This window comes from Convolutriloba macropyga, chromosome 11 (genome assembly GCF_964194025.1).
Source record: "Convolutriloba macropyga chromosome 11, txConMacr16.3, whole genome shotgun sequence".
Lineage (NCBI taxonomy): Eukaryota > Metazoa > Xenacoelomorpha > Acoela > Convolutidae > Convolutriloba > Convolutriloba macropyga.
In genome coordinates, this window is record NC_134478.1 from 4,531,953 (window position 1) to 4,676,131 (window position 144,179).

The 144,179-nt window shown below is 37.4% G+C and overlaps 7 protein-coding genes across 12 annotated transcripts in view; 6 read left to right on the forward strand and 1 right to left on the reverse strand.

Moving 5' to 3' along the window:
- LOC142350013 (MFS-type transporter SLC18B1-like) overlaps positions 1-7,935 on the forward strand; it is a 30,416-nt gene extending 22,481 nt beyond the window's left edge. For all 6 annotated transcript variants that reach the window (XR_012760860.1, XM_075401906.1, XM_075401908.1 and 3 more), the window contains one exon: positions 7,687-7,935. Coding sequence is in view for 5 of the 6 variants with exons in the window: in XM_075401906.1 (XP_075258021.1) it covers positions 7,687-7,759 (73 nt within the window). In the remaining variant the exon portion in view is untranslated. The remainder of the gene's footprint in view (positions 1-7,686) is intronic.
- Positions 7,936-12,365: 4,430 nt separating this feature from the next.
- Positions 12,366-19,749, forward strand: LOC142349006 (ubiquitin-like protein 7). Its single transcript, XM_075400404.1, has 4 exons — positions 12,366-12,769; positions 17,896-18,082; positions 18,664-18,938; positions 19,498-19,749. Exons 1-4 carry the CDS (start codon positions 12,376-12,378, stop codon positions 19,656-19,658), a joined length of 1,017 nt encoding a protein of 338 aa, XP_075256519.1. The 5' UTR covers positions 12,366-12,375; the 3' UTR covers positions 19,659-19,749.
- A 12,327-nt stretch (positions 19,750-32,076) lies between these two features.
- On the forward strand, positions 32,077-32,811 carry LOC142349719 (uncharacterized). Its single transcript, XM_075401451.1, has one exon. The coding sequence runs from the start codon at positions 32,077-32,079 to the stop codon at positions 32,809-32,811; it is 735 nt and encodes a 244-aa protein (XP_075257566.1).
- A 2,453-nt stretch (positions 32,812-35,264) lies between these two features.
- LOC142349720 (uncharacterized) lies at positions 35,265-36,189 on the forward strand. Its single transcript, XM_075401452.1, has 2 exons — positions 35,265-35,466; positions 35,858-36,189. The coding sequence occupies exons 1-2, from the start codon at positions 35,265-35,267 to the stop codon at positions 36,187-36,189; spliced, it is 534 nt and encodes a 177-aa protein (XP_075257567.1).
- A 39-nt stretch (positions 36,190-36,228) lies between these two features.
- On the forward strand, positions 36,229-38,816 carry LOC142349721 (uncharacterized). Its single transcript, XM_075401453.1, has 3 exons — positions 36,229-36,536; positions 36,863-37,739; positions 38,112-38,816. Exons 1-3 carry the CDS (start codon positions 36,229-36,231, stop codon positions 38,814-38,816), a joined length of 1,890 nt encoding a protein of 629 aa, XP_075257568.1.
- Positions 38,817-40,149: 1,333 nt separating this feature from the next.
- LOC142349509 (uncharacterized) lies at positions 40,150-41,384 on the reverse strand. The gene has a single exon (XM_075401113.1). It carries the CDS (start codon positions 41,376-41,378, stop codon positions 40,329-40,331), a length of 1,050 nt encoding a protein of 349 aa, XP_075257228.1. The 5' UTR covers positions 41,379-41,384; the 3' UTR covers positions 40,150-40,328.
- Positions 41,385-59,947: 18,563 nt separating this feature from the next.
- Positions 59,948-88,723, forward strand: LOC142349344 (uncharacterized). Its single transcript, XM_075400824.1, has 3 exons — positions 59,948-60,456; positions 65,100-65,236; positions 87,646-88,723. Exons 1-3 carry the CDS (start codon positions 60,137-60,139, stop codon positions 88,341-88,343), a joined length of 1,155 nt encoding a protein of 384 aa, XP_075256939.1. The 5' UTR covers positions 59,948-60,136; the 3' UTR covers positions 88,344-88,723.
- Positions 88,724-144,179: the final 55,456 nt, after the last annotated feature.

A 144,179-nucleotide genomic window follows, 5' to 3' on the forward strand; every position in this document is an offset into this window, starting at 1 on the left:
GGCGTGTTTGTGGTCAGAATTAGGACGAGGAGTTAGCACAAGCAACAATTGATATTTTTCTCGCATGGACTGCCGAACTGCCTGCCTTGGCAAGCATAACCATACCAAAAAGTTAATTGACTGGATATTTTGATCACCTAGAATTGCATGTTCGGTGATATTCACGGGATATTTACTACCGCCGGCTTTTTGCGAGCCCAGTTCACTTCCGCGCATGGTTTCCAAGAGAACAGCTATCCTTCGTCCTGGACAAAGAATGGCAACTATGAAGGTTATGACTACCAAAGCTCGAACTACAAGCTGCCTTACTTGCTGCTCGTTTGAAAAACGTAGTATGTGGAGCCTTATGTGAAATATGTGGAGCTCATTTGGACAGATAACAACATATCTCAACTCGGCAGCGAAGCACCCTATTTGCATTGCAAACCGCGTTGGCGAAGTTCTGGCGTATACTATTGTCATCAATGGAACAACCAAATTGCGACACATAACCCAGCCGATGCGACACATAATTGATAGTTTGTTTATTCAGTTTATTTGAAACAGGAAGTGGAAGGGGTGAAATTTAAGGGAGACAAGAATTCAAAGAGCCACTATTATTGCTGACTTCTGTTTCTGGGCAGCTAGTTTTGTGTGTGAGGGCAATTGTTTTTGTAATCTGTATGGGGATTTTTTGTTTCATTTAGTGAAGTTTTTTTTTCAGCACGCATGCAACACCTAAGTGAAAATTACTTCACTTTTTCAAATGAAGTCAAAAAACTAATTTTTTGTTGTCTTGTAGTTTAATCTCATTAATAACATTTTCATTTTCTTTTGTCATCTCTTGGAATTGTTTCCGGTATTCTAATGGCTATGTTTTTAAGCTGAATTTATTGCTTGAAATTTGACTTTTGTTTTCGAACAATCACTACTGCTTTAGAACGTGACTTCCTTCTGTTTTCGAGCAGTGGACTTTAAAAGCAGCTTAGTTTGTAATGTGTAGTAATTAAGAATGGGGGTAATGTTCAAGGTTAAAAGGTCATTTCGAATTTTTGATCCCAAATATGTACCTCTTGCCTTATCTAAACTACCCCCTCACCTCCCCTCCCCCAAATGTACCCCGCCACACACACACACACAAACATACACACACACACACACATCTACCCCCCCACCCACTAGCCCCCCACCTACCTCCCACATTTCTCACTTAAATTGTTTTTTTGGACAAACTTTACAAATTCAAGTTAGCAAAGACATCACAGCAATTAATTGAAACATCATTTTTTCTTGTAGTTCCTTCGGTTCTTTGTTATTACAAAGGCAACAAAGCTAGCTCAGCTTTTTGCTGGCGATCTGTCGACAGCTGTTATTTTAATTGTTTTTTCATGATCTTTGGCGTAATTTTTAATATTTTATCTCCTTTCATATGGCAATGTGGTATGTCGAGTCGCAAAAGAATAGCATGGCTGTTAATTTTAGTCTTGTTTCTTCTTCAACAAAAATTAATTTTTGCGATAGGTTTTGGAGATTTGTGTGGGTGGTTTTTTTAACTGAATTTTACCTGACGTCAACCACATTTAATACGCATAATTCTCTTGAACATCGCTTTATGTTTGGGAATTCAAATGTTTTTCATAATTTAAGATCAAAAAGGTAATCAAAAACTTTGTTTAAATGTAACACAGATTCTCTTGATTTCAGATTCGTTATCCGGCTCTTTCATGGCGAGAATTTACATTCGTAGCGGGAGTTGCTTTGTTTTCCTGCTGTTCTACAATGTTACTGCAGTTATGTGACAGCTTTATTTTTCAATATCTACTAAGCAAAGTTTAATAGTATATATCACTGTCCAATTTATCAAGTTGAATTTTTCACGCTCGGGTCATAGTTTTCCTTGTTATATATTTCAGTCTTCATTGTAACTGCAGACAGCTGAAACCAATTGCGGCCGTTCAGTGCTAACAAAAGGCTGCCGCTATTCTGTTGTTTGAGGTGCGCCAAATGTTGTTCCGTTAATCAGCTAAATGGTAGCTAGTGTTGTGCCTTCTTTGTTGTTGGGTTATGGACTTTCGCAAGCGGAATAAAAAGCGTTTTTAACTAAGTAAAAGAATTAATTTCTCAAAAATGAGAGAATAACAAAATGATATTTTACAGAAGAATTTAGAGATTTACAGGAGAGATCTGATTATTAGATCAAGATGGTGATTTGAATTTGGGGATGAAAAAGGACTCAAAAATCAGCTGTATATATACCCATTATCAGTGTGAAAAAGTCAAGATACAAAACTAATCTTAGCACCGTGATTTATAGTGGGGGTCGCAAGGGTTACCCAATATGGTTTGCTTCTGCAAATCAGTCGCAATGGGAACCATAAATGGAATGCATTTGCACTTTTCTAAGAATTCATTCACACTTCCGGAGATATCATCATCATTTAATACATGCTGGGAAGATTTTACATCGCTTAATCTAACTCTAATAATAGTTATCTAGATTCACCAATTTGAACCGAACATTGATTCTCAGCACCATTTCTTGACGATTCATTTATATAATTTCTTTGATCAAAATCATATTGCTTGTCTTTCTAATCTGGTAAGTCAAACTTTCTTTCTAATTCTCACTAAGTTTAAGACTATAGTTTGATCGATATTCTAACACCCCCACTCAGACTTGAGCTGATTGCGTAGAGTCTGCTCCCATCAAAACTGCTCTGAATGTTTCCACTTTCGAATAGGGTAAGGACTTTGTGAAGATGTCCGCTGCCATTTTGTCTGTAGGGACGTAATGAATTGAAATAGTCCCATCCTCAGTCTTGTCACGAATGAAGTGGAACTTTGTCTCAATGTGCTTGCTCCTCTTGTGCATGACTGGGTTTTGGCAAAGTCTGATACAACATTGGTTGTCCTCTCCAATTGCTATTGGACGTTTCTGTTGGATGCCAAAATCCTCTAGAAGTTGTTTCAGGTAGAGTGCTTCCTGAACTGCTGCTGCCATGCCCTTATATTCTGCTTCTGATGAAGAAAGAGGAACTGTGGCCTGCTTCTTGACACCCCAGCTGAGTGCTGCGCCACGTCCGTTGAGCTTGAAGTAATAGCCCGTTGTTGATTTTCTGTCGTTCACGTCTCCAGACCAGTCTGCATCACTTTTCCCCACTAAATCATAACTAGCCTCTTTTGTGTAAGTAAGTTTTAAACCTATTGAACCTTGAGGATATCGGAGAAGTCGTTTTCCGCACATCCAGTGTTGATTGGTAGATGCATTCATGTGTCTGGACAGAATGTTGACTGTGAACATGTCTGGCCTCGTCTGTTTGGCCAGATACAGAAGTGATCCAACCAAGCTTCTGTAGATCCTCTGGTCCACTTCTTCGTCTCCGTTCTGTGCTGTCTGAAGTTTCAAATTCAAATCAGCTGGAGTTCTTGAGGGTTTGCATTGATCCATTTGAAACCGCTCAAGCATTGTTTCTATGTAGCGTTCTTGGTCGACTGTGACTTTGCCCTCTTCTCGTCTGATTTTTAGACCCAGAAACCAGTGTAGTCTCCCTCTGTCTTCCATGTGAAAGGTTGCTTCTAGTGCGTTCTTGACATCAGAGACCACTGTCATACTTCTTGATGCTACTATGATGTCGTCAGCCCAGACCAAGATGAATGTGTGATCCTCTGCCTCTGATCTTGCGAACAAGCAGTGATCGTTCCTGCTTCTGGTGAACCCCTGTCTCAGTAGGAAGTTTGCCAGCTCTTTGTACCAGTTGTTAGCAGCCTGTTTCAAACCATAAATTGATTTATTTAGTTGACATACTAATTTCTCCCCATCTGATCCGCGTTTTACAAACTCCTGTGGCTGTTCCAGATACACTTCTTCCTCGATTGGTGAGTGCAGGAAAGCAGTCTTGACATCAAATTGGTGCATCACATGGCCCTGCTTCGCTGATAGCTGAAGTAGAATCCTGAATGTCTCTGGCTTACAGGTAGGCGCAAAAGTCTCAAAGTAGTCCAGTCCTTCCACTTGTTTGAAGCCTTTCGCCACATAGCGCGCTTTGTATTTGTTCACTTGACCACTGGGTCCCAATTTCACTTTGTAGACCCATTTGCCCGGTATGACGTCCCTGTCTGTGGGTGGTCTCACTAGGTTCCAAGTCTCGTTGTCTTGGAGTGCCTTGACCTCGTCCTTCATTGCCCGGTGCCACTGGTCCCAATCGTCACCTTGCTTGGCTTCGTAGACTGTTTTGGGTTCCACATAGTCGCCCTCAGTCACAGCAAGATGGGTCCTGACTTCTACAAAAAATTGCGGAACATTCCTTGCTCGTGTCCCTCGTCTGGGGTCTGCTCTGTCCGCGTGTTCCAGTGCATCTTCATTGAAGCCAACTGTCTCTAACTGTGAGAAGTCTTCTGTGTCACTGTCTTCCAGTGACTCTGAGTCTCTGTAACTCCCTCTTGTTGCAGTAGATCCTTCATCTAGTGCTGTTTCACCAACATCCGAGGCCTCTTGTCTGTGTTGTTTCTTGAGTATTCACGCTCCCTGCGTCATGCCACTCCTCCTTTATTGCAGTAGATGTGTCCTGTCGTTCTCTGTTGTCATCATATTGATGACCATCATCTGGGTGCCAGATTCCCAGTTCCGACCCATCATCTAGTAGGTCAGCCGTTTCTTTGTTGTCAGGGATTGAGCCCACTTCAGACTCCTTGATGATCACATCTCGAACTGCCATCACCTTGCGTGTGTTGGGTATGTACACCAGGTATCCATTTTCTCCTTCAGTGTAACCCACAAACTTTCCTTCCAGTGCCTTGGGTTCAAGTTTGCTGACGTCTCTGTCCCTCTTCCTCATGAAGACTGTGCAACCAAAAATAGATAATTTACTAATTGGAAGCTTAGGTTTTATACCTCTCATCAGCTCTGCTGGGCATTTTTCTTCTCCTCGTCTCACAACCAAGTTTCTGATCCTTGCTGCGTGAAGAATTGCTGCTCCCCACATCATCTTGGGAAGTCCTGAGTCAATGAGCAAACATCTTGCCATCTCCAGCAGTGTCCTGTTGCACCTCTCAGCTAACCCATTCTGTTGTGGCGTCTCTGGTATGGTCTTTTCCTGTAGAATGCCTGCATCTAAGCAGTACGTCTTGAACTGCTCTGAGAGAAACTCCTTCGCATTGTCTTGCCTCAGCTTCTTGGGCGTCCCCACACTGAGAACAAATTTCTTCAGGCTGGCCAGTGCTTCACTCTTTGCCTTAAGCAAGTCCACAAACACAAATTTCGTGTTCTGGTCTGCAAACACTATGCAGAACCGGAACCCTGACAGTGACTCTACTCTGAAAGGTCCCATCACGTCTGTGAACACCCTCTCCAGCTTCTCTTCTGCTTGGGTCTCTGCCACTCCTGGTACTGGAGTCTTTGTGATCTTTGCCAAAGCACACACATTGCATACATCATCGAGTTCCCCCACTGTCTCTGGTGCATTCCTGACCACATCCGCTTGATTCAAATGACCCAATCGTCTCTGCCACTTTCTTGCACTGTCAAGTTTCACGCTGTTGGAACTCATCTTGAATTCTAGAACGCTGCAGCGTAAGTAAAACAAATTATTTTCTTGTGTTAGTTTTACCCGAGTTCCCTTCTGGAGTTTCATGCAGCTGTTTCCTCTCTCGAAAGCGAAGCTATGTCCCCACTCCGTGCATCTTGAGACTGATAGGAGTTTTGAAGAATAGTCCGGCACACACAGAACATTTTTGAGTTCGCATTGGAATTCCCCTTTGTTTGAGGGTATGCTGATCCTCACACAGCCTCTGCCCACCACTCTGGAAGCCTCTCCGTTGGGATTTCTGACCACTGATTGAATGGGCACAAAGTCCAGGAACGCATCGATGTTCGTCACTATGTGATCTGTACATCCACTGTCCACTAGCATGCCTGCTGTCTTCCACTGGGTAAGAGCTGCCCAGCATTCCTCGTCTGGTGTAGCCAATGTTGGACCCATTGCCACTGACTCATCTCTTTGTCTCTTGCATGCCCTGTCTAGGTGACCCTTCTCACCACACTTGCTGCATTGTGCTGTCTCCTTCCTCCTGCAGTCCTTGGCAAAGTGTCCAGGGATCCCACACAAAGCAGTTTCCTTTCTTGGGTCCCTTCTTGAAGTCACGCTTCACTGCCCGTGCCACTGAACCACTTTGTCCCTTGTGTCTCTGCACCGTGCTCTCATGAAAGTTCTGCAGCCTTTTCCTCAACTCTGTGAAGTTCGTTGCCGGGTTGAAGCTTTCCTGTATAACAAAACTTTCATACCTCATTGGCAGAACATTGAGGACCAAGGCGTTGAAGAGGGTCTCTGAGACTGCTTCCCCTGCTTCTTGTAGCCTTGTGAGCAACTCCTGTCCTCTGATGAAGAAGCTGTCCAAATCCTCAGAATCCTCGAGCTGCAGTCGAGCAAGCTGTGCCACTAAAGTCACCACTGTCGGTGTCTCCACACTCTGAAATCTCTCTTGCAAAAGCTTCCAAGCCTTTGCTCCATCTCCAATGCCATCATCTCCCACACAGTCATGTCTCATCAGCATGAGGGTTTTTGCATCTAGAATCAGTGCCAGATGGCACCACACATTGTTCCGTTTCTCCTTGATGTCTGCAACTTCCTTCTCATATGCATCCTTCAGCACCTTGTGGTTCTTCTCATCATTGGTTGCCCCATTGGCCAGTGGCGCAGGCTCATTGGGTTGCTCCTCTGTCCCCAGTAGTGATTTGTAGAGTCCCTTCGTCTGCATCATCGCCACAAATCTTGTGCTCCAGATTGGAAAGTCCTGTGCCTTTCCTGTGTAGGTCAGCAGCTTCACTGTCTGTTGATCCATTGAAGTTTGAGCAGGCAAAACAGTTGTGAAAAGAAAAGGTACTAAGCGAAAAGGATTATGACTGTCAACAACAAATTAGTTTTGTTTTGGAAATTAATTTTATGACTTAGAAAATTGCTGGGCCCATAACCTGTTGGGTTATGGACTTTCGCAAGCCGAATAAAAAGCGTTTTTAACTAAGTAAATTAATTTCTCAAAAATGAGACAATAACAAAATGATATTTTACAGAAGAATTTAGAGATTGACAGGAGAGATCTGATTATTAGATCAAGATGTCGATTTGAATTTGGGGATGAAAAAGGACTCAAAAATCAGCTGTATATATACCCATTATCAGTGTGAAAAAGTCAAGATACAAAACTAATCTTAGCACCGTGATTTATAGTGGGGGTCGCAAGGGTTACCCAATATGGTTTGCTTCTGCAAATCAGTCGCAATGGGAACCATAAATGGAATGCATTTGCACTTTTCTAAGAATTCATTCACACTTCCGGAGATATCATCATCATTTAATTTATGCTGGGAAGATTTTACATCACTTAATCTAACTCTAATAATAGTTATCTAGATTCACCAATTTGAACCGAATATTGATTCTCAGCACCATTTCTTGACGATTCATTTATATAATTTCTTTGATCAAAATCATATTGCTTGTCTTTCTAATCTGGTAAGTCAAACTTTCTTTCTAATTCTCACTAAGTTTAAGACTATAGTTTGATCGATATTCTAACATTTGTCGTTTTCTAAATGAGCATCCTCTAAATCTGAAAACCAGCGGTGGTTTAAAAGTGATCTTAAGACCCCACCCACCCCCCCCCCCCCATCCGGTCATGCTACTGATGACCCCCGGTTATTTATAATTTCAGTCGCAGTGCCTGTGGGCGAGATGGCCGAGAGTCAAGCAGTGTGAATGTGATGCGTTCTGCCAGGCACAGCTAGTCTCTCTGGTATTCGCTGCCTATTAGTCGGACAAACACAGTGTCCGATATGAACCTCACCTTTACCTGTAATCGCTGTGATTGATATGGTTTTCCATTTAAAATTTTTATTTTGGCGATGGAACGCTCTAAATAAGCAAATTGTTAACGCTATGTATAATTTAAAGTTCGTCCAAAGTCTCTTTCGACGAAGAGTTTGTTTCTGCCATCAGTAAATAAAAACTTTGGGCAGACAAGGAGAGCTTTCTTACCAGACTGAAAGGTTGACTGTGATACAGAGCTACGTAATAGAGCGTGCAGAATGGCCGTGCGTATTGATATTGTCTTTTGCTAACCATTTTGATGGAAGAAAGTTATTATACGCCAGATTGGTATCCCAGACACCTTTGAACGCAATGCGCACGTTGGCATCGGAGGATTTTTCGTTTTTTTTCTGGGTTTTTGTATGCAGTTAAATTTATTTATTACTAGCTGCTGTAGTGAATTGTCATTAGCCTTCTCGGTTTTTACAATTCCAAGATTGTGAATTGTTTTTTGACGAGCAGTCAGTTTACAACTTGCAGAGTCGTTTTGATGGAGCAGCTTTTTTATCGATAATTTTGTTTGTTGAGTTTATTTGGAACAGGAAGTGAAAGGTGTGAAAATTAGGCGTTCATGTTAAATTGCTGAATAGTTAAGAGCAGAAAGAACAGATAGCTTATTTGCTCTCAGACGAAATTTCTAGCAATAATATTAGTCCTTCTGGTTCTTGTGCGATTATTTGTACTACGAACGTCCTGGTCTGATCGTTTTTTTTTGTCTGGCCATTTGACTTTTTGTCCTCAAAAACGGGATAGCCAAGTAAAGCCCGGTGTGCATTGAGTTCTCTTATAGCCTTACGGCTTCGGCATATTAGTCGCTAAGTATACAACTCACGAAACTTTTGAAGAGACATAAATTCACCGAAGCTGTTGAAAGCGGGTTTCACACACTTCATCTTAATCCTCCGTCTAATCACCCCTCTTTCTGTGCGCCTCACTACTTATCCCCTTTTTACTCCACCTCATTCGACCCGTAACGGAGAACGCTCACACCACCCCGTGCTCACTCCACCCACTCCCCCCCTTCGATTAAGCTAAAGCTAGCCTCCCTAAGCCGCAGTTTGCAACTGACCAGCATGTTTCTGTAGAGGACGCATTTTTGAGAGAGAGAGAGCCTGAAAAGGTGTAAAATTTTTCGCTAAACGAGGGACAATTTTTGATCAGGTGTGGTTTTTTAAATCAATTTTTCGTGTTTAATTTTGTCCGAAAAAAAAAAATTTCATGGGTACATAAACCAGTATTTGCACTTTTGGACGTATTTTGATCCTCTGAAGCATTTATAAGACCTTAGGATGCCATTGTGTGCTATGTTCTGTCATTTTTTGTTTGAGACGTTTTTTTGTTATTTTTTGCCTTGATTTTATCGAGTTTGCCTTAGTTTTCTTGTTTCGAGTTCTTGCCGAATTTTTAGTGGTTATGGTTACCTATTGCTGGTCTAGGTGCTGGAGGTTTTTAGACATAGGAGACACCTCAGATATTACTGATCAAGTCTATATATTGTACCAGAAAGAAAAACAGTTTATAATCAATTTTCTCCTCTTTTTCTATTCTTCTCTCAATGTTCATGAATTGGCGTAAAAGCTATTAATTGGTTTTTCTAGACTGTTAACTTTGGTGTCTAACTCGGAAACATTGTCTTTTTAGAAATTCCAATAGCGCACAAGTAGTTAAAGGCTGGCTCTGAGTTTTTTCCTTTTTCAGTTTTTATACCAACGCATTATTTTGTTCGAATCGAAAATCTAATGGCTCTGCCCCCTTGTAGAGAAAGCTAAGCCAAAGTTTAATAACAACTGGGTTTTTTGAAATTCCGTTTTAGCGTTGGGGTGTATCCAAACGAAGAAGTTTATCTAAGAAGTTTAACTAAGAAGTCTTGCATTCTGCTCTAATGCATTTCGTCTCATTGCATGCAGAATTCTTTGTGCGTCATTTTGACATTCAAACTTTGTTCTAAGTTTGACATTTTTTATCTTCGTGTCGCAAAATATGATTTTTGTTGACTGTGAATTACATTTCACTCCACTTGAATTGCTCAATTCGTACCCCGTTTCTTTTTACTTAAGTTAAAGTTACTTGAGTTGAGTAACCCATTAATCCAGGTTTGAAATTCTATCGATTTTGTCGTCTTCGGAAATATATGTTAAGATGCTAAGAAATTCCACACACATTACAGGGAAATCCACTGATCAGTCTTAAGGATAGTGATTACATCTGGGTACTTATGAACCATTCTGTTTTAAAGATCTGAAACTGTCTGAATGCTTTGCCGTAGCTATCTCAATCTAGTTTAAAATGGACTCATTTGATATTTTACCTATAGTGTCTTGTACCAAGTAAGTATAAGTAATTTTCGATGTGAGATCGAAAATGTAAGTGTAAGTGAGTTCTTGGAATCTTACTTGAACCTTAATCTACACTTGTCTTACAATAAAGGTGAGTGTGCAGGTGAGCAATATAGGCGTCGCCTTTTGCATAACCACAGGAGACTTTATTTTTGTAAATTCAATTAGCAATGGCGTGAGAGCTTACACTTCACTCTCGAGCAGTCAGAAGCCCCTTCACATGTAGATTGAATTTTAAAATTTCAATTAAGAGCAATCACAGTTCGGTCGCACAAAAAAATGACCAATAAGCACTCGAGAGTCTCGCTCAATAAACTTAGGTTCTCCACAGATGATATTGCATCTCGATTATCTCAGATGGTCAAAGTTTTTTGTAGTTTTTTTTGCATTTTATTGCCTTTGTTGCTTTTTGTCGTCTTCGCGTTTAGTCACTTTAATGACAAGCCACTTAGTGTTTTTATAAAGTAACAGTGAACCCACGGATCTATTCAGGTTTTTTATTTAAGACATCGGTACTGTTTTAAATTTTTTTTTGACCTGATTAATTGCTCTTGAAGTTCATAGCAATTTTTGTAAACGTGTTGGTCTTTTATGCAAATTTTTTGCTTGAACGTTTTTGTGCTTTTCTTCTAGAACATTCTTTGACTTCTCAAGTGACTTTTTCTCGCTTTCGTTTTGCATTTAAGTGATCTCTATTGCTCTCACTCCGTAGTAAAGCTTGTTACTAATATATATAATCGGTTGCAGCATAACAACATTGAGGGCCTGATAGCCGAGTGGGCAGTGCATCTGGTTATGGACCGGGAGGTCAATGGTTCGCATCGCGGCGGGGTAAATTGTTTTTCCACCCGCCTGTCGTTGGAGAGCAATTCTTCCGACTTAAGTCGGTTTATGTTTTGTTGTTTGATTTCTTGTCTCAGTTTCATTGATCATTTTTTTCACCAGCCCTCTGTTTTCGCAACTTTTGATCCATTCAATTTCTGTAGGCTGCAGCTAATAGTTTTTTTATTCGCAGATACCATTTGTTTCCGGTCAGTTGCTGTTAAATTAATTTCGTTTGTTTATTGTTACTGTCCTTTGGAGTAATTAAAAAAGGTTTTTTTTAAACGTAAAGTAGTATAGTATTGTGTTTAAAGATTTAAGTATATACTAACGTCTTTAAATGACGTTGACGTCAAAAACTGGGAGAACAAACTTTTCTCTCTCTCTCTCTCTCTCTCTCTCTCTCTCTTTAGTTCAGGACTTATCCTGCTGTTTTTTCATTTCCTCGTCAAGTTTTTTTTCACGACCTCACCCTCAATTCGAATTTGCGCTTTGTTCTTTCTTTTATGCATTTTTGACTGGATTGCGTGCGTGACATAATTTTTCAGTCTAATGGAATCTTTTTTGTTCATTCTTGCGATTGGTTTTGGTTACCTGTGAATTAACCCTCTCCAATTGCTGTTCCTCAAATTAATTTTTGCTTACTATAAATGACAGAGAAGGTCCCATGAGTGTATGTCGCGCTAATTGAAGGTTATTTGGGGCGACACTTTGTAAGAAAAGCAGCACGCAAATTATTCAATTTCTAGGAAATCGAAATTGCTAAGTTTCTTTTTCGTCCTTCTTATTTCTTGGTTTCATTTGCTTTTGAGGCTGCTGGTCCACGAAGTTATTGTAGCTATTTTTTGGCAATCTGGCAGCTTAGTTATGAATTTGTGTATGGAAATTATCTATCATATCAATGTTTCGTCTTAGTGTATATTTACAATTGTTTGTGCACATTTGATGAAATGCAAAGACGTGAACTGCTAAATTTCGTTCTCAGGAATCTATCGGCAACAATTGATGGTGGCTGGAGCAGTTTTTTTGTTTGAATTCAAATTCAATGTGGAAATTATGTAACATTTATGTTATGAGAAAATTGTTCTCTTTAGATAAAAATGACCAAGAACAAAAATTTTCAATATATTCCTTGTAAATGATCTGATGAAGGTACTTTTGTTTGAAGTTTCGATAGAGGAATTGGATTTTAACTATTTTATACGACTGAGAAAATACAAAATAAATGTAGTATCGTGTAATGTTTGCTCTCCTTATATTTGATTTGGTCACTTTCCCTGCCTTATATATTTTCTTGAGTTAATTTTGCGCTTCTTCGGGAATCGAATTGCCATTTTTCCCGCTTTTGACGAGATAACCGAGTTTCAGATTGTGAAATGCTTCTGAGAGGGCCAAATGAAGAAGAAGTGACCTTCGAGGTCCCCAATTTTGAAACCCTGAAAGTACGAGAACTGATTGAGAAATTACCACAAGACATTAGAGACATGGATCTCCTTTTTGTATCTGAGGGTTGTATATTGAATCCTTCAAAAACTCTAAAAGACTACAACATATCTGAGTCGAGTATTATTAACTATCTGATAAGACCTGAGATGAACGAGGAAGAGATGATTAAAGAAAAAGCCCGATGCAGTCTTCCTTCTAACCCAACTGAGGTTGTGAAATCATTTCGAGTGTTGCTTGACCAATTGGATCTACCATTTGGGGAAAAATTGAAGGAAATTGTTTACAATGAGGAGAGTTTTGCGTCCATTTTGGCAGCTGTACCAGGTATGTATAGGCACAAAAATTTATATTGATTCATTCTTGCTACTAATAAGATTTACATGCTTTCTACATGTATAATATTGGGATGGGATCTACATTTTTTCACGATTTTTTTTCGATAGGGTCCGGATTTTTGCCGACCTGTCTAAGATTTCAGAAAATTATAATACTCTAATTCATGGCGTCGGTAGGAAATAAATTGGACTGTTGGTGATTCGATTTACTTGAGCTGTTTTTGCTGAAAGGTTATTTTTCATTTCCTTCTATTAGTCGAGTGCCAGTAATTGTAATTGTTATCCTCATTGTGTTTAATAGCAGCCGTCAGCCTCTCAACGGCTATTATTTAGGCGCTCTCCTTTTTTTACAAGTCAAAGAATTTGAATTGTATTGGGGGCTGTCCTTTTTTTTAAGATCTGTTCACACATTTTCATGATTTTTGAAGTCAAATTGGAGTAGTGATTTTGGTCACGCCGAAACAGGAAATAGAGCGAAAAAGCGAGTGGTTTTGCGGCTTGAATTTTTTTGCTCTAATTTTAATGTAGTGAGAGAACGGTGTTTGAACAAAAATTCGCTTTCTCGCTAGTAGTTTTTTGTTCACATGCGGCAATTTCACTTTGATTTTCACTTTTTTCGATTTTTTGGATAGGATTTTTTTTCGAAATGGTTTTTCCAATCTATTCATAATTCATTATAGGCCTTAGTTTTTTGTTTGATTTTTGTTTGAACCAAATTTCCTTTTCTCGCTAGTGGTTTTTTTGTTCACATGCGGCATTTTCACATTGATTTTTTTTTTTAAATTTTCTGATCTGATTTTTTCAGAAATGGTTTTCCCAATTTACTCTGTCCGTTTTAGGTCTGGTTTGTTGTATAGTCAATGAAAATTCTTTGAATTCTGCGCCACGACTTGTCCTGATATGTTTTTCAATTCGCTTTACCTTTTGATCACGTTTTTCGTCTTACATAAGTCACGACACGTTTTACTTCTGACTTACCTCACTTATTGTTTCAACTGAATGGTTTTTAAATCCAATCACTCAATGAATTACACAAGATGGTGAATACAGTCAAGGTCAAAAGAGCAACATCAAAAGAGACGGGATAAACCGATAAAGGTCATTAAGTCATTGAGAATTAGGTTATCAAAGTTCATTAGTGTTTGCTAGCTGACATTGGTAATAAGCTTATTAGGTTTCAGTTTAGAAGCTGAATTAAGTATCGTTTTAGAATCCAAATGAAACTGCACGCTAAATTAGAACTCTTTTTGACACTGAAAAAAATACAAAAAAATTCGGTCAATTTTTTGCTGTTCCAATCCCGATGTGCATCAAGCGCGTAAACGGCGGCTATTTTCCGGCAATCTGCCTGCTATGTTTTGTTTTGTAATCACACGCTTTCCTAATTTCCTGCAAATTGTGCAATTTCAATGGTGGAAAGGAAGCGACCCTCAGCTGCTTACGATGACTTCCGAGAGAAAAATGGCTCTGGTCACTCCATCGCGTCCAGGATGCTCTTAGATTACTCTTCCAAACAGCCAAATGGCATGACGTGATGTCCCTCGAAATACACGCAATGTTCTTTTTGAGTGGCTCAATTTCAGTTCACAATTTTGATCGTTTAGCAAGTTTTTGGACGTACTCAGATAAGAGTATTTTCCGATATTTTTATGATAGGTAGGTACCTTGAAATTCGGGTGATGCATGGAGGTAGCGATGCATAAAGATGCAAAGGAAGGTGATTCGGGGTGGAGGCTCTTCATTTTGTAGCTCGTCTACAAAACTGTTTCGTCTGCACTGACTTCTCTGCTTCTCCTGATTGATCCAAGAATAACGAGAATCAAAAGAGTATTTTCCAGAAATTGTTATATTGTGTAGGTAAGTGGACAAAAAGGGGGTTATTTTTTAAACTGAAAGCCTTAAGAAAGATAATTGATTTGTTCTTTTATTTTGCGTAAAATTTTAAAAACCCAATTTTGACGATAATGATGAAACTTTTTCGATCAAAATCTTTTGCTTCATTTTATTGGTATTTTATTTGTAGTAAATACTGTTTTTCCGCATTGTCTGATAATTCTTAATTTATTATCTTTTCCACTCACGTTCTTGCCTGTGTACTTTGTGTTCAAGTCCTTTGCAACTCGTTAAGAAAGTATTTAGTCCTCGTGCATAGTTGATGTGCATATTTTTAAATTGCTGAACTTCCAAGACTTGCTCAATGCACAATAATTGACGGAACGTTTGATTGTCAATTGAAAAACATTTTTAAGATAATTTTTTTATTTCCCAGTTTTTATGTGATGTTTTGGTAGTGACTTTCGTGATCAATGAGTGATTTATCACATTAGAAGTCTTTTTGGTTATGGTTTTTGATATGGAAGTTGTTAATATAAATGTACAAAATTGCTTTTACTAGTTTTTCATTTATCCATTTTCCAGCAAGTTTTGTCCAAATTGGTTTTTTCAGTTTTTGTTCATTTGCAATTATCGATTTTATTTTGCATGTTGAGATGTTTGTTACACAGTAGTCATAAAATAATCTGTCCTTCTTCTAAACACAGTAAATTTACTGATCTCTAAACTCCTTTTTCTTCTTCGCACTCAAAAAATTATTTTGAAGAATAGGAAAAGAAGTCGGAAATGCTGGAAAGCAATTTTGAACAGTTAAAACTTATTTATACATACATAATTGGAAAATTGCTTATTGCTCTTTACCCATTGCTTTTGAGTTTTGAGATGGTTGAAGAAAATTGACTTGTGACTTATTTGGTGTACACCAAATTCTGGTGGCTTCTGATAGCATTCCACTAGTCTTTCCGCAATACTCCAAAAATATGTAAGTTTATACAAATGAAAATAGTGCTATTTATTGCAAGTATTAATTTAGATTTGTCGCTACGGTGATTTCTTGCTCCAATTATTTAATGCTCTCGCAGAGAAGCAATTATTGTAAACGTGTGTGTCTTTTTTATGCAAAATTTTTGCTTCACCGTTTTTTGAATTTTCCAGTGACTTGTACGCCCTTGACTTTTTTGCTTTTGGCGTGGTCTAAAATTATGTTTGCCTTTGTGGGCTAATCTTTGCAGACTTGAAAATTCTAGTGGTCTTTTTTCCCATAAATATTACCCAAGAGTACGGTGACCACATTGTTTTTTCTCCGAGAGAAATTTAAAATATTTTTTTGTTTCAAAAAAAGAGCCGGTTCTCCGACCATGGGTTTTGAAGATATGTAAAAAAAAAGCTCACCGGGAATTTTGAAAAGGTGGCCAGAAGTATCAAGTATTTGGAGTACAAAAGATTATTTATAGCCGCCGTCAGACTGTCAACAGCTACTATTTAGACGCTCTCCTTTTTATTACAATTTAAAGAATTTGAATTGTTTTGGGGCACTGTCTGTTTTTGACTCGAATAGGAGTATCGGAGAGGTGCCTTTTTTTAAATCAAGTTTATTGGAGTGAATTTTGAAGCAGGAAATAAAGGGTGTAAAAAGTTGAAGTCGCTTGCCGAAGAGTTGAGCGAGAATTTTTTTGACGTGCGGCTTTTGAAAGCTGTTGTTTTTCATTTTTTGGTTTGTATTATATTGTTTTTATCTTAGGTTCTTTTTGATATTGGCTTAACTGTTTCTCGTAAAAAATATGAGTTTAATTTTATTTTGGAGATTTTTCAGCTGTTCCGCTTATTTTTAGGCAAATTTTATCGATATTGTGCATATTTTTTGTTTTTCTGCCTTAAGTGGAATTCGAAAAGATGTTTAGTAATAAGCGAGATTTTGGATACCAAGTGAATTTAGTTTGGTTGTTAAAGAACATGTTTACAAATTTCCTTAAAAAATAGAGAAATTTAAAACTTCTTAATTTCTTGCAGTTTTTTTCTATATTTTTAGACCAGTTTCCTAGTCTATTGTTTCTTGCCTGTTGTTCTGCGAGCATTCCAATACTCGTATATACTTTTTCGTTGTCTTTTTTGGGCCTTGTAATTAAAAAATCATTTTGTATTTTTTAGTTCGTTTTTTTATACGAGCTTTTTTTTGTTTTAGTTTTTATAGGGGCTGGATATTTTGCTCCAAATTGATTAGTATTAGTGAGTAAGATGTTACTCACTGTTCATTATGTCAGGTAGGGTGGTCATTTTTCTCCTTCGAGTCGTTTCCGGAATTCTTCGGCTATGTTTTTTTAAGTTATGTTCACACTTTTTCATGTTTTTTGAAGTCAAATTGAAGGATTTTGGTCACGCTGACACTTGAAGTGGACCGAAAACTCAAGTGGTTTTGCGGCGTGAATCTTTTGCGCTAATGTTAATTTAAATTTAGATTAATGAACGAAAATTCGCGGTATTTTAACATTGATTTTACCGTTTTTTCGACTTTTCAATTTGATTTTTTAAATGGTTTTTATGTTCATTAATCGCCTATTTTAGGTCAAGTTTAGTTTAATCAGTCTATGAAAATTCTTTGAATTGTGTCAGGACTTGTCCTGCTGTTTTAATTCGCTCAACCTTATCACGTTTTTTGTTTTACATATGTCGCGAGTTTCACTTTGACTCGTGTCATACCTCACTGACTGTTTCTACTGAATGGGCTTAAAGTTCTTTCATGCATTTAATTACGCAATGTAGTGAATTCAGTCATTGTCAAAAGAGCAAATCAAAAGAAATGGGATAAACCGATTAAGTCATAGTGCAATAGGTTAGCAAAGTTCATCAGAGTGATTGCTAGACGAGTGTGTTAATAGCTTGCACTTCAGAAGCTGAATTAAGTATAGTTTGAGAATGTAATTGAAACTGTACACCGAGTTTACGACACTTTTTGAAACTTAGGGAAAAAGTATGTCAATTTCTATCTCCTTTTTTTCTGTTTCAATCCCGATGTGCCGGCTATGTTATTATATTTGAAAACAGAAAAAGTCTTCTGGCCAATAAGGGCTTGGTGTGCTTACGCAGAATCAAATTTTTCCTTGTTGTGTTGCATATGTGAGTATGACCTGGTTTGCGAGAATGATTTAAACAGTCAATCCTTGGCACGCGATTTGCCCGTTTATTTATTTAGTCTTGATTGAGTAAATTATATGCTGGTTTCCTTTTGAACTATTTTATTTTTATCCCAGGCTTGCATGTAAATGAAAATTTGATATTGTTCAGGTCTGCGTGAAGATGTAGAGAGTATGAAAATGTTGAAGGATCTGGCAATTCTGAAGTATTATGTGAGAAAAGAGAACATAGGAGCCATCAAAGAGAAACACCCCGCCCTTCTCTGTGCAATTAGCCATATCAACATACAACTCACGTCCAGTATAGACACTCTCACTGCTATGCAGTCTCTGTTCAAGTAAGTTGCTTTCACAGACCCACTTTACAGTTCTTTGTTATGTACAAGTTTACACAAATGAGGGGCTAGTAATTTTACTCGGATTTGAAACCGGAAGCCGTTCTGTAATCTTATTTCAAAACGGAGCATTTTAAAACGGATTTGGGATCTAATCTATTCTGTTTTGCCCCCTCCCCCAGTGTTTTTACGCCCTTCTCCCCCCAAGTTTTTTCTACGCCCGCAGTTACAAATTATATGTTGTTATATAGCACGGTACTAGTAAGAAAATAGCACGTGCTCCTGGAGGGCGTGGCGTAAAAATATAAGCTCACTAAGCTGGGGGTGGGGGCAAAACAGAATAGATCCCTGATTTGCCTTATGCGGATTTGCTCTTTGGGTCATTTCAATTATAGTCCTCCCCCCCCCCCCCCCCCCGCCCGGGAAATATGCAGAATTTATCCCAAATGGAAAACTGAAATTTCAGGTGCAATTAAGGGATAAGTTTGTTTGCAGATCAGATTTTGATTTTATCTGTACATCTAAATTACTACCTGACATTGTCTTGTATGTCTAGTATTGCGACTCGGCATAATTTGTTATAGCCAGGGACCCGATGACGATTATGAAGACGATGATGATTTCTACGGCACTGATGATGACTACATGATGGACATAGACTCTGGGGACCAGTTCAGCAACCTTATCTTCCCTCCAGCTCCCAGCGATGCAACTGGTCAAGCGGCTGCAGCTGCCGCCAATAATGGCTCGGGTGGTGGCGGTGCAAACAGCCTTACAGCAGACTTCTTCTCACAGGCTTTAGATAATGTGCTAGCTGGTCGAGGAGGATCTTTTGCGAATCCTTTAGCTTCTACATCGGGTACTTTGCCTCCAACTGAAATAGAGTCTAGTTTGTAATACGGACCTAACTAAATGCCACTATATTGAAAATATGCCTGTGCTGGATTTGAACCAGTATCTCTTAAGCTAAGACTCATGTGCTACCAAATGTGATAGACTCATGTCTAGACTCATATCACCAAATGGTCGTATGTTCTACACCTTGGAGATCATATGACCATTTGACGAAATTTAGTACTATTTGTTATTAAAGTCCTTTGAATTATAAACCAAAATTTATACGTAACTTCTGCCCAGTCATGCAACCTGGATGAAACACGCATTTTGCCAGTTCAAAATCGCTGAAAGGTTTTGGCATTTCAACTGACATCTGCATTCATTTCGGTTTTCATTTCAACCTTTCAACTGCTTTCGGCGTTTCAAAATCCTCTACATGCTCGATTTAAACCTGTACACGCTTATTCCAGCCAAATAAGCTACAAAAACGATTCGTTACCATTTAAAAAGGATTTATGCCTGTTAGATTCGGGGGAGGAGGCAAGGAACAGAATGGTTCCAAAATGTGCTCTCGTTTGTAGCATCTTCAAGCAGTGCTCCAACACCCTTCGTTCCAACCCAAGAACAGGTACAACAGATGTGTGAGATGGGCATTTCGGAGGACAGGGCCACTCTAGCTCTCACTCGAAGTCAAGGCAACCTCGAGCGGGCACTCGATATGCTGTTCAGCGGAGAGATTTGATTGATAACTTTGAATTTGCGCCGAGCTTATATTTTTCTATTCGTCCCTCTTACCCGACTTTTTAACAATTGATTTAATTGTCATAGGAGTGTTTTCACAATGATGCAGTTTTAAATATACTAAAAAGCAGAGGGTTATAAGATAGCACTATTACATTTAAGGGCGGTAGGAGCTAAAATTTTAACGATGCACTGATTGGCTGCTTTCTACAGTGGTCTGGCAGAGGGAATGAAAAGAAGTTTATGCTGTTGATATATTAACCAACGATTTAATTTAGTTTGTCATAGAGATCTTTCTTTTTTTGTATCCTAGGTAATTGACTTGTGAGTAGAAGTACCGGCAGCGGTGGTTATAGAATGAAGAATCGTTTTGCCTATATAAATGAATATTTTTATTAATAGACGCGAAGCTATAGAGGTTATTATTGGGGACATTGTGTTTTCTTACAATTCAAAGAATTTGAATTGTATTGAGGCGCTGTCTTTTTAATTGCTCTTGAACGAATTTTATAGCAATCATTGTAAAGGTGTTGGTCCTTTTTTGCAAATTTTTTGCCTTACCATTTTGCGCTTTTCTTCAACATTCGTTGACTTCTCAAGTGACTTTTTCACGCTTTCGTTCTTCATTTTTAAATGATCTCTATTGCACTCACTCCGAAGTAAAGCTTGTTGCTAAAATAAAATCGATTGCAGCAATGCAAGAAGAATGGCCTGATAGCCGAGTGGGCAGTGCTTCTGGTCCGGGAGTGGGAGGGCAATGGTTCGAATCCCGGCGTGGACGACTGTTTTTGCACGCATAAAGAAAAATTTATATAGGCTACAGCCCCTGAATTAAATGGCCTCGCCTCTATTCAAGAGGAATTCTTCTGACATTAGTCGGTTTCTGCTTAAGATCTGTTCACACCTTTTAATGATTGTTGAATTCGAATTAGAGTAGTGATTTTTGTCACGCCGAAAAAGGAAGTGGAGCGAAAATGCGAGTGGTTTTGCTATGAAAAAGTTTTTCTCTCTAATTTCACGTTTCCTGAGAAAACGGTGTTTGAACAAAAATTCGCTTTCTCGCTAGTGGTTTTGTTCACATGCCGCTTTTTGACATTGATTTTCTGGTTTTTTCATTTTTGATCTGATTTTTGGAAATAATTTTCCCAATTCACTCATAGTCCGTTCTAGGTCTAGTTTTTTTGTTTGAACCGAATTACCATTTCTCGCTAGTGGTTTTTTGTTCACATGTGGCACTTTGACATTGATTTTCTTGTTTTTTATCTGATTTTTTGGAAATGGTTTTCCCAATTCACTCATAGTCCGTTCTAGGTCTAGGTTTGGTTTAGCCAATTAAAATTCTTTGAATTGTACGCCAGGACTTGTCCTTCTATTTGATTTTTAATTGGCTATGTTGAGTTCCTTATAGAGCGCAGGAATGGTGGTCAATCTGTCTATCATATTTCAATTTGTGTTTAGTTGTTTCAATTCATGGAAGGCCGCAAGAGTCTATCGCGGCGATTATCCGGCAATCTGCCGGCTATGTTTTTTAATGGAGCGTCCCTTTATTAATCGGCGTGATATTGTCCCATCTACCTGCTCTATTGTGGAGAGTTGGAAAATGAGGTTTCTCAGCCAGAAGTAATTAATTATCATGACAGTTTGTGGGGGGAAAAGATGAAAATCGAAACGTCTCGTCAACTACATAATTGTCCTGGTACTTTCTAGATTCTAATTAGTCTGCAAGTAACTGCTCGAGTCGTTGGCCAGACTTCTTAAAAGCTGCTTTTCGAACCATATTTAGGATTTGAGATTAATTCATAGACTTCGGTTACTTTTTGTGTGACAAGCTATATCGCGTTGTTGACCTGCAACCTTAAGCCGAATAGATTGAAAAATGACTTCAAGCTCATGCACAGTTATTTGCTTAGTGGTAAAAAATTTTTAAAGGAAAAGAAATGGAAACAGGAATCATCAACTGAGACAAGAGTGAGAAAACGTAGCCAAAAGACTCGTGAAGCTCACGCTGCGCTCCTGGCCAGCATTGTTTATACATGTTATAATCATCTTTTATAGAATTCGTTATAGACAAGTAAGCAAGCAATCAACAGCATGAAAAATGCAAGAAACGGCAAAAACTTCGAATTACAAAAGTTCAAGTTTGAACAAAAATTTAAAAGTTCTTAATATGATCTTGCAATGATTAGTAAGAACTAAATATTATCTTTCTATGGTTGCAAAGATTTGTATATGTAAGTGTTCTTTGAATTATTTTTTATAGTTGGTGCCGCAATTGTATCACCAATGTAAAGCTAAATTGCGCTCGCAAGAAGCAATCTTCTGCAAAGACGAGAGTTAACGCAAATTATTATGTAACAAAGTGAAAATTTCGCTGTTAAGTTAAATTTTGGCTGTTGGGTGATACCAGTACACGATTGTGTTTCCCATAAAGCATAATAATTAAACAACGGATTGTTGTACTTCCGTTTGATCTAATGTGGAACAAAGAAAATTAATTTTTTTCTTTTTCAAGTTAATTAACCTAAATTTTTCTTTTTCAAGTTAATTTCCTTGTTTTTTCTGAGACAAAGCTGCCTGACTACACTTTACAACTTTACAGAGTATAATTAAATTTTGTGTTGGTAAATTTTCTGCATATGACTGCTAGGAAGTGAAAATTTTGTCCAAGCCCAACAAGTGTTTTGAAAATTCTGATGTGCCGGCTATATTTTTGCATGTATTACATGCATGCTATTTTATATTTTTTGGAAGAACTACTTATCCTATGTTTGCATAGATTCCGTAAAATCATATACGACTATTTATTACTGCCAATAAAAGGGAATTTAAATTAAACTCTCAATAGAAAAGTTAAATTTGGATGCTAAGCAGTAAATTTGAAGCTCTTCGGGAAAATCTTCAGAAAGCGTTGACAACACAGCCGCAAACGGGAAAATAGTCAAACATCTTAACTGAGGACATGCATTCAATTCAACTGAACGCAATTCTTTCAACAGGCATGAAGAGGGCTAGTTGCAGCTAACATAACGTCAGCAGACTCAACAAAAATATATGAGTATCCAAAACAGTCCCATGAAAAAAAATAGAAGTAAGTGTCCCACAAAATTGTTCAAGATGCTCAATTAGGAGTCAAAATATTCTTACATTTGATATTTTAAACTGTAAAAACCAACATTATTCAACGATTCAACAGTTAAAATGAAATTTTTAAAATGCTCCTGAAAAGGCACAATTGTACAATAAAGATCTCTACGCAAACATTGTTCAAGCATTACTTTTTCCGCTCGACTTGAAAGGATACTATGAGTAAATTAAATACCTCTTTTTTCTCATTAAATCGGATTTGTTTAGGAACTTTGCAATTAAGAAATAAGAGATTTCAACTGCTCTCATTCTGGAATGAAGCTTGTTGCTAATATAAAAGTGATTGTCAGCGTTTGCGTAACAACGACGTTGCAGGCTATTGGTTAAGATATTCGACTGCTATTGGAGGGCGAGGGTTCAAACCCCTTTCAGGACCGAGTTTTAGCTCCAAAAAATTGAAGGTACACCCCTAAGTCAGATCGCTTCGCGCCGGTTGTTCCAGAGCAATTCATGTGATGTTACCTGGTTTATGTTGACTGCTTTTGCATTCTGCATTAAAACAGTTTTCAACGGTCGATTTAATTGATGTAGGTCAGAGTCAGAACCTCAAACTCCGCTGTTCTCCATTCTCCTAATCTCAGCTGTGTTTTTGTCAGAAGTACTTATTCAAGTTAATAGAGATCTACGTCATAATTTGGCGCTTGAGTAGCGAGGGTCAAATTTGACCCAATGATTTGAACCGCGAATGGGTACAGGTCTTAATTATACCCCTAAGTTTTTAAAGATCGTAGCTTTTAAACAGCCGTTATTAACTTCACAATGCTTTTTTATTCTGGAATGCGTAACTCGTCATTTCGAGTTGACTTTTAACCAAGAAAACTTTTAAGCGAAATTGGAGCCTGCATTCTGTTCCCCACAGAGATTACATGTTTTCCATGCCGGTCTGTATTTTCTGGCTGGGGGCTAGTCGACTTTGGTTTGCATTGAGGTGATTTCTCAAATTCGATTCCGTTTTAAAACTTTTTGCAGTTCTCGAAGTTAATTGAATGTTCTGTCGATTCCTGCATTTGTTTCCTGTGAATTTTAAGGCCTGCCATTGATTTGCATTCTTTGTCGCAAACTTCACATTCTAGTGATGGTGAAGGTGGCTCGGTGTTTTTGTTTTTGACCTCTTTTTGTGGGATTTTTAGCTTGTTTTCTCTGCCAGCAGAATAGGTGGCTCATTCTTTTGGGTTTTTAGGTGTTTCCAAACTTTTCTGTCATGTGCAAATTTGGGGCTTCAATCCAATTTATTCACGCCTCTTTCAGAGATTTCCTTCGTAAAAAAGGTTATTCCATTGGTGACCAGGAGCTTTGGAAGTTTTTCCAGGCTGGTAAACCAACCCAAAATTGCTTTTGTTGTTCTTTGGTTGTCAATTCTCAGCACTTGGCCTATCCTTTCGAGAGTTCGTTTCTTAATTTTCCGTCTTAGTGTGTTTACTCCAAGTATGTTTCTAATGTCTTGCATGTTTACTTTCTTGTTCTCCGTTTGAAACAGTGGGGGCCTTTTTTGTTGCTCCACATATGTTGGTATCTTTTATCTATCCAAGATTGTAGGCTTTTTATCTTGCATTAGTACCTTAGGGGTGTTGCACAATCGAGCAAAATGCCACTTTCCACGCAATTTTTGATAATTTGTGCTTGCTTTATTTTTGGTAGCTGGCTCTTCTTTAAATGACCTTTACATGTTGCCTGTAACATTCCAGCTCTATTTATCCGATTTTACGCCCTGTTTATGTCCTAGCCAACTTCCGAGCATCCTAATCTCACCGGCTTTATATATTCCAAAAGGGCCCTTTTTTCTTTTGCCTTCTTTTCTTGCAAACTTCTATGACATCTTTCACTATTCGTCCTTCCTCGAGTTTTCTGTTTTTACCCACTATAATGCTGTCATCCGGAAAGAGGGATAGGGTTATTTTGATTTCGGCGGCTTCCCTATTTAATTTTTCCTTTTTATTTATCTGTAATCTTGGTCCCCGGTATCCATTTAACTCCCGTCTGGCGTCGCATATACCCTTTCGCTCCTTTTCAGCTATTCTCATTACTACTTGATAGTATATGTTGAATAGGCAAGAAGATGCGGAGCACCCGTCTCGCAATCCTCGCTCCGGGAGCCACGCGTTGCTGCACTTTTCCCATCTTTTCACCTGATACTTGGTAGCTTTGTGTAAATCGACGATAGAGTTAAAAAAGTTACCTTGCAAACCGTTCCTATTCTGCATTTTCCTTAGTAATTAGTTTATTCTTTCTAGGGTATGCTTTCTTAAGTTTTAGCAGTCTGCTTTTGGGTCACTTGGATCTTCCGGGGAACTTTATTCTTCATACGGCATTTCTTAAAGTCTTCTGTCTCCTCATCCATTCCTACCAGGATTTGAGTCGCATCTGCTGTGGAGAGGCTTGTGCAAAAACAGTTTGGTTGTCGTCCAGAAGTCATTTCTGCCCATCTCCTCAGTCTTTTCGACAGTATCTGGCTAGGATGCGGCTTCCCATCGCCAGCAGCATACTCCCCGGTATTTATTTAAGTCATTTCTATCTCTTTTCTAATGTAGAGGAGCAATTAACCAGTTTTCTACACATCATTCTACTTTGGGGTTCTCTTGAAAGATGTTCTTTACAAAAGTGTGGATCACTTTACTGAGCTTTGTACATGAAAGTTTTATGTACTCCATCCGGATGTTTTCATTCTCCGGGTGTCGAGATCTTGATGTCTGAAATACATTCAATTATTTCCTCGTTTGTGAGTGTTTCTCTAAAAACTTCGTTCACTGCTCCGGGGTCATCTCTTTCATCCGTCATTTTGCGTACTGCACGGAAAAGATCGGCGGGGTCCACCTCACATCGATCCTTTGAGACTTTTTTGAAGGTTTCCTTAAACCCATTGCTAGTGATTGTGGTGGTTTACTGTTTGTGCCTCTAGCTGCCTCAGGATCCGGTACATACTACCCAGGTAACCTTTTTTGTTGGCAGACTGGCATTCGTCCAGTTTTTTGTGCCAAAAATCTGTTTCCAAATATTTAAGTCTCTTCATGTTCGCGCGGGCAGTCTTCAAGGCTCCTTTTTTGCGCATACGGATGTTCTCAGGGAGATGTTGGGATAAAAGTTCATATCGGGTTGTTACTGCTTTAGATAAATCACTGTGGAGTTTAGCTATTTCAACCTCTTTGACCATGGATTCGCAATCTGCCTCGTTTACTTTCCACAGATCTCAAATATGGCCTTGCTTAGGATGCCAGATATCTCACTCCAAGAGCTGTCTTCCGTGATGTTTTTACTTGATTCCTTGGTCTTTTTGTTGTATTTGAAGGCCTCTTTTGCTCTTTTGTTTCTCCCTTTTGATGTTTGGGTTAAATCGTACTCTTCTGGCTATCCTCTCCTTTTCCGTTATTCTTCTATGAAAGGTAACTGGCGTGTGGTCCGGCAAGGACATCTCTTCCACTGCCTCCAGCTACTCTATGGCGCTCGCCTTTTCTCATCAAGAAACAATCAAGATCATACCAAGTATTGGGGCTATTATTAAACCAGGTGCTTCGTTTCCTGAGGTTGTAATAAGAATTAACCGATTGCGGATCTTTTACTTCACATCAATACAACAAATCATAACCTGCCTTGTTTGTTGGCGTGCATAGGCCGTATCTACAATTCGTTTTACTTGTCTCTTCTCGCGCAGTGTGGGAGTTGTGGTGGCCTCCAATTATTAGAATCTTGTCATTGAGAGTTCTTGCCACCTCCTCGTGGAGAGCGTAACAAGTAAGATTTTAATCCTTCTTGTCCGTTACTCCAGAGTGGTCGATACGTTGAGATTGATCCCATGTCGTGTGGTTCAATGACAACGGTTCGCTCGTGGAAATTTTTCCATTGCTGTTTTTGGACCCACGCCGCCAGAGCTCTGCCAGTCAGCAAGACACAGCACTTCTTAGAGTGGATAATGACTTTCTGGTTTGCATGCCCGCCTACCTCCTTTTTTCTCTGCGCCTTGCCTTCCTTCTCGGCCTTCGATTCTGTTTCAAATCTTCCGTTGGTCGGCGGAGCCTTCCTCTACGTGTTGACATCCCTTTCGTTTTCTCTTTAGCTCGCTGAGGCTGACAGGCGGGGTTCTTCTGTCTATTACTCCCAGGTGGCAAAACCTCGGGCGGCTCCTCTCCAGGGTGGATCCAGGTAGTTTATTTGTTCCTGGGATCTTTTTCTTCCCCTTCGACTTTGCCTGTCTTCCACTGGAGGCTCCTGCACGGGGTGGACGTAGGTTGTTTCTCCCCTCGTCTCTACCTCCTGTAACTCCCTGCCCGGGTAGAAAGGGCGGCCTCAGTGCAGTTCCTGAGTTCAAAAGCGCATCTTTAGGCTTTAGCTATTTGTTGTATATCTGTTTTCGTCAGGCCGCTGCACTTCTGCTGGATCCATCTTTGACACCAGGAACATTTTATGCTATTGCTGGTTGCCTTGCGGCCACAGATGCCGCACCGATGGGTGCCTGGGTTTCTCTCGACGTCTTCAACCCTTGCCAGCAGCTGACTCAGAGGGACTGGGTGTCCTGGAGTCAGGCTCGGAAAACACGACACAAGTTGATTGTCCCAAGTGAAGGGTTGGCCGTATGGAGTTGCTGCGTTGACTTTTGGGGGTATCGCTCCCTTCGTGTTTCCGAAATGCTTGCGTCCGGTCCCGTTGTCCTGTGTGTTCTTTGCCGCATTGTGTAAGCCCCTGCGTTCCCGCTTGTGTCACTCGGATCGCACGAGCTATCCCGCAAGCTAATCAAGTTAACCACCGATGTCTTCGGCACCATCGTCCTTGAAGCGGAATTCCTTAGTGAATTCCATGCAACTGACCCACGTGAGAAGTGCAAATCTTTTCGATTGTCATTTTGGAACAATCTTACCGGGTGTTCTAAATGTCAATCAGTATAAAGTCCGACTCATTGACCTATGTCAAGGAGCGTCTTCAAGAACCTAGAAACGTTGAACCATAGAACCACCCCACGTTGAACCAGAAAAAAGTATTTGAAGACCAAACGGAGCTGCTCCAAAATTGACGATTTCGTTTGGCTTTTGGACGAGCGGACAGCCTCTAGGATTCTGGCGAGTAAGAAGAGTCTTCAGGAGGTGCACTGCGCCCAAGAAACACTAGGTCTTAATTGAAAACAAGTTTAGGTTCTTTAACAAGACCGGGCGTCAGATTGTCGTATTTGCACCCCAAAGCACTTACAAGATAAGGTTTGGTTTAAGTGACCTCAAGGATGCTAATCATTGGCACTAACTTCAAAAAGTTTTTCGTTATTTTAATGGACCGCCGAAAACTAGTTTAAGGATGAAACACTCAAAACATTAAGCATCCAAAGCATTCACTCTCTCAAAAATTTGTTGATAACCTAAAAAGGGGAAACTTAAAGGGAAATTGAAAAGCGGACCCCCCACTAGGTACCATCATCCCCCAACATGTTATTCAAGTTGATTAACTTGTATGACTAGGTTGATTAACCTAACCAAGGGACCCGGTAGAGGATATCTAGTGGGGTAACTGTATACTCAAGATTCTGCATATTCTTTTGAAGAATTTCAGGGGAAGTCAATCTCTCTCTCTCTCTCTCTCTCTCTCTCTCTCTCTCTCTCTAGTTCTCATCGTGAACTCGGTTCTTGTTAGCTTACTTTGCCCCCTGAAGTACTAAGACTAAGTTCACGCGTTAAAATTGGCCGCACTTTGGCTGTGGGGATAGATACAACCCTAAATACACAACTTTCACGCTGTTTTAACTTGTTTTCTGAGCTTTTAGCCACAAAAGATTTACCGCAATAGATAAAGCCAAAGAATACAACTAAAGAACAGCAACAGTACCAAAGCAAAGAACAGTGAGACAACTGCATATCAGAAACATGCCAGAAAACCTTGAACTTCTTCGAAAGTCGCGTGGAGCTCACAGAGGAGTTGCAACAAAACTCTACTATGAAGCAGACAGCATAATGAACAAACCGATCACACTTCTCAAATGAAGACGTACTGCATCAGATAGTTGAATTATTGAAGAAGAAGCAAGCCTTCCTATCTGAGCAGAACCAAAAGATTCAGTCTCTTTTTGATGATCCCGACAACTTGAACGATGAAATTGTTGAGACAGAGGAGTATGATGACAAGATATGCCAAAAAATCGACTATGTTCATCGGTTTGTTCAACGAAATACAAGACACTCGTCACAAGAGGGCTCATTTGCAGTCGGAAGCACCACGATTTAGCGCAATATGCATGACATCAATCTGCCGAAGCTCGACTTGCCCAGTTTTCCCGGAAATTACTTGGACTGGATCTCGTTTTTTGATCGCTTCAAGGGAGCAGTAATAGATAGCAATCAGTTGACAAACAGTTTGAGATTACAGTACCTGAAGTCAGCAGTGAAAGGAAAAAGTTGTTAACTTCAATCACAGTTACCGACGACAACTTCGATGTTGCAATGGAAAGTTTGCACAACCGATACGACAACAAAAGGTTGATACTGCGGGCCCACATTCATGGAATTGACTGCTACCGACCAGTTTCAAATGAAAACATGCGGGAATTACGAAAACTTATCGACACAATGGAGGAGCATAAACTTTCTCTTCGGAACATGGGACAACCAGTTGAGCATCAGAACCCATTCTTTGTCTACTTGATTGCGGAAAAACTGCCCAACGAAACACGAAAATTCTGGGAGCTTTCTTCAAAAAGGAAAGAACTACAGACCTATCAGGAACTAAAGACTTTCCTGGAGGAACGTGTTTAAGCCCTGGAGTCAGCAGCACAAAGCAACAGTTCATCGAATACCGAAAAACAATCGCTTTCGCAAATTCAAGCACAGAGAACTTTACACTAATGTCACGACAACGAATCAGCAATGCGAATGTTGTGAAGAGGAACACAGAATTTTCAAACTTTGGAAGTTCAAGGGTTTATTTGTCAAGGAGCGAGCCCAGCTGATCAAAATCAAAGGACTTTGTTTCAATTGTCTACGACCAGGACACCGAGCAGAGAATTGCGAATGTTCTTCATGCCGCCAATGTGGACGAAAATATCACACCTTGCTGCATCAAGAAGAAGCACATCAAGTCAACAATCAAGTGAAAAAATCGATTGGAAACAAACGCAAAGCCAAAGCAGGGGAACAGGAAAAGATTACATCTGGAGTCTCAAGCAGTAATGCAGAACAAATAACTATCAATCAAAAGATAACAACAGTCCTCACCCATGAAGACAAGACACAGAAAATTTTTCTCCAGACAGCAATTTTTCCTGTTAATGTCAAAAGAGAAATAGTTTATCTGCGAGCAATTCTGGACTCTGCATCTCGGAATAAACTTGTAACTGAAGCTGCAGTACAAAGACTTCAGCTAAGGAGAAAGAGGAACAATACTCGTGTTTTTTGACTCGTAGGAAATGAAGTCTCCGCTAATCGCGGGTTGGTTGACCTTTGCCTCCAACCAAAAAACATAGCACCAATTATCCTTGACGCGTCAGTTTTGACAAAAATGACAAAATATTTGCCTTCTCGGTACATCAACATAGACAATTGGGAGACAGTAAAGGAAATACAGTTGGCTGATCCCGACTTTAACCAGCCTGTCCAAGTTGACCTTATCATTGGAGCTGGACATAACGAAGACTTGATGGTTGGGAACAACCGACTGAAAGAACCAAATATTCCCGTTACTTATAGACTCTAAGTATTCCGTTGGTTAGTAATCGGACGCAAAAACTTGCAAACTTCCAATTCTTCCAATTTGCAAACCTGCTTTGTGTCATCATTTGAAAACAGTTTACAGCGTTTTTGGGCAATCGAGGAAGTGCCTGTAACTAAACTCCTGACTGACGAAGAAAAAAGATGTGAAGAAAATGTTGCCCTTTTTGTTTATTTCAGCACAAAGGCCATTCATATGGAAACAGTGACAACGTTGACTAAAGAGGACTGTCTGGACGCCATAAAACGTTTTATAGCACGACGTGGACTACCCGAAAATATTTACAGTGAAAACTCAAGGACTTTCATTGGAACTCGGGGAGAAATTGAGTTTAGGAAATTATCGATGGACAGAGAATTCAAGGAACTGGTAGATGTCTTCACTACAGGACAGCAGATAAACTGGTTGACAATTCCTCCACTGACGCCTCATTTCGTAGGTCTCTGGGAAGCCGCAATAAAATTCATGTAGTGACGTTTTTACAGGACTCTAGGGAAAACAAAGATGTCTTTTGGGAATTTCACAACCTTGATCACTCAATAATGCAGAACAAATAACTATCGATCGAAAGATAACAGCAGCCCTCACGCATAAAGACAACACACAGGAAATTTTTCTCCAGACAGAAATTGCTCCTGTTAATGTCCCAGAAGAAATAGTTTATCTTCGAGCAATTCTGGACTCTGCATCTCAGAATAATCTTGTAACTGAAGCTGCAGTACAAAGACGTCAGCTAAAGAGAAAGAGAAAAAATACTCGTGGTTTTGGTATCAGAGGAAATAAACTCTCATCTAATTGCGGATTTGCTGACCTTTGCCTCCAACCAAAAAATAAAGCACCAATTATCATTGACGCGTCAGTTTTAACGAAATGACAAACGATCTGCCTTCTCGGAACATCAACACAGACAACTGGGAGACAGTAAAGGAAATACAGTTGGCTGATCCCGACATTAACAAGCCCGCCCAAAATGATCTAATCATTGGAGCTGGACAATACGAGGACTTGATGGTTGGGAACAACCGACTGAAAGAAGCAAACATCCTCGTTACTTATCGGCTCTCAGTATTCGGTTGGTTAGTAATCGGACGCGAAAAAGTGCAAACTTCGATTTTTTTCCAGTTTGCAAACCTACTTTGTGTCATCATTTGCAGACAGTTTACAGCGTTTTTGGGAAATCGAGGAAGTGCTTGAAACTAAGCATCTGACCGACGAAGAAAGAAGATGTGCAGAACACTTCAAGTCAACCACACGAAGACTCTTTGAATGAAGGTTCATCGTAAAGCTGCCGTTGAGGAAAGAAATTGGAGAAATTTGGACGATACAACGAGTTCATTAAACTAGGACACATGGAAGAAGTACCTGCAAAGGAGATGCTACTGCCCACAGAGAAAAGGTATTATCTCAGCCATCACTGTGTGTTCAAAGACTCGAGTACAACTACGAAGCTGCGTGTAGTCTTTGATGATTCAGCGAAGACTACCAGTGGAATTTCTTCGAACGATAGACTGACGGTGGGACCCAATATCCAGAAAGATCTACTCAGCATCCTGATCATTTTCCTTATGTATCCTGTAGCCCTTTGAACAGACATTTCAAAAATGTACAGACAATTGCAACTGGACGCCGAAAATAAGGACTACCATCAACTACTTTGGAAGGAACCAAACTCAAGAGATATAAAGACATTTAGGATGACACGTATCACGTGCGGAATAGCATCATCACCGTTCCATTCTATTCGTCCATTACAGGTTTTAGCGGACGATGTTACGGACGAAAATGTACAGCTAGGAATCATGACAGACATGTACATCGACGACTTGTTGACAGTAGCAGCCGATCTGGAAAGTGCAATGAATCTGCAGGACTCAATCATAGCAGTTCTTTCAAAGGCAGGGTTTGAGATTCGCAAATGGACTTCAAGTAACCCAGAATTTGTTGAAAGTTTACCTGCAAACTTTCGAGAGACTACCGAGGAGATGACAATTAAAAGCGACGGCTATAGTATACAAATAATTTTAGGGGTCAAGTGGAACCCAAATCCAGATCACTGCAGTTTCATAGCAAAATTGGACGAAAGGACACCATCTACAAAACGCGAAATACTATCGGAAGTCACCCGGCTCTTTGATCCTTTGGGATGGCTTTCACCTACAACAATTCAATTCAAGTCTTGTACAACTGCTTTGAATGGACCATTTTGGATAGGACGAAGCTTTGTCGAAAGGCCTTCGGAAACAGTACAGCCGACTCAGAGTCCAACTAGGGGAATTAGAAGATTTCAAACTTCCCAGAAAGGTAGTTTAAATCCCACCGGCATCATCGGACATTGAACTTCACGTCTTCTATGATGCATCAACTACAGCCTACGCCGCAGTTGTGTATATACGGCAATCTTTCGACGGATCGGTTCACACAAGGATGTTGACAGCAAAGACTAGAGTTTCACCAATAAGAAGCTTGTGCGTTACGCGGTGGAACTTTGTGCAGCACTTCTTGGAGCAAAATTGATGGGAGCGGTATCATCATCTTTGAGCGATCAACGTTTCCCGACATCAAAGGTGTACGCTTAGACAGATTCAACGGTAACACTTGCTTGGCTGCAAGACTTTCCGAGAAAGTGAAAGACATTCGTTGCCAACTGTGTTCAGAACATCATTCCATCCAGCAATTGCTTTTTCGTGCCGACGGAAGAGAATCCTGCTGATTTTGCATCACGAGGGATCTCAGCCGCAAACCTAGCCAAACACAGCCTTTGGTGAAATGAACCCCGCTGGCTAGAAAAAGCGAACATTTTTGGCCGAAGGCGGAATCAGCTGAGGAATATCAGCCCACAATAAACAATGAAGTGCAAAGAGAAACACGGAATCTAACGACAATGGTTGTTACTCAGGAGAACAACTCAATAGTTCAGCTAATTCATCGAATATCCTCGATTGGAAAACTGGTTCGAATTTTTTGCTATGTCAAGAAATTCATTCAGAAGGCTAAACAACAAAGACAGAAGACATTGGCCAGCAGAACAGATCCAACACAATCCGATACCAGAGGCTACTCACAGAAGTGGAACCTATCATCCAAACGATGTCAACAGAAAATGTTGGAAGCTGCAACAGCATCTCAATTTAAATCACTTCGTCAACTCAGCTCTTCAGATATTTATCATGGACGGATTGCCATATACAATCTTATTCAAAAACTTTATTTGCAAGAGTTTGATGCCATCGTTAGTCAATCATCTTCATCAATGACAGAAGGGAATGACACAACAATTCGGACAACGCTTTTTGTCATAAACCCTTTGGTAAAGTTGAGGTAGGTAATGTTGGTGAGGTTGAGGTAGGTAAGTTTGACATTGGTAAGGTTAAGGTAGGTAAGGTTGGTCAAGGTGAGGTAAGTAAGGTTGGTAAGGTTGAGGTTGGTAAGCTTAAGGTAGGTAAGGTAGATCAAAGTGAGGTTGAGTTAGGTAAGGCTGGTAACGTTGAGGTATGCAAGATTTGTAAAGTTCAGGTAGTTAAACTTGGTACAGCTCAATTAGGTAACTTAGATAAACCAACAAGATTCAATGAAATGGAGCCATAGGTAGGTACAAGTGAAGACTAATTAATCAACAGTACAACAAAACGAAGAATAAAGCTCTTGCCAAAAAGAGGACGACTTTTCAAACTTTCTCCCTTCTACGACCAGGACAATAAAGTTGTTCGCGTGGGCGGACGACCAGCGAATTCGCTATACAATATTGACCAGAAGTTTTCTATCCTGATTCTGAAAGATTCGCCAATCACAGTGCTTCTGATTCGGGAAGCTCATACAAGGAACTTACATGGAGGCCCACAGTTGACATTGTTTTATCTTCGACAGACAATTTGGATACCTGGAGGACTGTCAGCTGTTAAAAAAGGTATTTACAACTGCAAGCCCTGCATTCGCCACAACGCCAGGATTCTTCAACCACAATTGGAAGATCTGCCAACAGAACGTGTTGTTTCATCGTTTGCTTTCACCCACACTGTTTTGAACTACTGTGGACATTTCAGCACAAACGACAGCATCGGAAAATTGCAGAAGACGTATGTTGCCCTTTTTGTTTATTTCAGCACAAAGGCCATTCATATAGAAACAGTGACAACGTTGACTAAAGAGGACTGTCTGGACGCCATAAAACGTTTTACAGCAAGACGTGGACTAGCCGAAAATATTTATGGTGACAACTCAAGGACTTTCATTGAAACTCGGGGATAAATTGAGTTTCGCAAATTATCGATGGACAGAGAATTCAAGAAACTGGTAGATGTCCTCACTACAGGACAGCAGATAAACTGGTTGACAATTCTCCACTGACGCCTCACTTCGGACGTCTCTGGGAAGCCGCAATAAATTTCATGAAGAGACATTTTTACTGGACTGTCGGGACAACAAAGACGTCTTTTGGGAATTTCACAACCTTGATCACTCAATAATGCAGAACAAATAACTATCGATCGAAAGATAACAGCAGCCCTCACTCATAAAGACAACACACAGGAAATTTTTCTCCAGACAGAAATTGCTCCTGTTAATGTCCCAGAAGAAATAGTTTATCTTCGAGCAATTCTGGACTCTGCATCTCAGAATAATCTTGTAACTGAAGCTGCAGTACAAAGACGTCAGCTAAAGACAAAGAGAAAAAATACTCGTGGTTTTGGACTCAGAGGAAATAAACTCTCATCTAATTGCGGATTTGCTGACCTTTGCCTCCAACCAAAAAAAAGCACCAATTATCATTGACGCGTCAGTTTTAACGAAAATGACAAACGATCTGCCTTCTCGGAACATCAACACAGACAACTGGAAGACAGTAAAGGAAAAACAGTTGGCTGATCCCGACATTAACAAGCCCGCCCAAAATGATCTAATCATTGGAGCTGGACAATACGAGGACTTGATGGTTGGGAACAACCGACTGAAAGAAGCAAACATCCTCGTTACTTATCGGCTCTCAGTATTCGGTTGGTTAGTAATCGGACGCGAAAAAGTGCAAACTTCCATTTTTTTCCAGTTTGCAAACCTACTTTGTGTCATCATTTGCAGACAGTTTACAGCGTTTTTGGGAAATCGAGGAAGTGCTTGAAACTAAGCATCTGACCGACGAAGAAAGAAGATGTGAAGAACACTTCAAGTCAACCACACGAAGAAGCTCTGAATGAAGGTTCATAGTAAAACTGCCGTTTAAGAAAGAAATTAAAAAAATGGGGGATTCACAGCCTGATCTGTACAGACGATACAACGAGTTCATCAATCAGTTCATTAAACTAGGACACATGGAAGAAGTTCCCGCAAAGGAGATGCTACTGCCCACATAGAAAAGGTATTATCACAGCCATCACTGTGTGTTCGAAGACTCAAGTACAACTACGAAGCTGCGTGTAGTCTTCGATGGTTCAGCGATGAACACCAGTGGAATTTGTTTGAACGATAGACTGATGATGGGACCCAACATCCAGAAAGATCTGTTCAGCATCCTGATCCTTTTCCGTATGTATCCTGTAGCCCTTTCAGCAGACATTTCAAAAATGTACAGACAAGTGCAACTGGACGCCGAAGATAAGGACTATCATCGACTACTTTGGAAGGAACCAAACTCAACATATATAAAGACATTTAGGATGACACGTGTCACGTACGGAATAGCATCGTCACCGTTCCATTCGATTCGTCCATTACAGGCTTAAGCGGACAATGTTACGGACAAAAATGTACAGCTAGGAATCATGACAGACATGTACGTCGACGATTTGTTGACAGGAGCTGCTGATCTGGAAAGTTCAATGAATCTGCAGGACTCAATCATAGCAGTTCTTTCAAAGGCAGGGTTTGAGATTCGCAAATGGACTTCACGTAACCCAGAATTTGTTGAAACATTACGTGCAAACTTTCGAGAGACTACCGAGGAGATGAGAATTAAAACCGACGACTACAGTTTAAAAATTTTAAGCGTCAAGTGGAACCCAAATCCAGACCACCTCAGTTTCATAGCGAAATCGGATGAAAAGACACCATCTACAAAACGCGAAATACTGTCGGAAGTCACCCGGCTCTTTGATCCTTTGGGGTGGCTTTCACCTACAACAATTCAGTTCAAGTCTTTTGTATAACTGCTTTGAATGGAACAACTTGGATAGGACGAAGCTTTGTCGAAGGGCCTTCGGCAACAGTACAGGCGACTCAGAGTTCAACTAAAGGAATTGGAAGATTTCACTTTTCCCAGAAAGGTAGTTTAAATCCCACCAGCATCATCAGACATTGAACTTCACGTCTTCTATGATGCATTAACTACAGCCTACGCCGCAGTTGTGTATATAAGGCAATCTTTCGACGGATCGGTACAAACAAGGATGTTGACAGCAAAGACCAGTGTTGCACCAATAAGGAGCTTATGCGTTCCCCGGTGGAACTTTGTGCAGCACTTCTTGGAGCAAATTTGGTGGAAGCAGTATCATCATCTTTGAGCGATCAACGTTTCCCGACATCAAAGGTGTACGCTTGGACAGATTCAACGGTAACACTTGCTTGGCTGCAAGACTTTCCAAGAAAGGGGAAGACATTCGTTGCCAACCGTGTTGCAAAAATTCAGAACATCATTCCGTCCAGCAATTGGAACTTCGTGCCGATGGAGGAGAATCCTGCTGATTGCGCATCACGAGGGATCTCAGCCGCAAACCTAGCCAAACACAGCCTTTGGTGGAATGGACCCCAAGATTATTGGCCGAAGGCGGAATCAGTTGAGGAACATCAGCCCGCAGTAAACAATGAAGTGCAAAGAGAAACACTGAAGCTAACGACAATGGTTGTTAGTCAGGAGAACAACTCCATAGTTCAGCTAATTCATCGAATATCCTCGTTTGGAAAACTGGTTCGAAGTTTTTGTTATGTCAAAAAATTCATTCCAAGGGCTAAACAACAAAGCCAGAAGACCTTTGCCAGCAAAACAGATCCAACGCAATCCGATACCAAATGCTACTCACAGAAGTGGAACCTATCATCAAAACGATGTCAACAGAAAATGTCGGATGCTGCAACAGCATCTCAATTTCAATCACTTCGTCAACTCAGCTCTTCAGATATTTATCATGGACGGATTGCCATACACAGTTTTATTCAGAAACTTTACTTGCAAGAGTTTGATGCCATTGTTAGTCAATCATCTTCATCAATGACAGAAGGGAAAGGTGACAACAAATCGGACCATGCTTTTTGTCATAAACCCTTTGGTAAAGTTGAGGTAGGTAATGTTGGTGAGTTTGAGGTAGGTAAGTTTGACATTGGTAAGGTTAAGGTAGGTAAGGTTGGTCAAGGTGAGGTAAGTAAGGTTGGTAAGGTTGAGGTTGGTAAGGTTAAGGTAGGTAAGAAAGGTCAAAGTGAGGTTGAGGTAGGTAAGGCTGGTAACGTTGAGGTATGCAAGATTGGCAAGGTTCAGGTAGTTAAACTTGGTACAGCTCAATTAAGTAACTTAGATAAACCAACAAGTTTCAATGAAATGGAGCCATTTGTAGGTACAAGTGAAGACTAATTAATCAACAGTACAACAAAACGAAGAATAAAGCTCTTGCCAAAAAGAGGACGACTTTTCAAACTTTCTCCCTTCTACGACCAGCGCAATAAAGTTGTTCGCGTGGGCGGACGACCAGCGAATTCGCTATACAACATTGACCAGAAGTTTTCTATCCTGATTCTCAAAGATTTGTCAATCACAGTGCGTCTGATTCGGGAAGCTCATACAAGGAACTTACATGGAGGCCCACAGTTGACATTGTTGTATCTTCGACAAACAATTTGGATACCTGGAGGACTGTCAGCTGTTAAAAAAGGTATTTACAACTGCAAGCCCTGCATTCGCCACAACGCCAGGATTCTTCAGCCACAATTGGGAGACCTGCCAACAGAACGTGTTGTTTCATCGTTTGCTTTCACCCACACTGGTTTGGACTACTGTGGACAATTCAGCACAAACGACAGCATTGGAAAATTGCAGATGACGTATGTTGCCCTTTTTGTTTATTTCAGCACAAAGGCCATTCATATGGAAACAGTGACAAAGTTGACTAAAGAAGACTGTCTGGACGCCATAAAACGTTTTATAGCACGACGTGGACTACCCGAAAATATTTACAGTGAAAACTCAAGGACTTTCATTGGAACTCGGGGAGAAATTGAGTTTCGGAAATTATTGATGGACAGAAAATTCAAGGAACTGGTAGATGTCTTCACTACAGGACAGCAAATAAACTGGTTGACAATTCCTCCACTGACGCCTCACTTCGTAGGTCTCTGGGAAGCCGCAATAAAATTCCTGAAGTGACGTTTTTACAGGACTCTAGGGAAAACAAAGATGTCTTTTGGGAATTTCACAAACTTGATCACTCAAATTGAGGCCATCCTCATTTCTCGCCCGCTGACAGCCCCCTCTAGCGATGCCAATGACACTTCAGCACTAACACCCACTCATTTTTTTATTGGACGCCCGCTAACAGCTTTGCCGGAGCCATCTCAAGAAGACAACCGGACACTAAGCAGAAGGTTCAAAAGCATCAACAACATTGTCAGACAATTTTGGAACAATTGGTCCGTGGATTACTTGACAACACTTCCATGTAGACCAAAATGGCACGATAGCAAGCAACAGTATGCCGTCAATGACATTGTTATCATCAAAGAAGACAACACGCCTCCAATGCTATGTCCACTGGCAAGAATTACAAAAATTTTCGACGGAAATGACAAGATAGTACAATTCGACCAAGTTAGAACTCAAACAGACTACTTGACAACGCTTCAACGTCGATCAAAATGGCAGAATAACAAGCAAAAACCAAAGAATCTCAGCTACCCAAATGGAAGACAGCGGATGACTCAATGGATGAGGATTGACAAGTCAGCAGCACAACCCATTTCAATACATCAAGACCGGAAGATAAGAGTTCCCTAGACAATGAGCTATCAATATTCAAGTCAATAACATCATAACAGCAGCGACACTTTCATGACAGCGACCACAATGATGACCACAATGATGATGATGATGATAATGACCACGAGGATGATGATGACGACAACGACAAAGACGACGATGACGACTACGACGATGACGACTATGACGACGAAGACGACAACAAGGCAAACAACAATCAATTTCAGAAAACAATTTCCTCGTCAAAAATTTTCTGTGAGGTGTCTTGTGTCAAAAGGTCTCAAGTGACTTCAATATTACTTTTCAATTGAACTCAATTAAGGAGGCCGATTTATGTTGCGGTAAACAACCTTTTGACCTTCATATTTCGAGAGCTTCAAAACTTCAATTCTAGATGACTTCTTCAACAAATGCAACAAAAAATTACCACGTGATTTGAACTAAGAAATCATAATTTCATCTGATTTTATCACAAACACTTGTTTCCTTTTGAGCTTGAGTTCTTCTTAAGCATAAAGCCTTTAAGTCTTTAAAGCGTTTAAAGCAAGTCTAATTAACAAAAATAAGTCTTGCGACGCAACAGATGCAGATGAGATTTTAGCCGAGTGTCCATCGAAACTCAACCACATCAGATAACCTAGGTTGTAGAAGCATATGAAAACCCAGTGGCACTTAAATAAAAGGCTCTAAAAATCTTAGATGAAAATCTTCTAGAGGTCTTGAAATTTTTTAGAGCAACGTATTAGTTCGTACTGAGATTACATTTGAAAAGAAACCAGAAAATACATACGGCCTTTAACAGTATACTTATTTTTGAAATCTTGCTATGCTGCTTGAGTTTCGTCTGCGGTGTTTCAAATGAGATTGACATAATTTAGAAGTTGAACAGTAAAATTCTTCTAGTTAGCCGCAAGTTGGCTGACCACAAGTCGGATCTTCCGGAAGCTTCTCAGTACCCTGGACATAGCCCGGAAGCTCCTCAGACTTAGAATTTGGGAAGGCATTGTTCGGCAAACGATAACTTCCTGTTTGCTCACTTCGACACAATGGAACTAACAAATCTGCCGCATCTTGCCATGAATCAACATTCATTGATTCGAAGTCCGTTTCTAAGTCCAAATATTTTTCCATGAAGTTTTGCCAGTCTTTGAAGGATGGCCAGTATGTATTGTCGTAGAAAGCGGCGTAGTTCAGAAAGTACCCCCATTTAAACTCGAAAAATGGAATCGAAGGGTTCACAGATTTGGACTGTTTTGAGATCTCAGTTGAGTTGTCTTGACAGACTCTAATATAGCACCGCTCACAGTACTTATCATCGTTCGATTTGCATTTCGGAAACGGATCCGGCGCTTTTTCAACTTTTCTGGAGAAGCTGGACAAAGCTCTCCATGGATCATTGGAAAAAGCCTTGCTATTTTTCCGGAACTCAAACACAATGGGAAGGTCCGACGGGGAAATCGGCTGCGGAAGGTGGTTTGGAAGTCCTTTGGGGTGGTCCAGTATATAAATGAAGCTTTGAGATTCTAAAGTTTGGTAGAAATCGTCCCAAGTTAAATTTCTGTAGTCGCAAATTATGTTCATAGATACCGATATGTCATCGTACCCGCTGTAGTCAAGCGCACTCAACGTGTGATGTTTGTCAACGATAGTTATGAGCGGGTTTCCTCCTACTCCTGGGTTTATTACTCCCAAGAAACCGTTTTGCTCATCTATATATTTCTCCGCGTCGTCTTTCGATTTGAAATGTTCTTCCACTTTCCGTTTGACCCAGGCATAACCCACCGAAGGTTGTCCGGGTCGAACTAGAGGTTGCAAATTTTTCCATTTGTTGCTGCAAAGACCTGTGAAATAATCGGTGTTACGCAAGACATTGTCGCAGTCTATAAGACAGCTGCCGTGATCAAATAAAAAGCAAAACGGCCAATAAAATATCGCCAACTTGAAGGCTAGCATTTTGGATTGATATTTAGTTCAGTTTTGAACTAAATTTGAGAGTAAATATCTATAACTTTCACTTCGTAAGTGGTGCTGTTTTGTAAGACCTCACCCTGGTTTATTGTCTTTCTACATTTCAGTTCAATAACAATTTTGAAGTTCAACAGCAGCAACTTTTCTGCCCGAGTAAAAAGTAGAGAATAAGATACCCAAAAATTATGAGCAAATTGCCTCGAATTAAAGCCTTAAATTATGTCAACGATAGTTATGATAGCTATGTCAACGATAGTTATGTCAACGATAGTTATGAGCGGGTTTCCTTTGAATCCTGCGTTTATTACTTTTAGTTGACAATAACTTTTCATACTGAAGTTATTGTTAGCCAAAAGTGGGTGTGACAACTTTCCTCGAGGTAAAGGGGATCACCTTTTTTGATGTACCGTAATTTGCTCATTTTAACTAAACATAAGCATCGACCAAATAGGTTAGATAATATCTCAATAATATCTCAATTCACACAGGCAAATGTAATTTGATTTCACGATTTGAGTATTAAGATTTCAAAAACTGTCTAATCGGATTCCAAAATTGGCGTAACTAGATTACATAAATTGCGTAAATAGATTCCGACATTTGCTTAATTAAGTATAATTTAGGATGTCCATCTGTGGGGATTTGTGTAGGATACGATTAAAAGTTATTTCCGCCTGTTGCAGCTGCTCGAGAATTTCAGCCGAACCAAAATATCAGTTTGGTTCTCGAGCTGTACGCCGGCCTGGTTCTCAGGTTGCTCAGGTTTTCCCCTCCAAAAATCAAGCGGGAGGAGGGTACCAATTACCGGTCTCAACTTGTAAAATTTTTCAGTTTTGATCATTTTTGAGTTTTGACAAATTCTAAGTTTTTTCGTTTTCAAATGCCTTTTCTTGCTGTTTGACGGCTCTTGTTGCTGATATGAAGTGGCGCCAACACAGCCAGAGCAGTATCCAAATCCCAATCTGCAGATACCACTTAATATCTTCATCAAATTTTAATTAAACTATCGAATTAAAGTACCGGAACTTCAAGAATACGTTATCCCGTTATAATTACGTAATATGCTTTTAATTACACATTATGCTGGGATTACTCGTCTTCGATAAAAACGCATCTTCTCCATTGCGCAGAAACGAATATAACTGTATTAAAGGCTAGTAACTAAATGCACCTTTGATAAACTTAGGCTTGGAAAATGGATGGGGAAAATCGCACAAATATAATTAGTTTCAGAAATTTCTCCCTTTCTTTTAATGAAAAAGGAGATGTGATAGCTAAATATATAATTTACACTATATTCATTTCGGTTACCGGAGAGTTACACTCAGATTTTATCTGCAGTTTTAAACAAGTTAGGCTTGGAAAACAGATTGGGGAATATTTTCCGTTTATTTAATTTCAGGAATTTCCCTTTTTCTTTCAAATAATTGGAGAGGTAATTAGTTTCAAAAACTTCCCCTCTTTTGAAAATAAATGATATCGGTTTTCGGAGATGATCCTTTGTTCAGTTTTTGGTATGAGTTTAATCCTGCTAGGATTGGTAAATAGATGGCATGAAATTTCAGGATTTTTCTCCAGAAAATTTCCCCTTTCTTTCTAAAATAGTATCATTTAATTCCACAGACTTCCATTCATTTTTTTAAAAAAAATCTGATTTTGGAGAGTGTATTTTTATCAATTTTTGATTAAAACTTGAAACATTAGTTGAAATTAGAACAATTAACGCTAATGAAAACATCAAAAATTCAATTTCACAAACCCGCTCCACGTAACGCACCTTTCATATTCAAAGACTTAATTTGGAGAGTTGTATACGAAAATTGAATTATTTCATGATCATTGTGCAAATTTTGATGTGCATGAAGAGAAAAATTTTGAGAAAACAATACATTCACTATAGATGTTCAGTTGTTTAGGGCAAATAGTTTGTGGGTCCAAGTTGGTTTCGTAGCTCCTGTAGGTCACCTTGCAACGCCCTTGCACTTTGAATTCTCGGTATCAGTTTTATCATTTTCTACTTAATGGGATCGGTTACATTTCTATTAATTAAATCAGGTCTTAGGTAGCCAAATTTCCTCCTAATCCTAAAAGCGCTGTTTTTTTCGTTTATCTCAATAACGATTTTAAATTAATTAGGTCGGAAATTGCAATTAAAACTGAAAACGGTTTAAAAATTCCATATAACGGCAAAGTTAGATCCGTCATCGCAATTTAACGAGGACGCATAATAATTCGCGTATGCACATGGTTCTTCTGCAAACATCCACTTTCTAGGTGTTAGTGAATTATGATGGGAGGGGATGATTAATTCCTATAATTTGCTGCGATTTATAAGTATTAAGGCACTTCACTTTCTTTTGCTTAATTTTTTTTGCTACAATATTTTAGAAGTCAACTGATTCCGTCCAGTTTTGATGATGGTTGTGTTTTCTGCTCTAACTGCCAGTCTTTTTTAAAGAAAAGTCATTGTGTCTTTGACTTCGCCTGCCAAAAAAAGTTCAGTTAAAATCAACGTTTTGCGCCATCCATCTGAATCAATCATGGAATAAATTCATTATAACCGTAATCTAAACATACGGGTACAAACATAATTTGGTAGTTTGTAAAAACGGGCCACCCAAATTAAAAACCACAATGCCAATCGAAATTACCTGAAATGGCAAACAAAAGCAAACGGAGTTTGCGAAAATAGCATACTATGGTAGACTAAATTGGACTGTTGCTAAGTAGTGGCCACTTTATTTTGAATATGGATGAATCAAGCTGCTGGTTTGAAGACTAACAAGCCGGTGCGCAAAAGGGTGAACTGTACTGATCAGAAGCTATGAAGGTTATGACAGTAAATTCAAGAAAAGTAAATTTTGAGCTAATGCAGCAAAAATTTATTACAATGAGGGCGTTAGGATGGTTAGGCTCAGCTGACAGTTGAATGGTTTTCGTTTGAACTGAGGCTCTTAAAGATAGTGGAGAGTAAAAGGCTGCTTCTTAAACACCTGTCACAACAGAGTTTTTTTTGCTTTTGAGGAACTTTTATTTCATTTGGTTTAAAGTTTGCTACGTATCGCAGGGGGCAGCACCCGATATGTTTAGTTTAACTTATCAGAAAATCCCGTCAGTGCCCGGAAAATCGTGATCGGCTCTAGCCAGAGGCCACAGGAATGAAATCTTCAAGGATGTATATTATTTCATGCACAGCTATTTTTTTAAATGCTTGGGCCGTTTGAAAAGTACTTGTTGATTTGGTAAATACTCTGTTTGAAGCGATTTCAAAAACGAGTTGCTTTTTGTTGCGAAGAGAGCCCATTTTTTAAGATTCGTCTTTTAACCAGTAAAAACTCAAGACGACAATGATGAACCACCAAGAAGTGAATGATTTGGAGTCAGTGCAAAGGGCCCGGTCATATCATATGGAACACTTGCGAGGGCCCTGGAGTTCATGTTTGCCTCTATTTCATAAAAATTGCTAAGAAATTCGTCATTTAAAATTCTCTAACCAAGGACCAAGTAAAATGTTGGTTTGATAAATTTTTCCAGTCTCTCCCATATTCAACCGAAAGAGGTAGCAGCTAGGTGTCAAGTTTCCAATCTACCTCTACAACCTTGAGGGGTAGCTTAGCTGCTAATAGTTTTTTTTAAATCTACGATTGCATAGAGCGGTTTGAACGAAAAAATGACTTGCCACAGTCTGGTATGAAACTTTTAAATTTTACTCTGCGGCTGACCAGTTTCCTGATGCAGCTGATTGCGGAGTCTGTTGTGAGATTGTTTGATACTACAAAACATGTTTCGCACAAGACTATTGACGAGCAAAAAATATCGGCTAGATAAATTGCCATTGATGTTTACAGACCAAAGAACCTAAAAGATAGAGATTTGTTGTTTCCAAGACAAACTGAATTTTCCTGAGCAGTTTCCAAAGTTAAACCGGCCATCTGGGGATGCTAGGTTTTCAGCATTGTACGACATGGCATGCAATGGCGTATAGTCTGTTTAAGAATTGCTCTGCAACGAAGCATTCAGTAATATTCCATGTGAGTGTTGAAAATCTTCTTGGGCCCACAATGATATTTAATTTGGTCTGTGTCTTGTATAAGCAAACTAACTTAAGCATTGTTTCCGTTAAATATTAAAGGATAATGAAAGGTCATCAAAAGTTTTGCCTTTGACAAGCGACCACGTGCTCTTATGTGATGGTTCTCGTCTACGAAATGTGTTAGTACTTTCAATCAGCTAGAAGTAGGTTACTCAACTCCTTTCTTCAACGCTACGAACTCCATGTTGAAATCTTGTCCTTGAATACCTTCAGTGAGACACATTTAATTTTTAGTTTATTGCGCTAAATTCTTTTCTGCGTAGAGTTTGCTGCATTTGTCGGCAAATGAACGCAGGCGGCTATCACGCTCACCATTTTGTTCCAATTGTTGAATATAGTCGCATCATTAAATCTCAACATAATTGAGTTTACTGAATTAGATGAAAAAAATTCCCATATGGAAAGTAGAAAATTACTAATTCGGGCCACTCGGATCGTTTTGGCTCACAAATGACTGTCCTGATATCATTCTAGATTTTGATATCTTTTGCTCACTACTCTATCTTGAATTTCTGTCATCAGCGGGATTAGCAGAGCATAAAAACTAATTCGATCGGAAGCTGTGGAGACATCTAATTTTTTGACTAGTCGATTTGTCAGAAATATACTGTGCCGCATTTCACGTTTTTTGAGCCAGCACAGGACTGTAGTGCTGTTGGACCACAAAAACATAATCTAAAAAATCTATATCATGGTTTTTGGTTATAAATTGTGCTAGTTGAGCTCAGTTTTCAACGGCTTTTAATTTCCTGTTCGGGATAGTCAACTTTATTATAAGAGCTACGCGAGCAATGCCTATGACATTTTTTTGAACTTGTTGAAGGCCTGATTAAAATTGTATAAAAGGGGCTTGCCCAACGGTGACAGTAGGCTTGTAGGTTTTTGTGGTCGAAATGTAAGAGGAGTTATGAACCCAAGCAATTCAAGCATAGACGTCACCAATACGATTAATGATCTTTGAGTTACCTCGCCTCTAACTTGAATTTTTTCAGTAGCTTACCTTCCTTTACATAGCAACCTGACAGTCTAACGCGGGGTTCCATTGTGAACCGAGCATCTTTTGGTCATGAGGGGAGGGTTGTCTGATTGCAATCTGATTTCAGTTTTGAATACAATTGAAAGTTCACGTCTGTTTGAATTCAAATCAATTTGGTTGAGACCTCTTGTGGATAAAGCATTTCTCAATCCCTGCAGTTTTTTCCGCAATTTTGAGTGAATTTGTTGAAACATGAAGCTCATCCTTATGTTGCGTTCAATATATTTGAGAGCATCAGGAAAGTTTTGTCACGAGCCGTTTTCTCAAAGCCTTTGAGGCAAAACAGGCTGATTCTGTGGCCCCCGATATGTGACTGGCGTACTTGTAGGTATTAATACGACTATCACTGTCCAACAAAAAAGCCCAAATTTTCTCTCCAGGAGCAAATTCAACCTGCATAAACATTTGTTCAACATCAGTGGACAGCTCAGCCATGTTTTCCTTAAATCTCAGAATTATATCGGTGAGGTTCCTCAACAAATGTAGACGTTTCGGAAGATTATTATTTAACGACTGACCTTGGAACAGAGTTGATGTATTAGCTGCACGGTCTAGTTTGTCGGGTTTGCTGTCATTAGTGACGGGACAATGAAGAGGGAATGACATTTCATTGGGTTCCTCTGGGAACTGACCAATTTGTGACATATCCAATCTCTGAATCTTTCTGAAGTGTTTCTTCGTATATATGTTTGAGTTGTGGATGTTTTGAAAATTTTATTGTTAAGCCGATGAATTTGTTTTTCCGCGAAGCTGTTCTCTTTCCAGCTGACGAGCTTAGTTGACGAGTTTAGTTGTACCTTCAAAAAAATCAATGTTTGCTTTGACGTTTTTGGACATTGCTATCTCGGATTAAGGTATGACTAAATTATCAGTTTTCCAATCAGAGACCATCTTGAACATATTGGTGTCCTGTTTAAGATTGCCGTTTAATTGAGTTAACTACACTGTATTGCAGTCACCTCGGACTAAGTAAATTTTTGCGGCGCAATTATCATACCAAGTTCGATTACTACGCCGCATGGGGCTTTGTTGGGTCCTTTAATAAGTTGTTGTGATTGTATCGCTTCGAGTTTGTTGAATACGAGAATGATTGACAAATTAATGTACTCAATTTCTGTTAGGCATATATAGCCGAAATGTTCTAACGAATGACTAACGACAATTACTTTCTTGGAGCCAACAATTGACATATTGAAATGCGGAACGGCTACTTCGTCAATTAGTTAGAATGATTGCTCACCTCGTAATGCTATAATTTGAAGAAGAGCTGGTTTACACTCAGTTTTTTTGTTGTTGATAACCACTGGTCGGCATTATTTCAATTACAATTATTCTGAGCTTCAGATTGAACGGAGCAATGGATTCTGCCGTCTACTAATCAACGAAAACATAATTATCCAAAACTTTATCACAAATCTTCAATTGTACTGGAACAACGTTCAACCCTAGTGTTCCTTGTACGTTTAAGGTTTTTCACATTACATGTTTTGAGCGTTGCTTAATAGAAAAAACTACCTTTCAATCGAGTCATGTGTTTCATATCAAAATATCTGCTAGGCCAAATGTTTTTGGGTGTCCATTTTTCCACTTGGCGGTCTCCAAAACAGTTGAATCATAATTGAAATTTTCTATGAGCACTCTCTGCAAATACTTTATAGATGGACCTAAAAGTTAGTATATTTAAGTTTAACTTTACAACATTAATTGCCTGTGCAAATTGTCACCAAATGTTGTCTGACTTCAACGGCTAAAGTCCTGTTAGAGCTGCTAGTGGACAGTTCAGATGAATTATTTTTCTATCCAATTAAAGCTGACGTTTTTTACACTTGTAAAAAAAACTTTTCCAAAAAAATTGTGTTTGGCATGATTGAATATTTTGCAGGCTAGCATTCAAATCACTGCAGACTTTGCAGTAGTTGGGAAGCCAGTTGGAGAACATCGGTAGAGAAGGTTGTTAGAAATCTCTAACACACATTTGTTGCGCTCAAGACGTATAAGATTAGGCAATTTTGCCTGAGCCAAAAGATTGAAGATCAGGAATGAATCTTAGTTTTTGAAAGGTATCCACCATTGTTGAAGAGGAAGGAGAAAAATTAAATGTAGCTCTGGAGATGGCACAATTTGGGTGAATTTAAAGGGTTCATTTTTCAAGGCATGCATATAAAATTTTCCCAGAATTCCCGAAATAATGTTGCTGAGGACGGTGAATTGCTGAAGTATTCAAATCGCCAATGCAGTCATAGCTGTAAATAATGATTGTAGATAAATAAGTTTTTCTGGAGGTGTCGATGGAGCTCTTTCAATAGTAGATTGAAAAATACTGTTTTATTTTATCCAAATCTTTAACATTGAAGACCTGCATGCAATTTTGAACGGATTCTGGAAAGCGAGGGGAAATTAGAGCATTTTACGCAGAAACAAATGTCATTTGCGTAACAGAAGTGTTGTTAGCAGAATTACTGAAATTTTGATTTTGTTGGTGATAAGTTGTTGTTATCACCGAGGGGGTTGCTATCAATTCAGAGATTTCCGCCTTTGAGGACGGTTGAGAAATTTTGCTGTGATGCAATGCAGGGATCAACGGGTATCTGGAAATTTTATGGGAATGAGGTGATGAGAGTTGTACCATTGGCTGCAGTATAACTAGAACTGACAAAACAAGAGGTCTCAGCGAGTGCTTAGACAATATTTTGGAGAATTTGATCAGTCGATGGAGTTTCGTCAAAGAAAGAGCTGGTGCGATCTCATTGGAATTTAAGTTAATCTACCAAGTATGGTTCAGTAAAAAGTTTGTTTCTTAAAAAAGATTTAATGTGTTTCCTATAAATTGTGTTTTATATAAATTATAAATCTTCTGAGGTTTTAGGTCTATCTTCAAGTGACTGCTTTCTCTGGCCATTGTATCTTGTTCGAATTGTATCTTAGCACCCAACAATTGACTAAGTTTACGCCTCTGCTGCATTTCTTTGATTTCATTTGCTGATTCCTCTAAAGGATTTTTCTGAGGAGTCTAAAGCAGTGATAGGATAATCAGTATAAAAACTGATGGCTTTCCGAGTTCAGAAGATGCCAAACAATTCTGTTCATTTGAACTGATGACTTTTGAGGTGCCTATGGTTTGCTGAGGTAACTTTATCTCATCTTGGGAAATGGTTGAGTTTGAGTTCTCCTTGAGAACGTTATTATTTGTATTTGACCTTGTTTCAATCATTAAAGAAATATCCATTCATTCAAAGAGAACGATCAAAAATGAAAATCCGATAGGTGATTGCGTGAACTATTTACCGAATAAATTTTAATAAAATTTTTACGGAAAGTTTTCAGGCTAATTATGTCACCGTGAAGATTAGCATTCAGTGCGCCAAAAGCCTGAGCGAGAAACGGCAATTACACGTCTACACCTACATCAAAAGTAAGTCGTTGGTTTTGGGGAACGACAAAACGGAAATGCGCCCCTGAGGTGGCCAAAAATCCCAGAACCAAAAAGAAGGCGACGTTTGGTGGAACGAACAAGAAGGGTTGTATAAAGCCCAAGAATAACCGGAAAGAACACGAGGCGTTGGGGTCCCTAGTGTAAACCCCAGGAGAAGCGAGCGACCAACCAGAAAAGGGCATTTAGCTGCGTAAAACGTCACTAGATAAAGAGAAAAAGGCTGGAGTGTGGGGGAACGAATAACCAGAATGGGACCCTTGGGTTGGATAAAACCCCTGAGAAACCAAAAAGAAGACTGGGACTTCGGGGAATGACCAACCAGAACGGTTCTTTGGGTCGGGAGAAACTCTAGAACTGGAGAAGAGGCAGACGATTGTGGGTACGACCAAGCCGGAGGCAGTCTATGGAGTTGGTAAAACCCCAGAACGGGAAAAAATAAAAAAAAGTTGAGTACAAAATAATGCTCTAATCTCGATCTTTGTGTTTCTGTCTTTCTTTGGTATTGTTAACTCACCAAAGTTGAAATTTTAAGCAAGTCTCATGTTAGATCTATAGTTATTCTGAAACATTCAATAAAAATCAATGCGCACGTGGGTTTATCTCATTGGCCAATCTTTTTTTTTTAAAAAAAAACAAAGCTTAGCTTTAAGCGTGGTCTCAAAGCTGCTGGGCTGAGTGCCAAAAAGCTCTTGAATTATAACCTCTTGAAAGGCGTTAACTAAATCCTAAGATTTAGAACGGCTTATCATTAATAATGCAGTTTCTTTTGTTTTCTTTCGCTTGCTTGTGTTGATACTGTTTTTGTGAATTCCCCGTTTTCCGTCCAAATGCGAAGATGATTATGTTTTTTCCTGCAATTGCTGTGCTTTTATTAACGAAAAGTCACAGAAATCTTGACAGTCTGTTTAATTATCTACCATATCATGCAGGGATAGGACCAATTGATTATGATAGCACGTAAATCCTGCTCTGTTTTTTGTTTGAAACTTGAAGTGAGGTTAATACGAATCTGGTTATTTTTGTTCTTTCACAACAATGGCCAAAAACTGAAATGAGTTACACGTTTCACCTTTGGTTGAAGAAATATTCAAAATTATTAACATTGCTCGATCAAAAAAAGAACATTAAATCAATCAAATAAACACCTTTTTTCGTCGATCATCAAAAATGAGATTCTGAATCCGATTTCTTTTTTAAAACTCTAAACACTACAGTCCTTCAAAGAATAATTTTTTTTTGATTTTCCAGCATGATTAATCCCTATGTTATTTAGTGCGCGTCCTTATACATTAAAACTAATGGCAGCGAAACCAGACAACGATGCCAACGACACTAATTTAACAGCAGAGTGCCAGTTTTGGTCAAAAACAAATCGGTCGCTGATTTCTCAACGCTTGTTGCGATAGTCGCAACTGAAATCGAGGAATACAACTGAGAAAAAATATGAGAAGTTGTCCCATACTGGAGTTTAATAAAAATTAGTTTTTAACTGAACGTTCAATTTTTTACGGTCGTGCGAGTCTGCGAGAAAGTGAACAACATTTCAGGCACAAATATAGCAAAAAGAAACAAATCTGGACATAGGATCACTCCAATTTCTTCAAAAAATATGATGAATTTGTCAAAATAATTATACTATGTTGTACGAGTTCCAACTATTTATCTTCAAATCATCAAAATCATTGAATTTGTTGAAAACCAGCGAGCAAAGATAACGAAAAGCTGAAATTATTTTACAAAAGTACTGGCGCCAAAGGTTGAAAATTGTAACCCTACAATGAAAAACATAACCCCAGTTTCAAATCAGAGACGACCTCAAAGTATTCTTTAAGTAATTGAAAATAAAAAACATCTTTTCTCTATTGAAGTAAGTGAAAAAGTGACACAAGTAACAACAACGCAACTAATTTCAAGACAGGTGTCAAATAATCACTAAAGGTTTTTGAAAGAAATGGATTTCTGGTCAGTATTTTCATCAAGATACAGCTTTATAAATCTAATGAGAGCTGTTTTTATTATGAAACAAAGGAAAAGACTACAAACGCTTAAAGTTTGGCTGTTATACTGGTTTTTTTTCTAAAAAAAACTTAGTTTCTACTTCGACGTCATTTGAGGAAAATTTAAAAAACTGAATATTTTCATTTTTTGTGGGATCTGTGATTTTCCAGATAGTAATTGAGTCAAAACTAATGATAGCAGACAGTTCAAAATCAGGAATCGATTAATGTTTTCGAAGGTGAAATTTTCAAAGTCATAAAAAGCGTAAATTATTGACATCAAACGAAAACAGGCAAAAAGAGACACGCACAGCGAAAGCACATTGTGTCCAAGCAATCAAAACCGTAAATTATTGACAGCAAAAACTTATATAACGTTAATTGTGCCCGCTGGTGCCTGTCATTAATTATACTGATCTATAAGAAACTAAAAGAACAACTAATAGACTTAAAACTCACTAACTGTTTGCCAAAACACAGCATCAAAGACAAAAAGAACTGAAAACCTTTAACTGAAAATGCTTTCATAATTCGTTTTTCCGTCTCTAAGTAGTTGAAATGTCCACATTAATAAATTTAGTTATGAGAACTCAAAAAGACCAAAAAATACAGGCAGAACTCAAACGTTCACCAAAATTCCGCAAGACTGACAGCGAAATGAAAAAACAAATGCGCTCTTCGACAAAAATAATTTCCTAGCTTCAAACATATACAACAGATACCAGTAAAACTTCAAAACGCATAAGAGTAAATCTGAAAAAATCGCAAATGTTTTAGGGAAACTTATACATTAAGCCCATGAAAGTTTTTCACAGTGCAAAATTCGACTGAAACAATATTATCTAGGTATCATGAGAACATGTGTAGTATATCAGCATAAAGCATTTGAAGTGCAAAAAGTTAAGAAGGATTAAGTGAAAAGAGCAGTCAAAATGTGGCATGCAAAAACAATATCTAATATCCAAAAAATGTTTTAATTTAAAATCTCTTTTCCCTCTTTAAAAGCTGTTTGCGATATTTTTGCATCAAAGATATTCGTTCTTTTAATCGCATTAGTGTTCTGGTGCTACCAAAATCACGGTTTCAATTTGACGACTCATCGTTACCAAAGAGTAGAAAAAATTGAAAAACAAAAAAGATGCCCCCCAATGTATTCGAAAACTGTTCGACAGTAAAAACCACAATGAGACCAAAAACAGTGTCGCTATTGAAAGAACGTGTCGCTGATGTTAACATAATTGGGCAAAAGTATCAAAAATTGGCCGAAAACTACGAAGGCTACGTAAACTACTAAAAGGTTGTGGTACAGTTGTGCCAGATTCATAGGATTTATACTAAATTATATTAAGTTTGTCCTTGCCTTAGTAAAAGTCATACCTAATCATATTTCCCTTATACTTATTTTACCGCCGACTAATAAGTCTTCAGTTGTACACACTTCCCTCTTTTTTTATTATTCATTCGCTAAACTTATTCTTCTTAATTCAGTTGTTCTTAATCTTCTCAGTTTTGCAGTCAATATAATCCTATTTGGATTTGAGAAGGAATTCCACGTCACTGCATTAGAACTACAATTGTAGAACTAGTGCAGAGTAAAACTAAAAGTGGTAATCCAACAATTTAGTAATATATTGGATTCGCGGCTCGAACCAATTTAGATAACCTACAGTACATTCGTGGCTCGATTACATATATCCACAGTGAGAGGTATCACATGGCGTAGTCAGCGATCAGAGAACGTGCAATCCTTGGAATTGAACCCTTTTGGGAGAAACCAACTCTAGAACCTCCGTTAAGATGGGACCGTTGCAAGATAATGCTGAAACTGGCTATCCAGGCAAAAGAAGGTATTTCGGTCGATACTCTTCGCGAAGATCCTCAAAATAAAGTCACGTTGCCTCCCGAACCCATCTACGAAGATAATGTAGAAAACAGTACAACTCAGAGTGAGAGAGATCGAAAAACAAGGAACGAGCAGCTCAAGAATGCATGGCTGAAAAGATGTCAGAAAATCGAAGTCGCAGTGATATTGTGCGGTGACAAGCCTATGAAGTTTTGCAACAACATAGCTGTTTCTCTGACTTTTCTTAGTCTCGAGATGGAAGGACGTCGAAAATTTGGTTCTCAAGAACCAAATATCCAGATTGATCGGGTATCCACAAAGGATCTTTGGGAGAGTTTAGACCAGGTATTTACAAAGCAACGAAAAACAACTTTCAATCGTTATACCTTCCTAACCAGCAAACAATTAAAATGAGAACCCGTGGAAAAGTTCTATGGTTGTCCGCGAGAACTGTCTTTGAACTGCGATCTGGGAAGTCACGAAGAAACCATCATTAGGGATGTCTTCATAGCCAATACGCAAGACGGTGAGATTCAAAGAGAACTGCTAAAAGAAACGAGAACGGCTAAAAAGGCGTTAGAAGTGGCCATGAATATTGAGACGGGTATACAGAACCAGTTGAAGATATCTGGAACCGCCATTCTTCAGACAACAAATGAAATTACGGCCACATCTATAAACAACATACAAGGCTTCTGAAACAGATTGCGACCTTCAACGAGCCAATTGATGAAACCTACAATTTGTCCAAACTGTGGCTATGGTTGGTCAGCCGCTCATCAACAAAATTGCCCTGCCCATTGGAAGAATTACAAAAACTGTGGAATTACCAATCGCTTTGGGAAAATGGGTAGAAAACCTAAACATCCATTCATGCCGAAACCCAGAGTAAACAATGTTGATGATTTCATTTCCGAGGCAGCAACGGTGGGTACTTCAGCAACGGTTGGAGAGCAGGTTAACAATGTCGATAGATTGGTCCAAAAACATAGTATTTACGATGCAAATTATGACTCAGATTACGATGCTTATGATGACAATTGTATTGCTACAATTTCCATCAATAACAATACTAGAGAAGTCGAGCCAGTGAATTTAAACATTTGCATCGGGAATACCAGTACAAAAGCTTTAGTGGATTCGGGAAGCTTTTATAATTAATAGAAGCCTCGCAACAACAGTAGTGTCGGATTGTAAAGATAGCTTTTGGGTACAGTCACCAGAGATGGATGAACTCAAAACTTTCTCTAACGATCTAATCAAAACTATTGGAGTAATCAAGACTTCACTCAAATGTAATGATTGGATAGCCACGGGCGTCAATGTGACAGTAGTTGATAATGGCCATAGACCTATAATCGGACGAGATCTCCTCACACAACTTGGTCTTTCGCTCACTCAAACAAAACAAGTTGCATTTGTTGATCAAAATCAATGTTTAATCAAGAAACAGATAGCATTTGATTTTCCAGGTCTAATCTCAAGAATCGGTAAATCATTAAAACACTCAGTTAAATCTATGTTTCACAAAAACTTTTTATCTACACATCAAATAGGCCGTAGGGTCCCAATTAACTTACAACCCTTAGATAATGACGAACTTAAAAAACTACTTGCCGAAAAACATATTATAAAATTAAACATTTCTTCAGATAAAAATTTCATTTCACCTATAGTTATCACGGTAAAAAGGGATAAAACAGTTAAACTAGCCCTAGACTTAAAAATTCTGAATAAATCTATCCATGAAATTAAATACCAAATGCCCAATATAGATAACTTAATTGACACAATCCAACAAAATCTGAACACAAACGCGTCACATGAAACAGCATACTTTTCAACACTGGATTTGAAGTACGTGTACAGTCAACTTAATTTAGACCCAGAAACGGCTAGGCATTGCAAGTTCAATATTATAAGTGGTGAGGGTACTGGTACATACCGTTTCATTACAGGACCAAAACAGCATCAATTTTAAATTTAACAGCACCTAAAAATTTAAAATAATTACGATCATTCTTAGGTTCAGTTCACTTCCCAGGCAAATTCATCCCTAACTTGTCTCATTTATGCCACCCAACTCGACCATTGCCAAAAAAAAGAATACAAAACTTATTTGGAATGATGAATTTGAAGCCCATTTCCAATCAATTAAAAATAAAGTCACAAATGCAACAGATCTATAATCCCCACTTGGAAACCTGGATCAAGTGCAATGCATCTGGAGCTGGATTAGGAGCAGCATTAGAACAACGTTCACCGACAGGTTGGCATACGGTTGCATTCGCGTCTCGTTTCCTAAATTCAAATGAGGAACGCTACAGCATCAATGAACTAGAATTATTAGGGGTAGTGTGGTCTGTAGAATACTTTAAATATTATTTATTTGGCAAAACATTCACAATCATCACAGATCATCGAGCACTACTTTCTTTTATGAAAGAACACCGATCTAACAAATCATATAATAGTCGTTTAACCCGTTGGGTAGACCACCTTTTACCCTTTGACTTTAATATTGAACATATACCAGGCACAAAAATGGGGCTGGTAGATTACATTTCTCGCCAACCAAATCAAGAAGCAAAAGTTACAAACAAATACGATGAGGAATTTGCGGTATCAACAATTACCCGCATTCGTGACGCTATGACAGCAATTTATGCAAATACCACTCAGCAAAACTGCCAATTACAGCTCTTTAACAGCGCCAATCCATCTCACTCAACAGACTATTCCAATACGCTTTCTGCCATTATTCTTCATACAACTCAGTTGCTTCTTGATAACTCTGCAAACGCAGCACAAATCCGCTTCAATTCTAACCTGCTAACAAACTCAACTCAAGTCCAAGCTCATTCAAATTTGCAAACAAACATATCGCAAATACACTCAAATTCTAACACAATAATGAGTAGCCCCAAGTCAAACGCTCAAATCCCTCCTGCCCACAGTAGGGTAAATTTTCAGTCAACGCCGAATTCGGCAGTAAATTCAACGCACTCCTCCAACGACGGCCAAAATTCACCGAACCTTGAACTCTCCAAAGAAGAGGTCTCCGAGACCAACCTCACGCAGTTGTTCACTAAAGGATTTCTAGCTGTCTTAACGAGCAAGGATGCAGTGCTCAAAGAAGTACAAGACTGTATCGTTCAAAACGACGCACAACGATGCAAGAAGGTGAACCCCTATCTTTTCTCCTATTGAAGGGACCTACACGTGAGGTCAGCTGCGTCTGCGTAGACGAACGTGTGGCAATACCACACTCAATTTAGGACGTTGTTCTCGAAAGTCTCCACCTCACCCACCCTGACAGCTGGGGTATGATTACCCTTGGGCAGTATGCGTTCTGGCCATACATGCACCGCGAGATCCTCAATTAAGCGGCCCAGTGCAAGCCTTGTACTAATATTGACGCAGACACAGTTCCCGTGGAGGACTAGCTAGATGACAACGGCTGGAGGACTGGTGATCGCAGTGACATACTTACAGAGGAGGCGATGCAAAAAGCGCAAGTGGACGCAGGGCGGAGCTATAATGGGGACAAAAGTAAATCTATATCACGATTTATTATGCACCCCAAATTGAACAACCCGATACCGCGGTCAGAACGATCTTTAGAAGTTAAATTAGCTCGCAAAGTCTCAAAGCGGTCAAAGAGGGACCTCCGAGGACTCTGGGAGACATTGGCCCCAGGTAGCACTGTTGTGAGAACTTCGCCCACAACAACTGTAATCAAGGAACCCGGAGTCCCTGAAGCTCGATTAAGGAATAATGATATTGCCAACTTCAGGACTCGTGCCGAGCGAAACACTGACCTTTGGCAGTACGCCCAACGACGTCCTCTCCCGTACGATAAGACCACTGAGGAAAAGATTGCTTAGCACACCAAAGATCTTCAAAAGAAACATCGGGGGAAATCAAGATCAGACACTGACCTACTCAGTCTGATGCTGCTTCTGGAGTCTCGTCCGCAAACAGCAACATCTCAAAAGCCATGTCCTCGCGCAAGCTTAAAAAGCCTCAAGCAGGGAGGAACAGATCACCTCAGTCTTCCTCTACATTGAACACCTCTAATGCTTCATCAGTTGCTGCGTCATCAGTCACCTCGTCAACCACCTCGCCTTCCACGTCTATAGCGAAACGAACTGGAAAGGCCCCAGATTATTTTGGCTTCAAAAGTTCGGTATTTTCGGTTAGTGACGACTCTTCTCCTGTGCCAAAGTGGCACAAATCCACCACTAATCCCGTCATCAATACGGTAATACAAGAAGAGGCACTCCAACCACCAGCACCTGATACGTCTTTTGAGCTGCCAGTAGTCAGCCCTCCCGCACCTCCCCTAATCGGTACTTTGTCCCCGGAAGAGTATGAGTATGACGATTATGCGAGGGAGATAAGCATGAGCGTCATTGACGCTGAGAATCAAAGTTAGACTTTGTCAAAAGTTATGCCATTAAAACATAATTTCTTGCACTCATTTAATTTGAATTTATATTGTTCATCTCTTGTCATTTATTTACTTTAAAGCTGGAATTGTGCCACAATTGCGCGATCTTTTCTGTTCATTGTTGTTATTTATTTGTAAATTTGTTTGATGTACAGTTCTGAAATTTTAGTTGGTTACCTATTACAACGCATTTAATTTTATGAAAAGGATTGGATTCGCTCCTCAATTGCGCACTAACTTATGGTTCACGCATACTGATCAATGTAAACGCAATGGATTTACATTAAACTTTAATTTCTCTTGCTTAATCGCCTCACCTCCTGTGCATTAAATCTGTTGGATAGTTATTGTTCAAATTTATTTACTATTTAGATTAACCAGTACATATGTTATTTTTATCATAAATTTTACACTTATGCAGTCTAAAATTTGTTGAAGACGAGGATATGTGGTACGGTTGTACCAGATTCATTGGATTTGTACTAAATTATATTAAGTTTGTCCTTGCCTTAGAAAAAACCATACCTAATCATATTTCACTTATACTTATTTTACCGCCGACTAATAAGTCAAGTTTAAAGTTGTTCACACTTCCCTCTTTTTTTATTATTCATTCGCTAAACTTATTCTTCTTAATTCAGTTATTCTTAATCTTCTCAGTTTTGCAGTCAGAATAATCCTATTTGGATTCGAGAAGGAATTCCACGTCACTGAATTAGAACTACAATTGTAGAACTAGTGCAGAGTAAAACTAAAAGTGGTAATCCAACAATTTAGTAATATATTGGATTCGCGGCTCGAACCAATTTAGATAACCTACAGCGCATTCGTGGCTCGATTACATATCTCCACAGTGAGAGGTATCACAAAGGTGAACATTATCACCAAAAAAATGTCCCCCCCCCCCACCCGCACTGAGTGATGTCTGAACAATTATTCGAGGACCAACTTTTACTCGTTCGCTTTATATAAAAAAAAATCGTTTTTCTTTGCCTAATTACTCAAGTTCAACTTAAATAGCTAATTTGCTTTGCTAAAACGTGCTGTCAAGTGGTCTTTTTGCACTTCAACCCGAGTTTTCGAAGAAATTCAGGATATATAGTAAACAATACTTTTCTGTAATATAACATCTGGAAGTTCGGCTCCATGATTCATGTTTACAAATAAAAAAAAACTTCAATTAAAGACTAAAGTGCTGTTGTAAAAAAAGTTTTTCGAATTCGTATTTTTTTGTAAATTATGCATTCTGTGAGACAAAGTTAGAAAACAAATTATAAATTGAGCATTCAAATTTGAAAATTAATAAATACTTATAAATTTCCCGTTATTTGTCCTACTAGGGGATACTTTTCATTACCTTTATACCTAAAATTAATTGGTTGATGGAAACTGGTTTTTTCAAGCAAATAGTTCCACCTATAAAAGGGGTTTCAAGCAACGCAAAGCATTCAATCGCAACAGTGCAAAAACGAAGAAATCTAAGAACTGGACAGGTTATTAGACCTAAAATAAAATTAATTAATTTCTATCTAATCCGATGCCATATTTCTAGAATTCTGACCAATACTAAAACTTGAGATATTAACCTGCTAACGTGACATTTTAGCTCTCGCTTTGTACTGTTAAGTGTCATCTACTGCGTCATTTACGGAGATCAAATCTTGAAATAACATGACCTACTGAAAGTGAACAATAAACTTCAATTTTGAGTTTCCCATTAAAGTTTTCTCTCAATTAAGTTCTTGTTATATTTCAAAGCGTTGCCCATCTTCAAAAGTTTAAAGTACAACTAATCGCACAAATCTGTAATTCAACTTCAGTAACTCGGGCACTTAAATCACGCATTAGCTTAGCATCCAGTTAAGTTGTCAAAATTGGTCATTCCAAAATGACAACAGGTGAACCTTGTGACCAAAATCTGTTCTATGATCTCTCAAATTTGGAGGAGGAACCTTTCCCTTCGCCCTACCTGACTACATGGTTCTGTATGTTCACGTATGTTCACGCACCCTTCCTAATTGTTACCCCGTTTATAGTCGAACCTCTTAAGACAAACGCGAGAAGGATCATTTCGATGATAGTTCTCTCGGATTTTGGATCATCGTTTCTGACGTGCTTGGTCGGGTTGTTCGGATACCCTGACAACGATTCAGTCTGCTTTGCCGTCACTCAAATGCAAATAGTTGCTAGGAACTGGTCGCAGGTTTGGTAAGTCAGACGAACTTAACAACAATTATTTTTTGCCATCGCAGTTTCTCTACGTTTCGTAGAAAAATTCAAATTTGAGTTTCAATAACAATGACCCGATGACGTTAAGACGATGACATTAAGAGTGAGAATTTTTGGGGGGTTTTCAGAACTGTCATCTCCCTCTCACAATCACAAGAATTTGTTTTTTCACCGATAGGCAAATTTCGGTAGTGATTTTGTGGTTATTTGTGCATAGTCTGGACGTGAACGCACACAATTCTGTTGAACGCAAAAAAGCCTGGACATGAACGCGCGAAAGTCTGTTGAACGCACGAAAGTCTGGACATGAACGCACAAAAATTGGTTGAACACACGAAAATCGGGTGAATGCACAATAGTCTTGACATGAACGCACGAAAGTCTCGTGAACGCACGAAAATCTGGACATGAGCGCACAAAAGTCCAGTGAGAGCACGAAAGTCTGAACATGAACGCACGAAAATCTGGTGAACGCAGTAAAGTCTGGACCTGAACGCACGAAAGTCTGTTGAACGCTCGAAAGTCTGGAGATGAACGCCCGAAAGTCTGTTGAACGCACAAAAGTCTGGACATGAACGCACAAAAATCGCTTGAACACACGAAAGTCGGTTGAACGCACGAAAGTCTGTTGAACGCACGAGAGTCGGGTGAACGCACAAAAGTCTTGACACGAAAGTTTGTTCAACGCACGAAAGTCTGGACATGAACGCCCAAAAATCTGGTGAACGCACGAAAGTCTGGACATGAACGCCCGAAAGTCTGGACATGAACGCACAAAAATCGCTTGAACACACGAAAGTTGGTTGAACGCACAAAAGTCTGGACATGAACGCACAAAAATCGCTTGAACACACGAAAGTCAGTTGAACGCACGAAAGTCTGGAGATGAACGCACAAAAATCGGTTGAACATACGAAAAACGGGTGAACGCACAAAAGTCTTGAAATGAACGCACGAAAGTCTCGTGAACGCCCGAAGGTCTGGACATGAACGCACGAAAGTCTGTTGAGCGCACGAAAGTCTGGACATGAACGCCCAAAAAACGGTTGAACACACGAAAGTCGGTTGAACGCACAAAAAAATTGACATGAAAGCACCAAAGTCTGGTGAACGCACGAAAGTCGGGACATGAACGCACGAAAGTATGGTGAACGCAGGAAAGTTTGGACATGAACGCACAAAAATTGGTTGAACACACAAAAGTTGGGTGAATGCACAATAGTCTTGACATGAACGCACGAAAGTCTCGTGAAAGCACAAAAGATTGGACATGAACGCACAAAAATGGGTTGAACACACAAAAGTCGGGTGAATGAAAAATAGTTTTGACATGAACCCACGAAAGTCTCGTGAACGCACAAAAGTCTGGAGATGAACGCACAAAAATTGGTTGAACACACGAAAAACGAGTGAACGCACAAAAGTCTTGAAATGAACGCACGAAAGTTTCGTGAACGCCCGAAACTCTGGACATGAACGCCCGAAAGTCTGTTGAACGCACGAAAGTCTGGACATGAACGCACAAAAATCGGTTGAACACACGAAAGTTGGTTGAACGCGCAAAAATCTTGACATGAACGCACGAAAGTCTGGTGAACGCATGGAATTCGGGACATGAACGCACGAAAGTCTGGACACGATCGCACAAAAATCGGTTGAACACACGAAAACGCACAAAAGTCTTGACATGAACTCACGACAGTATCGTGAACGCACGAAAGTCTGGACATGAACGCCCGAAAGTCTGTTGAACGCACGAAAGTTTGGACATGAACGCACGAAAGTCTGTTGAACGCACGAGAGTCGGGTGAACGCACGAAAGTTTGTTCAACGCCCAAAAGTCTGGACATGAACGCCCGAAAATCTGGTGAGCGCACAAAAGTCTGGAAATGAACGCACAAAAAACGGTTGAACACACGAAAGTCGGTTGAACGCAGAAAAAACTTGACATAAACGCACGAAAGTCTGGTGAACGCACGAAAATCGGGACAAGATTGCACGAAAGTATGGTGAACGCAGGAAAGTTTGAACATGAACGCACAAAAATTGTTTGAACACACAAAAGTCGGGTGAATGCACAAAAGTCTTGAAATGAACGCACGAAAGTCTCGTGAACTCACAAAAGTTTGGACATGAACGCACAAAAATTGGTTGAACACACGAAAAACGGAAGAACGCACAAAAGTCTTGACATGAACGCACGAAAGTTTGTTCAACGCCCGAAAGTCTGGACATGAACGCCCGAAAATCTGGTGAGCGCACAAAAGTCTGAACATGAACGCACAAAAAACGGTTGAACACACAAAAGTCGGTTGAACGCGCAAACAACTTGACATGAACGCACGAAAGTCTTGTGAACGCACGAAAGTCGGGACATGAACGCGCGAAAGTATGGTGAACGCAGGAAATTTCGGACATGAACGCACAAAAATTGGTTGAACACACAAAAGTCGGGTGATTGCACAATAGTCTTGACATGAACGCCCGAAAGTCTCGTGAACTCACAAAAGTTTGGACATGAACGCACAAAAATTGGTTGAACACACGAAAAACGGAAGAACGCACAAAAGTCTTGAAATGAACGCACGAAAGTCTCGTGAACGCCCGAAGCTCTGGTTATGAACGCCCGAAAGTCTCTTGAACGCATGGAAGTCTGGACATGAACGCACAAAAATTGGTTGAACACACGAAATTCGGTTGAGCGCACAAAAGTCTTGACATGAACGCACGAAAGTCTGGACACGAACGCACAAAAATCGGTTGAACACACGAAAATCGGGTGAACGCACAAAAGTCTTGACATGAACCCACGACAGTCTCGTGAACGCACGAAAGTCTGGACATGAACGCCCGAAAGTCTGTTGAACGCACGAAAGTTTGGACATGAACGCACAAAAATTGCTTGATCACACCAAAGTCGGTTGAACGCATAAAAGTCTGGAGATGAACGCACAAAAAACGGTTGAACACACGAAAGTCGGTTGAACGCAGAAAAAACTTGACATGAACGCACGAATGTCTGGTGAACGCACGAAAATTTGGACATGAACGCACGAAAGTCTGTTGAACGCACGAGAGTCGGATGAACGCACAAAAAACTTGACATGAACGCACGAAAGTTTGTTCAACGCCCGAAAGTCTGGACATGAACGCCCGAAAATCTGGTGAGCGCACGAAAGTCTGGACATGAACGCACAAAAAACGGTTGAACACACGAAAGTCGGTTGAACGCACAAACAACTTGACATGAACGCACGGAAAGTCTGGTGAACGCACGAAAGTCGGGACATGAACGCACGAAAGTATGGTGAACGCAGGAAATATTGGACATGAACGCACAAATATTGGTTGAACACACAAAAGTCGGGTGAATGCACAATAGTCTTGACATGAACGCCCGAAAGTCTCGTGAACTCACAAAAGTTTGGACATGAACGCACAAAAATTGGTTGAACACACGAAAAACGAGTGAACGCACAAAAGTCTTTAAATGAACGCACGAAAGTCTCGTGAACGCCCGAAGCTCTGGACATGAACGCCCGAAAGTCTCTTGAACGCATTGAAGTCTGGACATGAACGCACAAAAATTGGTTGAACACACGAAATTCGGTTGAGCGCACAAAAGTCTTGACATGAACGCACGAAAGTCTGGACACGAACGCACAAAAATCGGTTGAACACACGAAAATCGGGTGAACGCACAAAAGTCTTGACATGAACTCACGACAGTCTCGTGAACGCACGAAAGTCTGGACATGAACGCCCGAAAGTCTGTTGAACGCACGAAAGTTTGGACATGAACGCACAAAAATTGCTTGATCACACGAAAGTCGGTTGAACGCACAAAAGTCTGGAGATGAACGCACAAAAATCGGTCGAACATACGAAAGTCCAGTGAACGCACAAAAGTCATGACATAAACGCACAAAAATCTCGTGAACGCCCGAAAGTCTGGACATAGGCACTTTCCATATAGGACGGTCTGGAAATACTTGCTTCCGTCTGGAACCTCAGCCTGGGTTTCGTAAGACCTAGTTAGAAAAAACCACTAATACGGCCGAGGAAACAATTGTGATGCATAACTTTTTTTGGCTATGATTGGCAACACTGTCATGAAAATTTCCATGACAATTAACCCAATGTCAAATAACCATCCAATGTGCCGTGACATCCAATGCCATAAACCCTATTTATTCCCCATGATCTTTTAGTTGAACAATCCGATTAAAAATTAGCACTTTTTTACTAGCATGTTTTTTCATAATTGTGTTGATAATTTAATCCCATTTTTGGTTGTGAAAGTTTCATATCAAGCCGCACGGGTCGCTAAGTCATGGCCAAGTAAACTTGTCTTGCAAGACGTGTAAATATACATTTATTACATTCTAAGTTATCGCACCAAGATATTATTATCCGGATCTTTTCCGTTTGTGCCCCTCCAGTACCTTATTCTCACCCCAGTTATACAGCACGTCACATTACATAGTAAATCATTATGTGAAAATATGGCACGTGCGTCTCGGGGTTGCAAATAGTATGCACCGACTAAGCGGGGGGGGAGGGTCCTATTTTCCTCACAAGTCACTCAGGCAATTTTAACAATAGGTTAAAATGTTTTTAAGGTCACTTCTGCTGATAATCAACGTGTTCTTCACTCTCAACCCTCGACATGGACACTTGGCATCTTCTGATTGGTTCTTCAAAATTGGACACTTGGTCACGTGGCCTTACGGATTTTTACTCTCTTTTCTCACATCAGGTTCACTTTTACTTGAAAAAACTCAATATTTTCCCTTTCATGTCCGAAAAATGACACACACTGCCCAGATTCTGATCACACAATGTCGAATTTTGTGCGCTTCAAACTTGGGTCTTTAGGATCTATTCTGTCCCCCCCCCCCCCCCCCCACTGTTTCTTATGACACCCAGTTACAAATTATATGTTGTTATATAGCACGTTACTATGTAAGAGAATAGCACGTGCGCCTGGGGGCCATAAAAGATTTATGGTCATTAAGGTGGGGGGGGGGGGAGGGGGGGGGGGGGGGTGGGGGGACAGAATAGATCCGGTCTTTAAATAGATCTAGGAAAAAAACTCAACGGACATGAACCACCATATTAACATTGAATTAGGTGGGATTTTTCCTTGGGGGAGATGGGGGGTCCCAAAATCGCCTCATATCAATTATTTTTGTTTTATGATTCTTACCTGTCTTAAAAACTGGTCGTTGATAACTTTTCATGATTGTTTTTAGCGAAGATCGCTTTTGAGCTGAACATGCGTTTTCAACTGAAAAATAAACTGAGCGCATGAGAAAAAAATGCTAGTTCATTGACTTCAAACGCAAGAAAAATTAAACTGAGACCACCAATGAAGCAATAATAGACCTTAAACTACCCTTGAGTTTTCCATTTTCGTGGCGTATAGAAAGTTAACTTATCAAGTTAAGTTAGTTTGAGCGCCTAAAGCACTGTATTTATTTTCAATCTCAAAAAAAAACTTTCATGATTTCTTGTTATTACTTTTTGCAAGAAAAAATCACTGAAAAGTTGGTCAATAACAAATCTTTTCACTGTATCTTTTCACATGATTAAAGTCAAGCTTGGTTCATGACTCAGCTTTTAGAAGCGAACTTTGACCATGGTGCTTAAATGATAAACAACTGAAGAAAAATCGAAAAAAGCGTCCTATGAAGGACAAGAAGATCCGAATTTTTTCATAAAATAGTTTTAAACTTTTCAGTCCATTGCTCTTGTGAAACATTAGCTTTGACTATTATACTGCAATTGCTTCCCGGGTCGAGGTTTTTGGGTAAATTTTTTGTAAGAAATGCGGTGAATGCGGTGAATTTTTGTAAGAAATGCGGTGATTGCGGTGAATGCTGTGACAATAAATATTTCACCGCATTTCCTACAAAAAATCACCGCAAAATTTACTGCATTTCTTACAAAAAATTCACCGCGTTTGCTTTCCAACGTTTCCTCAATCTGCCTTAAATTCACAAGAAATATCAACGAGGTACGTGACAGATGGCGCAGTAGAATAAGCAGTTAAAGGCATGCATGAGGTCAGAAGTTCGAACCAGTGTAGGGTAGATGCTTTTTGTAAGAATACTGAGAACGCGGTGAAAATAAATAATTCACCGCGATTCACCGCGTTCACCGCAAAAAGATGTACGAAATACGCGGTGAAAATTAGTTTCTTTCGCCGCATTTCACAACATTTCTTAAGAAAATTTACCGCCAAACCTCGACCCGGGTTTTTGATTTTCTTTCTGTTCTGTGACATCCACAAATTGTAATATCAGGACACTTCAACGCTTAATGAGTACACGAAATAATGCCAGTTATACTAAACTGCAATGGTAAGGCAGAAACCGGGCTGCTAAATCATTTCTGTGATTGGGCTGGAAAAATATCTTTCAAATAATTTGTTTTCCGTTTATTTCTGACATATCTTCATATAACAATTAGCATGAACAACTGTTGAATAGATGGCAAGGCTGTCTGCATCCGATCGGTAGCAAATAATGTGAATAGTAAAATTAATAGTAAATAGTAAATAAATGAATAGTAAATAGTAGAAAAAAAATCAATGTTACTAGAAATGGTTGTGCGATTGAAAAAAGTTCCATATGGCTCATTAATTCTCAAAGTTTACGGCAGATTCGGGCTCCTTATTTCGTTGATGAAGGGCTTAGCGATGGTGCCGTTATAATAACAATCAAAATAATTTGACGAATTTGAACGAGTTGGTTTGAAACTAATTGTTCTGACCCCTCTTGAGGGGGGGGGGGGGGGGACTATGTAAGAACTATGTTCCTTCCCCCTCTTGAGGGGGGAGGAATGAATAAGATTTTTTTGAATTTCGTTTTCTTGAGCGAGTTATCGTGGTTTAAATTTTCGTGAATATTAGACCGATTTGCGATATTTTTATACACATTTTCCCGAATTTTTACCTTACATAATGTCAAATTTGCTAAAACTTGCTGTTAACATTATTACTGTTGATTCTATTTTTACAGACAAAAAGTATCGCTGAAAATTTTGATTCAATATTTTGGCCCAAAATTTGGCTAAATATTTCACAATTCAGCATTTGTCATCAAAAATTGCCCAATATGAATTACTTTAGTATACTTTGATTAATCGTGCCGAAAGTAAACACATAATAACAACTATCACAATCTTTGTAAACTGAATGAGGAGCTAGTCCACTTCATTGAGAGTATTCTGGAATTAAATTTTTGATGTTTTTTGTTAAATTATTTTTCAACCTACGATTATCAAAAACGCAGCACTTATTTTTGATCTTATAACTAACAATTTATCGAGACCTATAACATTTGAAACAATAGAGTGTTCTCACTGGACGACCAGCAATAGTAAAGCTGGTTTTGGTCCTATATTTGACAGTTGCAATAAAAAACAACAATTCGGACTCCATTAATCGGTCTTTTTTTGAAAAAAAAAGATCTTCTTCATATTATTAAAGAAAAAACAATTCAAATCAAAGCTCAGTGTTGTTAGCTCTAAATGTTTTCATGAGCAGAGGACCTAAAATAATGTATCTGGTTTCATTACTTGCAAGACTTCAATCCTTTTGCAAAAAACAATGGTTTATTGAAATTTGCCACTATTGTTCTCTTAATTTGGTCATCTTGTAGCTTAGTGTCAGCAAAGAATGAAAGCTTCTTCTTCCCCTTCTTTCTACCGAAGTAAAATTTCAATTCTTCTGCGCGTTAAGTTATGGTTTCTAGCTTTGACACTACTAGACTTTAAATTTTTTTCAAAATTTTTTTAGCACTGGACCATTTTTCACTTTTTTGCTCGTTTTGTCACCTTGGCGTTCAAAATTAAACAATAAAAAATCTTTCAAAGCATGGATTATGGTTTTAACGGCTTCCAAACCCCTTTCTCGACGAATTTAACTGAACTTTTACATTTGTAACAAACTGTTGTTTTTACTTTTTCTTTTTAGTCGTCTGGAGTTTCCTGGATTTTGACAGATCTCATTGGTTTTCTATAGAGGAGTAAAAGGAGCCTATATTCTGATTTGAGTAGGTAGCTGAGGGTGTTCATGACTTTGAAAACATTTTAAAAAAAATAAATAATAACATCTTTAAAATTTTGTTTTTTTCGTCTGTTTGTTACCTAGTCTCGTTTATTACAGGTCAGATGTGGTCACATATGACATTATTGTCCTCAATTAAATTTGCAAGTGTACAAAAACTAATAATTTAAAAAATTTCGTTATGAATTAAGTGGCCTTGGCACAGGTTTTTTGCAAAAAAAAAACAAACTAATTTTCGATTTTTGTCTGAATTTGACGCCCTTCTTGTAGACGTAAGACATATTCTGAATAATTACAAGTCTCAAGCGCTTTGTTTTGACAAATAAAGGAACTGATTTATCTATATTGCTTTGTAAAAGAGACAAAAGGGCAAAATTAGGTATTATTAACTTAGCCCTTTTTTGCTCTTTTTTGTCTAATTATAATACCTATTGTCGGTGCCACTTCAAATCAACAACAAGAGCCTTCAAACAGCACGAAAGTGCATTTGAAGCTAAAACATTTACTATTTGTCAAAACTCAAAAGTGATCAAAAATAGGACCGAAAGTTGGTACCCCCCCCCCCCCCGAATTTTGGAAGGGAGCACCAGAGCAATCCGAGGTTATAGCAAAAGGTTAGGGTAACATCTAAGCTATCCATGGACCCAACGAACGTTAAGGCATCAAACCCGGAAGTGTGGCTTTTAGCTTTTATATGGTGCAATATTGGCAATTTCAATATTTTGTCTTTTATTGTTAAATTTCTTAAGTTATTTTTTCTGTGATACTTTGGTTGATAATTAATGGCCAAAAACAATACATTTGAGGCATTTGGTGCTACGTAATGACCATCAGTGCTTATCCCAGGCTGTTTTATTTTGGCTCCATTGAGGTTCTTGAGCAGCCGCAACACCTATTCTCACTGAAGAAAGCTGGCATAAAATTCATCCTCTTCTTTCTACTGAATTAAAGTTTAAATTTTTCTGCGCGTTAGGTTATGTTTCTCCGGTTTTGATACTAGATTGTTTTTGATTTCTTGGTGTTGGCACTTTATTCACGTTTTTTCTCGTTTTATCACATTATCACGTTATTGAAAATTCAATTTTACATTTTTGACGCTCAAAATAAGGCTGAATTGAACATATAAAAATCCTTAAAAGGCATGGATTATGGTTTTTAACGGCTTCAACGCCCCTTTCTCGATCAATTTAATTGAATTTTGACATTTGTATTAAACTGTTGTTTTTACTTTGTCTTTTTAATCGTCCAAAATTTCCTAGATTTTGAAAGATCTCATTGGTTCTTTTATGAAGGAATAAAGGGGCATAGATTCTGATTTGAGTAGAGAGCTGATGGCTTTTATGACTTTGAAAACAATGATTTTTAAAAATAAAACAAAGTTTATTAACTATTTTGTTCTTTTTTGCCTCTTTGTTACCTACTTTCGTTTATTACTGGTAACATATGACATTATTATCGTCGAGGGAAAGTGCTAGCGTAAAAAATCTAATGTTCTTAAAATTTTTGTTTTTAATTTACTGGCTTCGCCAAGGGACTTTTGCAAAAAATTCAACTAATTTTTGATTTTTACTCAAATTCGACGCTCTTTTTGTAGACGTCAGACATATTCTAAATAATTAAAGCTTTTAAGTGCTTCCTTTGGACGAATAAACGAACCTATTTCTTTATTTAGTTTTTTAGATAATGGTTTTCACGACTTTGAAATTAATTGTTATCGAAAAACATAAAAGTAAGAATTAGTTTAGCCCTTTTTTCTCTTTTTTTTTGTGTAATTGTTACCTATTGTTGGTGTCACTTCAAATCAGCGAAAAAGGCAATCAGACAGCAAGAAATAACATTTGAAGCTGAAAAAACATGAAATTTGTCAGAACTCAAAAATTGTCAAAGTTTTACAAAATTTTACAAGATGGGACCGAAAATTGGTACCCCCTCCCCACGAATTTTGGAAGGGAGCACCAGAGCAATCCGAGGTTATAGCAAAAGGTTAGGGTAACATCTAAGCTATCCATGGACCCAACGAACGTTATGGCATCAAACCCGGAAGTGTGGCTTTTAGCTTTTATATTGTGCAATATTAGCATTTTTCAATATTTTGTCATTTATTGTTAAATTTCTTAAGTTATCTATTCTGTTATACTTTGGTTGATAATTAATGGCCAAAAACAATACATTTGGGGCATTTGGTGCTACGTAATGACCATCAGTGCTTATCCCAGGCTGTTTTATTTTGGCTCCGTTGAGGTTCTTGAGCAGCCGCAACACCTATTCTCACTAAAGAAAGCTGGCATAAAACTCATCCTCTTCTTTCTACTGAATTAAAGTTTAAATTTTTTGTGCGTTAGGTTATGTTTCTCCGGCTTTGATACTAGATTGTTTTTGAGTTCTTGGTGTTGGCACTTTATTCACGTTTTTTCTCGTTTTATCACATTCTCACGTTATTGAAAATTCACTTTTTACATTTTTGAAGCCCAAAATAAGGCTGAATTGAACATATAAAAATCTATAAAAGGCATGGATTATGGTTTTTAATGGCTTCGACGCCCCTTTCCTGATGAATTTATTTGAATTTTGACATTTGTATTAAACTGTTGTTTTTACTTTGTCTTTTTAGTCGTCCAAAATTTCCTGGATTTTGACAGGTCTCATTGGTTTTTTTATGAAGCAATTAAGGGGCTTAGATTCTGATTTGAGTAGAGAGCTGATGGCTTTTATGACTTTGAAAACAATGATTTTTAAAATTAAAACAAAGTTTATTATTTATTTTGTTCTTTTTTGTCTTTTTGTTACCTACTCTCGTTTATTATTGGTCACATATGACATTATTATCGTCGAGGAAAAGTGCTAGTGTAAAAAATCTAATGTTTTTAAAACTTTTGTTTTTAATTTACTGGCTTCGGCAACGGATTTTCGCAAAAAATTCAACTAATTTTTGATTTTCGCTCAAATTCAACGCTCTTTTTGTAGATGTCAGACATATTCTAAATAAATAAAGCGTTTAAGTGCTTCCTTTGGACGAATAAACGAACCTATTTGTTTATTTAGTTTTTTAGATAATGGTTTTCACGACTTTGAAATTAATTGTTATCGAAAAACACAAAAGTAAGAATTAGTTTAGCCCTTTTTTCTCTTTTTTTGTGTAATTATTACCTATTGTTGGTGTCACTTCAAATCAGCGAAAAAGGCAATCAGACAGCAAGAAATAACATTTGAAGCTGAAAAACATGAAATTTGTCAGAACTCAAAAATTGTCAAAGTTGAAAAATTTTACAAGATGGGACCGAAAACTGGTACCCCCCAAATTGGGAAGGCTGGGAAATGAGTAATGTTATAAATGACATTTATTTGATTATTTACCTTAACCAATTGTTTGAATAGTGCAGCCATATTGTTTTTAAAACCATTAGAAATTGTTACAAAGAGCAGTTGGCTCTCAGATTAGACTATAATTTGATTCCTCATCAATTTTAGTTTTTTGCTTTAGTTTTAATTTTTTTAAAGTTTTTTTTTTGTTAATTTTGTATTCTTGACAACTAGCTATATTACTAACACTGACTGAAGCCTTAAAAATTTAACCAGATTGAACATTGGTTATCACTAAGGGTTTTCTTAGCTTCAATCAGTATTTAAATTTTCGGTCCTTGGGAATGTTCGAACCACTATTTGTTTCGACGAGATTATTAGTCCAACGAACCTCGTGAAGAACCAGGACAGCGTAAAGCTCGAAAAAGAATCTGTGGTATTTCGGTTCTGCTGAGATTCTTGAGCAGCCGCCACACCTATTCTCATTTAAGAAAGCTGGCAGACAATTCATCCTGTTCTTTCTAGTGAATTGAAATTTATTTTTTTGCGCGTCAGGTTCTGTTTTTCTGGCTTTGATACTAGTAGATTGTTTAGAGTTTTTGGTGTTGGCCCCACTTTTAACGTTTTTCTCTCGTTTTGTCAGATTATCACATTATTTATTGTTCCTATTTTAAATTATTGGCGCTCAAAATAAGGCACAATTGAACAAATGAAAAACTTTAAAGGCATGGATTATGGTCTTAACGGCTTCGGCTCCCCGTTCTCGATGAGCTTAATTGATTTTTTTCATTTGTTTTAAACTGTTGTATTTACTTTGTCTTTTTAGTCGTTTGAATTTTCCTGGATTTTGAGTTGTCTCATTGCTTTTTTTATGAAAGAGAAAAAGAGCTCAAATTCTGATTTGAGTATATAGCTAATGGCTATCATGACTCTAAAAACAATATTTTTCAAAAATGAAGAAAAAAATATTAATTTTTGTTCTTTTTAGTCTATTTGTTACCTGGTCTTGCTTATTACAGGTCACATATGACCAAATTGGTGTCAAGGAAAAGTGCAAGTGTACAATATCTAATGTTTTTAATATTTTCGTTATGAATTTACCAGCTTCGGCACCGGTTTTTTGCAAAAAGTAAACTAATTTTTGACTTTTGTCTAATTTCGACGTTCCTTTTAAAGACGTAAGACGTAATATGAATAAATACAAGTCTCAAGCGCTTCCTTTGGACTTATAATTGAAACTAGTTAATTATTTGGTTTTGTAGCTAATGGCTTCACGAGTTTGATAAAAATTGTTTTCGAAAAATCCAAAGTATTTCTTATATTCGCCCCTTTTTCTCTTTCTTGTCTACTTATTACCTTATCTCATTAAAGAGAGCTGGCATCCACTTCCTCTTCTTCTATCTACTGAATTTAAATTTGAGCTGTTTTGAGCTTTAGGTTTCGGTTTTTTGGCTTTGACACTACTAGATTTCACAAATTTATTTTTATTTTTTGCATTGGCCCACTATCCACGTTTTTCTCTCGTTTTCTCACATAATCACATTATTGAAACGTCACATATTCCATTCTTGGCTTTCAAAATAAAAAGCATAATTGAACGTGTAAAATTATTTAAAGGCATGGATTATGGTTTTGACGGCTTCGATGCCCCTTTCTCGAAGAAATTGAATTTTTTTAATTTGTCATAACCGTCGTATTTACTTTGTCTTTTTAGAAGTATGAAATTTCCTGTATTTTTACAAGTCACATTGACTTTTTATGGAGGATTATATGAGCCTATATTCCATTTTGAGCAGATAGCTGATGGCTTTCATGACTTTGAAAACAATTTGTTATCTAGTGTCGTTTTTTACAGCTGACATATGACATTATTGTCGTCAAGGAAAGGTGCAAGTATACAAATTCTAATTTTTTTTACAAATTTTGTTATGATTTTAATGGCTTTGGCACAAGTTTTTTGCAAAAAAAAAAGTAAAGTATTTTTTGAAGTAGAGATATATATGTGATCAAAAAAACGTTGGATGTTTTCAATTGCTATCAAATGGTTTTGATTACTTTGAAACCAATTGTTTTCAAAAAGTCAGCAAATTGGCCAACTTATGGAGTGATCCCATATGTTTTCTAGTGAAGTACAAAAGCTTTTGTTTAGTTTCAGTTTTATCCTTGCTATTAAGTTTTTTTCAATGTTTTGAATGTAATTAATGTTTGTTGTTTTTATTGTTTGGTTATGTTGTTCGTCTTGACTTGATTTCTTAATAATGGCTGATCTCAACAATCTAATGCGGCATTTTTTACTCCACTGAGTTCTCTGCGTTGGAGGCGATCTTTTTGTTCATACACATTCTGTTTTGAAAAACACTTGAATTTTCGGGGTTTTCTATCTGTTCCTCATTGATAGAGATTTACGCCAAAAATGCGGATGAGCGGGGTTCAAACTCTATGTGCGAAAGCAAATTACCGAGTCTCCTTGTTCAATTAAGAGTAAAAATTAGTTTTTGTTGATGACAACTCGAATGTACAAAAACAATTTGAGACATTTTTCATGTTCAGGTCGTGAAATTTTTGCTTGCATGATATTGGAATTGTAACTGCTCAAAGATTTTTCAGCTTAATAACACTCAATTCTATTCTAATTGATTCCTGAAAATGCTGTAATTGAACTAAAACTGCCCCAAAAGTTGAGCGGACTGAATTAAACGTATTTTTCAATGAATTTATCCTCACTCTTTGGTCAAAATAAATATTGAGTTTAAGCCACGAAGAAATTTTGTTCTGTTTAACCCACACATTTGATAGCTATGCAACTTAAACCAGTAGAAATACAGATGAAGTTCTGTTTCTCTTGGACTGCTTCGATTCTGCGTCGATGTTCTATTATAAAAAATGCAAGAACCGCAATAAGCAAAAAAAATAATTGTTCGTAGTGCCATTATCATAAAATGGTAGCTAAAAATTACATACATTGTACAAATACTATCAATTACAATTTGCGACACTACAAGGTCGCTCATCTGGTTTGTTATCAGGCGCCTTACGGAAGAGTTGAGCAATTTCAGTTGAAATAATCAAAGAAAAAAAGAGTGTTTAAAAATGAAGAATTATCCTTTTTAGTAGAGTTTAACTATTGAAGAAACAGTGTTTGTAGCAACCGATAATTTTTTTGCTCTAATGGACATGAAAGGGTCTGTCTAGCGAATTCTGGTTACAAATTATTTAAAGATCCAAATTTGTATGGCAAAATCTTTTTAGGTTTGCTTCTATTATTGTTCTAACATCTTCAATAAAAGAATTGTTATAATTCAGTGCCATTTTTAGCATCATAAGAGCTTTACATTTCAACGAATTACTATCGAAACTTTGTCTGCCAATTTGTACATACTGACCTCGAGTTCTCTTTTTTATGACAGGGCTTCTATGCTAACCAAATCTCCATAATGGCAAAATTTACTCATTTTCCGCTAGTCAATCAAGTAAACTAACTACTCTTACGAGTAAAAGGGGAAAATAGTGTTTATTTAATTCCAAGAAATCCCTGGTTTTTCATGTCACGATCATTTCAACTCAAACTCTTTTTGTTCACCAATATTGAGTTAAATACGCTGTTGATATCTCAATTTGATGAAAGGTTTTTCTTTTCCTCAATCTTATCAACTAATGACACTTTCTAATGTAACTTGCACACCTACGCTGTCCAAATTTTTGTTTCTCAAAATTTTCTTTTCTTTCCTTTCATAAATTGGATCGAATAATGGCTCTTCAGAATGAACTGCGGGCCCGACAAATATAAGTTTTAACTTTATCGGCTCCACGATCATTATATGTCATAAAGTTTTTTAAAATAAAACTGGCAGAATTATGCTGCTCAAAATTCCAAAATTGAAATGTTTTCCACATTTGCTTGCCTCAGTTTTTATTATGACTCTTAATAGATGAACGGCTGGACCTATGTTACCCAAATTTCCATAATGACAAATTTTAATAATTTGGTTATTTACAAAAATTATTTGATTTAACAGCTTTTTTTTTGAAACATGTAAATTACTCAGACTATAACCCTAAGGTTAGATATCTACATGCTCTAAAATGTTAAATAAATTAATCAGCATTGTTATTAATATAGTAATCTTCAAATTGTGGCTGTTCGTTTTTATAGGTAAAAATAGGATTTGAAGGCTCCTATTTGTCTATTAACGGGTACTTTCCTGTGTTGATCGAGCAAAAACTCGGTTAAAACATTTTTAAAGCAAGTTTTACTGTTAAAAGTTCTTATTGAAGAGGGCAATTTGTTCCATTTTTGAACGCTTTTCAAGATTAAAGATTTGTTACTCCACTTCGTTTTCGTTTTTTTTTATAATAATTTGATTTGTTCTGTTGTTCTGTCTGGCGTTTTGGCGACTAGTGAACATTTTAAAATTTTCGGATGTTTCCCATTGTTTTATATCTGTTTGTAGCTTCATTAGGCTAACTTTTGAGATAAACAATTCGGCTGGTAGGATACGATCCTTAATGAGAAGATCAATGGAGTGGTCAAATTTTTGACAAAAATAACAAACTTTTATTCCCCAGTTAATTTGCCTGTTTATGCGGTTTATGTTTTTCACTGTAAGAGTTTGGAGGAATACTCCACTGAAAGAGAGATGAGAGAGTACAACTGACTTGAAAACATCGATTCTTACTTTCAAAGGTATTTGATTTCTTACAAGATACAAAGAACGAATTGCATTAGCCATTTTGCTTAAAACTGTATTCAGGTGATTTTCAAAGGTTAAGTTTGAATCAATTTGTACTCCCAGATAACGACATGCATGAGCTGGTTTGATAACTTCGCCTTTAAAAGAAATTTCTGGATCCGAATTAGTATGATCTGTAAAGAATAACATCTCTGTTTTATCGGCATTTAATGTGAGTTGATTCTCTGTCAGGTATTTGTCTGTTTGTTCTAATATTTTTTCAATTTTTTGGGGAATATTTTCATTACGTTCAAATTTGCATATAATACTAGTGTCGTCCGCAAATTGAACAACATCATTTTCACCTTCCAGCTTTTCAGAAAAATCGTTGACATATAACAGAAAAATAAGAGGTCCTAACACAGTTCCTTGTGGTGGAGCACTTATTCATAATAATGCGAACTATATTGAAAACAGAACGTTTTGGATTTAGTTTAAATTATTGTTCGAAACACCATAACGTTGTAACTCTGTGCTGTGAGTTTAATCCGAGTTTAAGTATAGTGGACCAGCAATTTTCCATGCTTCTTGTGACTTTATAGGGGTCTTTTTTGCTGCTAATTAATTTTGGCTGGTTATCTCTGGTTATCCTTGAAACCTCTGGTTAACAATGATAATCTCTGAAAGTCTAGTTTCTTTTCATAGTGCTCATTTACTCTGCTGCTCTGTTGGGCTCAGAAAAATTCTGAAATTTTTTTGATTTTTAGATACTTGCAAATGACGTTTTTTTTTAAAAAAATCAAGTTGGTGAAGCACTACAATTGTGTTTAAAAAATGTAAATTAATCGCTCTCTCCAAAACAAGGTTTAATATTTATTTTCTATTATGCAATTTTTTTGCGAAACCATCCTTAACAATGGTTTCAATTGGATCGTTCGACCCTAATTTTAGCGCTTGTTTTTTCAGTTTTTGCTGGTTTGTTCTCAGCGATTTTTGTGCAAATTACTTTTTCCTTCATGCAATTTAGGGCTAATCCGGCAATATGCCTATGTTTGGATTTGCGTTGAATTATGTTGAATTTTTTTCATCGCCTTTATGAGAAAAATGTATGCCTCCACAGAACGTCGCACCCCGTTATGATAATTCTAGGCTGCTTTTTTAACCTTTGCACCACAAGACATATTGCTCAGTTGAAATTTTTGATTAATTAATTGAGATTGCGTCTTGAATATCTATTGTTCTATCTAAATTTATGGGCGATTTTGAAGCAAGGAGAACAGACAGTTTCGTGGGAAAATTTAGAAGAAAAACTGTATGAAATTTGGAATGAAGTTGATGCAGAGGTCGTAAGAAACATGTATAAAAACTATACAAACCGTCTTCTAGAAGTTAAAAGAGCTAAAGGTGTAATGATGCGTTATTAGAGAACAAATTTGAACTCAAACTGTTATATTATTTGATGTTGGTATTGCTTTTCAGGTGTAAAATTTTCAGGTGTACGTACCTTAGTAAAGCACGAATTGATAACTTGCAAGAATCTTGCAAGATTTTGAATTCACTTGGAAGACAATGCTATATATATTTTTTCGAAACAGAAATTTAACCATCAAAATTATTTCAGAGTAGGAAACCTCTAAATCCAAAATTTTCAATACCATATTTGTCGAATTTTTTCAGTTGGGAAATACACTATAAATGAAGTTAACGAACTAATTCACACTTAAAATTCAGAAATATTTTTTGCTCGTTAATTGGCACTGAAAGTAAGTTTTGGTTAAGTTGTTCATATCCACGAACTTTCGAAACTGAAATGCTAATTCGAAACTGAAAAAATTAAGTACCCTTCCAAATGAATTCAAAATCTTGCAAGATTCTTGCAAGTTATGAATTCTTGCATATTCAGGGTAGCTTTTTGGTACCATAGTGTATTCAAGATACAGTGTATGTAGAGATTCAAGGTACGTAATGAATTTTTGTGGTGAATATTAATTATCATCACTTTAGCAGTGAGATTTAGACAAATCTGCGTATTCATCGTAAATCTTAATTTTTTTACCGCTGAAAACCTGACAAGGGATCCACAATTTGCTATAGAATCGCTGCACTTTCGCTGGTTCCTCATATCATAGAATTCATTTTTACAATTGAAGCATTTCCCTTGTGAAATGAGACAACTATGGTTCTCTGTGTCATCTATTGAATGATTCAGCTTGATTTGCTGTGACTTGTTGTGAATCAATCAGTTTTGTTTGCCAAATTTTTTAAGCACAGTAATTTCATTTAACTTCGACGAAAATCTTGGATAATGGATCTCTCTGTTTAAGCCCCCATTACGTTATGCACACCTAGTGACAGAGCACGTGCCACGGGGAGGGGTGGGGGCACACACGGAAAAGTTCCCAAAATTGCAGATTATTGATCCGACCCCTCTTGATCTTGAGGGGCGAGGAACTATATACTCAAATGGATTTTTTTGTTCAGACAATTTTGGCCGATCGATATATTCATCGTAGAGAGTTGAAACTGGTATCATTAGAAAGCTTGTCCAGCGTAGAATATGGAATTAAAAAGATCCTTTTGATTTCCGCTTTTTATATGGAGTTATCGAGATTTAAACTTTTGAGAAAATAGAGTGAATTCCGTTGATTTTAGTCACATTTTCCGGAATTTTTGACTAAAACTTTGCTAATTTTGCTAAAATATGTTAAAATTTTTTAAGAAAGTGTTGCTGATTTTATTTTTAAAGACAAAAAAAATTTTGTTGGCAATTTCTATTTAGTTTTTGTTTAAAAAAATTCTGGCTAAATATTTCAAAATTCAGATTTTTTCATCAAAAACAGCACAAAATAAGTTTCTTTAGTCCACTTTTATTAAATTTGCAGGAATTACACCCAAACACCACTAAAACACTTTTTAGTCTCAATAAGGGGCTATTTCTATTTCAACTTCCGTTGCGAGTGCTCCGTAATTAAATCTTTGCCGTTTTTGCTAACTTTACTCGTTGATTAGCAAAAATGCAGCATTTATTTTTGATTTTTAACTAACAAAATATCTATATCTGTAACGTTCAAAAAATTGTTTGTTTCTAATACAAACAGCATTAGCAAATCTAGTCTTGGGCCAATCTTTGACTCTTACAATCCAAAAATAATTCGGATTCTGATCAGACGATCTTTTTTTAGATGGGTTGATATTCTGATATTATGAGATAGCTGATGGCTTTCATGACTTTGAAAACAATTTTTTTCCAAAATAAAAGAAACTTTTTAACTTTGCCATTTTGTTGCTTTTATTGTCTGTTTGTTGCCTAGTCTCGTTAAATATAGGCAAAAAATGTAAAATTCGTCGAGTGAAGGTTTCAAAGGGATTGGTGTCACAAAACCTAATGTTTCCAAAGAAGTCGTTATGACTTTACTGGCTTCGATACGGGTTTTTCACAAAAAAAAATAAATTAATTTTTGGTTTTTGTCATTTTTTACGTTCTTTTTGTTGATGTAAGATGTATTCTGGATAATTGAAGCTCTCAAGGGCTTACATTGGAAGAATAAATCAACCTATTTAAAAATTTTATCTTGTAATTAATGGCTTTCATGTCTTTGGAAATTTTTTTTTCGAAAAAAAAAACAAGTTTTATTTAACTTTGATTTTTTTCCTTTTTGGTCTACTTGTTGCCTAGTTTTTTTTAAAGAAAGGTCACATAAAACAGTAGCGGTGTTCAAAAAAATGCAATTGAACATATTTTGGGGCCAAAATTTGACTTTACGGCTTCGAAAGCGTTTACTGGCAAAAGTTAACTGATTTTTTGTTTGTTGTGTCTTTGTTGATCTTTTTGTAACCACATATAAATTCAATACTGACAGTTCTTTATTCCTATTTTTATAGACACTGTTAACCTATGGGATATATTAGTTGATTTCTAATGGTATTCATTGATCTGAAATTAATTGTTTTTTTTAAAAAACCAAATTTTTCAAAGTTACTTTTTTTGTTCCTTATTGTCTTATTGTTACCAAGCCTTATTATCGACTGGTCCCATATCTTTTTCAGTGAATTATGAGTTATTTTGTTCAGTTTCAGTTTTATCTGACGCTATTTTGACTTTGCTTTTAAGTTTTATTTCTTAAAAGGGATGCGGTACGGTTGTACCATATTAAGTTCATGTTTGATTACTTAGTACTAAATTAATTTAAGTTTGCCCTTGTCAGGCTAAAAGTAATATTTCACATATAATCTATTTACCGTCGACTAATAAGTCAACTTTTCAGTTTTGTTCATATCTCCCACTTTTGATTATTTATTCATTCTCTAGAATCTCATCATTGAATTCAGTTGCTTTAATCTACTCTTTTTTACACTAAGAGCGATCCTATCGGATTCGAAGAGGAATTCCACACTCAATCATTTTGTCTGTAATCGCATCACAATTGCAAAGTAAATCTAAGAGTGGTAATCCCACAACTAGTAAAACTTGGATTCGCACCTCGAATCCAATCTACAAATTCTAACTGGATTTGAGACATGAAACGTATCTCTACGGTCAGGGATATCACATGGCGCAGTCAGCAACTAAAGAACGTGCACTCCTTGGAATCGAGCCCTTCTGGGAAAAACCAACACTTGAACCTCCATTGGGATGGGATCGATGGCAGATCATGCTGAAATTAGTTATCATGACTAAAGAAGGCATTTCGTTTGACATTCTTCTTGGAGATCCGCCAGACAAAATTATTTTACCTCCAGAGCCCATATATGAGGCTGACGTTGAAAACAGCACAACTCAAAGCGAACGAGGTCAACCAATCCGTAATGAGCAGTTGAAGAACTCGTGGTTAAACCATTGTCAGAAAATAGAACTCGTAGGTATACTATGTGGTGAAAAACCCTGGAAATATTGTGATAACAAAGCCGTCTCTTTAACGTATCTCAGTTTGGGGATGTAGGGTAGACGAATATTTGGTTCCCAAGAACCGAATATCCAGATTGATCGAGTAACAACAAAGGCTCTCTGGGAAACTCTTGATAGAGTGTTTACTAAACAACGAAACATCACATTTGATCGTTACACTTTTCTCACTAGAAAGCAAATGAAGGGAGAGACTGTAGAAAAGTTTTACAGTTGCCTTCGAGAAATATCTTTGAATTGCGATTTAGGAAGCCACGAGGAGTCGATCATTCGTGACGTCTTCATAGCTAATAATCAACTCAAAAAATCAACTCAAATTATCTGGATCTCCAGCTTCGACAACTACAAATGAAATTACAAATCAGGCGATAAATAATGTTCAGGGATCGTGGAATAGATCACGAGCGTCGACAAACCAGTTTGTCAAGCCAACAATTTGTCCAAATTGTGGCTATGGTTGGTCCCCATTTCATAGACAAAAATGTCCTGCCCATGGCAAAAACTTTAAAAACTGCGGAATCGCTAATCACTTTGCAAAAGTTTGTCGAAAATCCAAAGAACCTATTAAACCCAAACCCAGAGTAAAATATGTAGAAGACTCAATTTCAGAGGCGGCTACAGTAGGTACGTCAGCAACAGCGGCCGACCAAGTCAACAATATAAATAAACTTCTACAGCAGCAGAGCATCTACGAAACGAACTACGACTCGGACTACGATGATTTCGATGATAATTGTGTAGCGGCGATTTCAATTCAAAATAACGTTCGTGAGGTGGAACCAGTAAATTTAGAAATTTGTGTCGGGAATACTAAAACAAAGGCATTGGTGGATTCGGGAATCGTGTGTACTATTGTAAACAAAAGTCTAGCAGACAGAGTAGTGTCCGAGTGCAATGAAAGCTATTTGGTACAGTTACCAGAAATACATGATTTGAAAACTTTCTCTAATGATATAATCAAGATTGTTGGCGTGATCAAAACATCAATCAAATGTAATGATTAAATAGCCACGGGCTTTGATGTAACAGTCGTGGAAGACGGTCACAGACCCATCATTGGACGAGATCTTTTTCCGAAGCTAGGTTTTTCTCTTACTCAGTTGAAACAAGTTGCAAATATTGATCAAAACCAAGGCCTAATCAAGAAACAGATTGCATTTGATTTTCCAGAACTCGTCACCCGAATCGGTAAATCTTTAAAACATTCAGTAAAATCAACATTTCACAAATAATTTACACCTACACATCAAAAAGGACGACGAGTCCCAATTAACTTAAAACCACTAGTTAATATAGAACTTAAAAAACCACTTGATGAAAAACACATCATAAAATTAAACAGTTGTTCAGATAAAAATTTTATTTCACTTATAGTAATTACAGTAAAACGAGATAAAACAGTTAAACTAGCTCTAGATTCCAAAATTTTAAATAAATCTATCCATAAAAATAAATACCAAATGCCGAATATTGATAATTTAAATGACACGATCCAACAAAATTTGAACACATCCGCATCACAAGAAACAGCATATTTTTCAACATTGGATTTGAAGTACGCATACAGTCAACTCAAATTAGACCAGGAAACGGCTCGGCATTGTAACTTCAATATCATTAGCGGTGAGTGAACTGGAACGTATCGCTTTATTACCGGTTTCTACGGATTAACTGATATGCCAGCAGCACTCCAGAAAGTAATGGATTATACTTTAGTCGGACTCCAAAATACCTATTGTTTTCTGGATGACATTATAGTGGTTAGCCATGGTTCTAAAGAAGACCACTGAAACTTAGTCTATAAATGCTTAAAGAAATTAGATGAGGATAATTTACGAATAAACTTACCTAAATGTCATTTCGCAAAAACAGAAATTGACTGGCTAGGACATAAATTTAATCAATCAGGAATTGCACCACCTGAGTCAAAAACAGCGGCAATCGCTTCTCTATCAGCACCTAAAAACTTAAAACAATTATGATCATTTTTAGGTTCTGTTCATTACTTAGGAAAATTCATTCCTAATCTATCACAATTGTGCCACCCTCTTCGACCATTACTAAAAAAGAATACAAAATTTGTTTGGAATACTGAACATGAAACTCATTTTCAAGCAATTAAAAATAAAGTCGCAAATGCAACAAAAAATACATATTATAATCCGCACTTGGAAACGCGAATCAAATGCGATGCTTCTAGAGCGGGACTAGGAGCAGCTTTAGAACAACGCTCACCTACAGGTTGGCATACAGTTTCATTCGCGTCTCGTTTCCCCAACTCAAACGAGGAACGTTATAGTGTTATTGAACTTGAATTGTTAGGGGTTGTGTGGTCTGTACAATATTTTAAATATTATTTGTTTGGCAAATAATTAACAATCATTACTGATCATCGAGCACTACTTTCAATTATGAAGGAACATCGTTCAAATAAATCCTACAATAGTAGATTAACACGTTCGGTAGATCGTCTTTTACCTTTTGATTTTAACATCGAACATATACCCGGTGCAAAAATGGGGCTGGTAGATTACATTTCCCGCCAACCAAATCAAGAAGCAAAAGTTACAAACAAATATGATGAGGAATTTGCGGTAGCAACAATTACCTGCAATCGTGACGGTATTGCTGCAATTTTCGTAAATACCACACCACAAAATGCCAATCACAGCACTTTAACAGCGTCACTCACACACATTCCACACTTGCCTCGCATCCTCGCTTAACAAACTATTCCTATTTTCTGTCTGCCTTAAATCGTAATACAACTCAGTTGCTTCTTGAGAATTCTGCAGACGCAGCACCATTCAAATCTTGTTCAAATAATACTGTAAACTTAACTTCAATCCCTACTCATTCGGAAATTCTTACAAACGCATCACATATCCATACAATTTCCACTCACACAATGAGCAACATAACAACCAACCCACAAACTCCCCCTACACACAGCCGAGGCACGTTTCAACCTACCCCAAATTCAACAGTGAACACGACGAGATCATCTAACGAGGGTCAAAATTCACCAAACTTGTACTTGTCGAAAGAAGAAGTCTTTGAAAATAACTTAACAAAGTTATTTACTGAAGGCTTCTTGGCTGTTCTAACAAGCAAAGATGCCGTCCTGAAAGAAGTGCGTGATTGCATACTCCAGAACGACCCCCAAAAATGTAAGGAAGTGAATCCATACATGATCTCTTATTGGAGAGATCTACATGTCCGCTCGGGTTGTGTTTGTATAGATGAACGGGTGGCAATTCCCCATTCTATTCAGGACGAAATTTTGGAAAGCCTTCATCTAACACACCCTGCTAGTTGGGGAATGATAACACTCGGGCAGTACGCGTTCTGGCCGTATATGCACCGAGAATATCTCAACAAGGCGGCTCAGTTCAAGCCTTGTACTGATATTGGTAAGAATTTTAAGCCCGTTGTTCCGGCGTCTAAATGGAAACCATTGCAGACATTAACAAAACCTAATGAAGAAATACAAATTGATTTTGGAGGACCCATTACAAATGAAAAAGATCGAGATATTTATTTTCTTGCATGTATTGAGCGTTTTTCAAAATTTCCCACTGTAGAAGTATTTGAAAAAGCTGATGGATAAAACGTTCTTAAATTTTTAGATGACTACATTCACATACACGGTGTCCCCCGAAATATTAGACTAGATCAAGCACGTTGCTTAATCGGTAACGAAGTAAAAACATTCTGTAAACAACATAAAATCAACATACTAACTGCCCCTGCTAGTGATCATAGAGCTATAGAATTAGTAGAGCGTTTGATACAAACAATTAAAAGACGCTTAAGCTGCATGAAATTAGATAATAGAAATAAATCATTTACAATTAAAGAAGCAATAAAGTCAATAGTCTATCAATTACGTATTTGCAAGCAAAAGACAACAAACGTAACACCTTTCCAAGCACATTTTGGAAGAAAGCCAAACACACCACTAAAAAATATAAGTACAGTACCAAAGTCATCTGATCGCTCATATGAAAATTTTCTTCACCCCTATTTAGATGCCGATACCGTCCCAGTAGAAAGTTACCTTGACGAAAAGGGTTGGGTAACAGGTGATCGTAGTGATATCTTCATAGAAGAGGCAATGCAGAAAGCACAAGTGGATGCGGGACGCCGCTACAATGGGGATCACAACAAGTCCATTTCACGTTTCATTGTGCATCCAAAACTGAATAATCCCATCCCTCGGACCGAACAATCACTTGATCTCAAATCGGCACGCAAGGTAACGAAGCGATCCAAACGGGACCTTCTTTGATTATGGGAAACTTTGGCACCGGGTAGTACAGTCGTACGATCATCTGATACTACTACAGTTATTAAAGAACCTGAGGTACCCGAAAATTGCGTACGAAATAGTGACATCGCCAAATTTGGCACTCGCGCTGAACGCAACACTGACCCTTGGGAGTATGCAAAACGACGTCCTCTCCCCTATGAGAAAACCACGGAGGAAAAGATTTCGCAGCACACGAAAGAGCTCAAAAAGAAATTCCGTGGGGAAATAAAAATTCGTCACCGCGCGACCCAATCAGACGCGGCCTCGGGAGTCTTGTCTGCTAATAGCAATATTTCAAAGGCGATGGCATCTCGTAAACCTAAAAAGCCACAAGCAGGAGGCAAACGTTCCAGAAATACTTCTGCAACCCTTAACACATCAAATGCTTCTTCTGTTGCTGCGTCTTCAGTAACATCTTCCGCCGCTTCATCTTCAACATCCAGAAATAAAAGAACTCGAAGCGCCCCCGACTATTTCGGTTTCGAAAGTTCTGTGTGCTCAATAAGCGATGACTCTGCCGCCCCTGCATATAAGAAACAAAAGCCTGAAAATCCAGTAATTGCGACAATAATCCAAGAAGAGGCAGCTGAACCCTCTGCACCAGCGATTTATTATGAGTTACAAGTAAAGAGTCCTCCTGCACCCCCTCCAGTTGGAACATGGTCACCCGAGAGCTATGACTATGAGGAGTATACTAGAGAGATAAGCATGAGCGTCTTTGACGCCGGAAATCAAATTTAAACTTCAAACGATTAAGATCAATTTGTTAAATTGTTGCTTGTGTTAATTCTGAATTATTTAATTGTCCATTTTTAATTTAAATATGGATTCGTACCACTTGTGCGCTCATTTTGTGGTAATGTTCACTATTTATTTGCGTTTGTGTCTCATTTTCCTCAGTTAAATTTGATGCTGCTTATGTATCAATATTCTGTATGTTATTCGCACTTCGATTGTGCCTTAGTTTATGTTTTATGTTTGTGATTTCAAGTAAATGTTGGGAGTTTACATTGATTTTATTCTTCAAGCATTAGCCCCTCATTTCTATGGCCATTTCATCGTTCATATGCAGTTAATCACATTATTTACTATTTATACTAACCAGTACATATTTTACTATTATTCCAAGTTTTTACACTATTGCAGTTTAAAAATTTCTCTCGAGCAGAGGTTATGTGGTACAGTTGTACCATATTAAGTTCATGTTTGATTACTTAATACTAAATTAATTTAAGTTTGCCATATAATTCATTTACCGCCGACTAAAAAGTCAACTTTTCAGTTTTGTTCATATCTCCCACTTTTGATTATTTATTCATTCTCTAGAATTTCATCATTGAATTCAGTTGCTTTAATCTACTCTGTTCTACACTAAGAGCGATTCTATCGGATTCGAGGAGGAATTCCACACTCAATCATTTTGTCTGTAATCGCATCACGATTGCAAAGTAAATCTAAAAGTGGTAATCCCACAACTAGTAAAACTTGGATTCGCACCTCGAATCCACTCTACAAATTCTAAGTGGATTTGAGACACGAAACGTATCTCTACGGTCAGGGATATCACAACGGACATAAATTTTTTGATGTAATTATTGTTTGTTGTTGTTTGGTTTTGCTGTTCGTCTTGACTCGCTTTCTTATTATTGGCATACCTCATCAATCTAATGAATCATTTTTTTCTCCACTGAGTTATTTGCTCTGGAGACTATCTTTTGGTTCATACATCAGTTTTTTGAAAATTTTTTTTGAATTTTTAGGGTTTCCTATCTGTTCATCATTTGGTAGACAATTATGCCAAAATTGTTGATGAGCGGGGTCGGAACCTTATGTGCGATCGCACATTACCGAGCCTCCTTGTTTAATTCAAGGACTTTCTCTCTTTGAAAGGACACATGTTGCTATTTAGGACACCCGCCTTATGACATCAAGTTTTTCGAAAATGGGGGTCTGCTTCCCGGGGGCTGTCGTGGAAACGTCACTTTCGAAGTATCAAACGACGGAAACCAGTGTCTCATGGTCGGACTCGGAAAAATTCTCTACACTCTTTATTTTGCCAACGTCACTACAATTATGCTAATTGCTGTCACATTTTTTATTCTATCTGTTCGTTCCGCATACAGAATTTGGAAAAACCATCAAAGGCGATCGGAAGAATCATTTGCAAACAGTGCCAATCTGGGGCACCAAATCGCGGCTGAATTTTGCTATCAAGTTCTCAAAACAACAATGCGACTGTCGTTGACCGCTTTTATTTACGTCATTTCAATCTCACCTTTGTTTGCGGTTAACATGTACAAACTCTACGTTGGGTTCGTCGAACAAAAAGGGGTTCGAGAATTTTTCAACATGTACCCTTCAATTTCTATATCGGTTATAGGGGCTATGAATATAATATCGTATGGATATTTGAGCCCAATGTTTCGACATGAGATTGCGGTGATGATCAAGCGACGCCTCGGGAAGATTTCGCAGCCCAGAAGGTTTGAAAGCACTGTGAACGAAACTGAGCTCAATAAGACAAAGATTTCGAAAACAAATCTCTTCAACTCGAGGGCGCGTGATCACAATGTGTTTTCGCCAGAAGCACGCTCTATTAATGAGTGAAAAAAACCTCACATGACTAAATTTGATAAATGCAGTTGACCGAAACTAATCGTTCAAATTACAACATTTACGCTGTAAATTGCTGATTTGAGATAATTTTTCTCGGATCTTTTCTGCCCCCGTGTTTTCATGCCCCCCTCCCCCACTTACAAAATAAGTTTTTTATATAGTGCGTTGCTATATGTAAAAATAAACTATCGTAGCGCCGGGGGCGTAAGAGATATATACACAATAAGCATAGGGGGAGCCGAATAGATCCTGTTTCTCAATATTTTAGTTAATTGACACATGCTCATTATGTTACTTGACGTAAATAGTATCATAGCTCCTCGCGATACATTCCATATTTGAACCCAATACTTTAAAATGTTTTCCAGTTATTTTTTCTTCTGGAAGTTTTCACTTCGAGGGCCGTGCACGAAACGCCTGGACTTAGAACTTAAAGTTTGAAACTCAATAAACAAAACGAATTTCTGATGTTCTCGAAATAGTAATAAATGATGGCTTTTTTAACTAAATTAATTCAATCAAAATTAGTTGTTAAACGTTATCATATTTCACAAACAAAAATTTTACAAGATAAATTTAGATCTCATCATTACTGATGAACATAAACCAACCCACCAATTCTCCTTGTTGATATAAATGTTATTTTCATGGGTTGGCAGAACTATGGGTAAGATACAAAAAAATCATTTAAATTTGCCATAAGAATTGGAAAAATGTTCAAATAAATTGTGATTTCAAACGATGTCAGACGATATATATCTCGACGGATGTAAAAATTTTGCTGCCGATATGCGCTATTAACTCTATAATAATTGGCACAATTAAACCGGGGGATGCTAACTTACTTTTGACGTTCGATATACTCAATGACAAAGAAACGCATAAAATTCAAATTTACATGCTAAACTGCCCTATTTTAGAAGCTAATTTTAGTTCACAGTACTTCTTCAGAAGTTCAAAAAGATCTGAACTTGAACTGATTCACAATCTTGCTTACAGAGAAAATACATTTAGTTGGACAGTTTTTCGTAAGCACAGGATGCTAAATTTACAATGCATAAATTTACTTATAATTATCGAGGCATGCGCAAATTGAACACATCTAACGTGGGACTCAAACAATGCTGCTTGTGGAAAAATGGCCACACTCTACACTATTGACAAAAATAAACGCTCAAACTGCTTTTTTACACTGTAAACTGCCTGTTTTATAAGCCACTTTAGTCAACATCACTTTGGCTAATTAGTTTAGTTTCCATACCCGTTTAGTTTCCACCTCTCTCGTATCCAACGTTTTGTTTCCGCTCCTTCCTTTTTTTTCTCTTTTTCCACATTTCTGTTTGGAAAATTCGTGATCACCATTCCAAAGTCCAAGCTGAAACAGGACAAGTCCCAGATCATTTTTTCATAGACCATTTTTCCTTGCAATTTTTCCAAAAGGTTAAATAGTTTTATAAATGCCGACACAGAGAAATAGCATCTTAGTTCCATTGAACAGCATCTTTTTTTTTACGAATAGTTTTTAAAAAATAATAAAATATACCTGGAAGAGCTAGTTCTTAATCAATATTGCAGTTCTCTCCTTCATGCCTGTGTCGAAAATTTCTCATTTTCGCAGGTTGTGTTCCAGGCCCAAATTGATCAATGACCAGACTATTGAAAATGAAATGACCTCTGAGCAGATCAAAATGACCTCTGATCAGACTTTCCGGACAAAATGATCTCTGATCAGATATTCCAGACCAAGATAGCTTGTGATCAACACGCAACTCAATACTCAACTCAACACTCAAGTCAACACTCAACTCAACACTCAACTCAATACTCAACTCAAAAGCCAACTCAACACACAACTCAAAACTCAACGCAAAACTCAACTGAACACTCAACTCAACTCTCACTCCAAATGATTAACAAAAAAGTTTTAAGAAATTTGGATCTTTTTTGTTTCCGCCCCCAGATTTGTGGACATATATCGATTACGCCCGCCAAACGCACGTGCTATTTTTATAGTTAGTAATTTGCTAAATAGTAACACATAATTTGTAGTTGTGGGCATCAAAAACTCGGAGTGGGGGGTGATGTAATTATTTTTAATTAAATAATTAAGTTTGTTTAATAATTGTACAGCTCTATTTTTTATTTTTGATAACCTTTGTGTTCTGTAATTCCGTTGTTGTTGTGGTGGTTTTTGAGAGAAATCGTATGCTCTAAAACAAAACCGTGCTTTTTTTAAATTGGTTCTATTTTTGTTTTAATTAATTACATTTAATTACCTTTGGAACGATGTTGTGGAAAGATGGTGATTGGGATGAAAGAATGTTGTCTTTTCCTGTGAACGTCTGGACCCTGGAATGGCAAAAACAAATCTCGAATTTTCAATGTGGACACAAATAACACAATAGTTAAAGATATAAAAGATTACCTTTTTGCGTTGAGTAGATAAAACGATAAATTGTATCAGAGCAGGAAGTTCGTCAGATTTAAATGCGCCACAGAGCACACAGAGCCACAGAGCACACAGAGCTAAATTTGTAACGGAGCAATCTGATTGGCTAAAATTCGAATTCTGTGGTTTTCGTTTTTAAATAAAATCTCTTATAATAAGTTGTTTTTCGATTACTCAGAAATACAGAGAGAAATGGCGAACAATCCAAGCTAGCAGAGAAATGTTGAATTAAAAGTTTAGAAAATCATGCAAAAGTTTACAAAATCTATTATAATTAAATATTTTGAGTAGGTTGTCATTGCGGGTATCAATTGACGCATAATCATCACAAGTTCAACTTGCTCATGCCTTAATAATTTTGAGCAAGATTCTGCATTGTGAATTCAACAATTTTTTGAGCAAATTAAACATATTTCACGTGAGACTCAAAATACAGCTGCTTGTGAAAAACTGTCTAACTTATATCTGGAATTAATCCGTACGTAATTTTGTCAGTTTTTTTTGTAAATAAAAAAATTTGCTTTAACAGCAACATTAACATCTGCTTCAAAAAACATTAAACATCTGATGATTATGCGGCGACTGACATAAAAGTTAAAAGAAACGGCTAAAGTTATGCTAACTAAAATTGGTTTATAAAACAAGTAGTTTACCATGTAAAATTGTATTTTCTGCGTTTACTTTTGTCATTAAGTGTATCTGGGATTCTCTCAGAAAACTCGCCAGCGTAAGCAATTTTTGATCTATTGAACTTCTGACGTCAAACAGCCAAAAGTGAAATAAAGTGAAACAGCCAAAAAATTGACTAAAATTGATCTCTCAAAAACAAGTATTCTTCTATGAAAAATCGCAGATTGTGCGTTTACTTTTGTCAACGAGTGTTTACTCAGAACGTCTAGGTTACTACTTGATCATGTTTCCATCCTTATAGGCATTCACCTTTCGTCAATGAGTAGATAGTTTACACAATTTGTCAATACACCTTTTGATCGTAGGTAATTTACAACGTAAAAGGGCAAGCTGAAAGTACGGTTTTCAGTTCTGCTGACAATAGATTAAAATTCTGATTATTACGCGCTGGTTAATACCAAAATTTAAAAAATGGCCAAAATTAAGTTATCTAAAAATGACTTCAGAAACAGTCTGTTTCCCATGCAAAAGTTGCGTTTTTTAGTTTACTTTTGTACATAGCTAATTGTAAAAACTCTAAAAAAGCGCAGTTTGACGTCTAAAAATGAAATTAGAACTTTTTAGTCCTCTCAACCGGTGTATAGTTTTTTGTTTGCACATAAATGCAATGATTGCTAGAGGGAGCCAGAGATGAAAAGATCCCCAAACTAATCCCACATGTTAGTTAAACCATGAAAGATGTCAATAGAAGTTCTTATTACCACCTGCATGCCAGTTTATTTTAATAAACGTCATTCTTACATTAAGAGTTATCTCCTTAACAAATACTGATTTTGAGAATGAGAAAAAACAGAATTTGACATTATCTATGTTATACTTAGTTGCTCAATTCGTAAGTCTCATTTCAATTTATCACCGCTATAGTTTCTCAGTCTAATTCAGTGATTGTACCCGTCGGCCCTGCCTTTGAGTCCGGGCTGGGAGAAATTCATCGTATGTTTCAAGTAAGGATTCGGAGCTGTCGGAATTTCTCTCGGATAAGCACCGCAAGTCGGGTAGCCCCCCAGGACAGCCCTCACGTTGCGATCTATATTCGGCATCGTATTTGCAGCGTATATCTTTGGCCGCATTATAATGTTAACTGGCTCGTTATGTCTTGGTAGATGAGTTGATTCCAGTCTTTGAGATGTTGGAAATGTTGGAAATATTGGGGGATAATTGTCGTTTGGTGGGAACCAGGGAAAATTTTGTTTTCCATCCGAAGCCATTTCTTAAATTCGAGTTTTGTTCGTTTTCTTCTCAGTGTAATTTTTGCGTGAAAAATCAAAGATTCGGTCAAAGTTTGACAATTATGTTCAGGTCCTTTTTGTGAACAAACTGTGACCTTCTAAATTTTTCGCAAAAGTTATGAAATTATATAAATGATCACAAAATTTGCACTAATGTTAAAATTGTTCAGCACTTTTAGATAAATAAGCACATGTTGTTAATTTGATCATTTGATAAACTGTTGAAACCGCAACAAAGAGCGCTTAATGCATGGATGTTTGAACAAAAACAAACAATGCATTGTTTATTTAATTGCAGCTGAAGCTAATCATACTGCGTAATATATTTTTGATACTGTAGATTGACGATAGATCTAAATTTTAAAAGCAGGTGTTTTAATAGGTGTGTAGCGTTCTTCCAAAGCAGTTTGCCTGTTTATAGGTATTTCTATGTTTATGTCTACGTTTCTTATATATGTGTTGTTATATCTATGACACAATATAACACAATTTGTATAACACATTTTATAGTTTGTGATATGGCGAGCTTTTTTAATGATATAATACTTCACCTAAATGCAAAAATCTTACACTACAGCAGTTAGGCTTCCCGGGTCTGTCTAGGAGTACTGCAATTTAAACTTGCACCGGCAAAAAAAATTAAAGCATTTTTCAAGGCAAGCAACTTCTCGTCCCTTTCCCCTTAGAAAAGGACTGTATAATCTGGACAAGGTATATTAACAAAGCATTAACGACCCACTAACCAAACCATGAGGTACTGATTAAAGTCATTATCCGAATTGTCGAATTATGTTTTAAAAGTGTTCATCGACCTTCTATATCCAGAACAAATCTGCACAGAGCTCTGATGATATTCAAGGTAAAGGTAATAGACCGACATTACTTATGAACTAAAATAGGTTCATAACAGACCAATCAAATCTGTTCATGACAAATTTCCAAAGAGCCAGTCTGATCTTGACTGTTTTTGAAAAATTTTATACTAGCCTCGCCGTCTGAAAATGAATCAAAGAGGTGGGTGGGGGGTACTTTGTTGGAAGTGACAACTGACTGTTTTATATAAAAAATTTTGATATGGCTGTTATATTATACAAACAATTTGATTTGTTTTTCCATTCTCTCATAGTGAACTCAGAGCATTTACATGCTGAGCTTTTTTTCTGAGCACTTTTTCTCAGACTGATATTATTCTCTTCGAATATATGCCACAGTATGATTTTTGCATGTAGTTTAAAGAAAACTTTGAGAATCTAGGTTGCCTGATTACTGCTAATTTCAAAATGATCATGATTTTTTAAGACTAAAATACACAGTAAATGTTACTTGATTCAGCGCTAAAAAACAGGAGGTCAGTCTAGCTACTTAACTATGCGTTGAAGTGGGTAATTAAATCATAGAATACGCGATTGTTGTTCTTAAAGTCGTGATTGATTGCTCTAAAACAAAACTTGTGGCAACTATATTAGTCCTGTGATCCTTTTTTCTGAGAATCTTTGCTTGATCGATTTTTCGTCTGACCCATTTGATTTCTTTTTTCCTCAAAAACCGGATAAACAGATAATGCCCGTGGGGCATTAAGGACTCTTGGAGACTTACTCTTTACCAGTTTCTAAGAAGCCGACCATTTTAGGTTGTGAGGGAAGGTTCTTAGTATTAACATTTGACCTCCCCCACCACCCACCCAAACCCAACCTCCACCGCCGTCCACCTTTCCCCAAACTGGCGATTTCCACTCCCTTCCGTCGATCCCTCCCACAACCCTACCCCCTCCCTGCCCCTATGGATTGACCCCTCACCCCATCGGTTAATTCTCCAACTCCGCCCGCTCACAACTCCCTAATGCTAGCATCCCAAGGACCCAGCTTGCTACTGCTGAAGCCAACAGCTCGCTGGTCGTTTGAGAGCGATTCGCCCGATCTTAAGCGGTTATGTTAGTTTGTTCTGTTGTGATAGATTAATATCAAGTCCAACGGGCGACTGAAGCATGGCCTTAAGAAGCAAGGCATAGACAAATTATCTAATCTACTGTTGAAAGTTTATTAAATAATGTCTTAACAGTGAGAAATTGGAAGTTGTCCTACAGTTTTTGTTCACTTTCTCTCTACTGACCTAAATCCTGCAAATATCTTTACTTTCAATCTATTGTTCCTTCGATTTACTGTCCGTTCCCCCCCCCCCCCAAGTGCTCAAAAAAATAAAGTTTTCATGAAAAAAGAGAAAATCTTTCGCATCAATTAATATAAAATGGGTCATTAACAGACTGCCAATAATTTGGGCAGCTTGATCACTAGACTAGCTTACTTGTGTTAGACTTCGAAGGAGTGCTAAAACTTTTGTGATGTTAGAGAAAATTTTTTTTATTGCGGTTATATCATTCTTTTTTGGTGAAAAAAATGAGAAATAGATTTTTTTGGACTTTAGTAATGTCTTAATTTGAAGTACGATGAAAATTTCTTTTCTAAAAGGGTAATATAAATTTTCAATGAATCAAAACTGACGATTTGAAACAAGCCAAACAAAAGAACATCGAGACAAACTCTGATCATTATTGAGTTTATCGAGTTGATAGACGTACTTACAAATTTGAGCGAGAAAAATATATAGATAAGTCTTATGATACCCCAATTCGGTATGGAAGGGTCGGATAATTTTTGATTTTGAGCGATCTCCTGAGCCCGTGATCAGTCGTCTACTTGCATGGTTAAGTTTCCATTTTATAATGTATGAATGAAATATAAGTCCCTAAAACTATCACGTGTTTTGGCGCAATTTTTGCTTGGACCTCAAAATTCATAAATGATCCTAGTTTGAACTAAAGGAGAAAAAACTATGAAACAGAATGGTAACTCTGATGAATTACTCAAAGTTTTTGTTAAAACATTATTTAAATTGGGAACGTATGCATGAAAATTTTTAGTTCCAAAAAATAATGTACGATTTTTTATGTGTAAAGATATTCATATTTGATTATGGTATGAATGTTTGCGGTTCATCGTATATAACTTTTGCATTTCTATCAGAAATTGACGTATGGCCTTCTGATATTAAGTAGGTAAACATGTAATTCTTCGTGACTAGCGAAAAATGGATAGATTTTTGCACCAGGAGAATTTTTTATCGCAGAAATTGTAAGAAATAGTAATTTTGTGACACCTTAGTCCATCTTTGGTCATTCCGCCAGAACAGAAGCAAGCAGACTTTCAGTAAAATTGGCGATAAACAAAATTAGGAAAATAATATCAGAAATTGCAATGCCATCAAGTCTAGGAAAAATTTTAACAATATGGATAAAGGATGTCATAAACGTTTTTACACTATGTTATTTTCTATATCATTTTTTCGTTTTTCAAAGTTTTCGAAAGTGTCTTGATTCATATATGTTTGGTATTATAGTTTTATATTTATTGGATAATCAAACAATCTATGTATAACTATGCATAACAAGGAATTCTACAAGGTGTTTGACGAAGAAAATTGTATTATTGAAATCTTTTAAAGCATCCTGGGAGCCGAAATTTTGGGTTTGATTATTTTTTAGCAATTGAAATGTATTCAAAAATTTAAATCAACTCCCTTTGCACTATCAGTAGAGAGCAGCATATGTTCACTTCGTTGTACAACATGGTACTTGGGTATAAGTACAAACGACCTCAAAGAGAATAAAAATGTATCAATTCTATAAAAAAATATATGCGTATCTTTTGTGAAAATTAGTTTTAAAGTGCTAGGCGACATCAGAAACAAAAAAAAAATTATTTAGCTACCCAGTGAAACGAAACTTGATACACTTTGCCAAGACACGCAAGATCTTGATAGTCTTGACAAAACATGTATTATCTTACCAATATCAAGGCGATCGAGTTTCATTTCACTGGGCAAAGAGATGCACTGATGAGAAGAAAAGTATTTAGAAAAAAAATAACATTAGCCCTCTAAATTAGTAGTGCTCCAGAAATTATAGAGTTGAAAAGAATTTTATGCAAAGAATTAACGATCGTGCAAATAAAGTTTTCAAATTCTATATTTTTGCATATTGTTTTTTGCATAATTTATTCTCAAATTTTGCATATTGTAACAAGTTTTACTTATATTGATGATTTGATATTCTTTTTTGATCTCCAAGCCAAGGACATCACATTAAGGAACGTCATGCCCATGTTTTGAGCTCATCCTTTTAGACACCTATATCCGGGAAAATCAAGAACGCATAAAGGAAGGCAATATTCAAAAACGTCCAAAACCTCTGGGATAAGTTGGTTTGTAACTATCTTCCTAACAAACGCAATTGAATTATTCCACTGAGACACTTCAAATCCCTGCCCCGATAGGGATCTCTGATCCTTTCAACGTTCGACTTAAAATAAACGCTTTATAATTTTAAAGGTTAATCATGATGGAAGACAATTTATTTCTGTTACGGTAACATATATAGTAAGTCCCATAAAGTCGCAACGCAAGCAAACGTTCTATAAGCGCGGGACATGCAAATGGGCAGTGTTTTGCTAGATATCTCCATCTTTTAAATTTTGAACTTTGACCTTTGAAACGTTCGATATCGTTGCAACTTTATAGGACTGACTATAAGATAGAACAGAACGTGAAGCAGTCAGTCTCGCGCGTTCTTCAGACCATTGAGCACAAATTAGAGTTCTAAAAAGATTCTCATAAACACAAAATTAAAAACCACATCATAAAATTTTAACAGACAAGGTTAAGTTGATATGATCATGGAGCCAAAAAAGACAGAACGTGCATTTTGGTGTCGTGTGTCAGTAGAAATGGTATTTGTCAGTTTTTAGAGGATATTAAAAATTGTTAGTACATTTTGAGATCGACTTTTGTTAGTTTGTATCGTTTTTTGTTTCTTGTTTTGTCATATATTTATTATGCGTCAAAAATATGCAAACTATAGCAGTTAATCTGTAATAAAATCAATGGTTTATAATATAACTTTGCCAACTTGTGAAAGTTTCGGGGAATACATATGAAAACTTCCAAGTCATCACTAGAAGCCTATGAAACACTTTCATAGATTGCGCGTTGCTTTATTTTGAGATCTGAATAGAAGCAAAGAAGAGTTATGAAGACATTGAGTTTGCAAATTGTACCAACGTTTTGGTAAATTTTTCTAATTTCTATACCCTAGTCGAGAAAAAAAGTTTATCTTGTAAGATCTTACAAGATTCTGGCAGAATCTTACAAGACGATGCATCGTCTTACAAGAATTTCTTCCAAAATCTTACAAGATCTTACAAGAACTTTTTTCTTACAAGAATCTTACAAGATAAACTTTTTCTTACAAGAATCTTACAAGATACACTTTTTCTTACAAGAATCTTACAAGATACACTTTTTCTTACAAGAATCTTACAAGATACACTTTTTCTTTCAAGAATCATACAAGATACACTTTTTTACTTTCAAAATTCTTTTTCTGCCTCCAGCACCTATTCTTAAGACCTATACTCAAAGAAAAAATCTAAAACATTGCAAGATATGAATGTACACATATTTTTGCATCGACAAAAGTAAGCAGAAAAGTAAAAACATAAGAAAAATATTAATCTAAGGCATCAGAAATGGGTCTTTCGATCTTCGTTTTTTAAAGACTTTTCCTGGTTTTTCATTTCTGTTTTCTTGGTTTTCTGTTTTCTTGGCTTTCTGTTTTCTTGGTTTTCTGTTTTCTTGGCTTTCTGTTTTCTTCATTGCTTCCTTGGTTGATTTCCGCCTTGAAGTTAATTTTTCTAAAACATATACAATATTTAAAAACCCAACACAAGAACACAGAAAAACGCAAAAAAAACGGGCACGATGTGCCCAAAAGAGGAACACAGAAAAACGCAAAAAAACGGGCACGATGTGCCCAAAAGAGGAACACAGAAAAACGCAAAAAAACGGTCACGATGTGCCCAAAACAGGCACACAGAAAAACGCAAAAAAACGGGCACGATGTGCCCAAAAGAGGAACACAGAAAAACGCAAAAAAACGGGCACGATGTGCCCAAAAGAGGAACACAGAAAAACTCAAAAAAACGGGCACGATGTGCCCAAAACAAGAAAACCAAAAAACGCAAAAAACGGACTCGATGTGCCCAAAAAAACGATGCAGAGAAAAACGCAAAAAACGGACATGATGGGCCCAAAAAAACGATGCACAGAAAAACGCAAAAAACGGACATGATGGGCCCAAAACAAGAACACAGAAAAACACAAAAAACGGACCTTATGTGCCCAAAACAGGAACACAGAAAAACGCAAAAAAAACGAGCACGATGTGCCCAAAACAAGAAAACCAAAAAACGCAAAAAACGGACTCGATGTGCCCAAAAAAACGATGCAGAGAAAAACGCAAAAAACGGACATGATGGGTCCAAAAAAACGATGCACAGAAAAACGCAAAAAACGGACATGATGGGCCCAAAACAAGAACACAGAAAAACACAAAAAAACGGACCTTATGTGCCCAAAACAAGAACTCAGAAAAACGCAAAAAACGGGCACGATATGCCCAAAACAGGAACAAAGAAAAACGCAAAAAACGGGCACGATGTGCGCAAAACAGGAACACAGAAAAACGCAAAAAAACGGGCACGATCTGCCCACAACAGGAACACAGAAAAACGCAAAAAAACGAGCACGATGTGCCCAAAACAGGAACACAGAAAAACGCAAAATAACGGGCACGATGTGCCCAAAACAAGAACATCAAAAAAACGCAAAAAACTGACATGATGGGCCCAAAAAACGATGCACAGAAAAACGCAAAAAACGGACATGATGGGCCCAAAACAAGAACAAAGAAAAACACAAAAAAACGGACCTTATGTGCCCAAAACAAGAACTCAGAAAAACGCAAAAAACGGGCACGATGTGCCAATAACAGGAACACAGAAAAACGTAAAAAAACGAGCACGATGTGCCCAAAACAAGAACACCAAAAAGCGGACTCGATGTACCCAAAAAAACGATGCAGAGAAAAGCGCAAAAAACTGACATGATGGGCCCAAAAAACGATGCACAGAAAAACGCAAAAAACGGACACGATGGGCCCAAAACAAGAACACAGAAAAACACAAAAAAACGGACTTTATGTGCCAAAAACAAGAACACAGAAAAACACAAAAAAACGGACATTATGTGCCCAAAACAGGAACACAGAAAAACGCAAAAAAACGGGCACGATCTGCCCACAACAGGAACACAGAAAAACGCAAAAAAAAACGAGCATGATGTGCCCAAGACAGGAACACAGAAAAACGCGAAATAACGGGCACGATGTGCCCAAAACAAGAACACCAAAAAACGCAAAGAACGGACTCGATGTGCCCAAAAAAACGATGCAGAGAAAAACGCAAAAAACGGACATGATGGGCCCAAAACAAGAACACAGAAAAACACAAAAAAACGGACATGTGCCAAAAACAAGAACACAGAAAAACACAAAAAAACGGACATTATGTGCCCAAAACAAAAACACAGAAAAACGCAAAAAACGGGCACAATGTGCCCGAAACAAGAACACAGAAAAACGCAAAAAACGGGCACTATGTGCCCAAAACAGGAACACAGAAAAACGCAAAAAAACGGAACGGAAAAAAAACAAACCACAACCGGAAAGAAAGACGAAAAAAACCAAGGAAAGGAAAACCAAACAAGAAAGAAAAACAGGAAAGGAAAAAAGCAAAACCAAAAGAAAAACCAAACCAAACAACGAAAAAAAAATCACAAAAAACAAGAAAAAAAATCAGAAACAACGAGAAAAGCACAAACCAAAAAAAAACAAAAAAAAAACACGCACGGAAAAGCCTTAAACCAGAGCCTGTGCCAAACACCTAGGGGGAAGGAAAAAATGGGCGCAAAAACGGCACAGGCTAAAAGAGCCCTCCCACCTTAAGCCTAAGCACACAAGGGCAAAAGCAACGCCAAGCAAAGCAACACCTAGGGCCTGCGCCAAAAAACTTAGAAGGGAGGGGCACAGCGCAAAAAAGCGCTCAAAAATCCTAATCCTAAGAGGCGCAGGCAAAACAAAAGCAAAGCAAAGAGCCTAAGAGAAAGAAAGCGCAAAAAGTGCGCAAAAAGGCACCAACCAAACCGGGTTGAAGAAGCCGACAGACCCCCCAGCCAGCCCGTGCTGAGCCTCTTCAGATCCACCTCGGGTGTCCTCTCTTCGTCCTCGGGGTGTCGTTTCCAGATCCAGCTCTGTTGTCCTCTCCTCGTCCTCGGGGTGTCGTCCTGTCATGAAGAAAAACCCGAAAACCTGCAAAACCACCCAAAAACCAAAAAGCACCCACCTAAAACCAGAACCCACCTACCAAAAACCAAAACCTACCAAAAACCCACCCACCTAAAACAAAAACCACCCTCCTAAAACCCACCTAAAAACCAAAACCCACCCACCTAAAAACCAGCCACCCAAAAGACAAAACCCAACCACCAAAAACCCACCCCCACCAAAAACCCACCCACCTACAACACAAAAACCAACAACCTACAACCCAAAAAACACTCACCAAAAACCTACCCACCTAAAAGCCAAAACCCAGCCACCTAAAACCCACCCAAAAACCAAATATCAACACACCTAAAACCAAAACCCACCTACCAAAAACCAAAACCTACCCACCTAAAACCCAGCCACCCAAAAGAAAACCCAACCACCAAAAACCCACACCCACCAAAAACACACCCACATAAAACACAAATCCATCCACCTAAAAGCCAGCCACCTAAAACCCACCCAAAAACCAAAACACACCCACCTAAAACCAGAACCCACCTACCAAAAACTAAAACCTACCCACCTAAAAACCAGCCACCCAAAAGACAAAACCCAGCCACCAAAAACCCACACCCACCGAAAACCCAAACACCTACAACGCAAAAACCAACAACCTAAAACCCAAAAACCACTCACCAAAAACCTACCCACCTAAAACCCAAAAGCCCAGCCACCTAAAACCCACCCCAAAAACCAAAAATCCACACACCTAAAACCAAAACCCACCTACCAAAACCTAACCACCAAAAACCCACCCACCTAAAACACAAAAACCACCCACCTAAAACCTACCCAAAAACCAAAACACACCCACCTAGAACCGGAACCCACCTACCAAAAACCAAAACCTACCCAACTAAAAACCAGCCACCCAAAAGACAAAACCCAACCACCAAAAACCCACCCACCTACAACACAAAAACCAACAACCTACAACCCAAAAACCACTCACCAAACACCTAAATACCAAAAACCCACCTACCTAAAACACAAAAACCACCCACCTAAAACCCACCCAAAAACCAAAACACACCCACCGAAAACCAGAACCCACCTACGAAAAACCAAAACCTACCCACCAAAAACCCACCCACCTAAAACACAAAAACTACCCACCTAAAACCCACCCAAAAACCAAAACCTACCCACCTAAAAACGAGCCACCCAAAAGACAAAACCCAACCACCAAAAACCCACACCCACCAAAAACCAACCCACCTAAAACACAAAAACCATCCACCTAAAACCTAGCCACCTAAAACACACCCAAAAACCAAAACACACCCACCTAAAACCAGAACCCACCTACCAAAAACCAAAATCTACCCACCTAAAAACCAGACACCCAAAAGACAAAACCCAGCCACCAAAAACCCACACCCACCAAAAAGACACCCACCTACAACACAAAAACCAACAACCTACAACCCAAAACCCACTCACCAAAAACCTACCCACCTTAAACCCAAAAGCCCAGCCACCCAAAACCTACCCAAAAACCAAAAATCCACACACCTAAAACCAGAACCCACCTACCAAAAACCAAAACCTACACACCAAAAACCCACCCACCTAAAACACAAAAACCACCCACCTAAAACCCAGCCAAAAACCAAAACACACCCACCGAAAACCAGATGCCACCTACGAAAAACCAAAACCTACCCACCAAAAACCCACCCACCTAAAACACAAAAACCAACCACCTAAAACCCGCCCAAGAACCAAAACACACCCACCGAAAACCAGAACCCACCTACCAAAAACCAAAACCTACCCACCAAAAACCATTCCACCTAAAACACAAACCACCCACCTAAAACCCACCCAAAAACAAAAACCTACCCACCTAAAAACCAGCCACCCAAAAGACAAAACCCAGCAACCAAAAACCCACACCCACCAAAAACCCACCCACCTACAACACAAAAACCAACAACCTACAACCCAAAAACCACTCACCAAAAACCTACCCACCAAAAACCCACCCACCTAAAACACAAAAACCACCCACCTAAAACGCACCCAAAAACCAAAACACACCCACCGAAAACCAGAACCCACCTACCAAAAACCAAAACCTACCCACCAAAAACCCACCCACCTAAAACACAAAAACCACCCACCTAAAACCCACCCAAAAACCAAAACCTACCCACCTAAAAACGAGCCACCCAAAAAACAAAACCCAGTCACCAAAAACCCATCCACCTACAACACAAAAACCAACAACCTACAACCCAAAAACCACTCAACAAACACCTACCCACCAAAAACCCACCCACTTAAAACACAAAAACCACCCACCTAAAACCCACCCAAAAACCAAAACACACCCACCGAAAACCAAAACCCACCTACCAAAACCTTCCCACCAAAAACCCACCCACCTAAAACACAAAAACCAACAACCTACAACCCAAAAACCACTCACCAAAAACCTACCCACCAAAAACCCACCCACCTAAAACACAAAAACCACCTACCTAAAACCCACCCAAAAACCAAACACACCCACCGAAAACCAGAACCCACCTACCAAAAACCAAAACCTACCCACCAAAAACACAAAAACCACCCACCTAAAACCCACCTAAAAACCAAAACCTACCCACCTAAAAACGAGCCACCCAAAAGACAAAACCCAGCCACCAAAAACCCATCCACCTACAACACAAAAACCAACAACCTACAACCCAAAAACCACTCACCAAAAACCTACCCACCAAAAACCCACCCACCTAAAACACAAAAACCACCCACCTAAAACCCACCCAAAAACCAAAACACACCCACCGAAAACCAGAACCCACCTACCAAAAACCAAAACCTACCCACCAAAAACCCACCCACCTAAAACACAAAAACCACCCACCTAAAACCCACCCAAAAACCAAAACCTACCCACCTAAAAACGAGCCACCCAAAAAACAAAACCCAGCCACCAGAAACCCATCCACCTACAACACAAAAACCAACAACCTACAACCCAAAAACCACTCAACAAACACCTACCCACCAAAAACCCACCCACTTAAAACACAAAAACCACCCACCTAAAACCCACCCAAAAACCAAAACACACCCACCGAAAACCAGAACCCACCTACCAAAAACCAAAACCTTCCCACCAAAAACCCACCCACCTAAAACACAAAAACCAACAACCTACAACCCAAAAACCACTCACCAAAAACCTACCCACCAAAAACCCACCCACCTAAAACACAAAAACCACCCACCTAAAACCCACCCAAAAACCAAACACACCCACCGATAACCAGAACCCACCTACCAAAAACCAAAACCTACCCACCAAAAACACAGAAACCACCCACCTAAAACCCACCTAAAAACCAAAACCTACCCACCTAAAAACGAGCCACCCAAAAGACAAAACCCAGCCACCAAAAACCCATCCACCTACAACACAAAAACCAACAACCTACAACCCAAAAACCACTCACCAAAAACCTACCCACAAAAAACCCACCCACCTAAAACACAAAAACCACCCACATAAAACCCACCCAAAAACCAAAACACACCCACCGAAAACCGGAACCCACCTACTAAAAACCAAAACCTATCCACCAAAAACCCACCCACCTAAAACACAAAAACCACCCACCTAAAACCCAACCAAAAACCAAAACCTACCCACCTAAAAACCAGCCACCCAAAAGACAAAACCCAGCAACCAAAAACCCACACCCACCAAAAACCCATCCACCTACAACACAAAAACCAACAACCTACAACCCAAAAAGCACTCACCAAAAACCTACCCACCAAAAGCCCACCCACCTAAAGACAAAAACCACCCACCTAAAACCCACCCAAAAACCAAAACACACACACCGAAAACCAGAACCAACCTACCAAAAACCAAAACCTACCCACCAAAAACCCACCCACCTAAAACACAAAAACCACCCACCTAAAACCCACCCAAAAACCAAAACCTACCCACCTAAAAACGAGCCACCCAAAAGACAAAACCCAGCCACCAAAAACCCATCCACCTACAACACAAAAACCAACAACCTACAACCCAAAAACCACTCACCAAACACCTACCCCCCAAAAACCCACCCCTCTAAAACACAAAAACCACCCACTTAAAACCCACCCAAAAACCAAAACCTACCCAACTAAAATCCAGCCACCCAAAAGACAAAACCCAGCCACCAAAAACCCACACCCACCAAAAACCCACCCACCTACAACACAAAAACCAACAACCTACAACCCAAAAACCACTCACCGAAAACCTACCCACCAAAAACCCACCCACCTAAAACACAAAAACCACCCACCTAACACCCACGCAAAAACCAAAACACTCCCACCGAAAACCAGAACCCACCTATTAAAAACCAAAACCTACCTACCAAAAACCCACCCACCTAAAACAAAAACCGCACACCTAAATCCACCTAAAAACCAAAACCTACCCACCTAAAAACCAGCCACCCAAAAGACAAAACCCAGCCACCAAAAACCCACCCACCCACAACACAAAAACCAACAACCTACAACCCAAAAACCACTCACCAAACACCTAAATACCAAAAACCCACCTACCTAAAACACAAAAACCACCCACCTAAAACCCACCCAAAAACCAAAACACACCCACCGAAAACCAGAACCCACCTACGAAAAACCAAAACCTACCCACCAAAAACCCACCCACCTAAAACACAAAAACCACCCACCTAAAACCCACCCAAAAACCAAAACCTACCCACCTAAAAACGAGCCACCCAAAAGACAAAACCCAGCCACCAAAAACCCATCCACCTACAACACAAAAACCAACAACCTACAACCCAAAAACCACTCACCAAAAACCTACCCACCAAAAACCCACCCGACTAAAACACAAAAACCACCCACCTAAAACCCACGCAAAAACCAAAACACACTCACCGAAAACCAGAACCCACCTACCAAAAACCAAAACCTACCTACCAAAAACCCACCCACCTAAAACAGAAACCACACACCTAAAACCCACCTAAAAACCAGCCACCCAAAAGACAAAACCCAGCCACCAAAAACCCACCCACCCACAACACAAAAACCAACAACCTACAACCCAAAAACCACTCACCAAACACCTAAACACCAAAAACCCACCTACCTAAAACACAAAAACCAACCACCTAAAACCCACCCAAAAACCAAAACACTACCACCGAAAACCAGAACCCACCTACGAAAAACCAAAACCTACCCACCAAAAAACCACCCAACTAAAACACAAAAACCACCCACCTAAAACCCACCCAAAAACCAAAACACACCCACCGAAAACCAGAACCACCTGCCAAAAACCAAAACCTACCCACCAAAAACCCACTCACCTAAAACACAAAAATCACCCACCTAAAACTCACCCAAAAACCAAAACCTACCCACCTAAAAACCAGTCACCCAAAAGACAAAACCCAGGCACCAAAAACCCACACCCACCAAAAACCCACCCACCTACAACACAAAAACCAACAAGTAACAAACCAAAAACCAACCCACCTAAAACCCAAAAGCCCAGCCACCTAAAACCCACCCAAAAACCAAAAATCCACACACCTAAAACCAGAACCCACCTACCAAAAACCAAAACCAACCCACCAAAAACCCACCCACCTAAAACACAAAAACCACCCACCTCAAACCCACCCAAAAACAAAAACCCACCCACCAAAAACCCACCCACCTAAAACACAAAAACCACCTACCAAAAACCCACCCAAAAACCAAACCTACCCACCTAAAAACCAGCCACCCAAAAGACAAAACCCAACCACCAAAAACCCACCCCCACCAAAAACCCACCCACCTACAACACAAAAACCAACAACCTACAACCCAAAAAACACTCACCAAAAACCTACCCACCTAAAAGCCAAAACCCAGCCACCTAAAACCCACCCAAAAACCAAAAATCCACAAAGCTAAAACCGGAACCCACCTACCAAAAACCAAAACCGACCCATATAAAAACCAGCCAACCAAAATACAAAACCCAACCATCAAAAACCCACCCACACCCACCTACAACACAAAAACCAACAACTTAAAACCCAAAAACCACTCACCCAAAATCTACCAGCCTAAAATCCAAAACCCAGACACCTAAAACCCACCAATAAAACCAAAAATCCACACACCTAAAAACAGAACCCACCTACCAAAAACCAAAACCTACCCACCAAAAACCCACCCCCCTCCCCCCGAAACACAAAAACCACCCACCTAAAACCCACCCAAAGACAAAAACACACCCACCTAAAACCAGAACCCAACTACCACAAACCAAAACCTACCCAACTAAAACCCAGCCACCCAAAAGACAAAAACCAACTACCAAAAACCCACACCCACCAAAAACCCACCCAACTAAACCCAAAACCCAGCCACCTAAAACACACCCAAAGACCAAAACACACCCACCTAAAACCAGAACTCACCTACCAAAAACCAAAACCTACCCACCTAAAACCAAGCCACCCAAAAGACAAAACCCAACCACCAAAAACCCGCCCACCTAAAACACAAAAACCACCCACCTGTCCAAAACCCGCCCAAAAACCAAAACACACCCACCTAAAACCAGAACCCATCTACCAAAAAACAAAACGCGCGCGCACACACCACACACACACACACACGCACATAAAACCCACCCACCTAAAACACAACAACCAACCAACTAAGACCCAAAACCCACCTAACAAAAACCAAAACCTACCCCCCTAAAACCCAACCAAAAACCAAAGGCAAAACCCATACACCTAAAACGCACACATACTCACACACACGCACACCACACACACGCACACACACGCACCTAAAACCTAAAACACCTACCTAAAACCCAAAAACCCAAACACCTAAAACCCAGTCACCTAAAACACAAAAAAACCCAACTAAAACCCAAAAACCACCTAATAAAAATCAAAACCTACCCACCTAAAATCAATAACCAAGCCACCTAAAACCTACCAAAAAAATCCAAAACCAGCCAAAAACCAAACACCACCTACACGTACACACCACATACACCTGACACACACACAAACGCGCGCACACACACATACACACGCACACACAGAGAACACACGCACACACATACACACACGCCCACACCACGCGCACACACACATACATACACACACATACACACACACGCACACACAACAGACACACACGCACACACACACCTACATACACACAAACACACACAAACATACACACGCACACACAACGCACACACACATACACACAAACCACCACACACGCACACACAGACACACAAACAAATACACACACATACATACACACACAAACACAAACACACACCACACACACATACACACACTTACACACACACACACACACCACACACGCACACAGACAAACAAACAAATACACACATGTTATTTTTTTCACACTGGCCCTTTCAGCGCAGAATGACTTTTTATCATATCATTTTCTTTATGATTAAAATGGCCCTTTCAGCTCAATGAATTTTTTTATTCAAATACTTTGTCTTTTTGATTAAATTTGTCTCACAAAACCTCGGAATTTTTCTAACAGTTTTAGAAATTTACCAGGATTTCTCTTTGTTTTTTCTTGTAAAGTGAAAACGGCAGTTTTGACACAACGTTAACAGCTTTAACTATTTTCGAAATTAAAAGCAAGAAAAATTTTTTTTTATTTTCTGGAAATTTTCATATTCTTGACTGTTCTAATTGGACTATTTTCAAGTGTTATTATTTGAGACAGGCGCCAGTTTTTTGTTCTTTTTCCAAAACAAAACAATCTGCGCCAATTTTTCAAAACAAAAAAAAACAGAACAGTTGAATTAGGGGCAAACACTTGAAAAAGTTTCAAATGACCGAAATTTTGCAACTTTTAGCAAACAAAGAAATTTCAACACAACGAAGCAATTAATCAAAGTGTAAAATATGCGCAAAAATGAAAAGCGCCAGTTTTGACAAATCTTGTCGTATTAGTTAATGAAACCAACAATCAGTATATCAAGTTTTTGATTGATTTCAAGCATTAGTTCTTCCCAAATCTAAGATCTAGAATGCAAAGAAACAAAGCCAACACAAGTTTTTTGCCATAGAAGTTCAGATGCGCCAAGTCTTGAGAATCAGGTTTCTTGAAATGGGAGGCATGTATATATCGAGGCCCCACATATAAATTTCCAAGAAAGTTTTGCATTAGATCATTTGTATCCTTAACCAAATCGTATTTCACATCAGGTCGCGCCATCAAGCCAATTACTCGAACATCAACGTTTTTGATTTGGAGAACCTTTGCAAACCCACAAATGCGCGCTGCTGTTTTCAGTGGACTATCGGGTTTTATCCAATGTTTCATTGGATGTTGTGAAATGTCGTTGTTTCCGATCATTATGATGCACAAGTTAAACTTAGCACAGAACTGCACATCGTCATCGTCCAGATGTCCTGCACGAAATCCAGGCCTACATCTCAGGGAAACGTTGCGTTTGTTAAGCATTTCATCCCTGTCAATGTCTTTTGAGAGACGAACCAGATTGCTGTCTCCCACTATCACAACACTTGGGCTGAAGCAATTACATGAGTCGATATATCAAGGCAAATGCAAACTGGCCCTTTCAGCGCAGTCTGCAACTACCTTACATGACATTTATAATTTTAAACCAGACCGAAAAACGACGAGCACAATAAAACTTCTTAATCTTAATACTTTGCTTTGAGTACAATTTTTCAAAAAGATTACGCAAACGGAGAAAAATCCAAGATGAGAACAATATAGCTTTGCTTTGAAAAAAAACCGCCAGAAATTTATTTACTAAAAACAAATTCGCTAATTTTAATAACAATTAATTATGTTCGAAACCTTCGCTCATTACACTAATAAAAATTTCATTTTCTTGAATTAGCACAACAGTTTTAAACTCTATTTTGTCAGTTGAAATCACTTCGAGCGAGTCAAAAGCAGAAAGTTCAAAGAAAAAACCGAATCCATTCGTGACACCAGCAGGATATTTTTCTCGGACATTTTTTGCTGCTTTTCCAACTGCAAATGAACGATCGGATTTTGAAAAATAAGTTTCGACACGAAAAAATCTAATATCGCTGAGTTGAAAAACGCATTCGCCAAGATTGTTTCCGATTCGAGTGTACGAGAGAGACGAAAAGCATTTACCGACAGAATTCACAAACCGAGCAAAAAAAATTCCACAGCCATATCATCACAGAAAGTTTTAGCGCTGTCAATTACAACTGTGATCCCTCGCAAACATTTTTCAGATGTAGCGTGCTGTCTATCATAAGACGCCTGATGTTTTATGAACTGTTCAACAATCGCTTCCCGTTCTTTTATAGTGCCCTGCACTGCACTTAGAAGACAATGATTAGCGGACTCGAAACAAAAAGCTGAAAAACACCAAAGGGGTCCATTTCTTTTTACTTGTTCACTGAGATGCCTCATAGTATGGAAATTGAACGATTGAGACTCTTCACCGTAATGGTCAACAAAATTTTCAAAAAACTGTTGAATCAGAACATCGGCTTCATCAATATCATATTGCTTAATTTTAGCGTTAGATATTAGTCTGATAGCTAAGCACAGGGTCATAAAGCTCTTAAAATAAACTTTTTCGATTGGCAAAAAATGAAAAACTAGAGGAGCGACATGAAAAAAGAACAATTTGAAATCAAAAACCTTCCAAAATTTGATATCTGAGAGCGATTTGGTTCGATATTGAATGTCAAATGGCACTTTAACAAAAGTCATATATGTCTCTGCTTTTTTAAGAATTTGATTGGTTGCTAATGAAACAATTAACTTTGATAAAGTTTTACCTGTACCAAGAAAAACCTGGTGCATGGGATCTAAGGGACAATTCCAAGGTAAGCTTATTACGTTGTTCAGCGGGAACTGCGACCTTATCCCACTTTTTATTTCGCCACTTTGATCAGCCAGAAAACCACAAGCTTTGAAATCCTGGCTTTCTCGCAAGACAAACGTTTTTTTAACCGAAAAAAGCATACGATGATTTTGAGAAAAAACTCTGATGTAGCAATGTGGACACGACGAGTAGCCATTAAACTGGTTCATACAGAGTATACATGCGGTTGCCGGCATGTCTGCGACGACAGAACGAACAGAAAATTTTACGACGCCTAGGTCATCATTTTTTAGGTTTGCACAGAATAACGACTCAAGCTCAAAAACGCAACGCGGCAAAAGTTTTGAAAAATCAGGCTTGGCCTTTCCATGCCATAGAGCCAGCAAACAGAGATTGGAAAATGCACCACGAAGTTTTGAAGGAAGATTGAAAATCTGAACCCAAACAGGCCACACAGCAATTTTTGAAGCCTTAAAAACAGGGGCGCCATCAAAGTTCAAAACAAGTTGAATTTCCGGTTTTTGAAAACAGTCCCACGCCGTTTTCCATGAATAGTCAACAGTCCACGAGCTTAAAACATATTTAGCATTCTTCAGAAGTATTTTTTCTATTTGGCTCCTGATGTCCACAAAACAAAGCTTAGAGTTCGCGAGTTCAATAGTACAAATATTGGGCAGAAAAGGAACCGAGAGTTTAGCGAATAAATTGTTAGGAGCCGGTAAAGTTCTTGCAAAAAGTTTAAGCAAATCTTGCCGCGCAAATTTTGAAAATTCATTTCTATCAGCCATGTTATTAAACTCAAGCATGAAGCTCTCTGTTGAGGCCTGAGCACCCTCATAAAAAGGAGTGTCATCTACACCTTGAAAAAGGTCAAGGTTTCCTTCCTCTAAACAAAACCGGTTACCATGATCGACCTCATCTTCTATTAAATCCAATCTTCTGGGGGTTGAAGCTGCAGCAGGTCTCTGAAAACAAATCTCTGACTCCACAAAACTGAGTTCAGAGTGACTATCAGGAGGGGGAAATTCTACATTTGTGCTTTGGGATGTTCTTATTTGAATAGGACTAGGGACATCAAATGATCCAAAAATTGAATCAAATGACAGAAAAACTTCCTCATTGCCACAAGATTGGGCTGTTTCATAGAGGAGACGCCTAGGGGGGAGCTTATCAATCGAAATTCTCTTGGTGGGTATATTGGTTAGTTTCAAATTAGGGGCTTCATTCACGGGGGTTGAGGCAAAGTCTGTTCTATGTTTTCGCTTTTTTCGGGGAGGTTCTGGATCGTCCGGCCAGGGATTACCATGTTCGTTTTTGAAAGGGCACAAGCAATTTTCATTAAAATTCCCGAAAAAGTGTCTCGAGTAAAAGACGGTGAGTTCTTCTCCTATTTTTATGTCTTTCTTCGCTACGCAGCACACAATTTTCCCAATTTGTTTATACTCAACATTTGCGTTACAAGATGCGTTTATGAACGAAATAGGTCCAAGCATTATCCATTGAATACCTTTAAGTTAACTGTAGATAACAGACATGTCATTGAACCCCTCAACTACCTCATTTTCCTTAATTTCGGCCAGAAAACCAATAACACCTTTAACAATACTACCTTTCAGAATTTCGGCTTTGGCAAACAATCCAAGTTGTTGATATGAATCACTAGGTAAATAACTTACAGTCTTGTAGATAACCGACAACATGCTTTTACCATACTCGCCGTCGAGAAAACCGTACACAGTATTCATATCAACACTGTCTAACACATCCTCCTGTATGTCTGTTTTATGAGAGCGCAGGTTTTCACTGTCCACCCAGGCTGTGGTTAGCTGAGCATCAAGTTTCGCTAGCTCCTTCCAGCTCACGACACTTTTCGTGAAAGTCTTGGAGGATATTGCGTAGAAATTCAGTAGACTAAGTGACATACTGCTCTTAAAAGGAGATTAATTTTGTCACAAAGAAAAAGCAACTGAAACATCGAATAAGGGTTTTGAAAAATGTCCCACTTGGCGAAAAAACATTCAGAGACCTTTGATTTTTCTTAAAGTACATAAGTATAAGTCAAACACAGCTACGAAGTGCAGGCAAACACTTACTTCTAGCTTTCGCAAATTTAACCTGATATATTTTTCACGTCTTTTTCAGATCGTGTATTGTTTTCATTTTCAACTGATAACAATATTATCAAAGGAATTAAAACACACAACTACAAAAATACTGAAAGAGGAGACGATAAAATCACGCAGAAAAATGAATTATAGGAAAGAACATCAATTGTAAGTCAGGACTTATAGCGAGCGGTAAGTTCAGTTTCATCTCAAACCAAATCACATCCCTTTCAGAGCGTGAAAATGGCGCTACATTTTCCACTAATTTAGGGCGGCGTGTTAGAAGTACAAGGCTCTTGAGATCTATGAGCAGCGTATATAGCTTCATTACGCTCTCTCCAACCAAGGGCGTTTGCTGCGTCTTTGACCCGGCGTAGAGCATACAAACTGTCACCACAAAACCGATTTACTGCCTCTAAAACAACAACTTTTTCAATGAGTCCTACTCCAACTGTTTCTTATTAGTTCTCACATAGACACCAGAAAGATAGCTACCTCTGAAAAACTTTTCATCTTCCTCTGAGGCCATTTCTCGACCTTCAATTGTTGACCTTTGTGCGAACCAACAAGTTTTAATACGTTGCTCTCTAGTAAGTATGCATCTGCTTAGAAATCGACCAAAACAGGTGTAATCGTCTCTTCTCCCTGCAAATGCCAGCAGATTTTTGTTCTTATAAATAAGTGTTTGATTGGCTTCTTAACGTCTTCGTTCGGCTTCTTTAGTGTTCTTAAACACGAAAAAAAATATAATTTTAAAATCTGAAACCTTTTTCATAAAATCGAAAACTAACAATTTTACGGAGACTCCTTGCAGTTTTCAACATTTGGTTACAAGCGAGGACTTCAGTCTTATTGCTTCTCCTTAAGGCTTCCTCTACACCCCTCAACGCCGACAGACAGTCAGCATAACTGCAGCCCTTCTCCGGTTGAAAAAATAACGCTATTAAAAAAGGAATTGAAGAGAAAACATATGTTTTTGAACACTCGAAACGCTTTAGAATCAATCTGACGGGCTCTTTGAGAGCATTGTAACTTGTTGAGAAATCAGGATAAGGTAAATTTCTTAGTGCATTAGCAAAAAAAATTACAAACAAAACTTATCAATTAACCTGGTCAGTGTCACCTGACACCATGCTTTGCTGGTGGCCTACTATGCCCAAAGCTGAGATACCGTTGCCATCACAAGGAGGAATTTGATTAGAATCATCCATACTTAAGCTCCAAATTGATATCAACTGATTGTTCAAACAAAACTCTGAAAATAATATTAATTCAAAAAATGCCAGTTTGCTTTTTAATTGAGAACTCTAAAGATGCTATGGAAGCATTAGTTGAGAAAAAACCTAGCGAGAACCAAAACTGTGTTTCTCTCAGAGCGTGTACTATTAACAAGATAAACCAAACTGCACTGGCAAAAGATGAAAAACTAAAACAATACATGAAACACAAAGCAACGGAACAAATAGTCAAAGAATCGAGTTCAGCTGAACAAAACTATTCAAGCTGTAAACTCAAAATTAGGTTAATTTGTGAAATTAGGGCCGATATTTCATTTCAAGTATAGTAAGAGCCAATTTTTGAATCTATGATCTTTATTTTGATCAAAGGTCAGTTGCGTTCAAGGTCCGAATAGTAGAAAAAAATTTCAGTCTAATTGAATTTTTTGTCCCTTACAGAGCAAAAAATTCTTTTACACTGCGCAAAATGAATCAGATTTGAAGAAACCGCCTCATTTAGGCAATGGGTTCTTGAGGTACAGGAGGAGTATTCTCTTTCTGCTCTGAGCGTCTCTTCCTTTTGACCAAATCAATTCCCTGCTGATTTACATGTTTTAAGATTGATCTATAACTTTCCTCATTGAAGTCGTTTTTCATAATTTTTTCCATCACTACGCGCAACAGCTCCGTTCGTTCGTCATCGGCGGGTTCACGTTCACCCACAAGCATTTTTTTTGGTTCCACGCAAAACTTTATCCGTTCTTCTTCCGACGACAACCAGTTAGCGATGTTCATCGCCCTTTCACGATAAGTAGCACCCCCGAGCGAAAACAGGTTTCTACTATTCCACACTATTCGTTCCTCAGTCACCTCATTATCTTCAATTTCAGCCTCCACAACTTCATTACCTTGATTCGGCGTTGAGTTCTGATGCAACCTGTTTATCTCGTCCATGGCTTTTTTTGTAAAATTCATGAACATGTTCAAAGCTCGGTTACTGGCCTCAAGGCGGAGAGCCAACTGCGTCATTAGGTGCCGAAACTCCTCTCTTGGAAACTCCTTTAAAAAAATTAATAAAAAATTAAAAAATTAATAAAATTAATAAATTAATAAAAAAATTAATAAATTAATAAATTAATAGAGTGAAAACTAATAATTTCCCAACTGTTATTGTTTCAGAGCGCTTTGCAAAATCATTTGTTCTATTAGCAAAATCAATTATAAGGTTTCCTATATTGCAAAAAGTAAACCTAAAACAATAATGAGATCCCCTTTCAGCTCTGCACTGTGATTTAAGTCCTAAGCACCAACAGCAATATACCTAATGACTTTCACCATATCAAAAACCGAAAAAAAAATTGCTAAGTGTCCCTTACAGAGCACTTAGCGTATTTTATATGATCAATAACATTATACCTCAAACATATCGGGCATCCAAAGTTGCGGCTCTTGATTTTCTTGATTTTGAGCGCCACTAGGACCAGGATTCTCAGCCGTATTCAGAATCTGGCGAACAGTTTCTCCATCAACTTCCGGAAGATCAGGTATATTATCGTTATCTTGGTTGCCCTCAACCGGAAGTTCAACATCCTTGCGTGACTTCGGACCTTTTTTCTTGGGGTCAACCTGTACGGATACTTGGGACCCTACAACCTCATCGTTTTTAACATGCTGCTCTAACAACTCGAGACAATTTATCTTGCTTGCATCATGGCCGCCCATTCGCAAATTATATGTTTGCTTCATGATTTGGGTCATATATTTTTCCTGTCCCTGAACTCTATAGACTCTAAGTTGAGGGTCATCATACCCGACACCACATTTTATGGTAAGTTGATCGCCAACTGTGAGAGACAATTTTTCCGAATTGGTCATGCCCTCCGGCCATCTTTTGCAATCGACTTCAATTAACGAAAACGTGCGATCAATCGCAAAAAAATGAAGTGCCAGTCTTTTGGCAAAGATATGTCTTCTGTGGATGCACTTGCAGCAGCAACTTTTTCGAGAACACGACTTGATCTTTTCTTTGCGGGTTGACTCATTTCAAAACAAAAACTCTGAAAATGACAATTTTGCATGAAATATCAAAGAATGTAGAGACGCTATTTTAACTATCTCTACTTGACAATTGAATAAATTCTGGAACCCTCTCAAATGATTAGACTTCGATACTAATTATCATTTTTGATTGGAATTGACATACTCCTGAGGGGGCGATGTGGGATCGATTCCGTTTGTGCCCCCCCCCAGCTTACTGGGTGCATATTATTTGCAACCCCCAGACGTGCAATATTTTTACATAATGATTTACTATGTAATGACACGTGCTCTGTCACTGGGGGGAGCATAACGTACTGCGGGGGGGCACAAACGGAAAAGATCCGCGATGTGAAACAGAATACATCGCAAATCGAATTGCAGGGTGCAGATGGTAAATCGTCACCTGCCCCCGCCCCGTGGGTACCATGTGCTCGATCCTAAATTTTTTGGCGAAATTTGAACGCAACTTGATCGGACCTATTGGGATAGTTAACAGACATAATAATATACATCATATCAAAATTTGGGCCAAATACAACAGCTATGTACAAAGTTATTAACGATCGAGCACATGGCATACCTCACTTTTTCGGGGTACACGACCTGAAATCTATAATATCTACCAAACTACTGTACCAATCGCAACGGGACCTAGCTTGTTAGAACCGCCATGAAACGAGCTTTAAAACCATATATAAAACATCACTTTTGCATTAGTAGATCGTGAAATAAAGCCCGATGAGCGGTAGGTACATCGACCTACGGACCCACCGCATACCATGTCCTCAATGATGAATTTTTCAGCGAAATTAAAACGCAACGTGATCGGACCTATTGGGATAGTTAATAGACATAATAATATACATCATATCAAAATTTGGGCCAAATACAACAGCTATGTAAAAAGTTATTAACGATCGAGCACATGGCATACCTCACTTTTTCGGGGTACACAACCTGAAATCTTTAATATCTACGAAACTACTGAACCAATCGCAACGGGACCTAGCTTGTTAGAATTGTCATAAAACCAGCTTTAAAACCATATATATAACATCACTTTTCCATCAGCTGATCGCGAAATAAAGCTCAGTGAGGAGTTGGTACATCGACCTATGGCCCGACCGTATACCATGTCCTCAATGATGAATTTTTCAGCGAAATTAAAACGCAACGTGATCGGACCTATTGGGATAGTTAATAAACATAATAATATACATCATATCAAAATTTGGGCCAAATACAACAGCTATGTAAAAAGTTATTAACGATCGAGCACATGGCATACCTCACTTTTTCGGGGTACACGACCTGAAATCTTTAATATCTACCAAACTACTGAACCAATCGCAACGGGACCTAGCTTGTTATAACCGTCATAAAACCAGCTTTAAAACCATATATATAACATCACTTTTTCATCAGCTGATCGCGAAATAAAGCTCAGTGAGGAGTGGGTACATCGTCCTAGATTAAGACCCGGAACCATGTGCTCGATGCTGAATTTAATGATAATAATACCTAACAATACTCACTGTGCTGCCATTTGATGTAGTCAGCAAAGCGAGCAACTCTTTGTGTTTATCAAGTGTGCCTCTTAACACTTCGTGTATAACCAATTAATCTGAAATGAACGGTACAATGATTATAATGAACGGTACAATGATTATAATCTGAAATAAGGAACGGATGCGCGATTCCAGCTTCGATGCTGAAGTTTCAATGCTGACAGATTCTATGTTGACAGCAGATTCGATGCTAACAGATTCGCTGCCGTGTTTCCGCGTACCGACACGTGCCCCAGACTAAAAGTGACCGGAATTCGAATTTTTCGAGGTATAGGTCACAAAAACACTAATATCTCCTCAACGAGAGCATTGTTTGAAAAAATAAAAACTGTTCTGAACTCAGGAGATAATAGGCTTTACAACTATATAACATTTATCCAGTGAATCTGAAATTTTAATTTGACGATTTTGAGCACTGAGAGGTCGAATTCCTCGAAATTTGGTATCCCCAAAAAACGCTAAATTAAGCCATGATGATGCATTTTTTCGGAGAAACTTTGCAATAGTCTTAACGAGCGTGAAATAAGCTTTAAAATGAGCTATAGTAACCCTGGTAACAATGGCTAGATAAAAAGTTATTCAACTGCTAAACTTTAAAAAAACGTTTTTTTACCATATTTTGGGCAAAAGTACGACCCGCTCAAAGCAAAATTTTGTTAATAAATTGCAGGAAAAGCATATTAGTATATTACATTTTCAGAATCCGCATAAAATGAGCTAAATAATTTGCTGTAGTAATATGGGGTATTCGCTGTCTGTAAAAAAGTATTAAGCAATGAGTCGCAAAATGAGGTCAATTTTTAGATATTTTAGGCAAAAATTGGCAAAAAAAGAGCTTTTATCTCACTTTAAACTACTTTTTCATAATACTGTTGGCAAGCTCGTATAATGAGCGTTGTTTTGCGCTATTGAAAGTACGTTTTAATTCTTTAAATAAAAAGTTATATGGTAAGGAGTTTCTCTTCATATCTAAATATTTGCTCACAATTTTTAAGTTCCGAACAATTTTCCTTCCTTTTGTAACGGTTTCCGTAAAAATTGATCACAGTAGTAGATTTTCGTGCTGAATTAGTGCTGAAACAATATAACTTTAAACCATCAGTTGACTTATAATGCAGAACTAGATAAAAGAACAAAAAAAATGTAGGATAAAATTTTGTAAAAAGTTTCCAGGTTTCTTACAATAAATTAATTATGAGGCCTTTATATTGATGCCAATGATACAAAACTGCACTGCCGGTAGAACATTTAAACGTTGGAAAACAAAGTAGTGCATAATATTACTGTTATATCCTCAAAAACAGACAGTTTCTAAAGTTTTTCAGTGTTTCTATAAAACACTTTAAAAATTACCTGAAAAACCACATGTTCAACTGAACAAACACAACCGTAAATTATCTTCTTGTGACACCGTAGGCAATTTTAGGTACACCTTGATTGAATAAAAGGAATAAACACGCATCATGAGGGCAAGTACACGTCGAAGTTTAATGGAATTTAAGAAAACTATTGGACAAAATTAAAGGTTGACAGCAAAAAACAAAATTTATTTCTTTTTGTACTAAAATGCAATACATATTTGTAACCCTTGTAATTATGAGATATGTTGATTGAAGTAACTATGCCGAAATATTTGTTATCTTAAACAAACTAACGCAAAAAAAACAACTTCTACGCTTCTACGCCCATCGGTCCAATAAGTGTTTTTCCTGATAATCTGCCTTCTTTGATGTTTCGAGCAGTTTTTTTTCAAGCAAAGCCTTCTTTAGGCTAAATCTTGCCCTCTATTGCATGTTCTCTTTGACTGCAACAACTGTGAAAAGAAAGCTGAGAAAAGACAAGGTTCGTTGTCATTTAAAAATAAAAGCAAAAAATTTCACTCAAACTTTTCAAAAACTAAATTTTTTCTGACAAAATTGCGAGTTTTCTCGCAAAAGTTTACACTGTGACTTATAAAAACTATCAACGCCAGATTTTTTGAAGCATGGTCGGATGATATTTGTTATCTTAAACAAAATAACACAAAAAAATAACAACTTCTACGCCTCTACGCCCATCGGGCCAATAATAGTTTTTTCTGATAATCTGCCTTCTTTGTTGTTTCGCACACTTTTATTTTCAAGCAAAGCTTTTTTTGGCTACATCTTGCCCTTTTTTGCATGTTGAATTCTGTGAAAAGAAAGCTGAGAAAAGACAAGGTTCGTTGTCATTTAAAAAAAAACAAAAAATTTCTCTCAAACTTTTCAAAAACTAATTTTTTCTGACAAATTGCGAGTTATCTCGCAAAATTATACACACTGAATTATAAAAACTATCAACGCCAGATTTTTTGAAGCATGGTCAGATGATATTTGTTATCTTAAACAAACTAACACAAAAGAAATAACAATTTCTACGCTTCTACGCCCATCGGGCCAATAAGTGTTTTTTTTCTGATAATCTGCCTTCTTTGTTGTTTCGAACAGTTTTATTTTCAAGCAAAGCTTTTCTTTGGCTACATCTTGCCCTCTATTGCATGTTGTGTTCTAAAAAAAGAAAGCTGAGAAAAGACAAGGTTCGTTGTCATTTAAAAAAAGCAAAAAATTTCACTCAATTTTTTCAAAAACTAATTTTTTTCTGACAAATTGCGAGTTATCTCGCAAAATTATACACACTGACTTATAAAAATTATCAACGCCACATTTTTTGAAGCATTGTTGGATGATATTTATTATCTTAAACAGACTATCACAAAAAATTAACAACTTCTACGCCTCTACGCCCATCGGGCCAATAATAGTTTTTTCTGATAATCTGCCTTCTTTGTTGTTTCGAACAATATTATTTTCAAGCAAAGCCTTTCTTTGGCTACATTTTGCCCTCTATTGCATGTTGAGTTCTGCGAAAAGAAAGCTGAGAAAAGACAAGGTTCGTTATCATTTAAAAAAAACAAAAAATTTCAATCAAACTTTTCAAAAACTAATTTTTTCTGACAAATTGCGAGTTATCTCGCGAAATTATACACTCTGAATTATAAAAACTATCAACGCCAGATTTTTTGAAGCTTGGTCAGATAATATTTGTTATCTTAAACAAACTAACACAAGAGAAATAACAACTTCTACGCTTCTACGCCCATCGGGCCAGTAATAGTTTTTTTTCTGATAATCTGCCTTCTTTGTTGTTTCGAACAGTTTTATTTTCAAGCAAAAGTTTTGTTTGGCTACATCTGGCCCTCTATTGCAAGTTCTGTTTGACTGCAACAACAGTGAAAAGAAAGCTGAGAAAAGACAAGGTTCGATGTCTTTTAAAAATAAAAGCAAAAAATTTCACTCAAACTTTTCAAAAACTAAATTTTTTCTGACAAATTGCGAGTTTTCTCGCAAAATTTTACACTGTGACTTATAAAAACTATCAACGTCAGATTTTTTGAAGCATGGTCAGATAATATTTGTTATCTAATGCAAATTAACACAAAAGAAATAACAACTTCTACGCTTCTACGCCCATCGGGCCAGTAATAGTTTTTTTCTGATAATCTGCCTTCTTTGTTGTTTCGAACAGTTTTATTTTCAAGCAGAACTTTCTTTCGAACACATCTTGCCCTCTATTGCATGTTCTGTTTGAATGCAACAACCTTGAAAAGAAAGCTGAGGAAAGACAAGGTTCGTTGTCATTTAAAAATAAAAGCAAAAAATTTCACTCAAACTTTTCAAAAACTAAATTTTTTCTGACAAAATTGCGAGTTTTCTCGCAAAATTATACACTGTGACTTATAAAAACTATCAAAGTCAGATTTTTTGAAGCATGGTCAGATGATATTTGTTATCTTATACAAATTAACACAAAAGAAATAACAACTTCTACGCTTCTACGCCCATCGGGCCAGTAATAGTTTTTTTTCCTGATAATCTGCCTTCTTTGTTGTTTCGAACAGTTTTATTTTCAAGCAGAACTTTCTTTCAAACACATATTGCCCTCTATTGCATGTTCTGTTTGAATGCAACAACAACCTTGAAAAGAAAGCTGAGGAAAGACAGGATTTCTTGTCATTTTAAAAAAAGACTGAAACTTTTACTGAAACTTTTCAAAAACTATTTTTTTCTGACAAATCTCGAGTTACCACGCTAAATTATACACATCAACTAAAAAATATCACCGCCGGATTTTTTGACGCATGGTCGGATGATATATGCTATCAAAAAATCTAACAGAAAAAAAAAACAAAATTTTAACTTCTACGACTATAGTGGCCTCTAAGTATTTTTTTGATAACCTGCCTTCTTTGCTGTTTCGGACAAATTTGCTTCAAGTAAAACCTTCTTTCGGCTATATCTAGCCCTCCATTGTATCGCAAAAACGTTAAAAAGAACTAAGGAAAGCCATAATTTCCCGCAAAAAAGTCATAAGGAAAGCCATCGTGTTGTACCTTTAAAAAAGTCATACTTTACACTTGCTTTGCAAGTCTATTCACTCAGTTTATAGCAATTGTGCTTTTGGTTGGATAGTTGTTTCATATTTCAGCTTTTTTAAACTGGTTTATGTATTTGCAAGAATCTTACAAGATAAACTTTTTCTTGCAAGAATCTTACAAGATAAACTTTTTCTTGCAAGATCTTGTAAGATAAACTTTTTTTGCAAGAATCTTGTAAGATCTTACAAGATACACTTTTGGCCTCGACTAGGGTACACTTTTGAATAATTCATGTGGTTTTTTATCTGTTTTCTCCTATGGTTTAGCCCAGGTTTTTGCTTGCCTGCAACTTAGGTGTGTTTTTTTAAATTTTGGTCTGCAGAAAAAATAATTAATTACATAAGGGATAAACAAAGAAATTTGACTAATTTTTTTCATTTATTATGTACAACTAACTTTTCTCGTTTTTTGTTTTCTGTATTCAAGTTGGCAATACGATTTTGCTTTCTATTTGCAGCAAAATTGTTTATTGGTTGTGCATTATTTTCGAGTTTTATATGCTAGTGTTGAAGACCTTAACAAAACAAAATTGTTAGCAAAACTTATCTTTTTGTTTTTTTTTAAGTTTTTGTCCCTTTGCCTGCCTCCAATTTTGTGTTGCATGCCAAGAAAACATCTCTCATTTTAGATTCCAAATCCTCACTTTCGTCCTCGTTCATATGCATAACAATTTGCCAAATTGTATTTTTTTGTCCGAAAGATAAGTGATGTTCAATTGAGCTGATGTTCAGGCCAGATTTTTTTTTCCTTTTTTCATTCTATTAATTGGATTGTGTTTCAAGACTTTTATTGTATTATTTTTTTGTATCAAAAGGAACGAACATGATGATGTAGAAAGAAATTTGTCCTGTATTAGAAATTGACAGTTTTAATCAAGGAATCAAGCTGCACTAAACTAGCCATCTGTAGTCAAAATTTTGTGGTCAAACAAATGCCTAACTCCAAGCTCTTTTTCAGTTTTTCGTGCACATAAGTAGAAAATCAAAAATTTAGTACGCTAAACATAATGCAATCTATTACAGCAATTTTAGACAAAGCCAATGCAATGAGGAACAGTAATTGATAAAAACTCAGAAAACTGTTTTGTTTCCGAAGAAATCATCTGTGTCTGATGTTTGTCAACATTTTATATATTTGTTTTTTAATTAACCTTTACTTGAATAGATAAGTGGTATATATCTAAGTATTATAATGAATTACTAATTCTGCTTACTTGATTATACCTTTGTGCTTGTCACTTTGAGTTTTTAAGTTTTTCATTATTATGCCATTTTTTCACGTTTTCACGTGCTAACTGGTCGAGCTGTTGAAATTATATACACTTTAAGAAAACTAAATTTTTCCTTGAAAATAACTCAATTTTGGCGATTAACGACGAATATTTTTTGGCTGATAGTGTAAAAAGTTTTTCACTGTTTTGACTGTTTTGAGGTTCATAAACTTGCAGCGCAATGTACTTTTATACGGTGAACAAGACAGTAATTAGATGTACAATGAACCCGGACCTAACGTTCAAGTCAATTTCAGTACTGGGCAAGTCTAATTGCAAGTCTCATTTCATTACTGATTCCGAGCTTTGATCATGCCACTTTTTGCACTTGGTAGTCTAAATAGAAGTTGGGGCTGAGACTTGGCAAGTCCAAATCCAAGATTGATCTAAGACTTGGCAAGTCGAAAATAGGTCTGGAAAACGTCAAAAACAGCCAAAAACTGTCGAAAAGAGGTCAAACATTGTCGGGAAATCGTCACAGAAAGACGGGATATCGTCCAAAAATAGTCTCAAAATTGTCAAAAAAGAGGGGAAATTGTCCAAAAATGGTCGGTAAATTGTCAGATAAAGCAGGGAAATTGTCCAAAAAATATGGAAAATCGTCAAATTATTCGGAAATTCGTCCAAAAATAGTCAATAGGAACTCTTCGAGGAACTAATAGGAACTGTCAAAAAGCTACAAAAAATCCGTTAGCTTTGTCTACACTTTTCGTCTAAAAAGTACAAAGACAACAACAAACGTCTTTCTCTAAATTAAAGACATATGGAATAATGGAATCTTATTCGAAAAATAAAGACATCAGATATAATTTTATTCTCGTTTTTGACCCATAGCAAGACTAACTGAGTTTGTTAAGGCAAGCCAAAAGTGAATAGACACTTTATTGGTCAAAACGAAAACAAATCATCAAAGATGAAAACGACGAGGAAAAATAGAAGCATCGTATTCGAAATACAAAAGCATCAGAACTGATTTTTTTGCAGTAGTGGTTGTTATCATTTCAAACCAGTACGGTATCAATTTTCAAGACACGGGGAAAGTGGCTGAACATAAACCTAGAAATTTTGGCACTTTAACAATAATTTTAACATAACAGATATTCAAAATTTTTACTCAAAAAATTTTGAAAAAATAGTTTTGACTTGGGAATCCACTTCAAAGTGTTATTCAATTCTGGGCTAAGAATTTCTAGACTTATAAGACTCATTATTGGACATTCCCATTACTGCAAAGCGATATCAGACTTGTTTTAGACTTTTCTAGTACTGATATAGACTTGGAGTTTGGTCATGGAAGACTTTCTTCAATATACCTAACCTCAAATATGCCTTAATTCAGGGACAAAAAATCAATGAAAAAATTGCGCAAAAGAATTTTCATTTTTTGCAACTGTTTATTATTATCAACGTACTACTTGCTTTTATTTCATTGAAAACGCATCTTTTGACTGCTGCGCCTTGGAAAAATTAAGCACACATGAAACAATTTAGTACAAAATGTGAGTGGTTATTCTCTCGAAAATTGAATATAAATGAGCAAAAGTTCGTTTGAATTGTTTTATCTGAATCAATTTTCTACTTCTAGAATTGAGTTTGTTTATAACTGCTAAAAATGAATTGCTGGGGTGTCCGTTTGAGGAGAAACTGCAGATTTCTTTTGGCAGAATTTCAGACCGTTCAATTTTCGCTTAATTTTGGTCAATTTTTTTATAACCTCTAAAAACTCTAAAGCAGGGAAATTGTCCAATATAGTTGGAAAATCGTGTAAAAATTTCGCTAAGTCGTCCAAAAATAGGCAAAAGGAACTCTACAATGAACTAATATGAATTCTCAAAAAAACTAAAAAAAAGCCGTTAGCTTTGTCTATAGTTTTTCTCTAAACTCAGGTTTAAAATGCCCTCATGACACTGATTTAGCCGCAAGCGACCACAAAATGTACAAAGACACCGACAAACGTTTTTCTCTAGATTAAAGATATGGAATAATGGTACTGTGTTCGAAATATAAATGCATCAGAATTAATTTCTTTTTTTGTTTTTGAAACATAGCAAGACTAATTGACTTTTTTATGTCAAGTAAAATATCAGAAGACACATTATGGGTCAAAACGAAAAGAAATCAACTAAAGAAGAAGATGAAGAAGAAAAGAAGAGGAATCGTATTCGAAATATATGGGCATCGAAATTGATTTTTTTGAAATAATGCTTGGTATCATTTCGTAGCAGTATGGTACCAATTTTCAGGACACGGGGACAGTGGTTCAACATAAACCTAGAAATAGTGGCACGTTAACAGAAATTTTTGAAATTCAAAACTTTTACTCGAAAAATTTTGAAAATTTTTTTTTTGACTTGGGAATTCACTTCCAAGTGTTATCATTGGATCATTATTGGACTTTCTCATTACAGAAAGCCGATATCAGACTTGTTTTAGACTTGCCTAGTACTGATATGGACTTGGAGTTTGATCAGGGAAGACTTTCTTCAAAATACCGAACCTCAATTATGCCTTAATTCAGGGACAAAAAATCAACGAAAAAATTGCGCGAAAGATTTTTCACTTTTTGCAAATGATAGTTATTATCAACTTGCCACTTGCTTATAATTCTTTTGAAACGCATCTATTGACTGCTGCGCCTTGGAAAAATTAAGCACACATGAAACAATTTAGTACAAAATGTAAGTGGTTATTCTCTCGAAAATTGAATATAAATGAGCAAAAGTTCGTTTGAATTGTTTTATCTGAATCAATTTTCTACTTCTAGAATTGAGTTTGTTTATAACCGCTAAAAAACGAATTGCTAGGGTGTCTGTGTGATTGAAGAAAAACGGCATAGTTTGTTTGGCAAAAGTTGAGACCAATCCATTTTCACTTAACTTTGTTCTTAGTACTTTCTAACCACCCAAAAATCTAAATTGGGAATCGATGTTATTTTAGTCATATTCGAAAAAAAATAATCACAGATAAGTAACTCTTTGGTAGGACTCTAGCATGAAGTTATCGAAGCCGGTGTTTGTTTTAAAAGGAGATATCTTCTTTGTAAAGAGTCCCGTATTTAATTCGGACCTAATGATCCAATAGATTGAATACTGATCTCAAACCTTTACTATACCTTAACAATAATCTCTTAAAAACGCATTAAAAAAATTTCCTCATTTTTGAATTGTTAATGCAGAATAGAAAATCAAATTTGAGCTCAAAAACGATTAAACTTGCAAACTAGATCTGAAGAACAAATTAAAATCTCGCTGCCGTCGTGAACTAGAATCTCACTGAGTTAGAATAAATTTTTTATCTCTATCAGTACAATTCGCAAAGTTCAATCAACATTTTGCCATTATAAGCAGTGTGATTTAATAGCGTCGATGTTAGCAACATACAGCATGCGCTATATTTGGTACAAATTTACTTCAAAGCCGAATCAATTGCAAAATCGCCGAATAAATTTTCAGATTCACTACTTTATCGTCTTGTTTCAAATTATATTTATATGAGGATGGATGATTGCGCGAGTTTTGTTCATTTGTGTTGTTTTTTCCCTCCATCAATTGAATACCCTAGTATCAAAAACCTTAAATATTTTTGTAGATGTATGTATCAATGAGTTAGGTGGAAGATAGTCTTTATTTAAAAGCGCAGGTTTTGTGCAGTTCTCGGTTAGCGTGACTTTGTTTCACTTACTCGTCTCCGTTTTCTCGAATTTTCTTGTGGGAGCAACTATCATGTTTCTGCTCTTTAATAGCTCAATCATATAAAAAGAACATTTTGTAGGATTTAAGAGTTTATCGGAACAAGACCTGTTGTTCCAGAAGAAAAAGAGTTGGTTTCTATAAATCAGTTTTGTACAAAATAAAATACTCAAACGGGTTTTTTGTTCAGTCAATTTTGGCCGATATTCATCGTAGACGGTGGTGAGTGAAATCATTAGAAAGCCCGTCCAGCGTAGACCAAATAACTCAAAAGATTTTTTTGAACTTTGTTTTTCGAGGTTTAGAAATTGTGAACAGTTTAGTGATTTTCGCTGTTATTGTTCAAAATTTCCGTTTTTTGACGCAATATTTTGCCATTTTTGGTATAAAATAAGTTCAAAATTGTAAGAAAAAATAGTTTTGTTGGTTTTTTCCAAAAAAAGGAGATTTTTTTTCAACTGTTTCGTCCAATTTTTGTAAATTTTCTCAATTTTTCAAAATATTCATCAGAAATTGAACGAAAAAAGATTTTTAGTCCACTTTGTTCAAAATTGCCAGATTAACACACCTAAAAATTGCTAACACAGTTATTGTTAACGCCAAAGAAGCCAAATTTTACTTGTGCATTGCTTGAGAGTGTTCTTGAACTAAAAGTTTGCTTTTTAGCTAACTTAATTCAATAATTAAAGGCAAATGCATAATTTATTATTGATATATTGACTTTTCTTAGTCAAATTGTCCATATCCGGAATATTTGGAAAAATTACCGGTTCCTAATGGACAAACGGAAATAGCATGACTAGTTTCGGTGAAATCGCTGTTTTTCTGAAAGCTCGAAAGATCTCTGATTGTAATCAGTGGAAATTTTTCTTAAGATTTTGCATTTTAATCTTTCATCGGAATTAGTTAAAGAAAACAGAACAATTCAAATCAAAGAGTAATAATTGCAGGTTGAAATGATTTTCTAAGGACTGTCAGGAAAACCTAATTTTCATTTTGCAAAGCAAACAACGAATTATTGAGTTTCTTCTCTTTTTTGCTCAGGATGTAGATTAAGGTCAATAAAGACAGGTCACATCATTTCTCTAATTGGTTAAAGTTTAGGTTTTAATGTAATTGAACGTTTTAAGTAATTGTTTACTGCTTTGATACTAAATTTTACACAATCATTTTTGATTTTTGGGACCTTTTCCCGTCTTTGAAGTTCTTTTCGTGTATTAAAACATTACTGGGCAGGACCGATGTCACTTTATTGGCATTTATAAGAGGGCAAAATTGAATACATCAGGTTTTCAGGGAATATAATATGGTTCTAAATGCTTGTACACCGTCTTATAGCAAAATTAAATGGAAATTTCTGTTTTTGTTTTATTTGCCGTTACTTTGTAGTCGGGTGATAGTTTTGGATTATTGCAGATCTTAAAAGCTTCCTATGGATGAGCAATGGAAACTATGTAGTGATTTCAGGTTGTAGCTGAAGTTTTTCATGACTTTATGATCAAATGTTTTGAAAAAAATATATAGAACTAATTTTTTTCAAAACTGCACTTTGCTTGTGTCTAATCGTAACCTTGTTGCATTAGTTACAGGTCACATATGAAATTATTGGTGTCGGCGACAGGCAAAATTGAACTTGTCCCAAAATTGTAGTGAATTGAATTTTGTTCTAACGGCTTCCATTTTGATTTTTCTCTTTTTATTGTTTTTTCGAAAAATAATACTTATCCTGAATGACGACAGATATCAATGGTTTTTGAGGAAAAATGTCCGAAAATAGTTATCCGAAAACAGGCAAAAGGAATTCTACAATGAACTAATATGAACTCTCAAAAAACTACAAAAAAGCCGTTAGATTTGTCTATAGTTTTTCTCTAAACTCAGGTTTAAAATGCTCTCATGACACTGATTAAGCCGCAAGCGACCACAAAATGTACAAGGACACCGAGAAACGTTTTTCTCTAGATTAAAGATATGGAATAATGGTATTGTGTTCGAAATGTAAATGCATCAGAATTAATTTCTTTTTTTGTTTTTGAAGCATAGCAAGACTAATTGACTTTTTTATGTCAAGTAAAACATCAGAAGACACATTATGGGTCAAAACGAAAAGAAATCAACTAAAGAAGAAGACGAAGAAGAAAAGAAGAGGAATCGTATTCGAAATATATGTGCATCGAAATTGATTTTTTTTTCAATAATTCTTGGTATCATTTCGTAGCAGTATGGTACCAATTTTCAGGACACGGGGAAAAAGGCTCAACATAAACCTAGAAATAGTGGCACGTTAACAGAAATTTTTGAAATTCAAAACTTTTACTCGAAAAATTTTGAAATGCTTTTTTTTACTTGGAAATTCACTTCCAAGTGTTATCCAATTCTGGGCTAAGAATTTTCAGACTTATAAGACTCATTATTGGACTTTCTCATTACAGAAAGCCGATATCAGACTTGTTTTAGACTTGCCTAGTACTGATATGGCTTGGAATTTGGTCAGGGAAGACTTTCTTCAAAATACCGAACCTCAATTATGCCTTAATTAAGGGACAAAAAGTCAACGAAAAAATTGCGCGAACGATTTTTCACCCTTTTCAAACTGATAGTTATTATCAACCTGCCACTTGCTTATAATTCGTTTGAAATGCATCTACTGACTGCTGCGCCTTGGAAAAATTAAGCACACATGAAACAATTTAGTACGAAATGTGAGTGGTTATTCTCTCGAAAATTGAATATAAATGAGCAAAAGTTCGTTTGAATTGTTTTATCTGAATCAATTTTCTACTTCTGGAATTGAGTTTGTTTATAACCGCTAAAAAATGAATTGCTAGGGTGACTGTGTGATTGAAGAAAAACGGCATAGTTTGTTTGGCGAAAGTTGAGACCAATCCATTTTCACTTAATTTTATTCTTAGTACTTTCTAACCACCCAAAAATCTAAATAGGGCATCGATAAGGTTAATTTGGTCATATTCTAAATTAGTAATCACAGATAAGTAACTCTTTGGTAGGATTTTAGCAAGAAGTTATCGAAGCCAGTGTTTGTTTTAAAAGGAGCTTATTTGCAAAATTCGGACCTAATGATCCAATAGATTGAATACTGAATACTAATCTCAAACCTTTACTATACTATTACAATAATCTCTTAAAAACGCATTAAAAAAATTTCCTCATTTTTGAATTTTTAATGCAGAATAGAAAATCAAATTTGAGCTCAAAAACGATTAAACTTGCAAACTAGATCTGAAGAACAAATTAAAATCTCGCTGCCGTCGTGAACTAGAATCTCACTGAGTTAGAATAAATTTTTTATCTCTATCAGTACAATTCGCAAAGTTCAATCAACATTTTGCCATTATAAGCAGTGTGATTTAATAGCGTCGATGTTAACAACATACAACATGCGCTATATTTGGTACAAATTTACATCAAAACCGAATCAATTTCAAAATCGCCGAATAAATTTTCAGTTTCACTACTTTATCGTATTGTTTCAAATTATATTTATATGAGAATGGATGATGTCGCGAGTTTTGTTCATTTGTATTGTTTTTTCCCTCCATCAATTGAATACCCTAGGATCAAAAAACTTAAATATTTTTGTAGATGTATGTATCAATGAGTTAGGTGGAAGATAGTCTTTATTTAAAAGCGCAGGCTTTGTGCAGTTCTCTGCTAGCGTGACTTTGTTTCACTCACTCCTCTCCGTTTTGTCTAATTTTCTTGTGGGAGCAACTATCATTTTTCTGCTCTTTAATAGCTCAATCATATAAAAAGAACATTTTGTAGGATTTTAGAGTTTATCATAACAAGACCTGTTGCTCCAGAAAAAAAAGAGTTGGTTTCTATTAATCAGTTTTGAACAAAATTGTGTACTCAAACGGGTTTTTTTGTTCAATCAGTTTTGGCCGATCAATATATTCATCGTAGAGGGTTGTTATTGGTATCATTAGACAGCCGTCCAGCGTAGAATATAAAACTGGAAATATTATTTCGAATTTGGTTTTGTCCACGGAGTTATCGAGGTTTAGAATCTTGTGAAAAGTTTGCTGATTTTTGTTGTTATTGTTCACGTTTTCCGTGTTTTGACGCAACTTTTTGCCAATTTTGCTACAAAATATGTTAAAATTTGTGAAAACAGTATAGTTGGTTTTACCTCTAAAAACAGAATATTGTTGTTGATTTGTTTCATCCAATTTTTGCATATTTGCCAAATTTTGGAAAATTTTTCAAAAATTTCATCGAAAATGGATCGAAATATCTCTTTAGTCCACTTTGTTTAAATTTGAGGGACTAACACACCTAAAAATTGAAACACAATTATTGTTAACTCCAAAGAAGCCAAGTGTTACTTGTGCATTGTCTGGGAGTTTTCTTGAATTAAAAGTTTGCCGGTTTTTTGCCAATTTAAATAGATAATTGTGAAAAATGCATCAATTATTTTTGTATATTGACTTTTCTTAGTCAAATTTTCCGGATCCAAAATATTCAGAACAATTACGCGTTCCCTATGGAAAAACCAACGGCAATAGCATGGCTAGTTTTGGTGTAATCATTGTTTTTCTGGAAGCTCAAATTACTTCTGATTGTATTCAGAAGATGTTTTGTAAGTATATTCGCATTTTATTATTTCATTGTACGTTAATTTTAGAACAGAGCAATTCAAACCAAAGAGTACTATCGGCAGGTCCAGTTAGTTTTCTAAGGAGTTTCATGAAAACCGAACAAAATTTTTAATCGAAGGCTTACGGTCGGTTTGACATTCAAAATTTCTCACTTTCAAAATAAACAATGAATTTTTGGGCTTTTTTTGTCAAGCTGTAGCTTGAAGTCAATATAGGACGTGACATAAATTCTCTTAGGGGTTAACATTTAATTTTTATGTGGTTTTTCGTTTTTTAAGCAGTGGTTTTTCTGCTTCGATTCTACAATCTTTCACAATTTTTTTTTTGATTTTTGGAATTTTTCCGTTCTTCGAGTTCTTTTTCGTGTGCTCTTACATTACTGGACAGGTCCGCTGTCACTTTACTGGCGTTTAAAAAGATAGCACAATTGAACACATCAGTTTTGCAGTGAATGAATTGTTTTAAACTCCTTGAACACAATCTTCTAGCAGAATCTAATGGAATTTTTTGTTTTTCTTTGTCCTTATTTGTCGTTCTTTTCGTAGTCGCATGATGATTTTTGAATTATTGCAAATCTTAATGGTTTTCTACGGATTAACATTGGAACCAATGCAGTGATTTCAGTTTGTAGCTGAATTGAAGTTTTTCATGACCTTATGATAAAATGTTTTGAAAAAAATATGTAGAACTATTTTCTTTAAAGTTGCACTTTGCTGTTCTTTTTGCTTTTATTTCTTACCTTGTCTCATTAATTACAGGTCGCATATCAATTTTTGGTGTTGACGAAAGGCAGAGCTGAAAACATCCAAAGTTTGTAGTGCATTGCATATTTTTCTGAGGGCTTCGATTTCCGTTTCTCGCAAAATTAACCTAATATTTGATTTTTGTCTATTTATAGTTCTTTTTGAAAAAATATGGCATAATTTGAATGATGACACATCTCCATATCTTTTGAGAAATTAAAGAGGTTCTTTAATGGTTTCAGGTGGAAGCTCATATTTTTATGTCTTTGAAATTAACTGCTTTAGAAAAATGAAGATGGGTATTTTTGAACACATGTGACCTGGTCTCATTTTTCAGAGTTCACATGTCACAATATTGTTGCTCGCGCAATTGATTCTATCTTGGTTTTTTTCGGAAATTATTATGGTTTTTAACGGCATCGACACTGTTTCCTTGCAAAAGTTGGTGGAAAATTGAGTTTCACGTTTGAATTTGTCGTTTGTTTTTGTAGACGTGAGACATATTCAGGATAATGACTGTTCTTAATGTCTTCAAATTGAGGTTTGAAGGTATAAAGCAAAACCCTAAATTTTTTATTGATAACTAGTGGCTTTCATTAACTGGATTTTTTTTCAAAAAATAACATAAACGTTTTTTTTTAATTTTGCCGTTTTTGATATTTTTTTTCTTTTTTTTCTGAGTGTTATCAAAGACTAGTCTAGTCCTTGTTTATTCTACTGAACTAAAATTAAATTGTCTAGGTTTGAGTTTATGGCGCTATTTCGGCTTTGTTGTTATGCAATTTTTTTTCAAAAGTTGACATTGAATTTTGTATGTAAACGTTTGTTGTTCCTATTTGGTTTTTTTTCTGTTTTCTTGTCTGGTGGTCTTAATAATGGCAAGTCTCATCAGCCCACTAATTTGGCATTAGTTACCTTTTTAAGTTAGTTGGAAGCAATTTTTTGTTCCTTGACCAATTATTTTTCGTCAATATGCGAGATTTTTTACTGTTTTCTATCTCTTCTTCATTTGGTAGATAATTAAGCCCAAGTTGTGGAAAGCTGGTTCGGAACATTATGAAAGCTGGTTCGGAACATTATGGGCGAAAGCACATTACCGAGCCTCCCTGTTTCATTAGTATTCCGCATGATGGGTTTTCAATTGTTTATATTGTCGGAAAATGAACCGAATACATAATCCGTCAAAATTCTATGATTTCAGTCTGAGCGGAAATCACATTTGAGACATTTTCTGATAATTGTTTCAACACTTTGTTCAGATAGAAACTACATTTTCTTTTTAGTAAGCAACTCTTGGGTCAATTTGGTTCAGGACTAAATTAAGGTCGTTGATTTTTTTCAGCTCAAAATGGGATATTTGAGCTCATATCTTGCATACTGTTCTCATTACTCCATTGTAGTCAATGATTTTTTTCCATACCCTCCTTCTCCACTTTTTATATTTTTTCTTAGTTTCGTTTTTTCACTTTCAAATCTCGTGCTTTTCAATTCCCGATCTTTGCTTGATAATCCTAATACATGGCAAGAACGGTTCGAAACGGATTTTGACTACGATGTCATATTCGCCGTCTTTGAGTATTTTTTACCATACGAGGGGGCTCGGTATTGTGCGTTCGCACATAATTTTCCGACCCCACTCATCTACATTTTTTCACTTTATTATCTACCAAATGAGGAAGAGATTCAAAAAAATTACTATAGCGTTCAACAAACCACTAAAAGAATAAAACATTATACCTTAGAGGGTCGATGAGACCTGCCCCTCCACCCATAATGTGACTACCAGAAAAAACGGCGATAAAATCAAATAATTACATGTATTAATTACGACCGAAACTCGTTGTCCGGTTTTTTTGAATAAATTACCAAATCAAAATAGCATCAGATAAAACTTAGACTGAAGAAAAATGAACCTGTGCTTCAATCCGAAAAAATCTGACTTTTTTGAAAAAAATTTAGTGTTAAACTGTTTAAAAAACTTGTGTATCAACTGAAATAACAGAGAGATTCATTTATGCCTCTAAACAAAGCGACTGAGATCTTTCATTATCCAGGATATGTCATACGATTACATAAAAAACGACAAATAAAGGTAAAAAAAATCAAAATTTGCACGAAAACGATGTCCCAGCCAATACCTGAAACTTTGAGCTGTTCACTAAGAACTTTAAAAAAATTGTTAATGCATTTTTTTGAAATAGTGACAGAATTGTCCAAAACTGTGACACTGTGGAAAGCAATCCAAAATCTAAAAAGATGGACAAATATGCAAAAATCGCGAAAAATTTGTGAAAATTCGTAGTGCCAGGATCAAACACCATTTGAGTAAAATAAAAAAGTTATGAAAAACGCATTGTAGTTTACTAGATAATATATGTGACTTGTCTAAAGAGAAAATAAGCGACAAATTAAGAGAACTAGGATTCGCAATGCTTAGAAATCTATTGTCTCTTTTAAAGACAATTTTTGTTCAAAATTCATAACAAACATAAGCTTTCATAAAAAAGAAAAGACAGTTTATCTTGCAACGTCTTAGAAAACTTTTTGCGCCTGTTATTATTGAGACTTAGTCATAAGACTACAAAATAACAATAAATACAAGCAGAACCGAAAAATATAACAGACAACATTACAAAACCAGTGTTGAGGCCATTATATTTATAGGCTTTCCAGTATTATAGATGTTAACCGCAAGAGAATTAAATTTTCACTCATGTATCCATTGAACATCATAAAGTCTTTTTCTAAACGAACTATCTCAAAAAGATAACAAAAAGAACCACAAACTTTGAAAACTATCTGAAACTCACAAAAACTCCTCTGTAAAATATTGATTAAGCCCTAAAGGAATCAGTCAAAAAGTTTAACGAACAGACAAACTGTTGATTGGTTCAGCAAAAAAATTGACGACTTCTCTGAATAATGAGGCTAAGCCCGCAATATGATAAAAAAAACTGTAACACAAGAGAAATTGACGAAAACCAGAAAAAAGAAAAAAGTTTTTACTTTTTTAGACTTTTACTTTTTGAAGAAAAGAATTTAAAAGTCAATAAAAACCATAAGTTTTATACGGATATCAGTTAACGAGTTCTTTTATATTTTTTTAAATTTAAATTTATATATTTGGCGTTTGAGACCTTTTATTACTCAATAATACTCAACATTCAATAATACGCAGCCATTTATATCATGAGTTATGAAACCAATAAATGTGTCTAAATGCTTAATTTAAGCATCGTTTCCGATTTGATTTTTTGGTAATGTGACGATTGTCAGAGAAACAAAAAAGAACAGAAATAATGGGCAATTGGGCACAAAACTCAAAAAATTTTTATGAAAAGTCGTATTACCAGAATCAAGAAGCCGTTATTTAAGAAAAGTAACACAAAGATTAGTTTGGATCTTATATGAAAGAAAGTTCGACTTGTTTTTAATTAGAATAAGTTAAAAATGACAGGAATGATATAAAAAAAATGACAAGTTCAGAATATCACTGAAATTTTCTGAAAACAATTATCTTCAATGCCATAAGAGACTTTAGATAACACCCGAATGCATTCTATAGATTCGAAAGAAATCTTTTTAATTTCATATTTTAGGATGTACGTGCTTTCTAATGATACCACTCACAACTCTCTACGATGAATATATCGATCGGCCAAAATTGACTGAACAAAAAAAACCATTAGAGTATATAGTTCCTCCCTCCCCACTAAAGTGGGGTCGGAACAATAAAAGAAATGACAATGTTCTTCGTATGTCATATCTCCCTAAATGTATCAATATGTACATAGCAGCGGACTGTAATGTCGGAACTACACCCCTCGTGGTCTTTGTCGACTTCAATTGTTTTTGCCCTATCTATTTTGATAGTTCTGCTTCTTTTCACCCAATCCAGTCAACCCCACGTATGTTAACCTCATATCATTTAACCCCTCAATCATTTAACTTCCCTATCAATTCGCCTTATCGTAATTTCTTCAACTTTCTTATTGTATTCAAGTCAGAATAATGATTCCTGGTTACAATAGATTCATTGTATTTGCACCTATTAAAATTTTTAGTTATTAAAACTATTCAAACCTATGAAAGGGAGGAGCAGCATGACTTAATTTTGTTCTAATTATCTTAAAGTATTTTTGTAATGTTTTTTTTTCATTATAATAAGGATAATCCGTAAAAAAAATATAAAAACAGAAAGCAATAAATATTTTCCCTTCTTATTACCGAGAGAGGAAATTAAAACCCCTACAACGTCGGACATTAAATCGTGTTTATTAAAGATTTATATTTTGATGAAGTAATATGACCTGATCACAATTATAATTTACATATCGTATCAAATTGAGGAAAACATATGGATTCCATTAAATTTTTCTTCATATTATGACATCAAAAATCACTTCAAATTTGGAAAAAGTTACAAGAAAAATGCTCCCTAAAATGTCAAAAATTCCCTGTGGACTTGGTTCCGATTATTTGTGTCACAGACTTAATTATATCGCTTTTTTGAATTACCTTTTAACTTACTCTTTTCTAATTTAATTTACATGGTAACCAGAGTAACGCTCCTAGCGTAACCAGATACTAGTTACAGGAACCTGGTACAATTTTTGAAATTTTTTAATAATTCAAATTAAGATGTAGTCAAACAAATTCTGCAATAGGAATTCTTGGAACTGAGTTCGGTGGGAAAATTTCGATTTTTTATGAAATTGTCCTTTAGCAGTTTTTTTAAATTGGATACCGCCAATATTTACGCAGAAGCATCTTTTTTTAAATCGCGCAGCACTATTTTAAGTTTATAGAATTGTTGATCGGTATTATCTACTGTGAAACCTACTGTGAGATCGTTTTCCGGAATTCTACCAAATTTGTTTTCCGGAAATCGTTTTTCAAATATGTCTCATTCAAATCAAGCTGACATATTGGAATTATCCTCATCAACGGAATTCAATCTATCCTACCAAATTTACGAGCCAACTTTTTCATTCAAGGATCCCCAAACAGTCGCTAAGATCTTTTCTCAACTTCTGTCAAGTGTCGGGATCCCATCAGCTGGGATACTGGCTCTTGTTAGCAGCTTTGTGATTGTGAGAACAGTTACATACAAGAGCAGAATGAATGCGGCCTCTTTGTACCTAATAACATATACAATCACTGACGTCCTGTGGATAATAGTACATGACTTAGGGTTTGGGTAAGGTACACTTTTTCTCTTAGGATATTATTTCCACCCCTCCCCCCCACGTCCGCCTTCGATCCCACATTGCACTTTATAAATGTTGAGCTCCCTACTTGCAAATGCCTTTTTTACATATAGTAACGCGTTGCATAGCAACTGATAAGTTTTTAATTTGTTCAGTATTCATATTCACAACGAATTGTGCGAAATAACGTTTGATTTTATTACGGAATGGTTCTGGTATGCGTAGGGCCGGGACCTATGTCCAACAATTAACACCGGAGGTGGGGATGCAGCGAAGAGTTCAACCTCACTCATAAATTGTTGTGGTTTGTGCGGTCTTGGGGATATAGACAAAATTGAGGTGATAAACTGCAGGAACTTCGAGGAAGTCATTAGGTCGGGTACAAATTGCTATGTTAGCGCCGTGAGAAAAAGTAGGGCGGGCGGCAGAGTTACAAGAAAAGATGCCAGAAATCTGAAAAATTGATTACATTTGTCAGGTATCCAAGAGCAAAAAGTTAGGGCCAGGGGGGATGAAACAAATGATTTAGAAAATCAGTTGGACAACATAAGCAACATCAACGAAACATGAGGGGTGTGGAGCGTAGGTAGCGGTAAATTAGGGACGATATGAGGCAAGAGTACCGGTTAAACCTATTGTTCGGAACACACATTCGAATACAACAACAAGTCACAGAAGATGGCAGGACGGAATTTTTCAAAAGACAGCAACATCCCCAGCTTCTCGCCTTTCTTTTCACGGCGGTTAACAACTTATTCGATTTGTGGGACCTTTTGCCTATTTGCAGTTAAGCATAGACAAACATTTTTTCATTCTCTTTCCAAAAACTTGTCAGTGCCAGAATAGTTCACCCGAGAAGCCCGCGAGAAAATCTTTACTTTGGTCCTCAAATAACACTAATTACTCGTCGCAGCAAAATATGGATTTCGGGACAATTTTTTGGTGTCAAAGGTGTTCTGCGCAACTGCAAACCATAAATTCGTTCTGATGCCAAGCCGACAGAGCCACAAATAGGACATTTGCAAGCTGAAAGGCACTGCCAACATTTATTTTCAGTCAATGCGGTTCAGACTAATATGGTCCTTTTTAGATAAAAGAATTTTAGATATCGTTGCGGCAACTTGAAACAGTGTACGTGGCCATTTTCATTTGTATCAGCACTAAGGCAGTTCAAATGGAGCCAGTGATTTCTCTAACAATGGAAAATTGTCTGGCAGCGCTGAAACGCGTCATAGTTGATCATTTTTTGAATCGGTATCAAAACAATTAAAAACAACATAGGCTTTAATGTGTGTATACACATTCTTTAACTTGTTTTGAAAACATTTTTGCACTATTGATCACATTTCCTATCAATTTCGACTGAAAAGAAAATTTTTTGCAAAACCTATTTAGCAGATAACCTAGATTAAAATTCTCTAACACTTTTATTTCACTGTCAACAGAATTTTGCAGTTGGCTACTTTTATATGTTTTTACTTTTAATGATAACAATTTCAATTTGATACTCAGAGTTTCCTCCAATAAAATTTTTTCGACATTTTTTTCTGACAGGTTTCTCCAAAAAAGGAATCGAGTTCCACAATTATGCGCTTAATATTTCACTGTCGAATATTTCACTCGTTACAAAAGTTTTACACTGTCGTACACAGCTTGTGTGTTGCAAGAAATTCTATCAATTAGCAGTGCCAATCGCTACACTCTACATAAAATCCTGTTTCGGTGGGCGGATCAGGCTTATTGTTTAAATATCTGAATGGTTTCATTTGCGGGGCGCATTGGCTCATTTGTTGAACTAAGTATCTGTGTTATCGATTAATTTGGACTACCTTTCAATATTTTCTGTTAACAAAATTGTAACTGGTATTTCAGTTTTGAGAGCTTTTCAAATTCAATTCGCAATTTTGCGGCCTCTTTGATACATCCTAGTCAGCCTTTAATTGCATATATTAAACGCTTTACTTGTTTTTAAGCTCTATGGTTGTTGACTGGCCACTCGATTAAATCAATATTGTTTTGTTCGGAAAAATTAAAAACATGCTTTCCAATTTGTCATCTATATTGAGCAAGGTGAATGCCAGGCATTTTGTATTGCAATAACTTGGGGATAGTACTTCCATATTCATATTCATAAATTTCTGTGGAAAAAACTTAAAGAAGCACTGGTTGCAAGCAATGAACTATACTTCCTAATCGTTTTAATTATCTATAGGGCCGTTGAAATCGATTTGCATCTCATCTTACATGGTTTGATGTTGGACATTTTGTGGAAGGAAAAATTGATTTTAAGTTTGTGCCAATCTTGATACAGGGACCACATTTTGATGTTTTGGGACAGAAATGTCATTTTTATATGGCCAACATGCATGTTTCGCCATGTCCGCCATATCTCAGCTGCCGCAGTGGATGAGATGGATCGCCTCTATCTCTGCATCTTTTTTTGTTTGAGGTATTGCCATCTGGTCATCGATGCATTAAATGGAGATCTCTTCAAAAACTTTTTATTTACGGGTTTAGTTGCTTGCACCTCTCTTCGTTTCTAGTTAGTCCACAGTCTATAGCCTCCATTAATAGTGCATCTTTAGTTGTGAGACATGCAAGTAGCCTTTGGTGAAGTTTTGCTGAGTGAAAATTTTAATGCGTCAACATTAATGTCTGTAGGCGTATTGGAGTATCGTCCGTGTGTGCGTGACGTCAATTGTGGGTGTTTTCGTTGAGTGAATTGCGTTTGGTCATCAACTCTTACTCTGGAGGCAGTTTTATACTTGGCTCCTTTGCGCAATTCAATGATGAGTATACTGGAACGTTTGAGTGGTTTGAATAGCTTTATTGTAGCAATCAAGTTAGGAGATTGTTTTGCGCCTTATTTCTCGTGAATTCTGTCCTAGACATCGTTTCGCTGCGCAAAAATTGCTTTTTTTGTCAGCCATTTTGTTAATATTGATTAAAGCTTGGTTATTTGCGTTCAATTTCCACCCATTTGATTCATAATTGAGTTTGCTTAAAAGGAAGCGTTTCCCGACGCGTTTCATTAGATTAAGTTTTGCCACTACGAATTGCTCCTCATTTTATTTTTTATAAGGTGCGATTTGGTTTGGTTCGCGGGATATATAGTCGACCTAGTCCATAGTCCATTCGCGAGCACAAATTCTTTATTTCAATTATATAAGGTGAATTCCTATCGTACCAGCGGGTATTTCTGCTTCTGTAAGACTTGTTCGAACGACGCTCTTTCATTATTGAGAGCAGTGCGTTATGGTCTTTAATGACTGTAAAATTGTGTCCCAAAATCTATTACTTAAACTATTCTCTGGCCGCCAATACTCCCAAAAACTATAGTTCGTTGATGCCATACCTTGAGTTCAGAAAGCGTAGAGCACAAGCTAAAATTTTTCATTCCTGATAATCTAATTGCTTTAGGGCTGCGCCTAGTCTTTCGCCAGAGGTATCGCATTTTATTTTTATTTCCAATCAATGTGAATTTTCTGGATTTTTTAGTTAGCGGATGCAAAACTTTTCTAGATTCGGGATAAACTCACTCAAATGGTTCACTGACCACAGGAACGGTTGTTCAAAGCATTGGGTGGCCTTAGGTTTTTAATCGCACTTGTCATGAATTGTACTGATCTGATACAGTTTTTTGAGAAATTATACCCAAGCCATTCAATTTTGTTTTTAGTGAATTGGCTTTTCGACAAGTTAACTCCTAGATTTTCATCATCTAAGCAATATTTTCCGGCTCGATTTAAATTTTTGTTGACTGTACCGCAGCCAACGGTTAATATCTCGTCAAGAAAGCAGCGAGTTTTTGTGAGGTCAATTAATGTTTTCCGCAACTCGGCTGGCATATAGGTTAAACCGTGAAAGCCTGTTTTAAAAAAGTATTTGCTAGTCATATCGCCACTAAGTATGTCGAAATTACAATGCCGTGTGATATATTGGTGTTGTTTCAGTTGGCTTTATTTCAGTTGGCTGTTTTAAAAAAGTATTTGCTAGTCTTATTGCCACTAAGTATGTCGAAATTACAATGCCGTGTGGTATATTGGTGTAGTTTTTTCAGTTGGCTTTATTTCAGTTTGGCGGTATTACAAACAAATTCTTGTAGAAAAATGATTCGTTTTCAGCCTCGTTTGATCTAATGTTCCGTGAATCAAGTTATATCAAGCTGTCTACATTAAGGCAGTCCCTCTATCGAAAAGAAGTGTTAGTTTACAGTTTCTAGTTTTAACTTTCAGGTTTTGTGTTGTGATTTTGTGATACATTTCAGTAATCAGTTTGCTACGCAAATATCGTCATATGAACTTTAATTGGAATTATAAAAGTTTTTGCAGTTTTCCACATTGTGTATTGAATTTTCCATGGTTTCAGTTTTGTTATTGATTTATCGCACTGCTTTATTATTTTCATTTGCGGTTTTGGGCAAGTTTTTGCAAAGTGGTTCATGGTTCCACAATTATTACATTTTCTCCCAATTGCAGTTAACTGTGAGTTAATAACTGTGAGTTGTGCCCCGTTGTTTATCTTCATCTGGTTTTTTTTGTCCAATTTCCCCGTTTAATGTTGTTTGAAGAGCTTCAATGGATTAGTTGTTTCAAGGACCAAATGAATTTGAATTTCACTATCAAAGAATTTGATTATAAATACGTCGCTTATTACTGTTTCTTCGGAGACTTTGAATCTGCGGTTTTCCGCTAACTCCTCAAAAATGCTATTGTATTGCTCACGCTTTGTCCCTTCCATTGTTTTCCTGAAAAGAAGAGGTATGCGTCGAATTGAAATTTGCGCGGTCCCATGAAGGATTGTTCCATCATCTTCCACAATTTGATCGCTGTCCATTCGTTAATTAGAGCATGGGGTTCTTCTTTGTCGAAATTTTTTCTCGTCTCAGCGCCCATACTTTAATACAAGAAGGAAGACACAGTTTCGATCGCAGATATCCCAAGGTCAATCACAACAAAATGTTCTGGCCTCTTTGGCTTTTTGACACTTAAACTCCCAAGATTGTTTAAACTAGGCTTTTCTTGTTTTTCAGGTTCTTCTCGCTCCGTGGTTTCAGTAGGGTCGTCGATTGTTTAATCATAGTTTGGTGTCGGTGGTAAGTGCACCTACTACTTAGGCTCTGGTTCCAGAAGATTATCAAAACTGATGCCTTCCGTGGCTAGAATTGGCAACTCTTGACTTGAGTACTCCCCCTCTGCCAGCGACGTGGAGTTTCCATAATTTCCGTAGAAGCTCTTTCCCAAAAAACTCTATTGCATAAGGAATTGTTCTGGATGCTGCGGACTGCACCATGTTGTACGCAGTTTATGTGCAGCGAGAAATTCTCTGCAATCGGGGTGCAAATGGCTCCGTTCTAATTAAAATGCTGTTTCGCCGATTAAATCAGTCTTCTTGTTTTTCAAATTTATTAGTACGATTTGCGGGCCAAATCGGAACATCTATTGCGCTAGACAGCTGGACTTAGCAACTGGAAAGATTTTTGGAAGAACAGGAAGTTTTGAATTCCGTAGTGAACATCATGAAATATCAGAACAGAAGTAAAATAACTTAGATGAGAGTCGTATCATGACCGAATGACTTGCGAACACATAAATTTGCTTTTCAAGTGAGCAAATTTAGCAGCAGAGTTCCAACGTATGAACAACAGGTATGAACAGAACTAAAAAAGGCTTAGATATACAATCATAGACATAAACAAATTAGAATCTGAAGTAACGTGAACATCACCAAATTAGGAAATTTGAACAGTGGTAAAAATAAATATATACAGCATCCTGGATTAAATAGGGAATGGTTGATACCTTAGTACCACATACACACGTAAAAATGCTTGTTTTGAAGACCATTGTTATTTTCAATTCGGAATCGTCGGTTTATGATTTCTATGTCACACGTAAAAATTCAGTGATGTTATAACCAAGTTTCAGAAGGGATCGTAATCTCACCTTCGCAAAATCACTTTGTTATCATTGTAGTTTAAAAAATTGTCCCAATCAAACATATTTTATTTGAGAATAAACTATTCGTTGCAAAGAGAGAAAAAGTTTAATTTGAATGTGAATTGAACTATCATTTGTTGCGAATTTGGACCTTAATTTTAAATAAAAACTTGTGCATCATATATGATGAAATTCTTCAGTAAATCGGGAAAAATATCGCTGAAAATGAGCTCGGAGTTTAATGCAAGATTGGTGATTGGCAGAGAGAATCACAGGGCAAGCATGATTGGTTCTTGGGTGATTTTGGTAACAATGGGAAAAAGTTGCCTAATAATTTTAAATTTTCGTGTTATACATAAATCTCGGGCGCTAACATTCAAAATAGGGTTTTCAACACGTCAATATA

Excerpts from the sequence above, each read along its gene's own strand:
- LOC142349006 (XM_075400404.1), top strand. The coding sequence starts at position 12,376 with ATGCTTCTGAGAGGGCCAAATGAAGAAGAAGTGACCTTCGAGGTCCCC. Across the intron at positions 12,770-17,895 it reads CATTTTGGCAGCTGTACCAG|GTCTGCGTGAAGATGTAGAG; the intron begins GTATGTATAGGC and ends GATATTGTTCAG. Across the intron at positions 18,083-18,663 it reads GCTATGCAGTCTCTGTTCAA|CCAGGGACCCGATGACGATT; the intron begins GTAAGTTGCTTT and ends AATTTGTTATAG.
- LOC142349719 (XM_075401451.1), top strand. The coding sequence starts at position 32,077 with ATGTACAGACAATTGCAACTGGACGCCGAAAATAAGGACTACCATCAA.
- LOC142349720 (XM_075401452.1), top strand. The coding sequence starts at position 35,265 with ATGACAAACGATCTGCCTTCTCGGAACATCAACACAGACAACTGGAAG. Across the intron at positions 35,467-35,857 it reads TTATCGGCTCTCAGTATTCG|ACTCAAGTACAACTACGAAG; the intron begins GTTGGTTAGTAA and ends GTGTGTTCGAAG.
- LOC142349721 (XM_075401453.1), top strand. The coding sequence starts at position 36,229 with ATGACAGACATGTACGTCGACGATTTGTTGACAGGAGCTGCTGATCTG. Across the intron at positions 36,537-36,862 it reads TCTACAAAACGCGAAATACT|CAAAGACCAGTGTTGCACCA; the intron begins GTCGGAAGTCAC and ends GGATGTTGACAG. Across the intron at positions 37,740-38,111 it reads AACCCTTTGGTAAAGTTGAG|CGCAATAAAGTTGTTCGCGT; the intron begins GTAGGTAATGTT and ends TTCTACGACCAG.
- LOC142349509 (XM_075401113.1), bottom strand. The coding sequence starts at position 41,378 with ATGCTAGCCTTCAAGTTGGCGATATTTTATTGGCCGTTTTGCTTTTTA.
- LOC142349344 (XM_075400824.1), top strand. The coding sequence starts at position 60,137 with ATGACAACAGGTGAACCTTGTGACCAAAATCTGTTCTATGATCTCTCA. Across the intron at positions 60,457-65,099 it reads AGGAACTGGTCGCAGGTTTG|GTCACTTCTGCTGATAATCA; the intron begins GTAAGTCAGACG and ends AATGTTTTTAAG. Across the intron at positions 65,237-87,645 it reads ACTCTCTTTTCTCACATCAG|GACACCCGCCTTATGACATC; the intron begins GTTCACTTTTAC and ends GTTGCTATTTAG.